Here is a 144,179-nt window from a genome sequence, read left to right on the forward strand (position 1 = left end):
ATATTTTAAGATAATTACATTTTTGCACAAAATTTTTTTTTGAGTGTTCTTTTTGTTTTGTTTCAGTTTATTATTGTAATACCACATTGTTTGGTTTTCACAGATGAATAATTTTAGTTTGAAGAAGAAACTGATTTTCAAGAAAAAAAAAAATGATGTGGCAATTGGCTTCGTCAATTGAGAAACCATTTAAAAGTATTTTGAGAGTGTTTTAAAGTGACAAGTTTCTATAAAAACACAATTTCACTTAAAAAAACAAAAGCGGTTTCAAAACAAAAAATTTTGCGTTTTAAGATATCTGAAGAATCTAAATACGAAATTAACATCACTTTCGTACCGAATTAGTTTCTGTGACATGCCTGAAAAATAAAAAAATGTGAATTTAATTGTGTATCTGTCATTCAGATAACATTTTTATAACTTTTTTTTTTTTTTTTTTTTCGATCGGTCCCAACGCCACACTCACCCGCCCCTGCCGACCGAGGGTGTCACCTCCCAATTACGTAGGGAGCGCGTACACCCCATAGTCCGAACTATGGAGGGTTAGTGCGTTAGGGAAACCAGCTACAGTTATACATCAGCCGGTTGTTTAAATTCACAAATAAAGACAACACACAGGAAATAAAACAACATATAACAGATAAGAGTAGAGAATCTGGCAACTACTTGCTTTAATACTAAAGATGTAAAATAGTGTGTTTAATGACATGCAAAGGGTCTGTCAATGATATCTCGTTATATAATTTGTTGTAGATATCACATAAAGACCTCATAGGATTATAAGATTCATAATTGGATTTAGCCAAGCAAAGTTTAAGTGGTATGTAATTTCGAGTATTACGAGCAGGAATATTAAAATTTAATTCACCGGTTAAAAACTGTGAATCGATTTCGCCACGCAAAAGTTTTATAATAAATAAAGCTCTTAACATTAAACGTCTCTTTTCCAGTGTCGGAAGATCAATAAGTTTTAGGCGATTCTCATATGGTTTATATCCCTTCCTAATCCTCTGAGAGCAAATAAAAGAAATTGGGTTTGTACTGATTCCAATTTAGCAGAATATGTTTTGTAAAAAGGACTCCACAATACGCAACCGTATTCTAAAGTGGGCCGAACCAAACTAATAAATAAACGCTTAGTCACATAAGGATCGTCAAATTCTTTTGACCATCTTTTTATAAAACCCAGCAATGACTTGGTTTTATTTACACATGAATCATTATGCAAATTAAAACGCAATTTATTGTCTAAAATTACACCAAGACCAACGAATGAGTCTACATTGTCCAATTTGTAAGAACCAATGAGGTAATCACTTTTAAAAGGTTGTGTTCTAAACAAAGACAGTTTTTACATTTCTTGAGATTTAGCGTCATACCATTAGCACTGCACTAATTAACAAGGCAGTAGATATCATGTTGCAAGTTAAGGGAACTAATGTGAGAGTCCATATTACAAAAAAGTTTGACATCATCAGCAAACATTAGGATCTTAGAGTAACGTATAACCGTTGGAAGGTCATTTAGATACAATACAAAAAGTAGAGGACCTAAATGGCTACCCTGGGGGACACCAGAGTACACAGTTATCTGTTTAGAAAGAACATTATTGAAAGAAACTCTCTGTGTACGCCCTTGCAAATAAGATGATATCCATGATAAAAAATAATGTTGCGAAACCCATTTTGTCAAGTTTATGTAATAATAATAAGTGATCCACTTTGTCAAAAGCCTTACTGAAATCAGTATATATAATATCAGTTTGGCATTTTATTGAAAACCCCCTGTGTACATAACATATAAGTTCTAATAAATTAGTTACAGTTGACCTACCCTTTACAAATCCATGTTGGTAAGGCGATATTATAGACGAAACAAAGTGCGTTAGTCTACGCGAGACTAAAAACTCAAACAATTTCGGTATTGCACTTAATTTTGCAATACCCCTATAATTTTCGACGACACTTCTATTATCAGCTTTATGCAAAGGAATAATAAAACTAGATCGCCATACTTGAGGAAAATAACCAGATGTCAAAGAATAATTAAATATAGTGGTTAGAGGTAAATAAAGCTCATATGCGCATGACTTTAAAATGTAAGCAGGTACTCCATCAGGACCAGGGGAATTACTACTTTTTAACGATAGAAGACCATTTAAAACCTCCTCCTCAGACAGAATAATTTGGGGGAAATAATTTAATCTACTAATATTATAAGCATAATTGTCATTATGATTGGATGAAGGCTTAGAGTAAGTATTTTGAAAAAAGTCAGCAAACAAATTTGCTATTTCAAGGTGGTCCCCTGATTCCCTGCAACCAAGTTTCATGCTACTAGGAAATTCGCGGACTTTACGTTTTGAATTTACAAATTTATAAAAGCTTTTAGGACTCTTCTGAAAGTTATTTTTCATTTTTCTTAAATAAATCGAATAAGACTTTAAATTTTCAATGTTATATTTACTTCGAGCTTGTGAATATTTTGTATAATTTAAAGTGGTATTACATTCTTTAAATTTTTTAAATAACCTACATTTTATGTTGCGCAAGCGCCTAAGATGTGGGGTAAACCAAAATGGTCCTGAGTCAGGATAGAACTTCAATAATGGAACTGATATAGTTAACGCATTTTTAAGTACGATATAAAAATTTGAAATTTGCAATTCAATGTCACCTTCATGAGACCAACTTGAATTGGACAATATAGAACGAAGGAGATTAATATTAGTCTTAGAAAAATTTAATTTGTGAGGCTTAGTTTGTGGTTTTGCATAATTTGTTTGAATATTAAGTTCAAGGTCAATGACAAGTGTTGGGTGATATTTATCTTCCGGTTCTACAAAAGGTGAACATTTACTTAATGAAGTATTAACGGATGAAGAAAACACTAAGTCTAATATTTTACCTTTAAAATTATAAATATTATTGAGTTTATATAGACCTTGGTCAAAAATATTTTGCCAAAAATTTTCCATATCGTTAGACCGTACTGTTGACGAAACAGGTACATAATGTGCCGTGTCATCATCAAGGATCCACGATGTATTTGGTAAGTTAAAATCTCCAAGACAAATTAATTCAGAATTTGGCGAGTGAATATGTGAAACGTTTTTAATTAATTCAGAATGTTTTAAATAAATGTTTGAATCAGAATTTGGAGGAATATACGAACATGTTATGTAAATAGTTTGGTTAATGTAAAATAATTTCACACATACAAATTCAACATCTTGACTATCAGTAAGCATAACACGCTCAGAGGAAATGGAATTGTGAACTGCTATGAGTACCCCTCCACCAACTTTATTTAATCTATCATTTCTAAAAAGTTGGTATTGATCGGATAAGATTTCAGTATCACGGATATCCGGTTTAAGCCAAGTTTCTGTAAAAACGAGAATTTTAAGATCTGATTCAAAAGACTTTAAATATGTATTTTTAAGTTTTTTGGGACATTCGAATCAGAAGGTAGCGTTATTGGTTTTACAAAATTTCGCCTTTTTCTAAATTCAAATTCTTTTACCAATGTACCGTCTGGCCAAAAAGAATCTTTTAACATTAGATCATACAATTTAGAATGAACCGTTATTGATGATGATGATAAATCACGTGGTATAGATGAGTTAAATTTCAAAATGTTATAATCATTATCAAGAACGTTTTGAATTTTGGACTTGATATAATTACTAATGTTATCTACAGAAGTACTAGGATGTAGTCTAGAAACAAATATACTTTTTCTGGGAGCAACTACGATTAAATCGTTATTACTAGTAGAAGGAGCATTTTCTGGAGCACATATGACTATTGGAGGCGGAATCTGTGGATTATTAGGGGTAACTTCTGAAGATCGGACTTCAACCGGAGTCTTTACACTAGGACTCGAAGCTGTTGCAGGATTTACATTAGAGCATACAGATGAGTATAGCGCTGGAGGCGCGAGTTGATTCTCTGTGTGTAAAGTTCCCAGGTTTTTGCGTGGCGGAGCCACAGATGGTGAATTTAAAGTTATTAAATTTTCACCAGAAGCAATTGCCGAGGACTTTTTACGTTTTGGAGAACCATCAACATACTCAAAGTTCATAAAAAGCTTTTCAAAATTTTCAATCCTTGTGTGAACTGCGTTGAAGTCCTTCTTCATGGCAGCTATTTCAATTTTAGACTCTTTGAAAAGACGATAAAAGTCAACTTCTAGAGACCTACAATTGATACATGCCCAACGAAGCCCATTTTTACGATCAGTTATTAAGTCAAAATATCTACCGGTAAATCCTGCACATTTTAAATGACCATGTTTGTCACATAGCCAGCAGGTTAATACTCTTTCGTTTAGGTTTGTTATGTTACATTTGTAAACACACTCCATTTTATTGTGCCTTAAGTTATGCTTTACAGGTATGAAATTATTTAAAGAAGATTAATATAAATTTACCTAGATGCCGAAAAGTATGCTTTAATTTCAAATTATTAAAACCAAATTTTAATTGTTGTTTTCAAACTGTATAGGGCAGTATTAACAACAATGAATACCAAACTGTATAACACAAACGTCACGACAAAGCAAGCAAGACAAAACAATAAGTAAACACACTAAGCTAACCAAAAAATTATAGTTGCTTATTTATTTAAATAACACGTCTTATCACTGATTATCACAATGCACTTGTAGGGTGACTCAAAAATTCACAAAATTTCACAAAATCACTAACAAAACAATACAATTAACAATTGAATTTTAAATAAAACTTTAGTCACTATTGACAATGTTAAAAGCACTTCTAAACACAACAAGGGTTGCCAGACTTCTCTTAAAAGTGTTTTGAGAGTATTTTAATGTCACAAGTGTACATAAAAATGAAGGATAATTACAATTTTAAAATCGAATAAAAAAACACGGAAAAAGAGATCTCATTGTAAAAATCGTGAACAATTTTTCAATGGAATCGAATTTCAAAATAATAGTATAATTCATGGTACAATAAGGAGGTAAAAGTACATAAACACACCAAAGAAGTTATGCCCGCTTTGTCTTTCAAATTAAGATTCAACGGTTTGTTCTAATTTATTTAATACTTTTCCTTTTTTTGGAATAATTTTTTTTTAATAAAAAAATCGCGAATGATGAATTATAAGCCTGGATAAAATTATCCAACTTGATCAATCTTTCAATTCCATGGAAAAAATGGTTATTACCTTTAATGTACGCCCTGCAATGTACGTTTCTTCCAGTCCACTATGGGGCCGATGGCATGTTTTCTCTTGAAGTTAGTCGTTTGAATAAAAATTAATGGCATTATGTTCAGAACACTTTCTAAACCTCGAAAACAAAAAATTACAATCTGGCAACAACTTACGGCCTTAAGCCGAGTTTTCAAAGATGCCATATTTTCTTTTGCGCCATTTCCTGAAATAGGTGTGTCAGGTTACTTTCCCTGCAGGAATTGTCCAGCAACATCTTTCTGAGAGAGTAAGGTAGTTTTATCCTCTTTTGCAAGGAAAATGTGGAAAGTAAACAGACGGTATTCCTATAGCAGCTTGCAACTAATCAGCTGATTTGTCAAAACAAACCAATTTGTCCCCCATTAAAAGAATAAAAACAGAGGAAGCACCACCAATTTTACAAGTTTTATAAATAAAAAGGAAATTAGCAATAAAATAATAATATGAGCAATAAAAGAAAGATAGGTTTGATGTGTTCCCCGGTATCCTTTAAACGTGTTGCTAATGGTGTTTGTCTAAAAATGTTGGAAATAGTCTTTTATTTTCTCATTACACATTAATATTTACGTTTTCCACATTTTGTAAAGTTGTTATCCAAAAATAATTAGCTTTGCTAATTCCAATAAAAAAATATTTTCAAATTGAAAGCACAACAAGAAATAAACAAACAATAGAAAACATCTGATTGAATGTCTATGAATGAGAAGAAGCAGAGTTGCAAGTGATTGCAAGAGAAAATTTGTCCAGCAAGAATTTGCAAACTCTCACTGAAACAACTGTCAAAATTTTTCTCTCCAACCGCTCTCTTTGGCAGAACTTTAGGGTTAACAGACGACTCCCAGTAACAATTGGTAAAAATTGTTACAAATTTTAGGGTAACCAGACACACCTAATGCTAACTTAGCTTTATTGGCGCCAAACAAAAACTCTTTTCATTGTTTTAAAACAAAAAGTGGAAAATGCATGGAAAATAATGTAAATCGAGATTATTATTAGAAATAAAAAGTATTGTTAAACGTTGTAAATTTTCTCTGGGGTGAATGTGTAGTGTATTTTAATATAGTTTTTGTTTTCGTTTGTGTGTCATTTGGAGTAGAACTTTCGGTATTGGGACGTATTTTGGGAACAATATACATGTGGTGAAAGGTAAAAAAGCGTTCTATCATATTTTTAAAAAATAGCTTGAGCATTAAAAACCATTGTAAAATTAAGAAGGAAAAGTCATTTCAAGTAAGCATTCTCATCTCTGAATTTTCTGTAATTTATCTTGTCACATTTCACTACATAAAAACAAGTTCCCATCTATGATTTGTGTATGTACAATGGATTTATAAATACAAATGTTGACAATGAGATGTTGTCAAATGAATAATTTTTGAAAAAATTCTAAACATATGTTTGCACGACTTTACCTCCTTGATTCTCCCATGTAAAAAGCTAACTAATAACAGTTTGGCACAAAGCGGCTAAGAAACAGTGGACCAAAAAGCATTCTTTAAAAGATAAAAAGCCATTTTTGGTTCAAGACAAGTTAGTAGCTTCATCTGATCCGTCCTTGTTAAATACGTATTTTAACGAGTATGGAAAGAGAAAAGTCAGGCTTCAAATTAAAACCAAAATACATATAGTTACAGAAGTTCTTTTTGTCCCCTTATTCTGTCAAAACATAAACACATTTTGTATAAGTGTGTATATTGTTTTGAATAAAATGTTGCGGGTGGTCCACTTAGAAAAACCTTCTATCCTCTCTGTAAAATTGTTATTTACAAATGTCAGCTGTCATAGAACAGTTGGTGTTCGTATGGCGTATCTACACCTCCCGTACTAAATATTACTTGCTCCCATGTAAGGTGTCGTCCCTGAATGATTACGGGAGAGAGTGAGTTTTACGCCATATCTCAAATTTCCCAAATAACATCAATGATGGCGGAAGAAAGAGACATTTATTGTATTAATACCAATATTAAATGCATAATTGGAATTATGTTGCAGTTGGAATATGCGGATATAAAAGCAAAGGCAGCACGAGGAAGCGTTCTTTTACTTTGTGAACGATTTCAGTGCGAGCGTAATTTTGCGTGTTTTTTAAACAATTGTAACAAAATAAAAAAAAAAGCAAAACATTTATAAAGTTAAATAAAGTTTAAGGGCATGATAGCCAGCGAACACTTCCAAATAAAAAGGAATTTGAGAAGTTCAAGAGCAATACAGAAAACTGGACTGACGTTCGTAGCTGCTTAAAGAAAATACCTGTTGCTTGAAATAGGCCACAGGGTAAACCTTAGTATCTGGACGCTGATAACTTCGTAAAGGCAGGTATATTGTGGAAAGCGGGAAAAGTTGCTTCCTGAAAAAGATTTTTTATACTCCAACGCTTTCCTTTACGCTCCTCACGTTACGCTCCTCACGTTACGCTCGGCAGCTAGCGATTATCAGCTGCATCCTGTGGTCACCAAGCACCCTGTGTATGCCAACTGTGTCAGTGCCTAAGATCAGCTGCTGAAAAGTGGACTCTATCTGGAATATATTTCAACATTGTAAAATTCATCATATAGTCGTGATTATATGTCAGTTTTCTCGCTGAGAAAGGAAAACTGATATACCAGTGGCCCAGGAAGAGTTCAGTATAACAGCAAGGTAACAAAGTGTTATAAAACGATAAACATCCTTATACTTTGAAAACCATAGCCGGCCGTTAGGCGCAGAAGATAAACAACCCAAATTTGACATTATTAATTTTTATTTATTTTTTTTTTTGATACATTTATTATATTTCTTTTAATACTTATTCGAGGAAACAATTTACGTAAATTTTAGTCTAAGTTTTTTTATTTACATTTTGTGTTACTATAGTATTTTCGTTGTGATTGTTTTTTTAATTTATTGTAAGGGCAGGGGTCTTATTAACCGTTTTTCTTGTCGTGAGACGTAGATGGTCTCGGAAGTATTATACACTTTATTGAGCTCGATTAGGTAAGCATCTTAACATAGTCGGTAACTTTCTGGCGAAATTTCAGGCCAGTGAAAATTACCCAATCCCCTTAGTATAGGTCCTGATAGGGAATAAATTTAATTTTTGACTATATAAGAAAGCAAATCTAGTAATAAGGTCCTTCGACTTTGCAATTTTGATATTCAACTTCCTAATTTTATTGTCCGAATAAAAATGTGAATACGATATAAGAATTAAAATTAATATTGTTTGAGTAAAAATTATTGGAAGGAAGAATGGAAAATAAGTATGCCAAATTTTATCGAGATCGGTTCAGATTTGGATATATCTCCCATGTAAAACTTCGATCAATTTACGTTTTATTGTGCACCAAACGTCTAATATTTGTCCAAAAAATTATCCAACTTGATCAATCTTTCAATTCCATGGAAAAAATGGTTATTACCTTTAATGTGCGCCCTGCAATGTACGTTTCTTCCAGTCCACTATGGGGCCGATGACATGTTTTCTCTTGAAGTTAGTCGTTTGAATAAAAATTAATGGAATTATGTTCAGAACACTTTATAAACCTCGAAAACAAAAAATTACAATCTGGCAACAACTTACGGCCTTAAGATGAGTTTTCAAAGATGCCATATTTTCTTTTGCGCCATTTCCTGAAATAGGTGTGTCAGGTTACTTTCCCTGCAGGAATTGTCCAGCAACATCTTTCTGAGAGAGTAAGGTAGTTTTATCCTATTTTGCAAGGAAAATGTGGAAAGTAAACAGACGGTATTCCTATAGCAGCTTGCAACTAATCAGCTGATTTGTCAAAACAAACCAATTTGTCCCCCATTAAAAGAATAAAAACAGAGGAAGCACCACCTATTTTACAAGTTTTATAAATAAAAAGGAAATTGGCAAAAAAATAATAATATGAGCAATAAAAGAAAGATAGGTTTGATGTGTTCCCCGGTACCCTTTAAACGTGTTGCTAATGGCGTTTGTCTAAAAATGTTGGAAATAGTCTTTTATTTTCTCATTACACATTTATATTTACGTTTTCCACATTTTGTAAAGTTGTTATCCAAAAACAATTAGCTTTGCTAATTCTAAAAAAAATATATATATTTTCAAATTGAAAGCACAGCAAGAAATAAACAAACAATAGAAAACATCTGATTGAATGTCTATGCATGAGAAGAAGCAGAGTTGCAAGTGATTGCAAGAAGAAATTTGTCCAGCAAGAATTTGCAAACTATCAATGGGATGGGATTTGACACTTACGACCGAATTGAGTCTAGAAGCTAGTATGTCAAATTTGGTGAAGATCGGTTCAGATATAGCTATAGCTCCCATGTATACTGTTCATCCGATTTATTATGTTTGTTACCAACATGCAAGAGGAATTAGTAAACGTTTAAATATGTATATATGTACCGAAATATCTATTAATACAAACAGCATTAGCATTACCTGGAGGTTAATGGCAGATTTAAGGAGAATATAAAATATACACCTACTCCAGCCGATGACTTAATCCAGTCAAAAAACGTTTTATGTATTCCCATCTTAACTTCTGAAAAATATGTATTTCTCTTGTCTCTAAATTTGAAATAATTTCGATTTTTTTGTTTTTAATTCAAAAGAATACACACATCTACAAACTGTGTATATACGCAACAACAACCACATGCAAATTTGTTTTTTGTACGTAATAAACGTGTAATGCAAGCCACACACGATACAACTGGTTGTACAACTTGGAGAGGTTGTATTCAAGTTTGTATAGTTTGTGGGTCAATTGAACGAAGTAGTGTCTCGGTTGTACAAACAATCGAAACATTAGTTGTGTTCCAGAACCTACAAATTAGTACTAATTAGTGCTAAATCTGCTACAACGCGTTCCCGTACTCCAAAAACTAGCAAAACTTGCAGCTCTCTCGAGAGAAAAATGGCGCTGAGTGGTGCACATGAATGTGACCGAGAAGAAATGTGCAAATTGTAAATTTGACATTTAATTGGCAGGGCTAAAAAGGTTGAAAAATGTATTGATACATTTCAATGTTCGCGCGTGACAACAAATATAATGAAAAAATATAAACTTAACAAGTAACAAGTAAAAAAGCAGTAAGTTCGGCTGGGCCGAACTTTGAATACCCTCCACCATTTGGAACGAATTAGAAAATTTTCAAAAAAAATAAAATCCAATAAAAATTCTTTTAAAATCTTTAAAATATCTAATATAGGAAGGTGCCGATATATGGGGGAATATACGATATTGTGGACCTATAAAGACAAATCTATGTCTGTGTGTAAAGTACTCACAAGGAACTCCTTGTATGGATTTTCAGATAATTCCATTGGAAAAGTGGCTAAAATCATCAAAATACCGAATATAGGGGAGTACCGTTATACGGGGGATATACGATATTGTGGACCTATATAGATAATTCCGTTTCAGGGGTAAAGTGCTCACAAAGAACTCCGTGTGTGGATTTTCAGACAATACGATTGGAAAATGTGTAAAATGTGTCATCAAAATACCGAATATCTATATAGATAATTCTCTGTCGAGGTATAAAGTACCCACAAGGAACTCCTTGTGTGGATTTTCAGACAATTCCGATGAAAAATGTGGTTCAAATCATAAAATACCGAATATCGGGAGGTACCGTTATATGGGGGATATACGATATCGTGGACCTATATAGACAATTCTTTTTGAGGAGGTAAAATGACCACAAGGGACTCCTTTTGTGGAATTTCAGACAATTCCATTGAAAAATGTGGCTAAAATCATCAAAATACCGAATATCGGGGGTACCGTTATATAAAGGCTATACGATATCGTGGATCTATATAGATAATTCTCTGTCGAGGTATAAAGTACCCACAAGGAACTCCTTGTGTGGATTTTCAGACAATTCCGATGAAAAATGTGGTTCAAATCATAAAATACCGAATATCGGGAGGTACCGTTATATGGGGGATATACGATATCGTGGACCTATATAGACAATTCTTTTTGAGGAGGTAAAATGCCCACAAGGGACTCCTTTTGTGGAATTTCAGACAATTCCGTTGAAAAATGTGTGTAAAATCATCAAAATACCGAATATCGGGGGGGTACCGTTACATGAGGGCTATACGATATCGTGGACCTGTATGGACAATTCTCTGCCGAGGTATAAAGTACCCACAAGGAACTACTTGTGTTGATTTTCAGACAATTCTATTGAAAAATGTGGCTAACATCATCAAAATACCGAATATCGGGGGTACCGTTATATGGGGGCTATACGATATCGTGGACCGATATAGCTTATCTTCGAACTTGACCTGCCTCCAGACAAAAGAGAGATCTGTGCAAAAATTTTAGCTTCCTATCTTAATTCGTTTAGACTGTAGCGTGATTACAACAGACGGACGGACGGACAGACGGACGGACAGGGCTAAATCGTCTTAGAATTTTACGCTGATCAAGAATATATATACTTTGTTGGGTCTAAAATGATTATTTCGATGAGTTACAAACGGAATGACAAAGTTAATATACCCTAAATACCTTTTTTGGTGGAGGGTATAAAAAAGCTGTAAGTTCGGCCGGGCCGAACTTTTAATACCATCCACCATTTGGTACAAATTCTATTACGAACTTCAAATACCAAATTTGGAACGATTCCGTTAAATAATGTCGCTAAAATCATCAAAATACCGAATATCGGGGGGTACGGTTATATGGGGGCTATATGATAACCTGGATCTACATGGCCCATTTACGAACTTAACCTGCCTACTGGCAAAATATACATGTGTGCAAAATTTTAGCCTTCTATCTCAATTATATACGATATTTTATTTTTTTTTTAATTTCCAAATTCGTTTGAAGTGGCGGAGGGTATTCAAAGTTCGGCCGGGCCGAACTTACTGCTTTTTAACTTTTTGTGTGTTCGTTTTATTCTTTCTCTTCGCTTCAGTTTGTTACTCGTAATACCCATGGTAAAGAATACAGGTAGATGCATCAACGCTTAGGAACATTGACATGTCAAAAATTTTTAATTGTTTTTTCAAATATAAATAGATTTTTATATATTTTCTTATGCGGCGTCATTCGGAGGTTTATATAAAATTGCCTTCGTCAATTGAGAAACCATTCAAATTTGCTAATTATTTTAATGCTAATAGTTCGTTTTTGTTTTAGCTTCTCCAGATTTCGTAGGATTTTGTGAACTACGAATTCAGTGTATATGTATATGGCAGCATTAAATGAACAAAAAAAATCAATATGGCAACGTTAGGGGAATGAAAGAACGAATGAATGAGGAATCAAAGCACATGATTAGAAACATTTTAGAAGAGTAAATATTCTGCATAAAAGAGTATTTTGTGCAAAAAGAGACATTGCAATTGATTCCTCAATTTCACTGAGCTTATATTTGTTAAAAGGACCAGAATTAGTTTTTGCAGTTTCCTTTTTATTGTGACCCATTTTTTAACGTATACTGTCCAGTCTGACCTAGTTTTTCGGTAATCAGTAACCAACTTGTTTCGGTAACCAGTCGATCATCTTTGACATAGCACCTTGCTAGGTCCTGGTGGCTCTACATAAAATCTATGACGATTGTTTCTTGTTCCGAATTCCTGAGCCAACCCCTAAAATATTAACTACTGATTAAACAGCACTCCACAATACATATTTCGCATATTTTAAAATAATTACATTTTTGCACAAAAAAATTTTTTTGAGTGTTCTTTTTGTTTTGTTTCAGTTTATTATTCGTAATACCACATTGTTTGGTTTTCACAGATGAATAATATTAGTTTGAAGAAGAAACTGATTTTCAAGAAAAAAAAAAATAAAATGATGTGGCAATTGGCTTCGTCAATTGAGAAACCATTTAAAAGTATTTTGAGAGTGTTTTAAAGTGATTAGTTTCTATAAAAACACAATTTCACTTAAAAAAACAAAAGCGGTTTCAAACCAAAAAAAAATTTGCGTTTTAAGATATCTGAAGAATCTAAATACGAAATTAACATCACTTTCGTACCGAATTAGTTTCTGTGACATGTCTGAAAAATAAAAAAATGTGAACAGATACACAATATCTGTCATTAAGATAACATTTTTATAACTTAAAAGTGTTTTGAGAGTATTTTAAAGTCACAAGTGTCCATAAAAATGAAGGATAATTACAATTTTAAAATCGAAAAAAAAAACACGAAAAAAGAGATCTCATTGTAAAAATCGTGAACAATTTTTCAATGGAATCGAATTTCAAAATAATAGTATAATTCATGATGCAATAAGGAGGTAAAAGTACATAAACACACCAAAGAAGTTATGCCCGCTTTGTCTTTCAAAATAAGATTCAACGGTTTGTTCTAATTTATTTAATACTTTTCCTTTTTTTGGAATATATTTTTTTTAATAAAAAAATCGCGAATGATGAATTATAAGCCTGGATAAAATTATCCAACTTGATCAATCTTTCAATTCCATGGAAAAATGGTTATTACCTTTAATGTGCGCCCTGCAATGTACGTTTCTTCCAGTCCACTATGGGGCCGATGGCATGTTTTCTCTTGAAGTTAGTCGTTTGAATAAAAATTAATGGAATTATGTTCAGAACATTTTCTAAACCTCGAAAACAAAAAATTACAATCTGGCAACAACTTACGGCCTTAAGCCGAGTTTTCAAAGATACCATATTTTCTTTTGCGCCATTTTCTGAAATAGGTGTGTCAGGTTACTTTCCCTGCAGGAATTGTCCAGCAACATCTTTCTGAGAGAGTAAGGTAGTTTTATCCTCTTTTGCAAGGAAAATGTGGAAAGTAAACAGACGGTATTCCTATAGCAGCTTGCAACTAATCAGCTGATTTGTCAAAACAAACCAATTTGTCCCCCATTAAAAGAATAAAAACAGAGGAAGCACCACCAATTTTACAAGTTTTATAAATAAAAAGGAAATTAGCAATAAAATAATAATATGAGCAATAAAAGAAAGATAGGTTTGATGTGTTCCCCGGTATCCTTTAAACGTGTTGCTAATGGTGTTTGTCTAAAAATGTTGGAAATAGTCTTTTATTTTCTCATTACACATTAATATTTACGTTTTCCACATTTTGTAAAGTTGTTATCCAAAAATAATTAGCTTTGCTAATTCCAATAAAAAAATATTTTCAAATTGAAAGCACAACAAGAAATAAACAAACAATAGAAAACATCTGATTGAATGTCTATGAATGAGAAGAAGCAGAGTTGCAAGTGATAGCAAGAGAAAATTTGTCCAGCAAGAATTTGCAAACTCTCACTGAAACAACTGTCAAAATTTTTCTCTCCAACCGCTCTCTTTGGCAGAACTTTAGGGTTAACAGACGACTCCCAGTAACAATTGGTAAAAATTGTTACAAATTTTAGGGTAACCAGACACACCTAATGCTAACTTAGCTTTATTGGCGCCAAACAAAAACTCTTTTCATTGTTTTAAAACAAAAAGTGGAAAATGCATGGAAAATAATGTAAATCGAGATTATTATTAGAAATAAAAAGTACTGTTAAACGTTGTAAATTTTCTCTGGGGTGAATGTGTAGTGTATTTTAATATAGTTTTTGTTTTCGTTTGTGTGTCATTTGGAGTAGAACTTTCGGTATTGGGACGTATTTTGGGAACAATATACATGTGGTGAAAGGTAAAAAAGCGTTCTATCATATTTTTAAAAAATAGCTTGAGCATTAAAAACCATTGTAAAATTAAGAAGGAAAAGTCATTTCAAGTAAGCATTCTCATCTCTGAATTTTCTGTAATTTATCTTGTCACATTTCACTACATAAAAACAAGTTCCCATCTATGATTTGTGTATATACAATGGATTTATAAATACAAATGTTGACAATGAGATGTTGTCAAATGAATAATTTTTGAAAAAATTGTAAACATATGTTTGCACGACTTTACCTCCTTGATTCGACCATGTAAAAAGCTAACTAATAACAGTTTGGCACAAAGCGGCTAAGAAACAGTGGACCGAAAAGCATTCTTTAAAAGATAAAAAGCCATTTTTGGTTCAAGACAAGTTAGTAGCTTCATCTGATCCGTCCTTGTTAACTACATATTTTAACGAGTATGGAAAGAGAAAAGTCAGGCTTCAAATTAAAACCAAAATACATATAGTTACAGAAGTTCTTTTTGTCCCCTTATTCTGTCAAAACATATACACATTTTGTATAAGTGTGTATATTGTTTTGAATAAAATGTTGCGGGTGGTCCACTTAGAAAAACCTTCTGTCCTCTCTGTAAAATTGTTATTTACAAATGTCATCTGTCATAGAACAGTTGGTGTTCGTATGTCGTATCTACACCTCCCGTACTAAATATTACTTGCTCCCATGTAAGGTGTCGTCCCTGAATGACCACGGGAGAGAGTGAGTTTTACGCCATATCTCAAATTTCCCAAATAACATCAATGATGGCGGAAGAAAGAGAAATTTATTGTATTAATACCAAAATTAAATGCATAGTTGGAATTATGTTGCAGTTGGAATATGCGCATATAAAAGCAAAGGCAGCACGAGGAAGCGTTCTTTTACTTTGTGAACGATTTCAGTGCGAGCGTAATTTTGCGTGTTTTTTAAACAATTGTAACAAAATAAAAAAAAGCAAAACATTTATAAAGTTAAATAAAGTTTAAGGGCATGATAGCCAGCGAACACTTCCAAATAAAAAGGAATTTGAGAAGTTCAAGAGCAATACAGAAAACTGGACTGACGTTCGTAGCTGCTTAAAGAAAATACCTGTTGCTTGAAATAGGCCACAGGGTAAACCTTAGTATCTGGACGCTGATAACTTCGTAAAGGCAGGTATATTGCGGAAAGCGGGAAAAGTTGCTTCCTGAAAAAGATTTTTTTTACTCCAACGCTTTCCTTTACGCTCCTCACGTTACGCTCGGCAGCTAGCGATTATCAGCTGCATCCTGTGGTCACCAAGCACCCTGTGTATGCCAACTGTGTCAGTGCCTAAGATCGGCTGCTGAAAAGTGGACTCTATCTGGAATATATTTCAACGCTGTAAAATTCATCATATGGTCGTGATTATATGTCAGTTTTCTCGCTGAGAAAGGAAAACTGATATACCAGTGGCCCAGGAAGAGTTCAGTATAACAGCAAGGTAACAAAGTGTTATAAAACGATAAACATCCTTATACTTTGAAAACCATAGCCGGCCGTTAGGCGTAGAAGATAAACAACCCAAATTTGACATTATTAATTTTTATTTATTTTTTTTTTTTGATACATTTATTATATTTCTTTTAATACTTATTCGAGAAAACAATTTACGTAAATTTTAGTCTAAGTTTTTTTATTTACATTTTGTGTTACTATAGTATTTTCGTTGTGATTGTTTTTTTTTAATTTATTGTAAGGGCAGGGGTCTTATTAACCGTTTTTCTTGTCGTGAGACGTAGATGGTCTCGGAAGTATTATACACTTTATTGAGATCGATTAGGTAAGCATCTTAACATAGTCGGTAACTTTCTGGCGAAATTTCAGGCCAGTGAAAACTACCCAATCCCCTTAGTATAGGTCCTGATAGGGAATAAATTTAATTTTTGACTATATAAGAAAACAAATGTAATAATAAGGTCCTTTCGACTTTGCAATTTTGATGTTTAACTTCCTAATTTTAATGTCCGAATAAAAATGTGAATACGATATAAGAATTAAAATGAATATTGTTTAAGTAAAAATTATTGGAAGGATTATGGTCAAGTGGGGTGGTGAATAGAGTAAGGGAGTCAGTGGGGTCCACATAATGAAAAGTAGGGTTTCGTGGACCATGGTAGGGTGGGCCGAGTGGGGGTTCCGAACAGCAAGGGACCTTAAAATCCTCAAGGAATGTTCTCCGTATGTTTTGTTGTAGAGTAAATATTTGTATTCGTTCACCGATGAAATGAATGATGTTGGACCCGAAGTTCGTTTGGCGGTTGAGAACCTACCTGAGAGTTTTGAGCAGCCGGAAGGCCAAACCGATGCTGTAAGAGCGGTCGTAACAAAAAAATACAATAATTTGAAATTATTTAAAATTTGGTTGCATGATAAATGTAAATTTTCTACGAATGTATTGTCCTGCTAATTTAGGTTCGATCTTGTGGAATAACCCCGAAATTTAATTCTTGTTTCGCGGATTTTTCCCAATATAAGAAGTTTGTTAAAAAAAATAATATAAAAAAGCCAGTCTAATGCTAGGAACACAATTGGAGCGAACGACGAATTTCGCCCTGAGCGTCGTATGGAACACAATACCGACGAAATTATAAAACAGCTGATGAAGTTGTTTACTTTTTGCTCATTTGTTGACTACAATGAAAATTATACAAGAACTCATAATTCTTTATAATTTCAGTTATGTCCATCTTTTCTATTATAAATTCACTGATATCCATCTTCACTCAGGCGCAAGTGCACAAATAAATAAACAAATTATTTATGTTTTTTTTATACGAATAACAGATAGTAGAGTGACCATAACAAATTTTTAAGTAAAAAGTAACTTTATTTACTAAAACACATAAAATTCGTACAAGTATGGCCACCTTGTACTGTTTTGTCGCCGTTCGCCGGCGTATGAAATAGAAATAAAGCTAATTGAGTTCGCGGCGACCGACGAAATTTTCGCCGGCGCCGTGATTGTGTGCACTTCCATATACACATATGGTTTTTATTTTTGACGACGAACATACGCCGCGAAAAAATTCGTCGTTCGCTCCAATTGTGTTCCTAGCATAAAGTCTATTTGACACTACAAGAATCCAACGCAGAGTTGCATTTTTCTAGTTTCTTTGAACTTGAGAAACCTTTCTAATTGAGCTATGTTCTAAAGTATTTCTGCACCATCGCCGTTGGCATTTTGCCAAGTATAATCGAATTTTTGTATTTTTAGGCAAAAATATTTTCAATTTGCTCTGCTGTGAAATTTTATATCAAAAAGTGTATACATATCGTATATGAAACAGGGAATTAAATCAAAGAGCAGAGAATATTACTATCGAGTCAAATCAGCTGGGGTTTGCTGCTACCTGTACCAAAGATGTACACAGTGATGCTCTCCATTAGTATGTAGATTCTATACCGAATTTAAATTAAATCAGGTCGTAAGAAGATATATTTTTTTAGTGAATTTGTTTAAATTAATGCGGTTTAAACAATAAATCCGGATTTGCAGCTACATCAAAAGTTTGCACAGACCATTTTAATAAGGCATATGTGTTGCAGTCAGCAAGTAAATTGAGACTTCTGCCAATGGCTATGCCAGAACTCGGACCACCGCAATTGAGCCCGTAAGCAATGGTAGAGAATAAAATTCAAATATATTCCTATTTTTACAAATATATTCCTATTTTTACATTATAGATATATGAAACCTGACGATACACAAGTAAATGTCCACGATAAGATTATTATTGACAAAACAGAAACGGAATCATGCACTCTTATTGGAAATCTAGCTCAAAAAACCAAAACATCAGGAGACTCAAACCCTACCCCGCATAAAGCTATCTGAAGAATGTTAGTTATTCTAATAGCTAGCTAGGGTTGATACACCAATTTATACAACATTTATCTCATAAAAGAAAACTTTGACATGAGGTCCAACCATGTCTCTGCATTTCATGATGTAGCGATATCCGTCTCACTTCCAAAATAGATGGGAGATATCGGGTCACTCCTTTAAAAAGTTGCCCATAAATTCTAAATTTTGAAAAAAGAAGTGAATTATTTACTTGATAGAAAACATGATTCTAACAAAATGCTTGTAAAATTAAGATTTTGATCGCCACAAATGGTATATTACAAAAATTCCGTTCTTAAATGTTTACAAAACTTGGCCAAAATCTAGTAGTATCTTTTCTAAACTGTACGTTATCTACTTAAGGAACTTTTACAGTTTTTGCCGATGTGCCCCGCTTCTGCGGGAAAACTGTTGCGTTCTAACTTTTTGTAGCCTGATTTTTTCTTGGTTGTATTTGTTTCAGTCCTGTAATTTTTGCAGCGGATATTGAAAAAATGTGCAGCTTTTAAGATATCTGCGGAATGAAAATAAAGAATTAAAGAGAAAGCTGCTGGAATCAAAGACTGCTTTAGATCACATTGAAAAAATATTTACAGAAGGTCAAATCAAAAAATTAAAATCTAACACAAATATTAGATGGAAATGGAGGGATATATCCAGTGTTATTTGCCTGCACGCTGCAGGGCCACGAGCGTACAGACATTTGTATCAAAAGAGGCATCCTCTTCCCAGCATATCCACGCTCAATAACTGGTGTTGTCAAGGAAAGGATTTTGTGGTCATCGATCAAGTTTATGCGGCAAGTGAATTATATGACATTAGATTAAAAAATTTTTATTCTATCTTTCGATGAAATGAAAATTGCTGAAACGTACGAATACGACTTGCATAATGATGTTGTTCGGAAACCGGCAAATTATGTGCAAGTCGTAATGGCCAGTGGGATAAAAAAGGGATGGAAACAACCTGTATTTTATGGTTTTGATTGCAAGATGACGAGAGAACTTTTACTACAGATAATATGTGTGCTAGATAATTCTGGTTATCCTGTGGTCGCTGTGGTCTGCGACATTTGACCATCGAACCGAAAGTTGTGGCGAGATTTCGACATAACGCCAGGTAAGTGTGCTATACCCGTTCATCTTTGCGCACGATAGCTCTTGACTGAAGTTTTGGTTCATAGTAATATTAAAACCAATAAGAAAAAGTCGAGCGGAGCCGACTATATGATACCCTACACCACTATGCATATTTAGTAGAGTTCTTCTAAAAAAGTTTTATATTTAGCATTTCTGGGCTCTATTAGATATCTCATACAAAATATCATTATTGTAGAGTGCATATTCCGAAAGTGGGAGATTTGAACACCAACAAAAGTTACTATGGGTCTATCTCGCTTCCTTCTCCATGTTACAAACAAATGCACAAAGACATAATACCCTTACTACTATGTGGTGTAGGGTATAAAAATGGATATGTTTCGAATTACAAATGAATTTCTCGGATTTCAATTGAAAATAACGAATTACAAATGACATTCTCGAGTTACAAATAAAATGTTTCGAATTACAATTGAAAAAGATATATATTAGTAACAATAGTTTTTTCTGTTTTTCTACTATTTTTTTACAAGAAAAAACCATGGTTTTCTCATCCCACAAAGTCAACGGAAAAAGTATTTGCTTTTGCTGATGTTCCCCATCTTGTGAAGCTAATCCGAAATTACTACCTTGACACCGGACTCGTAATTAATAATCGATTTATTACTTCAAGGACAATAACAGATTTGTTGAAGTTCACTAATAAAAACGATACATCTATAACATATAAATTAAGCGAAGAACATCTCTCTGTTAAGGGAGCAGGTATACAGCTAAACGTTTATAAATAATTAATGATTTATTAACATACAATTTAGGAAGGCAAAAAGTGAAATTGGCGACTCAACTTTTCTCTAACACCACAGCAAATGCTATCAAAAGGTTTTATTCCCTCGAGTTCGAAATATACAATGCAATAGATACTGCTGAATTTATTCAATGAGTTAATGATTGGTTCGGTATCCACAACTCCTCTTGTAGTACTTTTGGTTTACCCGGGAAGGTATGATAACATATAAATTACGAAATAAACATATCTATATCCTTTATTGTTAGGAACCTTTTGGCAAGTTTATTGAAACCCAGAAAGGAATATTAGAAAGAATGAACCAAGTTATGAGTAGTCCAATCGTGTCCAATAAAACTCGACTTGAAATCTTACAGAAAGGAATTCTTATTTCCAATAATGCTTTGATACAGTTGTACGACCACTTACAGAAGTAAAACGTGGAGTATCTATTGACAAGGCGCCTGAACTAAGACGTTCTTGAACATTTTTTTGGTTCAATGAGGAGTGAAGGGGCCTTAACGACCATTCAACTCCTCAGGATTTCAAACCATTCAACTTCTCAGGATTTCAGAAAATACATTTTGGGTAAGTATATGTAAGTCGTCTATAAAATTGAAGACAGAAATAAGTTCTTTGATTTTTAGCGCGCAATACTGAATTACTTTCTGGAACGGGCAACGTCGATGTTGATGAAACAGAATGGATTGATTTCAGTCAAAATGGGCGTGAGGATCAATCATTCCCCGAAATATCGCAACCGTCGCAAGATGATGGCTTTGAAAATTTGATGGCGGTTCAAAACGCAGAGGTTACAGAAATAGATGAAACGGATTTGAATGACATTGGTATTCTTCAGGATGATGCATTAGAATATATTTCGGGATATGTAATCCGAAAGTTAAATCTTGAAGAATACCAATGTCATTCAAACTCCTTTACATGGGTGGATCAGGTATCGAAAGGAAAAATTAACAAAACCTTCAGAGCCTTTCCTGACAAGAATAAAACAAGTAAAAAAACATTAAGTTCGGCCGGGCCAAACTTTTAATACCCTCCACCCTAGGGTAAAAGAACATTAGAAGAAATGTGGCAAAAAACATTAAAATGCCGAATATCGGGAGGTACCGTTATATAGGGGCTACACCAACACGTGCACCTATAATTACAATGTTTCCCCACACGAACTAGGACCCATTATGACCCACAAATACCAACTTTTACACAAATCAGTGAAAAAATGTGGCATAAATCATCAAAATACCGAATATCGGGAGGTACCGTTATATGGGGACTATACCAGAACGTGGATCTATACATGCAATGTTTTGCCACACGCTCAGGGACCCGTTGTGACCTACAAATACCAATTTTCAGACAAATCCGTGAAAAAATGTGGTATAAATCATCAAAATACCGAATATCGGTAGGTACCGTTATATGGGGGCTATACCAAAACGTGGACCTATACATGCAATGTTTTGCCACACGCTCAGGGACCCGTCATGACCTACAAATACCAATTTTCAGATAAATCCGTGAAAAAATGTGGCATAAATCATCAAAATACCGAATATCGGGAGGTACCGTTATATGGGGACTATACCAGAACGTGGACCGATATATCTCATTTTCAATACCAACCATCCTAGGGACAATACACACACTTGTGCCAAATTTCAAAGGTCTACGTCAAATAATGTGGGCTCTATCGTGATTTCAACAGACAGACAGACAGACAGACAGACAGACAGACGGACATCGCTAAATCGTCTTAGAATTTTATGCTGATTATGAATATATATACTTTATGGGGTCTACGACGAATATTTAGAGGTGTTACAAACGGAATGACAAAGTTAATATACCCTCCTACCCATGGTGGAGGGTATAAAAATGGATATGATTTTTAATAAAATGAATCGCATTACCATATCGGAATCCCCAACAATTCGAAAGAAGTTGATAGATGAAAGTAGCTGCATAGATTTGCCCCCTCATGTCAAGGACTTCTTTTTCAAATGCCGAATTTTTTTTAGAGTGCGACTTTTGAAAGGTTTAGAAGTAAAAAAGGCTAAGCAAAGATTTATGGTTTTAAAAAAATCCGTAAAAAAATATTTGTAAATAATTAGTATTTATCCTTAATATATGTAACAACATTCGATAATGACAAATCCACCTGTTTTTCGAAACTCAGTAGATGTGTTTTTTTTGTTCATTATAAATAATTATCTTAAAAATATCAGTTTTTTTTTTTTAAATTACTTTCAGATTTATTTCAATATTTGAAATATATCTTTATAATAAGAATAAGTAATTACTTTGAACCATTGCTTATATTCTTGTAAAACTATTTACATCGAGGATCTGTTTCTGTATGACGATGCGAAAGAAACTGGGAATAAAAACAACAATTCCGTGAGAAAGTTTAAAGAAAACAGAAGTAAAACAAATTTTCTTTGTTTCAATGGGAAAGACAAACTTAATATACCCTTCACAGTATGGTGAATGGTACAAAACTAGTTACCTTTAAATGGGGTTTTGCGATATAGAGATAAAGGTCATCTTCCAAAACTCTACTAACTAATGCAGGTGTTCGTGTATACAAAATGCGCATTGTTTTTAATGATGTGGGACTTCAGCAAAAACAAATTGGTGAATCTGCATTCAGACCTTCAGAGGCTACTTCTGGTACAGCAAACATGCCAATAAAATTTAAAGAAAATATCCATATATGCGAGTTGCTTTTATTGTATTTTACATACACAAACATTTCCAAAATAAACAAAGCAGAAATTCGCTGCAATGTTATTCTGTCAAGGAAACCTAGTGAACCCTACAACATACCAGACGTGCTGTTTTAAGTTTCTATTAAAAATTATTTAAAAAAAGTTAGAATCATAAGAAAAAGACCTCCAAATTGCATAATTTTGCAATGGAGGATCCCGATTCTCTTCCCCCCGACATGGAGTTTGATGTCACGGAAGAGATCGCATCAACCTCCAAACAATTGCCGGCTTTTGCAAACTCCACTAGTATGCAAGAAAACAAGACAAAACAGAACGAACGAAAGAGACTGCGCCTAGAAAGTGCAATATCATCAATAAATGTATCGGATCTGGCTGAGAAATTAACCAACTACAACCCGCAGGACCAAAACAAATTTGGCATTTTGGGGGCATTGGCAGACATTGACATTTCCACACCTGTCAGCAATCCAACCACAACCGAAATCAATGTTCCTCCAAAACCAAAAATCTCCTGGTGCCCACCGATTTTTACATACAATGTCAACATAAACTCTCTAGTAGAGTCATTACGTGCCGCATCCCCACAGTGCAATTTTAAAATTAAAAATATAAATAAAAACAAAAGTAAGTTGTACTTTGCAGATTCTAAAGTTCATGCCTCAATGATGGATCTTTTAAAGTCAAAAAATATTCAGTCATACTCTTTCACACCCAAGGATCAAAAGCAGACATCCCTGATAATCCGAAACCTCTTCTCTCTAACTGAACCAGAGGCAATTAAAAACGAACTAGATCAGTTAGTTCCTGAAACAGTGGCCAGTGTCTCAAAATTTAGAACACCGACATCAATTAAAAACAACACTGATACGGGTCTTTTCTTAGTTTGCTTATTGCCAGGAAAGAAGTTTGGCGAAATTTCACATATTCGCCAACTGCAATACCAATCCATAATCTGGGAGAAACCCAAAAAAAGGGATACCTTCGTCCAATGCCGAAGATGTCAAGGGCACGGACATATAGCACGTAATTGCAATTGCTCTTACAGATGCGTTAAATGCAAAGACAAACATCTTCCTGGAGAATGTAAAAGGTCCAAGACAGACACCTCGGAACCTTACTGTGTTAATTGCGAAAAAACAGGTCATCCCGCCAACTGGCGAGGATGTCCCTCCTATAAAAAATATGCCTCCGACAGGAAAAAAAAGATGGCAGTAGCATTAGAAAACAGAGCTCTAGCTCAAAACAATGTATCTAAAGCATTAAACACATCCAAATATTCACCGGAAAAAACTTTTTCAAACTTATTTAAAAGTGTCACATCTATTCCCCAAGATTCAACCAAAAAACCACAAATAATTCAAGACTTCCTTAAGCTAGCAAATCTTTTTTTGGAACCTGAAGAGCTGGCCTTAGAGCAAGAAATTCAAATATTCCTAACAGAATATAAAAACTTGTCAAAAACCGAAGCAAAAAAACAATTTTTAATGCTTCTTAATAAAGTTAAATTGAATTATGGACCATAGATCACTAAAATTTCTTACTTTCAATGTACGATCCCTTGTGGATAGAAGTCGACAAATAGAATTAAAAAACACACTACTTCACAATAACATCGATATAGCATTCATCCAGGAATGTCATCTCAGATCCAACATGCGTGTCAAAATAAGTGGATACACTTTTGTCTACGATAATTCTCCCACTGGAGTTGCAATTTTCATCAAGGACTCAATTCAATTCAAGAGAGTTTCCGTTCCGGCCACTGGCATTAATACGACACTTATAGAAATCTCATCTAACAATTCAACAAAAAAATACCTTCTGGGATCGGTATATATCCCGTGCAGTTATCCTGTACAGCGCCTCGATCTTGATCTGAATACATTACTTCAGTTATCTAGCAACTTTGATGGTTTCATCTTTGGAGGGGACTTAAACTCCAAAAGTCCAACATGGGGCGACTCCTACGAAAACTCAAATGGAAGAGTCTTGAGGTCCTGGTTATCAGATAATTCCATGGATGTCATCAGGTTATGCGATACTAGCCCATCGTATCCAAGTGGTACCTCTTACCTGGATCATTTCCTACTCAGCAACCATTTAATCAACAGTAGAAATCCTAACTATACTATATCCACCAGACCCACTTTCTCGGATCATTTCCCCATTAAGTTGGACCTGAAACTTGATCATTTAAACATCGATTTGACGCCTCCGCAATTCTTCATATCTTATAAAAACACTAATTGGCATAACTTTCGTCAGGACATAGACGTTATCTCACGTCAAATAATGCCTTCCATCAATAGGAACCTGACCAATGACGAGATTGATACCACTCTAAACGGTTTTAAGAGTCATTTTTCCAACATCCATGAAATACACTCCGAAAAATTTAAAATAGAGGATAGGAGCCTACCATACTCGGACAAAATCAAGAAAATCCTACAAATTAAACATCAATGGCAACGAAATCTCAAAAAAATCTTCCATCGTTCAGGCAACAGGACAAGCCGTGAGTACTCCATTCTTTCTAATCAAATTCAGCTCTTGAAAATAATAATAAAGGAGCTAGTCAAAATAGAAACAGCCCAAATATTTAATGATAGATTGCAAAAAATCAAACCTAGTCCGTCCGCCTTTAAAGAAATATACCGATTTACAGGAAGCAATAAATCATCTTTCTGCCGTCAGATCAACCATGCTAACAACACTATTACAAACAGTAACGAGATTGCAGATCATTTTAAGAATTTTTATTCCACCATATTTGAAGACTCAACAACACTTCCTGCCTCAGATGAGCATAATTCTACGCTATTAACATGTATCAACTCAACACCAACTCATATATATTCATTCGATGAAAATTTTAATTCTCTCCACAATCCAGACACATACCACTTTACTTCATCTGAAAATATAAAAAACATTATTTTCAACATCAATTCAAAAAAATCTAGCGGCCCTGATGAAATCTCAAACTTTATAATCAAGAGATTTCCAGAATCCACAATTAATTTACTCACGTGCCTTTTCAATAATTGCATTAACAACGGATACTTTCCCAAACAATGGAAAGTTGCCAAAATCATACCCATCAAGAAGAAAACAACAAATTGCAACGTTGATGACTTTCGCCCAATTTCCCTTTTGTCAAATATTGGTAAAATACTGGAAGTAGTGCTGAAAGAAAAATTAAACAATGAATTAACTATTGATCCAATATCAAACTACCAATTTGGCTTCAAATCTGGACATTCCACTCAGCACGCACTTCTCAAGTTTCATAACGACGTAACAACAAACTTAAGGAGTCAATCATGCACAGTTGCAATATCATTGGATATACAAAAAGCGTTTGACTCAGTGTCTCACCTCGGTATTTTGTTCAAATTAATTCAACTTGGAGTAGATCCATTTATTATAAAAATGCTAAAGAGTTTCTTCAATTCTCGTAAATTTATGGTTCAGATCCGGAATACATCATCATCCTTGGGCCATGTAAATAGCGGCGTTCCTCAAGGTAGTATCTTGGCACCATACCTTTTTAACCTGTTTCTTCATGACTTTCCACACATGTATCAACATTCCAAAGCAATCCTGTATGCAGATGATTGCATAATCTACGCACATAATCCTTCGCCAGCCATTGCCCTGAGTGTTGCTTCAGAACACCTACACATAATCAACAACTTCTATAAACAATGGGGTATTAAAATAAATGCCGCTAAATCGGTAGCCATATGCATACGTAATGCGTCGGGCAAATGCCCACGAAAAGTTGTACCAGAAAGCAAGCAATTAAAATTGTCTTTAGAAGGAGTAGAAATTCCTTTCAGCACATCCTTAAAGTACCTTGGTGTAACATTCAATCATCTCTTAAAATTCAACGACCATGCTCGTTCCATCATGCAAAAAGTTAAAGGTATATTAGCGAGTTTTTCAAACATCCTTAACAGCAATTATTTACCTCAAAACACCAAGCTGCTCCTATATAAGGTGGCAATTAGATCTATCCTAACATACGCATTTCCAATCTGGTTTCCTATTTCCCCAATAGTTGCCAACGAATTGGAAATTCTGGAAAGAAAGGTCTTAAGAAAATGCACAAACAAATATTATCAATCTCATCACAAAAAATTCTCAAATACTTACATATACAAAATCTCTAACGTTGTGCCATTTTGTAAGTACGCCCAACAACTTCAAAGGAAGTTTGTAGAGAAATTGGCTACTCACGAAAACCATATTGTAAGCGAAATCCACGAAATCGAGAAAAATATATCCTGGTCAGATTCGTCATATCTGTCTACAGTGGGTATTCTCAACGAACCTACTGAAGATGTCGCAGATGACTATACCTTACCACGCTTCTACATTAAATCAGTACCTGGAACCCACAGAGGTTAATCAGTAAAATTAGTTAATTATAATAATTCATTATTTGTTACAAAATATATACACTTTTACTTTTAAGCAGCCTATACTGTAGATCTCTCTTTATGAGAATTCGATTTATTAGCTGAGAACTTACTGTGATATTCAAAGAATAAGAAATTTTTATGTATAATTACACATTCTGTGTAAGAGCACTGACTGTCACTCCGTTTTGATGTCATATTTTGTTAACTAGTTTTAAGATTTTGTTAATTATTTATTTATTGTACACAGTCATTAGCACTGTTAGTTACAGTTGAGGCCGGGAGCAAGCCTTATATACTTCATTCATTGTTTACATTTTGTGTAATGATTTCACAATTCGCATGTAGCATATTATACACTTTCATTGTACGTTAGAATAAGACAACAATAGTTCTAACAGTCTCAATTCATGTTAATCGTTCACTTTGTATTTAAATGTACCATCGAAAAGAAGAAGACTCAATAAAGTAACTTACTACTACTTACTTATTCTGTCAAGGCGAAATACTTTTTTTCGCCCTAATAAAGAAATTTTGACAATACATGTAGGTGAAGGGTTGTATTTTTTTGCAAATTCGCTTTCTGGTCGACCTTATAATTGGGCCATGGCTGGGATCAAGGTAGATCTACTAGGTAGTCGCATCACCCCAGCTGACTGCACCTTTAACTGTCAAAACAAGTTGTTGTAATGCTGAATTCGCACTAAATGAATTCAACACAAAAACAAAGTTTGTTTATGTCTTCTTCACTAAAAGCCACCACGTAGCTACTAGCTTGATTGTTGGGCATTCTTAAAGGGCTTTTACTGGTGGCGATATTGGTGCTATGTTCTTTCTTTAAAACCATTTGATCGGGAACACTTGCTACTGTTATGCCATGTGCTGGAGTCGGTGTAACCTCCGGTTACCAACATTGGCTGGAACATAAGTGGTATTTATCGATGACGTAGAAGATATTTCAGTTGTGTGAATAAACAATTCGGGGGCTAACTATCAACTTGGGGCTGTTGCAATGGTCCCCGAGAGTCGTATGATTACTTGGCTTAGTTTCCACACACAACATGAAATGTAAAGAAACCCCTCGTTTCTGATTGGTTGAAAATAAATTGCCGCAAACATTAAATGTCATGGCAAATGTATATTTTTCGCCTTAGATGCCAATTTTGAAAATTTAGGGTACCACAAAAGTTGCTCTGTTGTAGCAGTTCGCCGATGCGGTTACCTGTTAAATCTACCTTGGCTAGGATTTTTTGAAATTTCACAGCGCCTATCAGCGAATTCGTACGGCGGTTACTCGCATAGGCTCTGTACTTTTCTACCAATGCGCGGTAAGAAAAATTTTCAAGGCAGAATTTAGTAAATTTCAAAAATGAGTAAGAATAAGGATTTCGGACAGTCTTTTCATAAACTGCATAATAAGCTGTTACTAAAGGGAGCTTCTTCAATATCACCTCTATCTTCAAATAAGATGTGCAGCAAACGACTTAACTCCCTTTGCAATACACCGACTAGGAATACAAACTCTCCATCAACTGTCCTTCGGAAGACCCCATCCGCCAATGCATGCTATACACCATCATCGTTATTTCGGAATGCAAACACAAAATCTAGATGCCAGAGAACTCTCGAACTTGGCGAAGCACCTCCCCCTAAGAACCTAAAATTGGATAATGTTGCAGTTGGTGATGACCGTTTAACGGTGGCCGTAAGAGTTAGGCCTCTAAATGCTCAGGAATGTCTGCACCATACTGTGAGAAATGTTACTAAAGTAAATGGCAATGAGTTAACGATATTAGTGGGCACAAGTGCTGACTCGTCCTGCGGTGTAAACCACACTTTTGTGTATGACCGGGTCTTCTATAGTTGTGACCCAGACTCTGAAAAATACGCAACACAGAAGGAAGTTTATGATGGTACAGCAAAACCATTAATTCATAGAGCATTTGAAGGATACAATGCCTGCTTGTTTGCCTATGGACAAACTGGTTCCGGGAAGTCGTATAGCATGATGGGCGTCGATACATTGGTGGATCCTATATCGAGTAATTTGGTAAATTCTGAAGCCGGCATTATTCCAAGGTATTGTTTTGACCTATTTGAATACATAGAAACAAATAAAGAGAAATTCCATGCTGAAATAGAAATTAGCTTTTTCGAAATATATAACGAAAAAATCCATGACCTGCTTTGTCTCGAGGACAGCGATTACGGCAGCAACAATTTTAAAAATCATTTAGGAACACCGAAACCCGATCGAAAAGCATTAAAAGTACGCGAGCATCCTATTTGGGGACCCTATGTTGTCGGCCTCAGTGTACACCCTGTGGATTCATACGAATCATTAAGGAACTGGCTGATTGTTGGAAACTCACAGAGAGCTAGTGCTGCTACCGGTTTGAATGACAAAAGTTCTCGATCGCATTCGATATTTAATATTATGCTTAATATTACTGACGTGGATAGAAAAACAATAAATGACGATCAAGGCAATGGAAGCTGTCAATCGCGAAGAAGTAAAGTAAGTCTGGTCGATTTAGCAGGAAGTGAAAGAGTTAGCAATTCTAATGGAGAAAGAAAACGGGAAGGAGTTCACATTAATAAAAGCCTTCTTACTTTAGGAAAAGTAATTGCGGCACTGTCGAACGAGAAGAATCATGTTCAAAGTAAAATATTCGTGCCCTATAGAGAAAGTGCACTTACCTGGCTTCTTCGTGTGAGTATTGCATATTGCTAATATTTTATTATATTGACGTTTTTTGCTAACATTACTATTGATGAGGAAGGTGTAAAGTGATAAACGGATTGGATTAAGTCATGGTGCTGCATACAGCGTAGAGAGCTTAACTCCTATTATATTAACGAAACCCTTTGTGAACAATTTAAGAAATCTCTCCCCATAGGTTTTAATGTGCCCACTTTAAAAGCAAAAGATTCAAAGATTAAAATGTCATTTATTTAAATCTCAAAACCTGTATGATTACCAAAAAGGTAATTAAATAGTAAAACAATATTTTATGTTTACCTTTAGGGAGCAAGTTGAGTTTAGGGGCTATGCTCGGATCATTTTTGAATTTTTACCGCAGCTGGGTATTTTTAACCTGATTAAGGGAATGTATTTTTTTCGTGGGAAAAATACCCGTTTACCAGGCTATTTCACCCGAAAGTTTCAATACAACATCCAGTTTTTATCCAGTTCTATAAAACTATTATCTATCATTAAGGCATCATTTGAAAGCTGGAATTACCTATTCAACAATTTGTCATACGATAGAGATACTGGAACCGGTTCCGGAGTAGTGCAAGAAAATTGGTATTTTTATACCAGTACTTTTTGAAAAACCCCTAAAAACCCGAAAATGGACCCATTATGGGGTGTTAATATCTGCATGCTACATTATAGCTTATATTCTTGCCTTTCCAAAATGGTATCATATGACTGATATCTCTTATAGTTCCAACGATATTTGTGATGCAAATCACAAAATTGAGATTTCTCCACTAATATGTATCTAAACTTTTCAACGTATCCGGCCTTCAGCTACGCGATCAATAGTTTTTGTAAGCATTGTAATTTTTCTAAGTAGACGGCCTTCGGCCGGGGCTTGATATTTTCTCCTCTATGGTATGTCAAGCACCAGATAGGCGATCCATAGTTATTTTAAACATTATAAATTTTGTAAGTAGCAGGCCTTCGGCCGGTACTTGAGATTTTCTTCCCTGGGGTATGTCCAACAACGGCTACGCAATCCACCGTTTTTCTAAAAATTTTAATTTTTGTAGGTAGCAGGTTTTCGGACGGGGCTTGCGATTTTCTCCTCAGCGGTATGTTGGACCGGCTACGAGATCCATAGTTTTTCTAAACATTATAATTTTTGTAAGTAGCCGAAATTCGAATTCCAATCAGGAGACCAAGATTTATTCACAGAAAAAAATTTCAGATCGAGTTACAGATAAACTAGGATTTTTACTATTCTTGATCAGAGTAAAGTTCTAATTCGATTTAAAAATGTCCGTCCGTCTGTCTGTTGGAATCACGCTAGAGTCCATGCAACATGTGAGAGGTAGCTAAAATTTTGCATAGCAATAGCAACAAATCATGTTATACCGCATTAATATATAACAAACTAGCTGGCCCGGTAATGACTCCAAGACTAAATATAAATTAATATTCATGGCAAAAATTATAATTACCGTCGGTTTTAGATATTTTGAAGAGCCTGATCTTATTTTTCAGCTATAGGCTTTAATTTGAGTGTTAAAGAAAATAAATGTGAAAATTCAGCTCAATTTTTGATATTGTAAAAAGCATTCAAATGAGCTATAATTTGAAATTTGTATTTCCAACGTTAAAAATCCCGTACTGCGTGGTATTCAGTTTTGTCACCTCATACTTGAAGGCAGAATGTAGTCAGAATAGCCAAAAAAATTACTCTTTTGCTCCGATTACCGTAAGATGGACATTAATTGTTTGTCATTTAAATTTTGCGGTGGAGATCCAATAAAGTTCCTTTATAATTTCGTATTTTTTTTTCATGTTTCTGCCACAATTTCCGACTGAATGAGTCCCAGATTGACATTTCGGAGTTTATTTCATATAGACGTACATCCCAAATCTACGTTCCCAACCAATATTCTCTTGGGGGTTACAAATTCAATAGAATACCAAATTTTCTTTTCTGGCCACACATTGGCTGGGAAAGTGGACTTGGGGGTATACTAATGTGGGGACTATACTTAAATAAATTCATATGAGGATAATTATCTGTAAGATGATTTTCCAATCCAGGGTTTTTTACCCCAGGTAGCCTCAAGACTAAGATGCGCGCTTTTCCGAAAAATAAAAATTTATAAGAAGAGGTTTTCTTCCCCCTTAGAAACAAAGATGTCAAATAAGGGCCAAAAAATGAAAAAGTGAGCAAGACCACGAAAATACCTTAAATCATATGATGGTGATACCAAAACGTGATAATTTTTTGCAAAGATGGTTTCTTCTTAAATTATCAACATAAGCTAAAATTAGTACGAAAAATATGGTTAAAATGTAGAATATACTTGAAATCGGGTTGTTCCGTTATCAGAGGTTATGATCCATATCATGACCTGGCAAAGCGATTAAAGGTATCTTGAATGTTTAGGTAGAATTTCTATTTTGCGTTCTTTATAGTCGGCGTTTGACTGATTGCAGTCCCAATGTATTTTGCATTTTGTGTTCTCATTTGACAATTTATTGAAAGAAGTAGGTCCACTTTTTGAAATTAGCCCCATAACGCTTCCTTGGTCATTTTTGTTTGTTTAAATGTGTTCGCATCTTCCAGCTGAAGCACGATGTAGGTCCTGGAGTAGAAAGCATTTAACATCGTATTGCGCCCTCATTTCATTTTTAATACTATTCATTCAGAATTCAAACCAATAAAAAAATGTACACTTCAATATAGAAAAAAGAAAAAGAATCTTCAACTGGTTCGCTGATTTTTTTTGCGGCAAATGTTTAAAGGTCCTTACGAAATTTGTCGGTAGAATGTACTATTATTTTAAAATTAGATTCCATTGAAAAATTGTCGATTTTTCTCGATTTTAGAATTTTCATATAAAGCGACAACGAATGGCTTTATACTACCCAAAAAAACCTACACATCATATTAGAATTAAAAAAAAACACTACAAATGTACATTCGAAAATAGTAAGTCAAAATGGAAAAAATATGCAATATAAAACATTACTATTGTACATTTTAAAAGTCGAAATGAAAATGTTCAAATTTCACATTTTTACGCGATTTTTTTTTTTGGATTTTATTCTTTTCTGCCAAGAGGCAATTCCGAATTTGTCTTAATCGTTAAAATCAGACCGGCGGTCTTTATGTTATAAGAGTAGTAACTAACACAACTTTCTTTTACATATAGAGAGATAGATTTAAAAGTAGGCGCGTTCCTCAGCCCCTAAATAAGTACTTAGGGTTGGATGGAAAGCCAACAGCATCTCGTGTAATAATTCTGAAACCGATATCTTCACTATTTTGGCAAATATAAAGATTTTAGATAAATCGAAATAGTGGGCGTAAAAGGAGGTGTGGTCAATATTTTTTTCTTTAAAAACCTAACTCGGGGTATGACAAACGTTTGTACAAAAATTATGCAAATCGGTCCAGCCGTTTTCAACTGATTCCGTTACCAACAAACAACAATTGATTTTTATATATATAGATTAGCTGAAGCAGTTTTAATCAAAAAAATATTATAATGTTAACTCTTAATTCATAGGGTGCTTGTTATATTATAAAATGTTCCGAGATTACGACAGGTAATTAAGGCATTAAATGAACATCCGATATACCGTGTCTCATATTCGGATATATGTTCTCTTCTACGGACATTATAGATAAAGCGAACTACATAATGTACGATTCTACGCAAATGGAAAAGGTAAATACCAGTAGCACCGGGCACGACCTCAATGCCGTCAAATCAATCAATACCAATCCCATGGTGGCCGGTTTTATGTACCAGATTGACTCGGAGGAACAAATCTTCGACCAGGATCTGCCATTTTTCTGATGTGGGAGCAACATTACCCGGAATGTTTGCTCTGTATTCTCTTGGTCCAAGCCGGGATCGAGACCAATCTCGGACCATGGTTCAGCTCCGTTTGTCGAAATCGCATCCACCACAGATCGGACTCGGTGAGATGTAACGGATACATGGAATGTGTGCATTTCCGGAATTGCTCCGACCTAAACCGTATACAGGAGTATAGCGATAGGGACTACATAGCTTCCTGCTGCGGCGATGTAGGCCCCAATGAGTCTTCATCTTCGTCGTCCACATCGTCGTCGAAGTATGAGACTCCCCCGCAATCTCCACAACAGCAAGTCGTGCAGCAGCTGACGCCACACATTGCTGTTCAAGTCCCGAACAATGCATCGTTTCTCCAATTCAACTGTGATGGTCTCCGAGGTAAGATCAACAAAATCGTAAACTTCATGAGTCGGAAGAACATCAAGGTGGTAGCGATACAGGAAACGAAGCTGATTACTACCGGAAGGCTTCAAAGTTGTGATGGATACAACGTATTGAGGAAGGATCACACCAGAAGGGTAGGTGGAGGATTAGCGTTCCTATTGCACCACTCTGTCCAGTGCAGACCAATCTCGACTGAGCTTGACTCTAGTGACCCGTACATGGAATGTATGGGGGTAGCGGTCAAGTGTGGAACCGCAGAGGTGGAGGTGCTTATCGTGTACATTCCGCCGTTAAATATCTAAATTTAGAGAATATATCAATTGCCGCTTCATAGAACTGTCCAACCCATCTGATGTTCAAGTAGCAGATAGATGTTTCCGGGACATCATCAAAGCTGCAGCCGCTGGTCGAATACCTGAAATAAAACTATATTTCCTATCAGAGGCAGCGAGATTAACAAATTCGCCGAACTAATCCTAATAACCCCAGTCAGGGAACTTACTCTGGAGGTAAACAGGTTAGTCGGTGAGTATAAGCGGAAAAAGTGTCAAGAACATCTGAAGCATTGCAAAGTGACAAATCCGAATAGGTGCGCGTGTTATTTCTACCGGCAATTCATAGAGAACCCCGAGGGTGACAGGGCTAAGAAAAGAATCCTACGCCGTCTACGATCTCTTCCAGCCAAGGAGGTGCCGCCACAATTTACGTTGGAAGATGTTGCACATGTCATCAGAAGCGCAAAGTCATCCAAAGCGCTTTGTCCTGACGGAATCTCCATGGTGATGTCGAAGCAACTGGATGAACCAGGAGTTGAGTATCTCAGCAAACTCCTCGTTAGCCATCCTTATAGTTCTCGATGCCTGGAAAATGGGCAGGGTGGTTCCGCTTCTGAAGCCAAGCAAGGATGCCAGCAAAAGTGATTCATACAGGCCGATATCACATTTGTCGCCAGTTTCAAAGACGCTTGAAGCTTTACTTCTCCCCAGCATATGAGAGTGTTTCCCAGTAGCCGATCGTTAAACGGATTCCGAAAATTGCATAGCACAACAACAGCTTTACACGCCATTTGCACACATGTCAGTAGAGGACTCAACCAGACAGGCCGTGTGAGAAAACAGTTATGGTGGCACTTGATTTATCAAAAGCTTTTAATACAGTCAGTCATGCCATCTTCGAGGACATTGAACGCACCGCCCTCCGGCCAATTTTGAAACGTTGGATAGTAAACTACTTGTGTGGACGACAGTCGTACGTGGAATTCAGAAACAAGAAGTCGAGCTTCCGTGAAGCAAGGAGTTCCCCAAGGAACTGTTTAAAATCTACTTTTCTGACATTCCCCGCCCTCCAGATGGCATAGAGATAACGTATGCAGATGATTGTACGCTCGTGGCGTCCGGACCCATCATATATGACCTATGCGATCGGTTAAATGATTACATAGTTTATCTAACCGCCTTTTCACTGCGAGGAATATGAAGATATCCGCCACTAAATCGACGGCCACACTTTTCACCACATGGACTGCGGAGATGAGGCTATCTTTGAATGTACAGGTCGATGGAGTTGTAATTCCGACCACCAATTACCCCAAGGTCTTAGGAGTCACATTCCATAGCCTCTTCAAGTCGTCCGCGCACACCACAGATATCTGCGATAAGATTAGAAGTAGGAACAAGTTTCTCAAGTCTCTGGCCGGCAGCACTTGGGGAGCTGATAAGGAAACGTCGGTCTGTGGTAAACTATGCGGCTCCGGTGTATATGAATACTGTACTAGGAGAACATTCCCCTCCCATCGCAACTGAAGAGCGTGAGCTGTCGCCCCGACAAAACCCAAGAGTTTGGAGTCAGATCGAATACAGCAGTATGAGCTGCTACAACAACAGCAACCTCAATGCCGTATAAAATTGTAGACATTAACAGATCATGCGCCAAATCTTCTATTATATAGCAAGGTAAATATAGGTTACATGCTTAAAACCGTCGTAAAGAAGACCACACCTTTCCCAATATGATGTCAATATGATTCTTAAAAGACAATTCGTTATCAATTATCAATACTAAACATTTATGACGGAAAAAAATTCCACATTGTTATTGAGCAATTTTATATTAATAGTGGGGAACCTATTTTTAAATGCTCTAAACATCATTGCTTTTGTTAAAGTGGGATTTATCGTTAGTAAATTTATGAATGACCAATATGAAAACTGACAAAGGCACGTATTAATTCGATTTTCAAACCCCGAGAACTACTCACGGTTACTATTGAAAAGGAGAAGATTTGATAAGATTTGCATGATTCGGAGTCAGTGACATCCTTAAGGCCATTTACATACAATATAAATAGAAGTGGGCCTAATACAGTGAAAGAATGCGGTAAGCTCTGCGAGATACGTGTTCACTCTGACACATATTTCAACGCCAACGCCAGGAGCCGACGCAATGATCGTACTGTGTAATGCCGTTGTGTGTTGAGGATGGGAACCGTGATTGATGTTTGGCAACTGGACAACTTCCTCAAGAGTCTTTGTTTATATGTCTTTTTTGGCATCCTTGCCTGGATTAAGTAGAGGTACCAACTTGCCCATTTTCCTTCGGGGACTTTGTGTGAGTGGATAACTGGACTTCCGGTGTAGTCAGTTTTTTCGAAATTATCATTGATATTCCGAACGGGTCCAACGCTTTAGATGACAGCGTTTTTGATTATATTCGCAACATCATAAACGGCGATAAAAGATATCTTATACGAAGTACTGGCCTTGGATTTGCCCTATCACACTCGGGTTGCTCGACAAATTGGCTAATGAAACCGCCAGCGCACCTCTTTGGATCAGTCACCGTTATGTCGTTAAACGTCCTTTTTCCAGGGTTCGAGAGTGGCTTTAACGTTATCCACAGTTTACTTATATCGGTTCTAATGTTGCAAAACTTCAGATGGTCTAGTCAATTTTTCGCTTGTGCTTCTGTACCAACCTGTTGACTTCCATTGTCAGTTCACTGACTATGGGATCAGTAGGTTGGACACGCTGGAGCTCATTACGCTAATTCGCTGGCCTCAGATGGGAAATTAGATGTTATTTCGAATATCGGATATTCGGACATTCAGCAGGTATATTGCGAGCGGCTGCTGATGATGCCCCGGAAAATTCTTTCTGCTGTCGACAACTAAGTTGTTGCAACACGATGCAACGTAATTCCTCTCGCTGTATTCCCTCAAACGGGTTAGTGTGGAACGATTCCTAAAATGTACCCAATTCTATGTACTGTTATAAACGGAACTTTATAATTTAAACAATTTTAGACTAATTTGTTTGATATAAAAAAACCATTAACAAAAAATTTAATACATTATAATAAGACCCCTACAATAAAACCTTTGAATTGCAATCAGTTACCTTCACTAAGTATATGCCACTATTATAGCGAGAACTACGTTACCTGGGGATGAAGTAATACCTGCCAATAATCACTAAGTATATGCCACTATTATAGCGAGAACTACGTTACCTGGGGATGAAGTAATACCTGCCAATAGGTATCCCAAAACCAATTTCGATATCGAAAAATGTGCGATAAAAACCTATACCTAAATATGATACGTGGGGATAAGGTAATACCGCCCAATGAAAGGCCTTCCCAAACGGTCCCAAAATGGAAAAATACCATATTCAAGATCTATTTTCGATATCGAAAATCTATGTTTATTTATTAAATAGTTATATATGAACCCATTAAGTCGTAGAGTAAAATTTAAATGTTACCTTTTTGGGATGAAAAAGAATTGCAATTGTATTAGAAACCCGATAAAAAAGAGATGACATGAGATGCCATGCATATTTATTTATTTATATTCAATTTGTACAGCCGACAGGGCAATGGACGTTTCCAAAAACTTCTATACATGACTACTCTAAATAATTATAATATCCATAATCCTAAAGACTTAAAATTAAACACTGAAACAAATTAAGAAATTATTATTTTTATACCCTCCACCATACACAGTATGAAGAGTATATTAAGTTCGTCATTCCGTTCGTAACTTATCGAAATAATCATTTTAGACCCAACAAAGTATATATATTATTGATCAGCGTAAAATTCTAAGACGATATAGCCCTGTCCGCCCGTCCGTCTGTTGTAATCACACTACAGTCTAAACGAATTAAGATAGGAAGCACAGATGCACAGATCTCTCTTTTGTCTGCAGGCAGGTCAAGTTCGAAGATGGGCTATATCGTTCCACAATATCGTATATCCCCCATATAACGGTACCCCCGATATTCCGGTATTTTGATGATTTACCACATTTTTCAACGGAATTGTCTGAAAATCCACACAAGGAGTTCCTTGTGGGTACTTTATAACTCGGAAGAGAATTATCTATATAGGTCGACGATATCGTATAGCCCCCATATAACGGTACTCCTCGATATTCTGTATTTTGATAAATTTATCCACATTTTCTAATGGAATGGTCTGAAAATCCACGCAAGGGGTTCCTTGTGAGTACTTTATCCCTTGAAAGAAAATTATCTATATAGGTCCACTAAATCGAATAGCACCCATACAACGGTACCCCCGATATTCGGTATTTTGATGATTTTAACCACATTTTTTCAATTGAATTATCTGAAATTCCACACAAGGAGTCCCTTATGAGTATTTCACCCCCTGAAAGAGAATTGTGTATATAGGTCCACGATATCGTATATCCTCCATATAACGGTACCCAACGATATTCGGTATTTTGATGATTTTAGCCACATTTTTCAACGGAATTGACTGATAATTCACACAAGGAGTTCCTTGTGAGTACTTTACTCCCTGAAAGAGAGTTGTCAATATAGGTCCACGATATCGTATATTCCCCATATAACGGTACCCTCCGATATTCGGGATTTTTATGATTTTAGCCACATTTCCCAATGGAATTATCTTAAAATTCACACAAGGAGTTCCTTGTGAGTACTTTACCCCCAGACATAGATTTGTCTATATAGGTCCACAATATCGAATATCCTCCCATATATCGGCAACTTCCTATATTAGGTATTTAAAAGATTTTAACAGAATTTTGAATGGATTTTATTTTTTTGAAAATTTTCTAATTCGTTCCAAATGGTGGATGGTATTCAAAGTTCGGCCCGGCCGAACTTATTGCTTTTTTACTTATTTTTTTTTTAATATCATATAACTAGCCCTGCGCCTAAGATCGGCATGTCCCAGTAGTCGGTATTTTTTAATATTTAAATAAATAAGAATGTTTATAACTAAATAAAAAAGAAAAATATATTATCTTCGAATATAATGTAAGCTATCTTTGTGTAAACTTTCGTTAAGAAACTATGTATTCTATACAAATTTACTTTTTTGTCTGTGAAGATCATTCAGCACGAACGAGACAATACACAGTCTTAAAAAAATGCGGAGACGTCAAATTTAAACGATTCATAACTATGTTTTATGTATTTTTAACATGGTATTTTTGAAATATTAAAGAACTGTCAAAATAACTATTTAGACAAGAATATTGTCCTTACCCATAATGGAATTTAGCAGCTATGTTGATTCGTATTCTTCAATTTCATTACAGTGTTATGTGCAATTTTGACTCGCCTCTTCGTGATAAGTTTGTGTTTTGCAGATCGTTTTGTAACAGTTTTCGACCTGGATTAGTAAGAGGTCCTTTGTTGTTAGAGCTGTGAGATTGTGGAATCAGCTTCCTTTAGCTTTACGTACTTTACGCATATACCAATTACCTGTCTAGGTTTAAAGTAATTGAATATCTTCGCCTTGATATGTAGGCTATGTTTTTGTAGTGGTTGCGACTGTTTATTATGGGCTTTCTTTTGATTCTTCGGGGTTTTAGTGAATTCTTAATAAAAATTATTAGGTTTGATCTGTTAAATTTTAATAAAAATTGAATTTGTATAATTTTAGACATGGTAAAATTAAGAAAGAAAAGTCATTTCAAATAAGCATCTCCATCATTTTCTGTAATTTACCTTGTCAAATTTCACTATATATGTTCCCCTCTCCGATATGTGTATGTTTAATGGATTTACAGGATAAATTTTGACAATAAGATATTGTCAAATGAAATATTTTGAAAAAATTTTGAACATATGAGGTAAGTAAATAAATGGAAATTAAATGAAAAACTAATATATTTGTAAAGTATTTGTAATTAGGGAGTTTTCTCTGATGTCGACTACTGTAACATGAAACATTTAGGCATGTGTGTGGAAAATATGCATTTTGGACATTAGAACTAAACAAAAATTAAAACTTTGTTATTGCAAAAATCTTCAGGCTTAATCCCATTATTGTTGTTTTTATAAAACAACATATGTTTATTAGTGGAGAACGATGGTAATGTTTACCAGGGTGCAGGGAATACCTAGGTTTCGGAAAGAGCCATCAATCCTCATCAGTTCCCTTGTTTTTTGCCTGGGATATTCTCCCCAGAAGTTATTTTAAAATAACTCCTATGACAAAAAAAAAAAAAAAAAAATATATATATATATATATATATATACACTGGTGGCCAAAACTAAAGCAACTGAAATTACAAGGAGAATGAATGCCCTGTACCTTTTTCAAAAATTAAGAAAATGAGAAAGTTTTTCTTGTTTTAAATTAGGTACTTTATTCACTTTTTAAAACCCTAAAACATAAAACCAAAATTCATTTTTATATAAAAAATAATGTTTGGTAAAGTCAATTAACCCGATTTTGGCTTGGACAAAACAAAAGCAACTCTGTTGTACATTCATATAACCGCTGCAATTTCAGTTGTTTTTACTGTGATATTTATCGTTTTTGCTTCCTTAGACAATTTCGCTTGTCATAAATCCTTTTTGAGAAGTTTTTTACCACAGTATGTGTTTATTTTCGTTTTTTAAGTACTGCCCAAAAAAAAAAAAAAATAAAAATGGCTAGAAGCAAATACAGTACCTGAATAAAACAGCAAATTATCAGTGACTATTAAAACAACATATCACAGAAAATGATTTCCGAGAAATATTTCATAAATATTTATGTGATTTCATAATTATTTCTATATACTAAGTCGGTTTTTTGAAACTGGATCAGTAGTAACAGTCCATAACGGATGAAGGCCGTGAAAAACTTCAGCCCGTACTGATCCACAAATTGTGAGAGAAATAAAAAACAACTATTTAAGAGTTCAACTGGATTGGTGAGAGAGCAATCATTGGATATAAGCTCGAGATCAGTGCGTAGACGAGTAGTGGCAGCTGGTCTGGATGCCCGTAAGACATCAAAAAACCATTTATATCTGAAAAAATCAAAAAGGCTTTCGGAAACGATAATATTAAGTGGAATCAAGCTCAATGGAAAAAACATTATTTCTGGGATGAGTCTACGTTTAATATTAAGGGCTCAGACGTCAAAAATTTTACGGTGAGAAGACCAAAGAATGAAGGACTCAAGCCGCAGTGTTGCAAAGGTACAGTGACGCATGAGGGAGGGTCAAAAATGACGTGGCGCTGTTTTTTTTTCTATGGACTTGGGCCTATCCATAAAATAAAGGAAGTTGTGGATCGGTTTGTTTACAAAGATGTGTTGGACATCGCGTTGTTTCCTTACGCTGAGTAATATATTCGGCTGATTTGGGTGTTTCAGCATGCCAATGATCCCAAACTTGTATCAAAACTTGTCAAATATTGGTTGCGGGAGTCAAAAATTCATATTTTGTTATGGCCGGCACAATCACCTGACCTAAACTCCTTAGAAAACCTTTGGAGTATCGTAGATAGGAAGATCAACAGAGATTCGGAAATAAATAAGCACAACATTTTCTATGGAATTCGGAGTGCCTGGGAAAGCTCACCCAAGGATCAAATTGAGCGTGTTATAGATTCAATGCCTCGTAGGTGTGCAGCTGCTATCAAAAATAATGGTAATGCTATCGACTACTAACCAAAATTTAATTATTTTAAAATAAAAAATCAAAACTTTAGTTTTCCACATATTATTTTTCGTTCAAAATTATTTTTGTATTTTTATTTTTAGTTTCTTAAAAGTGAATCAAACCCCTCATTTAAAACTGGAAAAATAATTACGATTTGTCTATTTTTGTAAAAGTTACAGGACATTTATTGTCTTTGCGATTTCAGTTTTGGCCACCAGTGTATATATATATATATATATATATATATATATATATATATATATATATATATATATATATATATATATATATATATATATATATATATATATTTCAGTCGTAGACTTCGTAGTGAACGCACGCACTTTTGCACAAGCGCATCAAACCGGAAGCAAAAACAAAGTTTATACACAACAAATATCCCGATCGTGTTTACCAACACCTTTATCGAAAAGATTATTTAAAAATACAGTGAAATGGCTACTGCACAAATGCCAAACAATTATATTTGCAGTCAATGTTCTTCAAAAATAAAAACTGCAAATTTTGTTCGCTGTTTTAATTGTGACAGAAGTTTCCATTTCAGTCCATGCTGTTCTCTCTCTGAGAGTTCTTATAAGAGCATGGGGCTCCCAAAGAAAACGGAGTGGAAATGTCATATTTGTAATCCGAGAGCAAAATCACCAAACAATGTATACGTTTTTGTTAACAATAGTGAAAATGAAACACCTCAAATACAAGAAAAGAATACAGAACAACAAATGCAATCAAAACAACAACGAGACGGTGATGATAATGAAGAAACTGCAAGCAAGCGCTTCAAAAATAACACAACAACAACTACTACCTCATCAAACGAAGAAATATTAAAACAAAACAAAGACATATCTGACTTAAAGTCGGGTATGATCGAAATGCAAAACTGCATAAAACAACTAACAATAAACATAACAACCACAACAACAAACATTACAAACCTAACAATGTTCAGTGGCGAAATAAAAGAGCACATTGCTGATATTAATCGAAATGTAGCTATCATAACAACACAAATACAAGAGCTACAATTGAAAGATCAACAAAAGAGTGAAAAAATAAAAGAGCTTACGGAACGAATAGAAAAAATGGAACAAAAATCAATAGAAAGAAATATTGAAATAGGCAACATAACGAATGAGAACATAGAAGTGATTGAAGTACTGAGGCAAATAAGTGAATCCGTTGGTGTGCCTATAAACAACACCGATATAAACAAAGCATACAAGATTAAAAGAAAAAACAAAATTAGCGTTGAATTTGTCTCTCTTAATAAAAAAAGAGAAGTAATGGACAAAATTAAGAGACACAGAGTTGAGATAAAAATTCCAGGGCAAGAGAACAACACAATGTACTATGTAAATGATGAGCTTACGGCGCATAACAAACATCTTTTATGGCTAACAAAAATAAAAGCAAAAGAATCCAAATGGAAATATGTGTGGGTTAAAAATGGCAATATTTATGCGCGAAAAAATGAAAATTCGCCTTTTACAATAATTCGCAACACATCTGACATCGAAAATATAACTGAAGCAAATTAAAAAATAGTTTAATTCACATACCATAAAGAGAAGCTTCTGATATCGAAAATAAATTCACTTTTAAAAGAAATACAACAACACGCCTACAAACAAAAAAAAAAAATACATCTGAAATATACGTAAACAATCTAAATATAAATAATAAGATAAAATTAAATATATAAATAAATTAGAATAAATAAGTTAAAATAAATAATAATAAATAAATTAATTAAAATAAACAATAATAAATAAATAAATTAAAATAAATAAGTTAAAATAAATAATAATAAATAAATTAAAGTGAATTAATAAATAACATACAAATAAATAAACACTACATATCAACAAAAATGAATTATACAGAAGAAATATTAAATAGTTTTAACGACATAAATATGAACTACATGAATTACAATATGTCGGTAATACATTTAAATATCAGATCGCTAAGAAAAAACTTTTTGCCCTTTTTAACTAATATATCAAAAATCATAAATAAAATTCAATTAATTGTTCTAACTGAAACTAATATTTGCGATGATGAAAATCAGTACTACTTCATCGATGGTTTCAATGCAATTTTCCGAAACAGAGAGAGTAGAGGTGGTGGTATTGCAGTGTACATCAGAAAAGATACACAATTTGAGGAAAAAACTATCGAAATGGAATCGACAGAAGCAATGCAAATCACAATAACAACAACAAACAATAAAAAAACAACGGTTATACCAATATATCGACCACCAAACAAAAATATAAGAACTTTTTTGATTGAATTAGAAAAACTGATAAGTGCCATAGACAGACAATATAATATTATCTTTTTGGGCGATATAAACATTGACTTGATGAAACAAACCATTACAACAACAAACTATATGAATATCCTATTGTCCTATGGTTTACACAATATGATAAATAAAATCACAAGGGAGGATAACAAATCGTCGACATGTATTGATCATATCTTCTGTAGATGGGATAAAAATCTCTTGCACGCACATGCAGCAGTGATTAAAATAGATCTATCTGACCACTTCGCAATATTAGGATGTGTCAATGAAAATGAATTCAATTCGAACAAGAAACGGAACACAGAAACTGCTAAAACCTTCTCATTAAACAACTACAAAGTAAGCAATGATATAAAAAACATAGACTGGGAAAAATTAATTAATGAATCGGACGGGACAAACGATCTATTTAACAGCATTTATACTGTTTTCAATGATATATACAATAACTCAAAAACTCAACAAGTTAAACTCAAAAAAAGGAATCCACATCCATGGCTGAATGAGCATATTCTAAAATGTTGCGACATAAAAGATAAATTATACAAAAAATGGTTGCAAAATAAAAACAATCAAACAAATGAAAAAATATATAAAAATTTCAACAACAAATTAAATAAAACAATTATAAAAGCAAAAAATGATTACTACCATAACCAATTTGTATTAAATCGAAACAATATACGAGGAACATGGCAATTAATCAATAAAATAACGGGTAAAACGGTGGAAAATCTAGATTATACAATAAAAAAACACTTTAAAAATGAATCTTTAAAGGATGTAACAGAAAACTTTGCAACTAAATTTAACGAGAACGTACTTAAAATAATACATTCATGCCCAGTTGTCACTTTAAATACGAGAGTGGAAAAAATCGTCAACAACTCGCTTTATATGGAATATGCAACCGAAGATGAAATAAACAACATATTAAAGACATTGAATACAAGAAAAAGTGCAGGAATAGACAACATTCGCTCAGTTGATTTAAAAACACATGCCAACCTTTTAACGCCAGTTATAACTAAATTAATCAATACCAGCATCACTGAAGCAGTGGTACCAAACAAAATAAAAGAGTCTATCATAAGACCAATTTTTAAAAGCGGAGATAGAAAGGATTACGACAACTATCGACCAATATCCTTACTACCAGTTGTTGAAAAAGTATTAGAGGAAATCATCACAAGAAGATTAACAAACTTTCTAAAGAAATACTGTATCATTAATGAGCAGCAATTTGGATTCCAAAAAGGAAGGAACATAAACCAACTTCTGGGTTACTTTACCAATCATATAAGTAAATCCCTCAGCCAAAATGAAAACTGTCTTGTATTATTCATTGACTTCAGTAAGGCCTTTGACACTCTGCCACATAAAAAGTTAATAGAAACACTCGAAAGGAGCGGTATACGAGGAAATACGTTGAGGTGGTTTGAAAACTACCTTTCATCAAGATCATTCTGTGTAAAAATTGATGATACATGCAGTTCAATGAAGAATGCAACATATGGTGTCCCACAAGGTTCCAAATTGGGTCCAATCCTCTACATTATATACTCAAATGAAATGATATATCAGCTTAAAAAGAGTACTGCGTTCGCATACGCTGACGATACGGCCATTATCGTCGCTAATAAATCTCTGAAAACAGCAACAAATACTCTACAAAATGAATTCAACATAATTACTAAATGGTGTCATGACAGTGGTTTAATCGTCAATTCATCCAAAACCAAAATAATGAACATGAGGCCAAAACGCACACCAAAATCAAATATTGAAGTTATCTACCATGACACAAATTGTCTACACAACAACACAAACCAACACAACAATGATAAATGCAGCACAAAGATTGAGGTAGTGGAAACCTATAAATATCTAGGAGTCTACTTAGATGATCACCTTAAATGGAAGGTACATGCTCAACACCTGCAGAATAAATTACGTCAATCTGCTTATGCACTATATCATTTGGGCAATTCCGCACCATACCACGTCCTAAAGCAAGCATACTTTTCACTAGTTGAATCACATCTTAGGCATGGTATTACAGCCTGGGGTAATGCAAAATGTACCAGACACATACAAACAACCCAAAACAGAATTGTAAAACTCGTATACAAGAAAATGGATAACCAAACCCACCAGATCATTCATGGCAATAAAGAGAAATCACCAAAAGCAATATTCAAAAATATGGCAATACTCAATGTAAATCAGTTATACACAGTCACTATTGTGAAAGAATTTATGGAAGATGGAGGCCTAGCGAAGAAACTGGATCACAAAATGAATACAAGAAGCAAAGCCCAAGGCAAATACAATATACCGAAGTACAAAAACGATTATGGAAAGTACTCAATTTCTGTTACACTTCCTACTGCACTAAATGCATTACCAAAAGAAATTTTGAATGAACGAGATAAGCGTATTAAAAGTAAATTAATGAAGCAATATTATATAAACAAATAACATAACCATTGAAGTCTACGGCTAATATGGCCAAAATATATGTATAAATATTATAGTTCGTAAATCCCACACACAAACTAACTACAGTTTCGTGGGACTTAGAATATATATTGAAATGTACATCTAAGATTTAAATAAATAAATAAATAAAAAAAAAAAAAAAATATATATATATATATATATATATATATATATATATATATATATATATATATATATATATATATATATATATATATATATATATATATATATATATATATATATATATATATATATATATATACATATATATATATATATATATATATATATATATATATATATGTATATATATATATATATATATATATATATATATATATATATACATATACACTGGTGGCCAAAACTGAAATCGCAAAGACAATAAATGTCCTGTAACTTTTACAAAAATAGACAAATCGTAATTATTTTTCCAGTTTTAAATGAGGGGTTTGATTCACTTTTAAGAAACTAAAAATAAAAATACAAAAATAATTTTGAACGAAAAATAATATGTGGAAAACTAAAGTGATCCAATTTTTGCTTGGTCAAAACTAAAGCAACTTTTGATTTTTTATTTTAAAATAATTAAATTTTGGCTAGTAGTCGATAGCATTACCATTATTTTTGATAGCAGCTGCACACCTACGAGGCATTGAATCTATAACACGCTCAATTTGATCCTTGGGTGTGCTTTCCCAGGCACTCCGAATTCCATAGAAAATGTTGTGCTTATTTATTTCCGAATCTCTGTTGATCTTCCTATCTACGATACTCCAAAGGTTTTCTAAGGAGTTTAGGTCAGGTGATTGTGCCGGCCATAACAAAATATGAATTTTTGACTCCCGCAACCAATATTTGACAAGTTTTGATACAAGTTTGGGATCATTGGCATGCTGAAACACCCAAATCAGCCGAATATATTACTCAGCGTAAGGAAACAACGCGATGTCCAACACATCTTTGTAAACAAACCGATCCACAACTTCCTTTATTTTATGGATAGGCCCAAGTCCATAGAAAGAAAAACAGCGCCACGTCATTTTTGACCCTCCCTCATGCGTCACTGTACCTTTGCAACACTGCGGCTTGAGTCCTTCATTTTTTGGTCTTCTCACCGTAAAATTTTTGACGTCTGAGCCCTTAATATTAAACGTAGACTCATCCCAGAAATAATGTTTTTTCCATTGAGCTTGATTCCACTTAATATTATCGTTTCCGAAAGCCTTTTTGATTTTTTCAGATATAAATGGTTTTTTGATGTCTTACGGGCATCCAGACCAGCTGCCACTACTCGTCTACGCACTGATCTCGAGCTTATATCCAATGATTGCTCTCTCACCAATCCAGTTGAACTCTTAAATAGTTGTTTTTTATTTCTCTCACAATTTGTGGATCAGTACGGGCTGAAGTTTTTCACGGCCTTCATCCGTTATGGACTGTTACTACTGATCCAGTTTCAAAAAACCGACTTAGTATATGAAATAATTATGAAATCACATAAATATTTATGAAATATTTCTCGGAAATCATTTTCTGTGATATGTTGTTTTAATAGTCACTGATAATTTGCTGTTTTATTCAGGTACTGTATTTGCTTCTAGCCATTTTTATTTTTTTTTTTTTTTTTTGGGCAGTACTTAAAAAACGAAAATAAACACATACTGTGGTAAAAAACTTCTCAAAAAGGATTTATGACAAGCGAAATTGTCTAAGGAAGCAAAAACGATAAATATCACAGTAAAAACAACTGAAATTGCAGCGGTTATATGAATGTACAACAGAGTTGCTTTTGTTTTGTCCAAGCCAAAATCGGGTTAATTGACTTTACCAAACATTATTTTTTATATAAAAATGAATTTTGGTTTTATGTTTTAGGGTTTTAAAAAGTGAATAAAGTACCTAATTTAAAACAAGAAAAACTTTCTCATTTTCTTAATTTTTGAAAAAGTTACAAGGCATTCATTCTCCTTGTAATTTCAGTTGCTTTAGTTTTGGCCACCAGTGTATATATATATATATATATATATATATATATATATATATATATATATATATATATATATATATATTTTTTTTTTTTGTCATAGGAGTTATTTTAAAATAACTTCTGGGGAGAATATCCCAGGCAAAAAACAAGGGAACTGATGAGGATTGATGGCTCTTTCCGAAACCTAGGTATTCCCTGCACCCTGGTAAACATTACCATCGTTCTCCACTAATAAACATATGTTGTTTTATAAAAACAACAATAATGGGATTAAGCCTGAAGATTTTTGCAATAACAAAGTTTTAATTTTTGTTTAGTTCTAATGTCCAAAATGTATATTTTCCACACACATGCCTAAATGTTTCATGTTACAGTAGTCGACATCAGAGAAAACTCCCTAATTACAAATACTTTACAAATATATTAGTTTTTCATTTAATTTCCATTTATTTACTTACCTCATATGTTCAAAATTTTTTCAAAATATTTCATTTGACAATATCTTATTGTCAAAATTTATCCTGTAAATCCATTAAACATACACATATCGGAGAGGGGAACATATATAGTGAAATTTGACAAGGTAAATTACAGAAAATGATGGAGATGCTTATTTGAAATGACTTTTCTTTCTTAATTTTACCATGTCTAAAATTATACAAATTCAATTTTTATTAAAATTTAACAGATCAAACCTAATAATTTTTATTAAGAATTCACTAAAACCCCGAAGAATCAAAAGAAAGCCCATAATAAACAGTCGCAACCACTACAAAAACATAGCCTACATATCAAGGCGAAGATATTCAATTACTTTAAACCTAGACAGGTAATTGGTATATGCGTAAAGTACGTAAAGCTAAAGGAAGCTGATTCCACAATCTCACAGCTCTAACAACAAAGGACCTCTTACTAATCCAGGTCGAAAACTGTTACAAAACGATCTGCAAAACACAAACTTATCACGAAGAGGCGAGTCAAAATTGCACATAACACTGTAATGAAATTGAAGAATACGAATCAACATAGCTGCTAAATTCCATTATGGGTAAGGACAATATTCTTGTCTAAATAGTTATTTTGACAGTTCTTTAATATTTCAAAAATACCATGTTAAAAGTACATAAAACATAGTTATGAATCGTTTAAATTTGACGTCTCCGCATTTTTTTAAGACTGTGTATTGTCTCGTTCGTGCTGAATGATCTTCACAGACAAAAAAGTAAATTTGTATAGAATACATAGTTTCTTAACGAAAGTTTACACAAAGATAGCTTACATTATATTCGAAGATAATATATTTTTCTTTTTTATTTAGTTATAAACATTCTTATTTATTTAAATATTAAAAAATACCGACTACTGGGACATGCCGATCTTAGGCGCAGGGCTAGTTATATGATATTAAAAAATAAAAATAAGTAAAAAAGCAATAAGTTCGGCCGGGCCGAACTTTGAATACCATCCACCATTTGGAACGAATTAGAAAATTTTCAAAAAAATAAAATCCATTCAAAATTCTGTTAAAATCTTTTAAATACCTAATATAAATTTAATTATTTTAAAATAAAAAATCAAAAGTTGCTTTAGTTTTGACCAAGCAAAAATTGGATCACTTTAGTTTTCCACATATTATTTTTCGTTCAAAATTATTTTTGTATTTTTATTTTTAGTTTCTTAAAAGTGAATTAAACCCCTCATTTAAAACTGGAAAAATAATTACGATTTGTCTATTTTTGTAAAAGTTACAGGACATTTATTGTCTTTGCGATTTCAGTTGCTTTAGTTTTGGCCACCAGTGTATATATATATATATATATATATATATATATATATATATATATATATATATATATATATATATATTTGTATATGTATATGTCCACAGTTTGTTAACGCATCGTCTTTAGCCATTTTAGTTGCTCCAATAAGAGTTGGACTGTGGCATAGTAAGTGTTCCACCGTCTCAATTTCTTCCTCGTCCTGACAAAGCCAGCAGTATTCGGTATCGTCACCCCCCCCCCCCCCATTTGGACGTCATGGCCTTAATGTTGTAGTGTCCTGTAATTAGGCCTACCACAAGTTTCAAGTCCAGCTTCGTCATGGATATAAGTGACCTAGACCTCCTTTCGGAGATCACCGGCAAGATCTTTTTGGAGACATTACATCCCCTTTCAGATTTCCTCAAATTTCCCATAATAATGCTTATGCAGAATTTGGAAAAAGTAACATAAGGGTGGTTTCACTGAGCTCTCAATCTCCAAATCAACGGACTCAGATCCACGCCTGGTCAATTTGTCAGCAGATTCATTGCCACATATGTTATAATGTCCCAATGGACCCAACAGAGTTTGACAAACCGCCATAGATTTGATTGTAAAAGAATTCTGGGCCTTCAGGGCCGCTTGACTATCGACATATATAGTCACCGGACCGTCCAGTTTATTGACTCTATTTGCCAGCAACTCTATGGCCTTCCTGATAGCGAAAATTTCTGCCTGAAAAACACTACAGTCGTTGTTTAATTTGAAGGATCGTCGGATATTTAAACTTTCACAGTAGACGTCCGGCTCCTGTTCCACTTTCCATCTTTGATCCCTGGCCCCGCCATTGACCCAGTTCATTGAGCCGCAGGGCACACCTAGCAGCTTGTTCCTCTACGAATAAACCTAACGGTTTTAAATTGAGTAGGGTGTCTAGTGCGGATTGGGGTGTGCACCTAATTAGTGTGCCTGTAATTAGTAACAATGCAACTCTTTGGACTTTATCAATGCTTTTGTTGCATGTGGTTTTCCAATGTAACAAGCTCCCCATAGGTTAGAATTGGTCGGACGACAGACTCATATAACCATTTGATTATGTGCGGTTTGAGACCCCAGCTTTTTCCTATGGAGTTTTTGCAGGAATAGAGTGCAATTCTTCGCTCGCTCTTCGATGTTCCTCTTCCAGTTTAGCTTCTGGTCTAGGATGGTACCGAGGTATTTGGGTTCCGAGGAAAGGCTTAGCAGAACATCATCAAGGACAGGCAGCGAAAAAAACGGCATTTTCCGCTTCCTTGTGAAAAGTACGAGCTCAGTTTTTGATGGGTTCACGCTAAGTCCATTGCAGCGTGCCCATCTGGAGAGTTTAACTAGAGCTCCCTGCATAAGATCTGAAACATTTTGGGGAAATTTCCCAGCAATTAGCAAGACAACATCATCGGCGTAAGCCACGAACTTTGTCCCACCTTGTTCCAGTTCGATTAGAATTTCACCAAAAGCCAGAGTAGTGGTGATAGAACACCTCCTTGCGGGGTGCCCCTAGTAACAGATTTATTGACAGAACACTTCCCGATGCTTGAGTTGATGATTCTGCTACTGAGCATGGCATCAATCCAGTCAATTAGGAGTGGTGGTATACTAAGTTTTACTAGGGAACTGTGAATTGTCTCGAGTTTGACATTATTGAAGGCTCCCTCAATATCGAGAAAGGCTGCCAAAGTGAAACACGAGTTGTTTAGATTTTTTTCTATACAACCCACGACCTTGTGTTGCGCTGATTCAACAGATCTGCCTTTCATATAGGCGTGTTGAGATGTGCTCAGCGAGGTCAGGGGTATTATAGATCTAATCTCAATGTCTAGTAGTCTCTCCAGCGTTTTCAATAGAAATGATGAGAGACTAATAGGCCTGTAATCTTTTGGAAGCACATGTCTTAGGTTTGCCCCCAACAGGACTCGCCTTCTTCCTGAGGTCTGTAAGGAGAGAGGCAAGTTCCCCTTCAAGAGAACATTTTGGCAGTTGTGGATGATTCTTTTCGAATTTACGCACTGCCTTCAGGTTCGTCTTGATCAGGGTCCTTTCCCTCTCCGTAATCTGTCGCGGCCAATGAAGCTTTTACAATACCTCACCGACCGTTTGTAGTCCCTCCTTGCTTTACCCTCTTTCGATCCGGAGTCGTCGCGGTTGGTAGAGGTACTAGTGCCTAGGTTGGTAGCATCGGTGTGTTCCGATGGAGTCCCTTCTTCGAGTATTGGCCTCACCTCGGCACCGGTATGAGCAACCTCTCCAGTTTCTTGGACTGGTTCATCTCTCTTAGATGAGGGTATGACAGTGATGTCGAGCTCCTCATCGGAGAGAGGTGAATCATTCCCAAAGCCGGATGTTACACTTTCCTGGCTAAGTCTAAGGGTTTTGGTCTTTTCGAGAAGGGCTACAGCTGTTCGCTCTGTCTTTGTATGCTTTCGCATACCACGTCTCTGTTCGTCAACAGAGTCTCGTCCCCACCCATACTTGAAATCTTGTCCGTGGCCGCGTTCCGTGTCGATGCCTCCGAAGAGGCCGTTGAATTATTGTCAGTAATTGGTTTGTTTTTAGTTGATGTAAATTTGTTCTCCATATAAAAAGTTGGACGATGGAGGTGATGAGGTCCGCCATGACATAGCCTCCATATCATGGTAAGGACTTGGCATCTAAGCCTAATACTCGTCGAGGCGCCCAGATGTCGACGAGGCAACCGTTCGAATACAGTCGGTACCCTGACTGCAAACCTTGGAACACTGATAAGCACGGTTTACGTAACACCCCAGTGTTAGGGGTCCGTTGCGGTGGACCAGTCCGTTGACTGGATAGTTTAGGCGCTAGTGACTTCGCCTCGTCGAGTCCGGGGATCATAGGTATTTAGCCCGAGACTCTCCCCCCAGAGACCGCTGAGCTGTCCGCGACTGCTTATTTAATTCGAGGCTGCCCGATATATCTATCGGGCGTCCCACTATCCGTAACCTGTGGACGCGTCCGGTAGCACTCAGCTATGCTTCCGCAGGTATATGACTCTTGACTCTCTCTCCAACCCTACATATCTGTTTGGGGTTAGAGGAACCGTAACCTGTGGACGCGTCCGGTAGCACTCAGCTATGCTTCCGCAGGTATATGACTCTTGACTCTCTCTCCAACCCTACATATCTGTTTGGGGTTAGAGGAACTGGCCACACATACTTCTATAAATTTATATGTATACAATTTAAAAAAATATAGTACCACATCAGTTAAGAACTAGACCGACTTGACTCAAATTTTCTTTTGGTTATTTGTAATTACAGTAAAATACTTCTCAAAGCATCGAAACATTTAAAATTTCAACGTACTTTTAAATTGGGGCTATGCATAATGGGGAACAATAGTAAACAGTTATTGCCGGTATTGATTTCACAATACTGAAAACAATAAATTCGGTAGAAATTATAGCAAAAACATACAAAAGGACGAATATTTAGCGGTATTATTATACCTAAACGAAACGTATATATTCTAACTTCCAAGGAATATTGTATAAATGTTCAAAGATTAACCTAAATATTTCGCCCTTATTGTGATTTTAACGAACGGTCACATAAGTAGATGGATATATATTAATTGACATAGGACTTTGCACAAACATGGTCTTCTAAATGTTACGAATTCAAAACTCAAAAGGCACTGATGAATAGGAAATAAATCATAAAGAAGACTTTTCGTAATTTTTTTTAACAAATTAATTATAACCTCGAAAATGCTTTTGAGGCCTTCAAAATACTTCAAATCGGCAGGTTATATGGGATATCAGTATTAAAGGACTAGACTTCAGTGTACTGAAATCATAAAATGCCACATTGGAGCACATTTAGTCGACGAATATTAGGAGATAATATTATATGAGGGCTATATCTAAATGAGAACAAATATATACCTTTTGTGACATCAATAATCCTAAGAATAAAATGTGCAAAGTCTGAAAGACGCATGTTAAAATTGATGAGCTCTATCGTAATTGCAAATGGAGAAAGGAGAGGCTCACGGATATAATTTAATCGACAAAGATTTGTTCTTAAAAATATGCATTATATGCTAGTACTATGGACCAGCAACGCGGCCCGGGTTAGCTAGTATTTGCAGCGCTAAAGTTAAAATTTGTTTTATTCAGGGTTTTGATTTTTTCCACGGCTTGGGACCATTGTGCATTGTCAAGATCAAATTAATGTTCTCTTTACATTTTACTTTAAAGGCTTATATATTGCTTCTATGCTTGTTGCATGACTCCAAAGAAAGAATAATAATTTATTTCTATGTTAAAAAAACTTTGTCAAGCTGTTAACAACATTTCATAGTGAAATAAGCACCGAAATATTGTCCATATTATCCGTTACAACATCCATATCATAATTGATGAACGCATTCGAAAATTTGCTACGTGGGTGTTTGGATCTGAAATCAGATATCTGTATTGACTTAGTATAGAAGAAGAACATCTGAGTAAATATAGAAAAACATTTTGTTTTTTAGAAATAGGTTTGTTTCAGATTTGTCCTTGAACTGACAACACTTCTAAAATGTTAAAAATAATTGTTTATACCCTCAGCCATATGGCTACGGCCAAAACGTGCCTCATCGATATAATGGTTTTAGACCCTAGGTCTCTTTGGACCAAATCCGTTTCAGGACATTTGGAGTCGATCTAGCGATGTCCGTCTGTCTGTCTGGCTGATGCGCTCGATAACTCTCGAAGGGAGTATCCGATATGATCCAAAGTTGGTACATCGTAATATTATTGTCAAACTTAGATCGTATTCGGAGATGGGCAATATCGGTTCACTCCACACAAAATGTCAACATTTTCAAAGATAATAATTTATTGCACAGAAAGCGAAAATGAACAATATCGGTCCACTCCTTCTGGTATCACCCTCACAAAAGGTCGAAATTTTCAAAAATATATTTTCTGCACAGGAAGAGAAACGATAATCCGATTTTGCTCCAACTTTGCAAATCCTAATATTTGCGTCAGTCAGTCTGGTGCGGAAATGGACAATATGGGTTCAAAATCAAATTCAATCAAATATTGAATAATTGTCTTCAAATCTCATAAAACCCAATAATTTTATTAACCCAAGGTGTGGTGTTAAGATGGAATATATCGGGCCTCCCCCACAAAAGGTCTTAATTTTGAATATTCATTAAGTTCATAAAACGCGAAATTAACATCCGATTTCATTCAAGACTTGGTATATCTTAATATTTCCATCAACACAAGATCTGTTATAAAGATTGTAGATATCGGACCCTTTCTGTTGCTACCTGCCCCACATAGGGTTCAGTTACACAAGCAATGGCTTTGTCTTTTATTACATGATCTTATGTTCTCTATCTTAGTATACCTACATTAATCTCTTACAAATACATGGTGGTGTTATTTCGTACTATTTACTATGGTTGTGTTCCTATTATTATCTTTTTTTTACAATGGATGTGTTCCTACAATTATCGACTTTATATACCATTAAACTGAGGTGGAGCGTGCCAAACATACAGTTTATAGGAATACATTAACAATTCCCACAATTCTACATAGGCCGTATAAGCGGACAAGTCTGATGGATAGTCCCATAAAGAGCACATTCACAAACATACATACACGCTAAGTCTTTATTAAAAACTTTCAGAAAGAAACTTGTAGAAATAATTCACAACGTGAGTTGTACTGCAGGATATATGGAACAAACATTAACTCAATACGCAACATGAGTTGGGCTTAAATTTTGTCAAGATCGACAGAAAACAACTTATTCGTTTGACGCTACTCCTTCTAAATCTTCTGAACGAAAAATTGAGCCTTGACAACGACTACCATTTATATGTAATCCGCTGTCAAGTTAATGCAGGGATAACACTACAAAGCATACGTGAATTATTCACTGGCATTGATGCCATAAAGCTCTGCTCGTCTCTGTAATGTCTTTGTACAGCCCAGGAAGATATACTTCTAATATATTATAATTACTGAAAAATGCATGAATTTCGTCTTGCAATTTACATAAACTGCATGAATGAACTTTAACTGCTTAAGAAATAAATATAATAATAATTTGTTTTAATTTTAAATAAAATATTAAAGGATAAGAATGTTGTGAATAATTTTAGATTAGTTATGAATAGGTGTCTTTGGGACCGTCCAGGGCCCTATGGGCCATTTTTTTTATTTTTCAATACATGCAGTTAATATATTGAAAAATAAATAAAAAATAACAAAGCAAATTTGCTTCATTTGTAGGAAAACCTTGGTGGAAATTCGAAAACCGTTATGTTAGCTACAATTTCGCCCGCTAACACACATATAGACGAAACCTTGGCTACTTTGCGTTACGCATGTCAGGCCAGTCGTATTATCAACAGAGTAAAAGTTAACGAATCACAACATGACAAAACTATAAGAGAACTTCGATCCGAAATTGATAGGTTGAAATCTTTACATTTCGAGTATGAAAGAAAAAGAATATTATCTGAATCTATGAACACAGTCCCGAAGGCGATCATAGATAAGTTTGCAGTGAATGAGATTGAAATGGAAAATTTAAGAGAGTTGCTTGCTGAACGTGAGATGGAATTGAAGAGAGCACAGAAATCATGGATGGACCGACTGAAAGAAGCTGAAGATTTGCGAAAATCGGATATGTTGTTGCTACGTCGCAAAGGTTTAGCGCTTGAATTATCTAAGGATTTACATCAAGCATGTCTGGTTAATTTAACGGACGATCCGATGCTCAGCGAAACACTTTTTTATATATTACCACCTGGACTTGTTACAATTGGCCGCACGAGATCAACCACTACTGGTACCCAACCTGATATCATATTAGACGGCCCCCTAATCGCACATAATCATTGGTACATTTCTTGAAAAGTCTTTTACCTGTATATTATTTTTAACTGCTATTTCTTTTATTTTAGCACAATTGAAAATAATAATGGAAGCCTATTCGTCACGCCTGAGTCGAATGATTTTCAAACTTATATTAATGGCGAAATTGTAACATCCCGAACGCAAGTGCACCACGGCGATCGTTTAGCTTTCGGAGGATCCCACTTTTATCGAATTAACAATCCAGGGGAATCAGAAAAAGGAAACAATAAGGTAATAGTAATAAGGTAATGCATAGGAATTTGAAAGGGGCTACATCATTTGGGAAACTACTTCAATTTAGACCGACCTGATACATATTTTGTACAACTGATTCTTCATGAAACCACTAGGATTGTATCAAATTTAAAACTCTATCGTAACTTTTGCGAAGTATAGAGCAAAATATTTGAGGTCCTTTGTGTTTGGTTAAGCTATATAAAGTTGACCCTAAAAACATTTGACCCGAAACCCCTTTTTGGGATTTTTATCCACCAACCAAACAATTTTCCAAGTGTAATTTCCCGCAGGGTATAGTATATAACGTATATGAGTCAAATTGGCCCAGCCGTTCTCAACTAATGTGTTACTATACTTTTTTTTTTAATTTTTTACACATAGATTTAAAGACCCCAAACAAATACCTAAGGTTGGAGGGAGAGTCAAGATTACGTCATACACTAACTGTGGAACAGATATTAAGCTATTAGGTAAATCAAAAATGAGCGTAAAATTGGGCGTGGTCACTTTTTCTAACAAAACATTATTTTTTATATAATAATGAATTTTGGTTTTATGTTTTAGGTTTTTAAAAAGTGAATAAAGTAACTAATTTAAAACAAGAAAAACTTTCTCATTTTCTTAATTTTTGAAAAAGTTACAGGGCATTCATTCTCCTTGTAATTTCAGTTCCTTTAGTTTTGGCCACCAGTGTATATATACATATATATATATATATATATATGTATACATTCAATGAAATTTGAAATGGCGACGGGATCTGATCAGAAAATATACTTACCAAATTATATTGAAATCGGTTCAGATTTGTATAAAGCTTCCATATATATTTTCCGCCGATTTCGTATATTTGATGCACCAAATATGCTATGTATCTCCATATACAATTTCGGTCGATTTCAAATAGTTGGTACACCAAACACGATATGTATGACCGATTTCAATGAAATTCGGAATAAGTGTCAAAATTCGGTAACAAATAAATTCGCCAAATTATATTGAAATCGGTTCAGATTTGGATATAGCTTCCATATATATTTTCCGCCGATTTCGTATATTTGATACACCAAATATGATATGTATCTCCATATACAATTTCGGCCGATTTCAAATATTTGGTACACCAAACACGATATGTATAACCGATTTCAATGAAATTCGGAATAAGTGACAAAATGCGGAGAAAAAATAAATTCGACAAATTATATTGAAATCGGTTCAGATTTAGATATAGTTTCTATATATATTTTCCGCCAATTTCGTATATTTGATGCACCAAATATGCTATGGATTTCCATATACAATTTCGGCCGATTTCAAATATTTGGTACACCAAACACGATATATATATATATATACACTGGTGGCCAAAACTAAAGCAACTTAAATCGCAAAGACAATAAATGTCCTGTAACTTTTACAAAAATAAACAAATCGTAATTATTTTTCCAGTTTTAAATGAGGGGTTTAATTTACTTTTAAGAAACTAAAAATAAAAATACAAAAATAATTTTGAACGAAAAATAATATGTGGAAAACTAAAATGACCCAATTTTTGCTTGGTCAAAACTAGAGCAACTTTTGATTTTTTATTTTAAAATAATTAAATTTTGGCTAGTAGTCGATTATTTTATTTTTTTTTTTTTTTTTTTGATAGCGGCTGCACACCTACGAGGCATTGAATCTATAACACGCTCAATTTGATCCTTGGGTATGCTTTCCCAGGCACCCCGAATTCTTTAGAAAATGTTGTGCTTATTTATTTCCGAATCTCGCTTGATATTCCTATCTACGATAGTCCAAAGGTTTTCTATGGAGTTTAGGTCCGGTGATTGTGCCGGCTATAACAAACCATCAATTTTTGACTCCCGCAATCAATATTTAACAAGTTTTGATACAAGTTTGGGATCATTGTCATGCTGAAACACCCAAATCAGCTGAATATTTTACTCAGCGTAAGGGAACAACGTGATGTCCAACACATCTTTGTAAACAAACCGATCCACAAATTTCTTTATTTTATGGATAGGCCCAAGTCCATAGAAAGAAAAACAGCGCCACGCCATTTTTGACCCTCCCCCATGCTTCACTGTACCTTTGCAACACTGCGGCTTGAGTCCTTCATTTTTTGGTCTCCTCACCGTAAAATTTTTCACGTGTGAGCCTTTAATATTAAACGTAGACTCATCCCAGAAATAATGTTTTTTTTTTTTCATTGAGCTTGATTCCACTTAATATTATCGTTTCCGAAAGCCTTTTTTGATTTTTTTAGATATAAATGGTTTTTTGATGTCTTACGGGTATGTAGATCAGCTGCCACTACTCGTCTACGCACTGATCTCGAGCTTATATCCAATGATTGCTCTCTCACCAATCCAGTTGAACAGTTGTTTTTTATTTCTCTCACAATTTGTGGATCAGAACGGGCTGAAGTTTTTCACGGCCTTCATCCGTTATAGACTGTTACTACTGATCCAGTTTCATAAAACCGACTTAGTATACAAAAAAAAATTATGAAATCACACAAATATTTATGAAATATTTCTCGGAAATAATTTTCTGTGATATGTTGTTTTGATAGTCACTGATAATTTGCTGTTTTATTCAGGCACTGTATTTGCTTTTAGCCATTTTTAAATTTTTTTTGGGCAGTACTTAAAAAACGAAATGAAAAACACATACTGTTGTAAAAAACTTCTCAAAAAGGATTTATGACAAGCGAAATTGTCGAAGGAAGCAAAAAGCGATAAATGTCACAGTAAAAACAACTGAAATTGCAGCGGTTATATGAATGTACATCAGAGTTGCTTTTGTTTTGTCCAAGCCAAAATCGAGGTAATTGACTTAACAAAACATTATTTTTTATATAATAATGAATTTTGGTTTTATGTTTTAGGTTTTTAAAAAGTGAATAAAGTAACTAATTTAAAACAAGAAAAACTTTCTCATTTTCTTAATTTTTGAAAAAGTTACAGGGCATTCATTCTCCTTGTAATTTCAGTTCCTTTAGTTTTGGCCACCAGTGTATATATACATATATATATATATATATATATGTATACATATATATATATATATATATATATATATATATATATATATATATATATATATATATATATATATATATATATATATATATATATACATATATATATATATATATATATATATATATATATATATATATATATATATATATATATATGTATATACACTGGTGGCCAAAACTAAAGGAACTGAAATTACAAGGAGAATGAATGCCCTGTAACTTTTTCAAAAATTAAGAAAATGAGAAAGTTTTTCTTGTTTTAAATTAGTTACTTTATTCACTTTTTAAAAACCTAAAACATAAAACCAAAATTCATTATTATATAAAAAATAATGTTTTGTTAAGTCAATTACCTCGATTTTGGCTTGGACAAAACAAAAGCAACTCTGATGTACATTCATATAACCGCTGCAATTTCAGTTGTTTTTACTGTGACATTTATCGCTTTTTGCTTCCTTCGACAATTTCGCTTGTCATAAATCCTTTTTGAGAAGTTTTTTACAACAGTATGTGTTTTTCATTTCGTTTTTTAAGTACTGCCCAAAAAAAATTTAAAAATGGCTAAAAGCAAATACAGTGCCTGAATAAAACAGCAAATTATCAGTGACTATCAAAACAACATATCACAGAAAATTATTTCCGAGAAATATTTCATAAATATTTGTGTGATTTCATAATTTTTTTTTGTATACTAAGTCGGTTTTATGAAACTGGATCAGTAGTAACAGTCTATAACGGATGAAGGCCGTGAAAAACTTCAGCCCGTTCTGATCCACAAATTGTGAGAGAAATAAAAAACAACTGTTCAACTGGATTGGTGAGAGAGCAATCATTGGATATAAGCTCGAGATCAGTGCGTAGACGAGTAGTGGCAGCTGATCTACATACCCGTAAGACATCAAAAAACCATTTATATCTAAAAAAATCAAAAAAGGCTTTCGGAAACGATAATATTAAGTGGAATCAAGCTCAATGAAAAAAAAAAAACATTATTTCTGGGATGAGTCTACGTTTAATATTAAAGGCTCACACGTGAAAAATTTTACGGTGAGGAGACCAAAAAATGAAGGACTCAAGCCGCAGTGTTGCAAAGGTACAGTGAAGCATGGGGGAGGGTCAAAAATGGCGTGGCGCTGTTTTTCTTTCTATGGACTTGGGCCTATCCATAAAATAAAGAAATTTGTGGATCGGTTTGTTTACAAAGATGTGTTGGACATCACGTTGTTCCCTTACGCTGAGTAAAATATTCAGCTGATTTGGGTGTTTCAGCATGACAATGATCCCAAACTTGTATCAAAACTTGTTAAATATTGATTGCGGGAGTCAAAAATTGATGGTTTGTTATAGCCGGCACAATCACCGGACCTAAACTCCATAGAAAACCTTTGGACTATCGTAGATAGGAATATCAAGCGAGATTCGGAAATAAATAAGCACAACATTTTCTAAAGAATTCGGGGTGCCTGGGAAAGCATACCCAAGGATCAAATTGAGCGTGTTATAGATTCAATGCCTCGTAGGTGTGCAGCCGCTATCAAAAAAAAAAAAAAAAAAAAATAAAATAATCGACTACTAGCCAAAATTTAATTATTTTAAAATAAAAAATCAAAAGTTGCTCTAGTTTTGACCAAGCAAAAATTGGGTCATTTTAGTTTTCCACATATTATTTTTCGTTCAAAATTATTTTTGTATTTTTATTTTTAGTTTCTTAAAAGTGAATTAAACCCCTCATTTAAAACTGGAAAAATAATTACGATTTGTTTATTTTTGTAAAAGTTACAGGACATTTATTGTCTTTGCGATTTAAGTTGCTTTAGTTTTGGCCACCAGTGTATATATATATATATCGTGTTTGGTGTACCAAATATTTGAAATCGGCCGAAATTGTATATGGAAATCCATAGCATATTTGGTGCATCAAATATACGAAATTGGCGGAAAATATATATAGAAACTATATCTAAATCTGAACCGATTTCAATATAATTTGTCGAATTTATTTTTTCTCCGCATTTTGTCACTTATTCCGAATTTCATTGAAATCGGTTATACATATCGTGTTTGGTGTACCAAATATTTGAAATCGGCCGAAATTGTATATGGAGATACATATCATATTTGGTGTATCAAATATACGAAATCGGCGGAAAATATATATGGAAGCTATATCCAAATCTGAACCGATTTCAATATAATTTGGCGAATTTATTTGTTACCGAATTTTGACACTTATTCCGAATTTCATTGAAATCGGTCATACATATCGTGTTTGGTGTACCAACTATTTGAAATCGACCGAAATTGTATATGGAGATACATAGCATATTTGGTGCATCAAATATACGAAATCGGCGGAAAATATATATGGAAGCTTTATACAAATCTGAACCGATTTCAATATAATTTGGTAAGTATATTTTCTGATCAGATCCCGTCGCCATTTCAAATTTCATTGAAATCGAATATACATATCGTGTTTGGTTCATCAAATAAACGAAATCTGTCGAAAATATATATGGGAGCTATATCCAAATCTGAACCGATTTCAATATAATTTGAAAAGTATATTTTTTGATCAAATCCCGTCACTCCTTCCAAATTTCACTGCGTGTTTGGTGCATCAAATATGTGATATATGGCGAATATATATATATATATATATATATATATATATATATATATATATATATATATATATATATATATATATATGGGAACTATATTCAAATCTGAACCGATTTCAATATAATTTTGCAAATTTATTTTTGTACCGATTTCCGGTAAACATTCTTAATTTGGAGACTGTATCTGTAACCAATTAATACATATGTGCATTCAACAGTTCCAAGTGAATTATTAAAAATTTATATAGCCTATGTTACTTTCAGGCAATGCTGTAGTATATATGGAAATTTTCATATACATTTGCAATATTCTTTTTTTTTTGTATCAAATTCGGTTACACATTCCAATTTTCATTGAAATTCGAGACACATTGCGTGTTTGGTGCATCAAATACCTTAAGTCGGCCAAAAGTATATATGGGGGCATATCCAAATCTGTACCTATTTCAAAATAATTTGCCAACTTATTTTGGTACAAAATTTCGTTACACTTTACAAATTTCATTAAAATTGGAGATACATAGCATATTTAGTGCATCAAATATACGAAATCGGCGGAAAATATATATGGAAGCTATATCCAAACTTGAACCGATTTCATATAATTTAGCGAATTTAATTTTTTTTACCGAATTTCGTCACTTATTCCGAATTTCATTGAATCGGTCATACATATCGTGTTTGGTGTACCAAATATTTGAAATCGGCCAAAATTGAATATGGAGATCCATAGTATATGTGGTGCATCAAATATACGAAATCGGCGGAAAATATATATGGAAGCTATATCCAAATCTGAACCGATTTCAATATAATTTGGAAGAATATATAATATTCTTTTTTTTTGTATCAAATTCGGTTACACATTCCAATTTTTATCGGTCATACATATCGTGTTTGGTGCACCAAATATTTGAAATCGGCCGAAATTGTATATGGAGATATATAGCATATTTGGTGCATCAAATATACGAAATCGGCGGAAAATATATATGGAAGCTATATACAAATCTGAACCGATTTCAATATAATTTTGCAAATTTGTTTTTGTACCGATTTCCGTTACACGTTCTAAATTTGGAGACTGTATCTGTAACCAATCAATATGTATGTGCATTCAACAGTTCCAAGTGGAATATTAAAAATTTATATAGCCTAAGTTATGGAAATTTTCATATAAATTTGCAATATTCTTTTCTTTTTGTATCAAATTCGGTTACACATTCCAATTTACATTGAAATTCGGTGCATCAAATACATTAAGTCGGCCAAAAGTATATATGGGAGCATATCCAAATCTATACCTATTTCAAAATAATTTGCCAACTTATTTTGGTACAAAATTTCGTTACACTTTACAAATTTCATTAAAATTGGAGATACATAGCATATTTGGTGCATCAAATATACGAAATCGGCGGAAAATATATATGGAAGCTATATCCAAATTTGATCCGATTTCAATATAATTTAGCGAATTTTTTTTCCGAATTTCGTCACTTATTCCGAATTTCATTGAATCGGTCATAAATATCGTGTTTGGTGTACCAAATATTTGAAATCGGCCAAAATTGTATGTGGAGATCCATAGTATATTTGGTGCATCAAATATACGAAATCGGCGGAAAATATATATGGAAGCTATATCCAAATCTGAACCGATTTCGATATAATTTGTCGAATTTATTTTTTTACCGCATTTTGTCACTTATTCCGAATTTCATTGAAATCGGTCATACATATCGTGTTTGGTGTACCAAATATTTGAAATCGGCCAAAATTGTATATGGAGATACGTAGGATATTTGGTGCATCAAATATACGAAATCGGCGCAAATATATATGGAAGCTATATCCAAATCTGAACAGATTTCAATATAATTTGGTGAATTAATTTTTTTTACCGAATTTCGTCATTTATTCCGAATTTCATTGAAATCGGTCATACATATCGTGTTTGGTGGAGATCCATAGTATATATATATATAGTTTGTCTATTATGCATATTTGTCAAAGCATAATTATTCAAAGATATGAATGTTATAAATGTTCAGGTACTGGTCGATTAGTTTTTAATTTTTAGTCAAATGAGCAGTAATTTGGAATTTACTGTACTTTGTACACCTCATAATTGAGGGCTAATTGATTTAAGAATAGCCAAAGTTAGATACTTTTTTAAACTCATTATCACCTCAGATTGTGCATTAGAGTCTCATAAGTCCCCCTAACCATGTCGGTCTGTTTGTCCGCCAAAAGGTGGACTTGAGCTGGTACTATTACATAGAGAAAATTCTAAAATTTGTAGATATGTTGAAATTTTTGTGTAAGATTTTCACCCCCAAATACACATTTTTAGCCAAATCCTTTGAAATATGGTAAAATGCGAAACATCGACCTACATTGGAAACTTTCTTCACCCCTTATAATCCAAGATGACAAATAGAGACGAAAATATAGCAGAACAACAGAGCATGTCAAACTGAAAAAAAAATCACGTGATTTAAATGAGTAAAAATAGTTTTATCCACCTCATAATTGAGGTCAGACTGATTTCAGAATAGTCAAATATAATTACTACTAGCTGGCCCGGTCCGCGTTGCCAGCCCGTACTTTTAGTCTTTAAAGCATAATAAATCACAGATCTGACTTATGTAGGCGGCACAATTTTGATTATAAGTAATAACGCCATTATAATTACTCCAATTTTGATTATAAGTAATGACTTGATTATGAGTAATGACTCCAAGACTAAATATAAATTAATATTCATGGCAAAAATTATAATTACCGTCGGTTTTAGATATTTTGAAGAGCCTGATCTTATTTTTCAGCTATAGGCTTTAATTTGAGTGTTAAATACCTATATGATAAAGAACATCTATAATAGCCCCATGTGAAAATTCAGCTCAATTTTTGATATTGTAAAAAGCATTCAAATGAGCTATAATTTGAAATTTGTATTTCCAACGTTTAAAATCCCGTACTGCGTGGTATTCAGTTTTGTCCACCTCATACTTGAAGGCAGAATGTAGTCAGAATAGCCAAAAAAATTACTCTTTTGCTCCGATTACCGTAAGATGGACATTAATTGTTTGTCATTTAAATTTTGCGGTGGAGATCCAATAAAGTTCCTTTATAATTTCGTATTTTTTTTCATGTTTCTGCCACAATTTCCGACTGAATGAGTCCCAGATTGACATTTCGGAGTTTATTTCATATAGACGTACATCCCAAATCTACGTTCCCAACCAATATTCTCGTGGGGGTTACAAATTCAATAGAATACCAAATTTTCTTTTCTGACCACACATTGGCTGGGAAAGTGGACTTGGGGGTATACTAATGTGGGGACTATATTTAAATAAATTCATATGGGGATAATTATCTGTAAGATGATTTTCCACTCCAGGGTTTTTTACCCCAGGTAGCCTCAAGACTAAGATGCGCGCTTTTCCGAAAAATAAAAATTTATAAGAAGAGGTTTTCTTCTCCCTTAGAAACAAAGATGTCAAATAAGGGCCAAAAAATAAAAAGGGAGCAAGACCACGAAAATACCTTAAATCATATGATGGTGATACCAAAACGTGATAATTTTTTGCAAAGATGGTTTCTTCTTAAATTATCAACATAAGCTAAAATTAGTACGAAAAATATGGTTAAAATGTAGAATATACATGAAATCGGGTTGTTCCGTTATCAGAGGTTATGATCCATATCATGACCTGGCAAAGCGATTAAAGGTATCTTGAATGTTTAGGTAGAATTTCTATTTTGCGTTCTTTATAGTCGGCGTTTGACTGATTGCAGTCCCAATGTATTTTGCATTTTGTGTTCTCATTTGACAATTTATTGAAAGAAGTAGGTCCACTTTTTGAAATTAGCCCCATAACGCTTCTTTGGTCATTTTTGTTTGTTTAAATGTGTTCGCATCTTCCAGCTGAAGCACGATGTAGGTCCTGGAGTAGAAAGGATTTAACATCGTATTGCGCCCTCATTTCATTTTTAATACTATTCATTCAGAATTCAAACCAATAAAAAAATGTACACTTCAATATAGAAAACAGAAAAAGAATCTTCAACTGGTTCGCTGATTTTTTTTGCGGCAAATGTTTAAGGGTCCTTACGAAATTTGTCGGTAGAATGTACTATTATTTTAAAATTAGATTCCATTGAAAAATTGTCGATTTTTCTCGATTTTAGAATTTTCATATAAAGCGACAACGAATAAAATTGTTATTTATAGATTTTATGTATTTATTCGGTATTACGAATAAATACATAAAATCTATAAATAACAGTTTTATCCGTTGTGGCTTTATACTACCCAAAAAAAACTACACATCATATTAGAATTAAAAAAAAAAAAAAAAACACTACAAATGTACCTTCGAAAATAGTAAGTCAAAATGGAAAAAAATATGCAATATAAAACATTACTATTGTACATTTTAAAAGTCGAAATGAAAATGTTCAAATTTCACATTTTTACGCGATTTTTTTTGGATTTTATTCTTTTCTGCCAAGAGGCAATTCTTAATCGTTAAAATCAGACCGGCGGTCTTTATGTTATAAGAGTAGTAACTAACACAACTTTCTTTTACATATAGAGAGATAGATTTAAAAGTAGGCGCGTTCCTCAGCCCCTAAATAAGTACTTAGGGTTGGATGGAAAGCCAACAGCATCTCGTGTAATAATTCTGAAACCGATATCTTCACTATTTTGGCAAATATAAAGATTTTAGATAAATCGAAATAGTGGGCGTAAAAGGAGGTGTGGTCAATATTTTTTTTCTTTAAAAACCTAACTCGGGGTATGACAAACGTTTGTACAAAAAATTATGCAAATCGGTCCAGCCGTTTTCAACTGATTCCGTTACCAACAAACAACAATTGATTTTTATATATATATAGATTTTACACCCATTAAGTAAGAGGGAATTAACTTTATTTGCCATTTAAATTGTAAGTTAGAGACCCCATAAAGTACATATTTTTCATCATAGTTTAATTCAATGAAGATTCAACAAATATTCGGTCCCGTGCTACTTTCTTATATTTGTAATTTGTTCATGTTTTCACAATTTATTTCATGTAGATGTATATCCCAAATCTACGTTCCCAACCAATATTCTCTTGGGGGTTACAAATTCAATAGAATACAAATTTTTATTTTCTGACCACACAAAATTTTATGCGAAGAGGTTCTCTACCCCCTTAGAAACAAAGATGCCAAATAAGGGCCAAAAATAGAAGAAAGTGGCGAAGACTCCAAAAATGGCTTAAATCATACGATGGTTATTTATGATCGATATCATGACCTGAAAATCGATTTAAGGTATCTTAAATGTTCAGGAAGAATTTTTGGAAGAATAGAAATCCTTTTCTTACTAAAAGTCCCATTCGCTCTACTATTTTGCACCCTTTATATTTGGTATTTTACTGATTGTATTCCCAAAAATTTTTGCATTTTGAGCTCTCATTGGACGGAAAGAAGTAGGTCCACTCTTTGAAATAAGCCCCATTAGTCTTTTAGTATGATATTACAAATTGAAAAGAATGACAAAAGAAGAATAACAAATTGAAAAAATCTTCAACTTGTTCGCTGATTTTTTTACAGCAATTGTTTAAAGATCCTTACAAAGTTTGTTAATAGAATGCACTTTTATTTCAAAATTCAATTCCATTGGAAATTTTTTTCGTTATTTTACCGTTTTGAGAATTGTTGCAATGAGATCTCTTTTTTCGTGATTTTTTAACGATTTTGAAAAAGTAATTATCTTTTAACTTTGGTGTGACCGCATTAAACTATTTCGGTATCATCTATTCCGTTTCGCCACCACATAATTCGGTACTACACTTCCATGTAACCCGCCATCAATTTCAGTTCTCAAGAAATCAAGTCAATTAAATAAATTGGTATTAATATTCGAATTCAAAATCTATATATATAAAAATCAATTGTTGTTTGTTGGTAACGGAAGCAGTTGAAAACGGCTGGACCGATTTGCATAATTTTTTGTACAAACGTTTGTCATACCCCGAGTTAGGTTTTTAAAGAAAAAAATATTGACCACACCTCCTTTTACGCCCACTATTTCGATTTATCTAAAATCTTTATATTTGCCAAAATAGTGAAGATATCGGTTTCAGAATTATTACACGAGATGCTGTTGGCTTTCCATCCAACCCTAAGTACTTATTTAGGGGCTGAGGAACGCGCCTACTTTTAAATCTATCTCTCTATATGTAAAAGAAAGTTGTGTTAGTTACTACTCTTATAATATAAAGACCGCCTGTCTGATTTTAACAATTAAGACAAATTCGGAATTGCCTCTTGGCAGAAAAGAATAAAATCCAAAAAAAAAAAATCGCGTAAAAATGTGAAATTTGAACATATTCATTTCGACTTTTAAAATGTACAATAGTAATGTTTTATATTGCATATTTTTTCCATTTTGACTTACTATTTTCGAATGTACATTTGTAGTGTTTTTTTTTTTAATTCTAATATGATGTGTAGGTTTTTTTGGGTAGTATAAAGCCACAACGGATAAAACTGTTATTTATAGATTTTATGTATTTATTCGTAATACCGAATAAATACATAAAATCTATAAATAACAATTTTATTCGTTGTCGCTTTATATGAAAATTCTAAAATCGAGAAAAATCGACAATTTTTCAATGGAATCTAATTTTAAAATAATAGTACATTCTACCGACAAATTTCGTAAGGACCTTTAAACATTTGCCGCAAAAAAAATCAGCGAACCAGTTGAAGATTCTTTTTCTTTTTTCTATATTGAAGTGTACATTTTTTCATTGGTTTGAATTCTGAATGAATAGTATTAAAAATGAAATGAGGGCGCAATACGATGTTAAATGCTTTCTACTCCAGGACCTACATCGTGCTTCAGCTGGAAGATGCGAACACATTTAAACAAACAAAAATGACCAAAGAAGCGTTATGGGGCTAATTTCAAAAAGTGGACCTACTTCTTTCAATAAATTGTCAAATGAGAACGCAAAATGCAAAATACATTGGGACTGCAATCAGTCAAACGCCGACTATAAAGAACGCAAAATAGAAATTCTACCTAAACATTCAAGATACCTTTAATCGCTTTGCCAGGTCATGATATGGATCATAACCTCTGATAACGGAACAACCCGATTTCAAGTATATTCTACATTTTAACCATATTTTTCGTACTAATTTTAGCTTATGTTGATAATTTAAGAAGAAACCATCTTTGCAAAAAATTATCACGTTTTGGTATCATCATCATATGATTTAAGATATTTTCGTGGTCTTGCTCACTTATTTGACATCTCTAAGGGGGAAGAAAACCTCTTCTTATAAATTTTTATTTTTCGGAAAAGCGCGCATCTTAGTCTTGAGGCTACCTGGGGTAAAAAACCCTGGAGTGGAAAATCATCTTACAGATAATTATCCTCATATGAATTTATTTAAGTATAGTCCCCACATTAGTATACCCCCAAGTCCACTTTCCCAGCCAATGTGTGGTCAGAAAAGAAAATTTGGTATTCTATTGAATTTGTAACCCCCAAGAGAATATTGGTTGGGAACGTAGATTTGGGATGTACGTCTATATGAAATAAACTCCGAAATGTCAATCTGGGACTCATTCAGTCGGAAATTGTGGCAGAAACATGAAAAAAAATACGAAATTATAAAGGAACTTTATTGGATCTCCACCGCAAAATTTAAATGACAAACAATTAATGTCCATCTTATGGTAATCGGAGCAAAAGAGTAATTTTTTTGGCTATTCTGACTACATTCTGCCTTCAAGTATGAGGTGGACAAAACTGAATACCACGCAGTACGGGATTTTAAACGTTGGAAATACAAATTTCAAATTATAGCTCATTTGAATGCTTTTTACAATATCAAAAATTGAGCTGAATTTTCACATGGGGCTATTATAGGTTCTTTATCATATAGGTATTTAACACTCAAATTAAAGCCTATAGCTAAAACCGACGGTAATTATAATTTTTGCCATGAATATTAATTTATATTTAGTCATGGAGTCATTACTCATAATCAAGTCATTACTTATAATCAAAATTGGAGTAATTATAATGGCGTCATTACTTATAATCAAAATTGTGCCGCCTACATAAGTCAGATCTGTGATTTATTATGCTTTAAAGACTAAAAGTATGGGCCGGCAACGCGGACCGGGCCAGCTAGTAAAATATAAAAAACACTACAAATGTACATTAGAAAAAAGTAAGTCAAAATGGAAAAAATCATGCAAAATAAAACATTACTATTGTACATTTCAGAAGTTAAAATGAAAATGTTAACATTTCACATTTTTACGCGATTTTATCCTTTTCGGATAAGAGACAATTCCGAATTTGTATGAATCATTAAAATCAGTTCAGCGGTTCTTAAGTTATAAGCGTAGCAACTAACACAACTTTCATTTATATATATAGATGTATAGATAGATTAAAAAGTATGCGTGGTCAGTTCCTCTGCCCCCAAACAAATACTTAGGGTTGGAGGGAAGGTCAAAAGTATCTCGTGTAATAATTTTTAAACCAATATCTTGTTTATTTGGGAAATATAAGGATTTTAGATAAATCGAAATAGTGGGCGTAAAAGGAGGCGTGGTCAATATTTTTTTCTTTAAAAACCTAACTCGGGGTATGACAAACGTTTGTACAAAAAATTATGCAAATCGGTCCAGCCGTTTTCAACTGATTCCGTTACCAACAAACAACAATTGATTTTTATATATATAGATTGAGTATTACGAATATATACATAAAATCTATAAATAACAGTTTTATCCGTTGTGGCTTTATATTACCCAAAAAAACCTACACATCATATTAGAATTAAAAAAAAAAAAAACACTACAAATGTACATGGAAATGGAAATTTTCATATAAATTTGCAATATTCCTTTCTTTTTGTATCAAATTCGGTTACACATTCCAATTTACATTGAAATTCGGTGCATCAAATACATTAAGTCGGCCAAAAGTATATATGGGAGCATATCCAAATCTATACCTATTTCAAAATAATTTGCCAACTTATTTTGGTACAAAATTTCGTTACACTTTACAAATTTCATTAAAATTGGAGATACATAGCATATTTGGTGCATCAAATATACGAAATCGGCGGAAAATATATATGGAAGCTATATCCAAATTTGATCCGATTTCAATATAATTTAGCGAATTTTTTTTTTTTACCGAATTTCGTCACTTATTCCGAATTTCATTGAATCGGTCATAAATATCGTGTTTGGTGTACCAAATATTTGAAGTCGGCCAAAATTGTATGTGGAGATCCATAGTATATTTGGTGCATCAAATATACGAAATCGGCGGAAAATATATATGGAAGCTATATCCAAATCTGAACCGATTTCGATATAATTTGTCGAATTTATTTTTTTTACCGCATTTTGTCACTTATTCCGAATTTCATTGAAATCGGTCATACATATCGTGTTTGGTGTACCAAATATTTGAAATCGGCCAAAATTGTATATGGAGATACATAGGACATTTGGTGCATCAAATATACGAAATCGGCGCAAATATATATGGAAGCTATATCCAAATTAATTTTTTTTACCGAATTTCGTCATTTATTCCGAATTTCATTGAAATCGGTCATACATATCGTGTTTGGTGGAGATCCATAGTATATATATATATATATATATATATATAGTTTGTCTATTATGCATATTTGTCAAAGCATAATTATTCAAAGATATGAATGTTATAAATGTTCACGTACTGGTCGATTATTTTTTAATTTTTAGTCAAATGAGCAGTAATTTGGAATTTACTGTACTTTGTACACCTCATAATTGAGGGCTAATTGATTTAAGAATATCCAAAGTTAAATACTTTTTTAAACTCATTAGCACCTCAGATTGTGCATTAGAGTCTCATAAGCCCCCCTAACCATGTCGGTCTGTTTGTCCGCCAAAAGGTGGACTTGAGGGGGTACTATTACATAGAGAAAATTCTAAAATTTGTAGATATGTTGAAATTTTTGTGTAAGATTTTCACCCCCAAATACACATTTTTAGCCAAATCCTTTGAAATATGGTAAAATGCTAAACATCGACCTACATTGGAAACTTTCTTCACCCCTTATAATCCAAGATGACAAATAGAGACGAAAATATAGCAGAACAACAGAGCATGTCAAACTGAAAAAAAAATCACGTGATTTAAATGAGTAAAAATAGTTTTATCCACCTCATAATTGAGGTCAGACTGATTTCAGAATAGTCAAATATAATTACTACTAGCTGGCCCGGTCCGCGTTGCCAGCCCGTACTTTTAGTCTTTAAAGCATAATAAATCACAGATCTGACTTATGTAGGCGGCACAATTTTGATTATAAGTAATAACGCCATTATAATTACTCCAATTTTGATTATAAGTAATGACTTGATTATGAGTAATGACTCCAAGACTAAATATAAATTAATATTCATGGCAAAAATTATAATTACCGTCGGTTTTAGATATTTTGAAGAGCCTGATCTTATTTTTCAGCTATAGGCTTTAATTTGAGTGTTAAATACCTATATGATAAAGAACATCTATAATAGCCCCATGTGAAAATTCAGCTCAATTTTTGATATTGTAAAAAGCATTCAAATGAGCTATAATTTGAAATTTGTATTTCCAACGTTTAAAATCCCGTACTGCGTGGTATTCAGTTTTGTCCACCTCATACTTGAAGGCAGAATGTAGTCAGAATAGCCAAAAAAATTACTCTTTTGCTCCGATTACCGTAAGATGGACATTAATTGTTTGTCATTTAAATTTTGCGGTGGAGATCCAATAAAGTTCCTTTATAATTTCGTATTTTTTTTCATGTTTCTGCCACAATTTCCGACTGAATGAGTCCCAGATTGACATTTCGGAGTTTATTTCATATAGACGTACATCCCAAATCTACGTTCCCAACCAATATTCTCGTGGGGGTTACAAATTCAATAGAATACCAAATTTTCTTTTCTGACCACACATTGGCTGGGAAAGTGGACTTGGGGGTATACTAATGTGGGGACTATATTTAAATAAATTCATATGGGGATAATTATCTGTAAGATGATTTTCCACTCCAGGGTTTTTTACCCCAGGTAGCCTCAAGACTAAGATGCGCGCTTTTCCGAAAAATAAAAATTTATAAGAAGAGGTTTTCTTCCCCCTTAGAAACAAAGATGTCAAATAAGGGCCAAAAAATAAAAAGGGAGCAAGACCACGAAAATACCTTAAATCATATGATGATGATACCAAAACGTGATAATTTTTTGCAAAGATGGTTTCTTCTTAAATTATCAACATAAGCTAAAATTAGTACGAAAAATATGGTTAAAATGTAGAATATACATGAAATCGGGTTGTTCCGTTATCAGAGGTTATGATCCATATCATGACCTGGCAAAGCGATTAAAGGTATCTTGAATGTTTAGGTAGAATTTCTATTTTGCGTTCTTTATAGTCGGCGTTTGACTGATTGCAGTCCCAATGTATTTTGCATTTTGTGTTCTCATTTGACAATTTATTGAAAGAAGTAGGTCCACTTTTTGAAATTAGCCCCATAACGCTTCTTTGGTCATTTTTGTTTGTTTAAATGTGTTCGCATCTTCCAGCTGAAGCACGATGTAGGTCCTGGAGTAGAAAGGATTTAACATCGTATTGCGCCCTCATTTCATTTTTAATACTATTCATTCAGAATTCAAACCAATAAAAAAATGTACACTTCAATATAGAAAACAGAAAAAGAATCTTCAACTGGTTCGCTGATTTTTTTTTGCGGCAAATGTTTAAGGGTCCTTACGAAATTTGTCGGTAGAATGTACTATTATTTTAAAATTAGATTCCATTGAAAAATTGTCGATTTTTCTCGATTTTAGAATTTTCATATAAAGCGACAACGAATAAAATTGTTATTTATAGATTTTATGTATTTATTCGGTATTACGAATAAATACATAAAATCTATAAATAACAGTTTTATCCGTTGTGGCTTTATACTACCCAAAAAAACTACACATCATATTAGAATTAAAAAAAAAAAAACACTACAAATGTACATTCGAAAATAGTAAGTCAAAATGGAAAAAAATATGCAATATAAAACATTACTATTGTACATTTTAAAAGTCGAAATGAAAATGTTCAAATTTCACATTTTTACGCGATTTTTTTTTTTGGATTTTATTCTTTTCTGCCAAGAGGCAATTCCGAATTTGTCTTAATCGTTAAAATCAGACCGGCGGTCTTTATGTTATAAGAGTAGTAACTAACACAACTTTCTTTTACATATAGAGAGATAGATTTAAAAGTAGGCGCGTTCCTCAGCCCCTAAATAAGTACTTAGGGTTGGATGGAAAGCCAACAGCATCTCGTGTAATAATTCTGAAACCGATATCTTCACTATTTTGGCAAATATAAAGATTTTAGATAAATCGAAATAGTGGGCGTAAAAGGAGGTGTGGTCAATATTTTTTTTCTTTAAAAACCTAGCTCGGGGTATGACATATATATATATATATATATATATATATATATATATATATATATATATAAATTTGGAGACTGGATCTGTAACCAATCAATATATATGTGCATTCACCAGTTCCAAGTGGAATATTAAACATTTATGTAGCCTATGTTACTTTCAGGCGATGCTGTAGTATATATGGAAATTTTCAGGAAAACCTGTTTAGCAGTTTTTAAGTCTATAAATTACAAACAAAAACGTACATCATCTTTTATAGACATAGACTAGCTGATATAGATATAGACGGTGCACTTCTCTATTGCTCTTGATTTCAATGCATATAAAATTTATATACGAATATTTTGTGGTTTCCAAGTGTAAATGAATTTTATGGAATTTCCAATATATATGCCGAATATCCATCATTTAGACGATGATGTCGTACTATCTGAAAATTTCCGAAAGATCTGTTTACAAATTTCGACCCTATTAAAATTAACCAAACGTGCAAACATCTTTTTCTATTCTATAGATATGAGAGACTTTTATCCAGTTCAAATTTCGTCAATATTTTACAGCTGTAGCGTGTTTGGACGGAATTAGTATCTATGAGAGTTCTATCAAAATCTCGACAAATTTCGTCATAAATTTCTATCTTATTGAAATTGGTCATACATAGTGTGTTTGGTACATCACATATATCATTGAAATTTGGACGTTTAGAGCTTGTATGGTTCATTAAAATACATCAAACCTGTTGAAAATATAGCATTTTCAGATTAAATGAAACCTTTTGCAATTGAAATGAAACTTTTTACAGCAGAAATGAAACCTTTTGCAGTGGAAATGAAACCTTTTGCAGTGGAAATGAAACATTTTGCAGCGGAAATGAAACCTTTTGCATTTGAAATGAAACCTTTTGCATTTAAAATTAAACCTTACGCATTTAAAATTAAACCTTTTGCAACCAAAATTAAACTTTTTGCAAATCAAATGAAACTTTTAGATTTAACGAAGGAAAATTAACAAAACATTTTTGTTTTTAGTTCTTTAAATCAACTAATTATAACTAATATATAATTACAGAGGAATTTTTATTGATTATTAATATCTATGTTTTTATAATATTATTTCTTAAATGTTCAGTTTGCATAATTGTAGATGCAGAAAGATTCAAAAATTTTGACTTAAGTCTAGTTTAGTAAAAACTCTTCACTTTTTTCGAAATTTTTTCCAGTGGTAGGTATGTTTACTCTGATCCCGGGAAACTATTTTTTTCTTGGAGGACGGCTTGCCACTTACAAAAGGTATCCACTTTAGAGAACTTTAGTTCACCTTAGCCGGTGTGGGACATACCCAGAAGAGAAAATCGCAAGCCCCGGCCGAAGGCCGGCTATTTACAAAAAGTGTCAAATTTAGAAAACTTTGGTAATTCCAACGACGGCTACGCGAAATAAACCTTTTTTACTGAAAACATTATTTTAATGAATCGGTTAGAATCGGGTTATGCGGGTTTTATAAAAAATCCGGTTCCAAAAAAAATCGATAGTTTGACTATAACTTCCGAACCTTGGCCACTGACCCCATAATGTGACCATTATATAGGTATAGTGATATATGATACATATAATCGTGTAAAAATATGCCATTAAAAATATGAATGAAAAAATATTTTTGGCGTGAATTTTTTCAATTTTACATACCATATTAAAATGTACATTTTTTATTGAATTCTGAATGAATAATATCAAAAATTAAATGAGTGCCCAATACGATATTAAATGGCGATCTAGCCATCTAGCTTTCAACTCCAGGACATACATAGTGCTTCAGCTGGAAGATGCGAACAAATTAAAAAAAAAAAAACAACAATCAATGGCCACTTTTTTATTTTTTTTTGGCCATTATTTGGCATCTTTGTTTTTAAGGGTGTAGGAAATCTCACAAAATTTTCAATTTTCGGAGTAGGGCCATCTTAGTCTTGGCCAAATTCATCAATTGATCTGGCTAAAAAATTGTATTTAGGCAGAAACATGAAACAATTTCGAGCATTAGAAAGTAAATTTAAATGAGGTGGATTTATGCGGTGGACCTAAGTTCTTTACAATACCAAAAATTGAGTTGAGTTTTAAGTTTCTCAAAAACCGACGGTAAAAACTATTATAGTTTTTGCCATGAATATTTAAATTTGTTTAGAAATGACTTTGGAGTCATTAGTTATATAAAAATGGTACCACTTACATAAATCAGATCTGCGATCTAAAGACTAAAGTCACGGGCCGGCAACGCGGGCCGAGCCTGCTAGTTAAAAAAATAAATAAACAAAAAAATAAAAATATAAGTAAATAAATAAAATGTCGTCCCTTTTGAATTTTGTAATATTGTTGTAAGGATGAATTGTGTGTTACCTGTTGGTTTTGTCTAAATCAATGGCTTACTAAATGTGCTGGGATTAACGCAAAAGTCGTTGTGTTGAGACATAATAAGAAATAATGTTGGTGTTCCTTGGTGTTATGTGCAATGTAGAAAACTCTCTGCAGACAGCCGGTTCACTTACAGGGTGAGATGAAAAAACTGCAACCAACTTCAGACTGCTGTTATTTCTAAGACACTCATCCGACAACTGTTAAAATTATTCCAGTGACAGCTCATTATATTGTTTACAAGCGTACAAAAGCATTTTGATGAGAATTTTCCAGAAAAAAAAAGTTATTCGTAATGAAATTCAAACGTGATAGTGTGATTTCTTTCAAGTGGCTATCGTTAGAGCACTCCAGCATTTAAATGTAAATAAATCTCTAGTGTCTCGTACAATCGCTCGTTACCGTGATACTGGTAGCGTAGCCCGACGTCAAGGAAGTGGATCGACAGAAATGGTTCGAAATGTAAAGAAGCGACTTGATCGAAAACCGCGTCGCAGTGGCCGAAAAATGGCTTGTGAGCTGAATATATCGCAATAATCCATTCGGCAAATATTGAAAAATGAGCTCGGGGTAAAGCCATTGAAATTCCAAAAAGTGCAAGAACTTACACCGCAACGGCGCTTGGCCGAAAGTGATGAACTGCCGAATTTGGTTTTCTCCGACAAAATGAGGTCCCTCGCTTCTTTTCCAGCCAAAATCTCCCGATACCAATCCGGACTTTTGCGTCTGGGTGTTCCGCAAGGAAGTCACCTTGGATCGGTCCTCTTTCTTTTATTTATCAACCATATTTTACCTAATTCCATAAATTACTCGAAATTGTTAATGCACGCAGATGATGTTAAATTATTCATTTTTCCACAAGCTAGTTTACCTCAAAACGTTTTAAATAGCCTTTTTTTAGTGGTGCATATTAAATTAAAGCAATGTGAACATATGTGCTTCTCCATATCTTCTTCTCTGATATTGCAATACAATATTGACATTCATTCATTATCATCTGTAGATACATTTGTCGATCATCTTGGCCTCTTAATAGATCCAAAATTAAATTTTAATTATTTTAAAATTAAATTTAATGTAATAACAATGGTAAATAAAATAAAAAAATAGGTAAAAAAAAACTTTTTTAAGGTTTTATGTTAAACATTCATTGCAATGAATTCTGTTTAATTCATATTTTATATTTTTGTACCATTTTGTTCCCACGAGTAATGGACATTTAAACGGTTGACAATTTTAACCACCCTAACGCTACACAATCCTTAACACTATACAAAGTCTTGACTTGAGGGGTGGAATCAGGCTGGATTAGTCAGATACCAGAATTACAGATGCAATTTCTAAATTTAAATCTTATTATTATATGCTATTTAGTGGCTGCGCCATCTTAAATATTGAACTTGTGTAGTATAATGCATTTTTCTTGTCATGCCCTTTTATTTGATACCCATATTGGTGGAATTGATAAAAAATTGTTATCAGCCATTTGGTTGCGGCCGCCATCTTGGATTTCAATTTTTATAGTATATTGTATGCTGCTTGTTGAGCCCTTTCATTTGATACCCATATTGATGGGATTGATAAAACCTACGTTATCCGCCATTTTGTAGCGGCCGCCATCTTGGATTTATAATGATAATGAATAAACATAATTGTATTTTCACCAAAATCCAAAGTGTATACAAAATTTCAGATTAATCGGTTGTCAGGAAGATGGTGAAATTTGAATTACTAAATTTGACCCAAGAATAAATAATAAAACAAACGGGGTGAGTTAAATAAAACCTTTTAACAAATTAAGTTCTAGGTTTTGTTAAACGGTGGCCCAAAGAACTGATCCATATATAGCATTTTCAGATTAAATGAAACCTTTTGCAATTAAAATGAAACTTTTTGCAGCGGAAATGAAACCTTTTGCAGTGGAATTGAAACCTTTTGCAGTGGAAATGAAACCTTTTGCAGTGGAAATGAAACCGTTTGCAGCGGAAATGAAACCTTTTGCAACCGAAATAAAACCATTTGCAACCGAAATGAAACTTTTTGCAAATCAAATGAAACTTTTAAATTTATAGAAGGAAAAATAACAAAACATTTTTATTTTCAGTAGTTTTTAAATTAAATCAATTAATTATAACTAAAATATTGAAAAAGAGAATATTTTATTGATTATAAATATCTACATTTATTTATATTATTTCTTACATTTTAAATTATTGTAATAACAAATCGTTCTTTATTGATTTGATATAAAATGCTTCCATATTATTAAATTCCAAATGCTTAACGCTAAAAAGAGAAATTTAAACAAATGTTGGCCTTTATAGGTATGGCCAGGACTGAAATGTGAAATTAAGCTTTACCACAATTTTTTATAGTTATAGTATTGTCAAGATGGTTTTTATTTAAAAATAAAAGTAATTCTCGGAATAAATACAAAGTTTAAAATGTAATATGCTCTACGCTCCTTAGATGCGTCCGCTCTCGGTCAATGCTCAACGACGACTGACTCATAAACTCATTTTGATAGTTGACAATTCGGCCTCTCCTGACTCTTCGTCCCTCCTGGGCGAACTATCATCAGACTCATCTTTATCTTCGATTTCGAGACTTGGATCACCATAGCACCAGGGCTTCATATGATCCGTCGACATAACACCGCAATATTTCCTTTGCTTCAAACTTAAATCCGGCAGATCCTCTACCAGATAACGATCGTTTCCGATAATTTTCGTGACGATGTATGGTCCTTTATACCGCGCATCCAACTTATGCGATTCTCCTGTAGGCTGCGGTACCGTGTCTATCACCACCAAATCGCCTTCCTTGTACTGAGTTGGCTTGGAATGACGGCTGTCAAATCTTGCTTTCCATTTTTCCTTTTGTTTCTGGATGTTAGCAACAGCCTGCTGTTGAATTACCCTAACATCGAAATTCTCTCTTTCTTCATCACCAACCGCCTGGATAATTCTATTGTAACTGACATCTCTGAGACTAAAGTTGAATATTAAGTCATTTGGACTGAACTTTGTAGTCGCATTCAGCTGCGAGTTAATACTCCACTGTATCGTTGTTGTCTCAGTGTCCCATTCTTTTGTATCACCTACTAGACATTTCAACGCATTCAAAACTGTCTGGTTGATCCGCTCGGCTTGGCCATTGGCTTTTGGTGTTCGGACTGCTGTTTGTACATGTTGTATTCCGTTGTATTCCACAAACTGTTGGAATTCTTTAGACGTGAACGCCGTTCCCTTATCCGATACAATTCTTCGTGGCTGTCCGAAAATCGACATAACTTCTCGCAGCGCTGTTATAACCGGAGCAGTCTTTGTATTCCTGGTTGGCTTTATAATGGTGTACTTACTGAACGAACAGACAATCAAGAATACATATTGATTTCCTTTCTTACTTTTTGGGAAGGGACCCATGTGGTCGATGTTGATACTTCTGAATGGAATTGGTAGGACTTCCTCAATATGTAGTTCACCCTCTGCCTTGCCTCCTTTTACCTTGTTGTAGCAGCATTCCGGACATGACTGAATGTATGATTTTACATAACGTCTCATTCTCGGGAACCAGAAATCACGTTGAAGCCTTTGGAGAGTTTTCTCTTCACCGAAGTGTCCCAAATCATCATGACAAGCCTTAGTTATTCGCCACCGGACTCTTTCTGGAATCACCATACGTTTCATATTGTTGACTTTGCGAAATAGCCTCCCATTTTCTATTACATAGTCCGCTTTGATCTGCTTAATTTCATTTGCCTCGTTTTGCAAATTACCATTGAGAACTTCAAAGATGTGTTTCAGCTTCTTATCCGACATTTGCAGTTGATAGACCCAGTCGTTAATGTTCGTTGTGAGTGCCAGAACATTTTCCGCTACTGTTCGGGATTGACTTGATGGTAACGTTGGACTTCTGCTCATCCCATCCACGTGAGTCATCTTGGCACCTGAGCGATGAGTAATGGTAAAATCAAACTCCTGCAATTTAAACCACCATCTAGCTATACGAGGGGGTAATGGAGACGTCGCCTTTGTTGTTGCTATGGAATTGCAATCTGTGACAATATTGAAGCACTTTCCGAGTAGGTAAATTCTAAACCTTTCAAGCGTCTCAACAATTGCTAATACCTCGAGTTCATGACTGGCATATTTTCCTTCACTTTCAGTACACCTACGACTTTCACCGTTCGCCTTTTTGACCAACAATACTGATGCTGCATATGGCGAATCACTTGGGCGAATAATACAACATCGAAGCAACTTGTCAATTATGTCTGACAGAATTTGTCTTTGAGAAAATGGAACTTGGTATCTTTTACCAACTACAGGCTTGTCCGTAGATAAACTTATTTCCATTTGTGTATTTTTACACCTTCCAAGGTCTTCAAGGGTTTCAGCAAAACAGTCCTTGAATGACGACAGTATTTGGTCTAATTTTTCCTTTTGATGCTCATCCAGACTTTCTCCGACATTAAATGTACTTGGCATTGTTGACTTTACTTTCAAGACACCATGCTCAATTGTAAGTTTTGTTTGCTTCTTACACAATACGTCTCTTCCTAAGAGAACGTCATATCGCATCAAGTCATTCGGCACTACATAAATGGTAGTCATTAAACTCTCCTCGTCGATGACAACGTTAGTCTCAAACATTTCCACCACTTCAACAATAGATCCACCAAAACCTTTCATTCTTTTTGACGTTACTTCCATATCGCAACCCTCTGGAACTACAGCTTTCCGCATTAAGGTAAAGTCGCTTCCAGTGTCCACAAAACCTTCATATGTCTTACCATTGACCGTAACATCTTTCATAACCGGTGGGCAGTAATCCTTAGGCTCTTCTGTCATTGCTGCCACAGTTGTACCTTTACCTTTGCATTGCGATGCATCGTGACCAATCTTTGCACATTTACTACACTTCGGCTTCTTCAATGGTTGTGGGCAACTAGTTGAGATGTGCCCAAACCTGTTACAATTGAAACATTTTACTCCCTTGGTTGGCGCTCCACCTGAGACACTTACGGTTTTGTCATCCTCGTCATTCTTTGTTTGCTTCCTTGCATACGTTTGTATGGTCAAATTCTCCAACGACCTTAATAATTCACTACATGTCTGCGGGTTCATAGCTAAAAGTGTTCTTGTTAAGCTGCTATCATTGAGACCATTTATGATGTACGACAGTATTGATGCCTCATCTACGCTTCCTCTTTTCCCTATGGCCAACATTGCGTAATAATATTCCACCAAAGACTCATTCGAGTTTCGTTTCCTAGCTATAAGTTCACGATGAATGTCAGCAACACTTACTCGACTTGGGAAATCCTTTAAAAATTGTTGTCTGAACTCTTTCCATGTTTCAACCACTGGTAAAGCGTCTATCCACATTTTAGCAACACCACTCATTTTATGATGAACTGCAAACAAAATTGTTTCATCTGACCATCCATGAAGCCTTTGCAACGTTTCAACCTTGTCAATGAATTGGACTGATGTAACATTTACTTTAATTGGATCGAAGTCTGGTATCATTACTATGTAATCCTTTAAACAACCAGATGTTCCGGAACCAGATTGTCTTGATATTACTTCAGCTGGAACTTGCTGTTCTGTATCCCTTGAATTTAACCCTGCATTTGACGTAATAGCCCTTTCTGTTGAAAGTGTTGTTAACTGTTGCACACTTCTTGCTAGAGTCAACATTATATCCTTTAGCTCTCGCATTTGACTTGTTAGAGAATCATCACCCGTCTCAGCTTCATCAAATCCATGGAAATCCTCCTGTGACTCTGAATCTTCAACTTCCACTTCGTCATTTCCATTGCAAGCCATGAGTCTAGCAATTTTCTCGGACTTATTTCCTGTTCGTGGTAAGCTTCTTGCCAGTAATAATTTGTCTAGCTCCGCAACCTTTAACGAACTTATTTTCACCTTCATACTTTTCCTTGTGAATTTTCCTTTTTAATTCGTTACTTCAGCAAATCTAGAACTATTCCTTTTTTTTAGAAGCCGCACGCCCTAAAAATATACGTTAACTTTTCCCTTTTTAAACTTCTTCTTCGGGGTTCCCCTCTTTATGTCTTGCTTTCAATCTCCTTGATGTACTATCGTTGTCCTACTCACTCACACTTTTGAGTATACCTTTGTACATTCTCCTTTGATTGATGCTTTCTCCTTTGCTCTCTTTGAACACGTTACACACTCTCACTAAACTCACTCGAACTTTTGAGTTTAGCTGGCTTTGCGTGGTTTCTCCTTTGGTCGTCGTTGTTGCTTTGCATTGAGCTCTTCACTACTACATCACTTTGACGCCTTAGTTTCTCAGCTCTTTGAGTATTTTTCTGCAATTCTTATCCAAAATGATGAAATTCCTTGTAGATTTCTGTTCTTATCCCACTTCTGATTCTGTCAAGATGGTTTTTATTTAAAAATAAAAGTAATTCTCGGAATAAATACAAAGTTTAAAATGTAATATGCTCTACGCTCCTTAGATGCGTCCGCTCTCGGTCAATGCTCAACGACGACTGACTCATAAACTCATTTTGATAGTTGACAGTATACTATTAATCTTACCTAATAAAGGATTCCCGCTTCGCAGCTTTATTGATTATGGAGATAGAGCAGTCGTGATTTCAATAGATAGATAAGTGGAAATCATTAAATCAACTATGATCATGATTGTATATACTTTATGGGGTCTACTACGAATATTTAGAGGTGTTACAAACCGAATGACAAATTTAATATATCCTCCTTTCCATGGAGGAGATTATAAAAAGGTACCTAATTCGGGTCCTTTGAAAAAAAATACCTTGAAAAACTTTATTCAATCTTTCTGCATCTACACTTGTGTTTTATGGAAGCTTTAAGAAAAAAAATTATAAAAACATAGACATTAATAATCAATAAAAATTCCTCTTTAACTATATATTAGTTAAAATTAGTTGTTTTAATTTTAAACCTACTAAAAATAAAAATGTTTTGTTATTTTTCCTTCCGAAAATCTCAAAGTTTCATTTGATTTGCAAAAAGTTTCATTTTCGTTGCAAAAGGTTTCATTTCGGTTGCAAAAGGTTTCATTCCCGCTACAAAAGGTTTCATTTCCACTGCAAAAGGTTTCATTTCCACTGCAAAAGGTTTCAATTCCACTGCAAAAGGTTTCATTCCCGCTGCAAAAAGTTTCATTTGAATTGCAAAAGGTTTCATTTAATCTGAAAATGCTATATAACAAAACGGTTATTTACGTCTATTGTTAGACCTATATTAGAATATGGTTCTGTTGAATGGGATCCTCCATATAGAATATACTCAGATAAAATAGAATCCGTACAAAAACTATTTCTGCTATTTGCCTTACCCTTTTACTAGCAGGCTAAAATTAATTAGATAGCCTACTCATATACCTTCATATTTCCTAATCTCATCTATTAGAATAAAGTTTCCGTTTAGATACTACCAATTATTACATACCGATTTTCACCGCACCAATTATTCAAAGGGCGAACCTCTTAGTAAAATGTGCGTTGACTTTAATTCTGTGTACTCAAATGCGATTTTGGTATGAGTTAAGAAGTTATTAAATCTGGAATAATTTTATTTTTAATTTTTAGCTCACCCCGTTTGTCAAATAAAAGGGCATGACAAGAAGAATACATTATACTATACAAGTTAAATATTTAAGATGGCGCAGCCACTAAATGGCGTATAATAATAAGATTTAAATTTAGAAATTGCATCTGTAATTCTGGTATCTGATTAATCCAGCCTGATTCCACCCCTCAAGTCAAGATTTTGTATCGTGTTAAGGATTGTGTAGCGTTAGGGTGGCTAAAATTGTCAACCGTTTAAATGTCCATTACTCGTGGGAGCAGAATGGTATAAAAATTTAAAATATGAATTAAACAGAATGCGAAATAAAAACTAACTAGAAAATAAAAAATACGTAAAAACTTTTTAAGTTAAAAGGTTTCATGTAAAACATAAATTGCAATGTTTAAGATCAATGTACTAAAAACAAAAAAATTATAATAAATAGATACAGTCGTGGGAATTATAAACATATGCATAGACTTGAATAAAATAGAACCGAGGGGCACTTCAATTGCATATGCATATTGTAGAGAATTGACGTACCCATGGTTTTATTTTAGTCAAGTCTATGCATATGTTTATACTTCCCACGACTGTATCTATTTTTTATTATTTTGTGGTTTTTAGTACATTTATCTTAAACTTTGCAATGTATGTCTATATATATAAAAGAAAGTTGTGTTAGTTACTACGCTTATAACTTAAGAATCGCTGGACTGATTTTAACGATTCATACAAATTCGAAATTGTCTCCTGTCCGAAAGGGATAATATCCAAAAATAGCGTAAAAATGTTATATATTAACATTTTCATTTTGACTTTTGAAATGTACAATAGTAATATTTTATTTTGCATGATTTTTTTCCATTTTGACTTACTTTTTTCTAATGTACATTTGCTAGTGATTTTTATATTTTATTTTTGAATTCGAATATTAATACCAATTTATTTAATTGACTTGATTTCTTGAGAACTGAAATTGATGGCGGGTTACATGGAAGTGTAGTACCGAATTATGTGGTGGCGAAACGGAATAGATGATATCGACATATTGACAAACTTTGTAAGGATCTTTAAACATTAGCTGTAAAAAATCAGCAACAAGTTGAAGAATGGGACTTTTAGTAAGAAAGGATTTCTATCCTTCCAGAAGTTCTTCCCAAATATTCAAGATACCTTAAATCGCTTTTGCAGGTCATGATATATAACCATTGTATGACTTAAGCTATTTTTGTGATCATGGCCACTTTCTTAATTTTTGGCCCTTTTTGGCATTTTTGTTTCCAAGGGGGTAGAGAACCACTTCGCATAAAATTTGAAATTTTCGGGGTAGGGCCCATATTGGTCTTGACCACATTCATCAATTGAAAAAAAATATTTATGCTACCCTAGGTTAGGGAACCATCATACAGATAATTGCCACATAGGAATTTATTTAAGTAAAGTCCCCACATTAGAGTATCCCCAAGTCCACTTTCACATCGAATGTGTGGTCAGAAAAGAAAAATTTGTATTCTATTAAATTTGTAACCCCCAAGAGAATATTGGTTGGAAACGTAGATTTAGGATGTACATCTATATGAAATAAATTGTGAAAACATGAACAAATTACAAATATAAGAAAGTAGCACGGGACCGAATATTTGTTGAATCGTCATTGAATTATACTATGATGAAAAATATGGACTTTATGGGGTCTCCAACTTACAATTTAAATGGCAAATAAAATTAATTCCCATCTTACGGTAATGGGTGTAAAATAGTAATTATATTTGACTATTCTGAAATCATTCTGCCCTCAATTATGAGGTGGATAAAACTATTTTTACTTATTTAAATCACGCCAAATTTTTTTTCAGTTTGACATGCTATATTGTTCCGCTTTATTTTTGATTTGGCCTCTATTCTATGTCATCTTGGATTATAAGGGGTAGAAGAAAGTTTTCAATGTAGGTCGGTGTTTCGGAGTAGTACCCATATAAAGGTACCTCCTGATTTTCCCATATTTCAAAGGATTTGGCTAAAAATGTGTATTTGGGGGTGAAAATCTTACACAAAAATTTCAACATATCTACAAATTTTAGAATTTTCTCTATGTAATAGTACCAGCTCAAGTCCACCTTTTGGCGGACAAACAGAACGACATGGTTAGGGGGACTTATGAGGACTCTAATGCATAATCTGAGGTGCTAATGGGTTTAAAAAAGTAATTAACTTTGGCTATTCTTAAATCATTCAGCCCTCAATTATGCGGTGTACAAAATACAATAAATTCCCAGCTACTGCTCATTTGACTGGAAAATTTTGCTACGATTTTTACCATACTAAAAATCAATTTGATCCCTTACATGGGGATAAGATTGATATATACTTTCTAATAGATTTGTATAGCACATCCACACATTTGAAGCCCAAGGTTTTAATATTGAAGCCCACGTCTTAAATATGGGTACAGGTATTTTAAAACACTATGATTATGCGTTGACAACTATGCATAATAGACAAAAACTAGGGGCCGGCAACGCGGACTGGGCCAGCTAGTTTAACATAAAACCTTTTTACTTAAAAAGTTTTTTTTTTTACCAATTTTTTATTAAACAATTAAAATACATATTTTATTATTTGACAAACTAGCTGATGAATTAGATTCTGTAGCTGGTTTTCAATTTCCTACTAAATTTCGATTATGATGCGGATCATAATGTGTTCGCGATCCCTACGTAAATGGAGGTCGCCCCTTTGTCGGCAGGTAAAAAATCTGTAAGTTCGGTCGGCCGAACTTTGAATACCCTCCACCATTTGGAACAAATTTGGCAATTCTCAAAAACAATAAAATCCGTAGAAATTTTTGTTAAAAACTTAAAAATACCGAATGTAGCTGTTATATTAGGGTCTGAATAATGTAGCTAAAATCATTAAAATACCGAATATTGGGAGGTACCGTTACATGGGGGCTATACGAAGACGTGGACCTGCACAGATAATTTTCTGTCTTAGGCTGTAGTATCCATTACGAACTTCAATTACCAAATTTGAAACAATTCCGATGAATATTGTCGCAAAAATCATCAAAATAACGAATATCGGGAGGTATCGTTATATGGGAGCTATATGAAGATGTGCACCTACATGGCCCATTTTCAATACCAAAAGTCCTAGTCCTTCAATACCAAAAGACATAATATAGATTTGAGTAAAATTTTATCAATCTACTTCATTTTGTTCGGAAGCTAGAGCGATTTCCCCAAACGGACAGAAAGATACATGGACAGGCAGACGGACATCGTTAAATTGACATAGAATTTTATGCTGATCAGGAATATATATATACTCTGTGGGGTCTAAAATGTATATTTCGAGATGTTACAATACTATGGCGGAGGGTATAAAAAGCTCACAGTACGAATATGCAAATCAAAATAAAATATATGGTACTACGTCATGACTGACCTGAAAAGGTGCTCTGTTTTGTAAACCCCAATTGTCGAGCAACTCGAGAGTGATTGGGCGAAGTGCTTCACATATTAAGTCGGCATGCCAAAAAATCCCAACTTAATCAGAAACATGCAAAATATAATGTGTAATAAATATTAATTTCAGATTTCCATTTAGTGATTGCAGCAGATGAAAGAATAAATTTGACTAGTAAAATATAAATGTTTATGGCAATAACTTTTGTTAAGGTTCGAAGGTTAGTTCGATAAATCAGTATGTTTGCGTATATCCCCATCGAACGGCGTTTTTAAACCTCGCTTCTTGATATTTGTTGGTTGCGTGGATGTGCCGCTCTGTTCTTCTACCTCGAGCGAAAGGAGATGTAAGACTGCAAAAATCTCAAGGAGAAGCAGTATCTCAAGCGAGATCTGTGATCCGTCTTCACATCCAGTGAGATTGAGACAATTATCTCCAAATCCAAACCACGTAATCAGTTTCGGGTTTTTGACCAGAGTTCTGGAGTTTTTCTTTACTCAAATGGTAATCCCTGCTTTTCGAAATGTAGTCCAAAGTACTCCGAATCAATAATATAATAAACCCGCTACCTATGGGAAATCGTTATTCCCATCGTACGTGAGCTCTTTCTCACTAATATGCATGAGATAATAATCAACCTCAATTTATATACTCCAGATTTTCATTGCTTTACTTTGCAAAGTAGGAGGTTTAAGTTCTTGTATGCAAAAATTATGTTTTCCTTTTAATTTTATTCAATTTGTGCGGCTGGGAGCCACATATGATTATTTGATTTTTTTTAATATTTCGATATATTATTGCATTTATGTTTTCTAGGGCTATGCTTGCTTCATAGTTGTGGATTGACTGTAATGACTAATTTTTTCTTAGGTAAATACAAAGTGTGTTGTCAGAACGCTGATTTGTTGAAATAAAATGCGTTTCTTTACATAAAAGGCTATTATATACACTATTTTGTATATAGTTTGTATTACTTAGTAAATAAATGAAATGAAGGCCGATCTAATTTAGAATATGGCAGCGAATTTTGGAAGCCATTATATCAAAATTCTTTTAATAAAATTTAATTAGTACCAAGGACTACAACTTATTGATCTTTCACACTCACACTTAGTAAGACGCTTAATGCCTAGAGCTATTTTCATTCTAAAAATTCTTCGAGGACAGAGTTTTTCTGCAGAACACGTAATTATTTACCACTAAAACTATCATGGTTCAGAAATAATTTTGTGTAACTATGCGTAGTTTACAACAAATCGCAACGCATCTGTTCATGCAATAAAATATTAAATTCTTCGTCCATAGTGTCAATGGTATCAATTTGCAGGATTTTTTGCTTATGTGTTTGTTACTTATTTCATTACACACCAAAGCAGTATGTGTTGAGTGTATTAAAAGTTTGATTTGGCCAAAGAGTTTGTAACTTTAAAATAGTGAGTTGATCCAGTTATTCGTGTGTATCCATCCGTAAGTACATGTTAAATAATTATGACTGCAAAGATGGTATTATAATCAGGAAATATCGCATGGAGTTACGGTTAGAATAGAAGCCTAAAACCCTAAAAGAGGCCAAAAACAGAACATTTTTCAGATTTTTTTAGTCGTTTTGCAGGTTACAATTATATCCCAATCGGTGAATTTAGCATTGAGTTAGAGTTTAGGACTGGTCAGAAGCCTACCGTTTTGGCTGGTCAAAAATTCCCAATTGTCCATTCAACACCGAATATTTTTAATATTGTTATTCCCGAAATCTAACAAAAAATTTGTACAATTACTTTGTTTATTAAGAATTTTTGCAAAATAGTTTTTTTCCTTCTTTATACTGGTGTCCCCAAGCTGGAGAAATTAACAAATATATCAATCGGTTTGTTATAGTATTAACAACAAGAGTATATGTCACCCTCTCATACTGAAAAGAGACTTGTAGGTGAGAACGGGCAAAGCGTATACCTTAAGTTGACGTCGACAAATACAGTTCAACCGCGCCAAAATGAAACGAAAGCTGGTATCTTACAGTCAAACCCCGAGAGTTTACCATAACAAATAATTTCACCTGACAATTACGACTATTCCGAATGAAACAAAAGAAATGTCAAATAACCAAAACAAAATAACGCTTAAAATAAGCATGCGTCTCTTCAAAAAAAAAAAAAATAAATAAATAAATAAATAAAAATAACACCAAGCAAAGCAAAGTACCTCCACTTATGGACCGATATATCTTAGTACCGAAGCGAAAGTCCAGTTCTAGGACTCTAACCAAGGAATCGAAAGCTAAAACCCAAAAGTCAGCAAATAATAACCGCAAAAAAAGATTCTCAATTCTCGGCTCTAATAACGCGGCTGACGATACACGGCACAAACAGTAAGATCCCAAAATCTCCCCACTATATCTTCGCGAAGAAACAACAAATAATCTCTTGAACAAACTCTCCCAAATGTGTGGTAAATCACATGTGGTCTCTATTAAAAGAGGAAATCTCCAAGAGACATAAATACAAACTTATACTGAGCCGCATTATATAAACCTGGTTCGGTCTCTGGATTCTGAAAAGAATAATTGGTACACTTATCAGCCCAAGAGCTCTAAAGGACTAGTCGTAATTAATAGGCTTCATAATTCTACACCCTTAGAGGACACAAAGGATGCTCTCGCAGCAGAGGGATTAGAAACAAAGTCCATCATCAACATTTTTCGTTAAGATAAAGTTCCGCAACCTATCTTTAAAGTAGAACAAACATACGAATCTTCGCAACTACATGGGGATAAGATTGATATATATTTTCTAATAGATTTGTATAGCACATCCACACATTTGAAGCCCAAGGTTTTAATATTGAAGCCCACGTCTTAAATATGGGTACAGGTATTTTAAAACACTATGATTATGCGTTGACAACTATGCATAATAGACAAAAACTAGGGGCCGGCAACGCGGACCGGCCAGCTAGTTTAACATAAAACCTTTTTACTTAAAAAGTTTTTTTTTTTACCAATTTTTTATTAAACAATTAAAATACATATTTTATTATTTGACAAACTAGCTGATGAATTAGATTCTGTAGCTGGTTTTCAATTTCCTACTAAATTTCGATTATGATGCGGATCATAATGTGTTCGCGATACCTACGTAAATGGAGGTCGCCCCTTTGTCGGCAGGTAAAAAATCTGTAAGTTCGGTCGGCCGAACTTTGAATACCCTCCACCATTTGGAACGAATTTGGCAATTCTCAAAAACAATAAAATCCGTAGAAATTTTTGTTAAAAACTTAAAAATACCGAATGTAGCTGTTATATTAGGGTCTGAATAATGTAGCTAAAATCATTAAAATACCGAATATTGGGAGGTACCGTTACATGGGGGCTATACGAAGACGTGGACCTGCACAGATAATTTTCTGTCTTTGGCTGTAGTATCCATTACGAACTTCAATTACCAAATTTGAAACAATTCCGATGAATATTGTCGCAAAAATCATCAAAATAACGAATATCGGGAGGTATCGTTATATGGGGGCTATATGAAGATGTGCACCTACATGGCCCATTTTCAATACCAAAAGTCCTAGTCCTTCAATACCAAAAGACATAATATAGATTTGAGTAAAATTTTATCAATCTACTTCATTTCGTTCGGAAGCTAGAGCGATTTCCCCAAACGGACAGAAAGATACATGAACAGGCAGACGGACATCGTTAAATTGACATAGAATTTTATGCTGATCAGGAATATATATACTCTGTGGGGTCTAAAATGTATATTTCGAGATGTTACAAACGGAATGACAAACTTAATATACCTTCCATACTATGGCGGAGGGTATAAAAAGCTCACAGTACGAATATGCAAATCAAAATAAAATATATGGTACTACGTCATGACTGACCTGAAAAGGTGCTCTGTTTTGTAAACCCCAATTTGTCGAGCAACTCGAGAGTGATTGGGCGAAGTGCTTCACATATTAAGTCGCCATGCCAAAAAATCCCAACTTAATCAGAAACATGCAAAATATAATGTGTAATAAATATTAATTTCAGATTTCCATTTAGTGATTGCAGCAGATGAAAGAATAAATTTGACTAGTAAAATATAAATGTTTATGGCAATAACTTTTGTTAAGGTTCGAAGGTTAGTTCGATAAATCAGTATGTTTGCGTATATCCCCATCGAACGGCGTTTTTAAACCTCGCTTCTTGATATTTGTTGGTTGCGTGGATGTGCCGCTCTGTTCTTCTACCTCGAGCGAAAGGAGATGTAAGACTGCAAAAATCTCAAGGAGAAGCAGTATCTCAAGCGAGATCTGTGACCCGTCTTCACATCCAGTGAGATTGAGACAATTATCTCCAAATCCAGACCACGTAATCATTTTCGGGTTTTTGACCAGAGTTCCGGAGTTTTTCTTTACTCAAATGGTGATCCCTGCTTTTCGAAATGTAGTCCAAAGTACTCCGAATCAATAATATAATAAACCCGCTACCTATGGGAAATCGTTATTCCCATCGTACGTGAGCTCTTTCTCACTAATATGCATGAGATAATAATCAACCTCAATTTATATACTTCAGATTTTCATTGCTTTACTTTGCAAAGTATCTCAGAAAGGAGGTTTAAGTTCTTGTATGCAAAAATTATGTTTTCCTTTTAATTTTATTCAATTTGTGCGGCTGGGAGCCACATATGATTATTTGATTTTTTTTAATATTTCGATATATTATTGCATTTATGTTTTCTAGGGCTATGCTTGCTTCATAGTTGTGGATTGACTGTAATGACTAATTTTTTCTTAGGTAAATACAAAGTGTGTTGTCAGAACGCTGATTTGTTGAAATAAAATGCGTTTCTTTACATAAAAGGCTATTATATACACTATTTTGTATATAGTTTGTATTACTTAGTAAATAAATGAAATGAAGGCCGATCTAATTTAGAATATGGCAGCGAATTTTGGAAGCCATTATATCAAAATTCTTTTAATAAAATTTAATTAGTACCAAGGACTACTACTTATTGATCTTTCACACTCACACGGAGTAAGACGCTTAATGCCTAGAGCTATTTTCATTCTAAAAATTCTTCGAGGACAGAGTTTTTCTGCAGAACACGTAATTATTTACCACTAAAACTATCATGGTTCAGAAATAATTTTGTGTAACTATGCGTAGTTTACAACAAATCGCAACGCATCTGTTCATGCAATAAAATATTAAATTCTTCGTCCATAGTGTCAATGGTATCAATTTGCAGGATTTTTTGCTTATGTGTTTGTTACTTATTTCATTACACACCAAAGCAGTATGTGTTGAGTGTATTAAAAGTTTGATTTGGCCAAAGAGTTTGTAACTTTAAAATAGTGAGTTGATCCAGTTATTCGTGTGTATCCATCCGTAAGTACATCTTAAATTATTATGACTGCAAAGATGGTATTATAATCAGGAAATATCGCATGGAGTTACGGTTAGAATAGAAGCCTAAAACCCTAAAAGAGGCCAAAAACAGAACATTTTTCAGATTTTTTTAGTCGTTTTGCAGGTTACAATTATATCCCAATCGGTGAATTTAGCATTGAGTTAGAGTTTAGGACTGGTCAGAAGCCTACCGTTTTGGCTGGTCAAAAATTCCCAATTGTCCATTCAACACCGAATATTTTTAATATTGTTATTCCCGAAATCTAACAAAAAATTTGTACAATTACTTTGTTTATTAAGAATTTTTGCAAAATAGTTTTTTTCCTTCTTTATACTGGTGTCCCCAAGCTGGAGAAATTAACAAATATATCAATCGGTTTGTTATAGTATTAACAACAAGTGTATATGTCACCCTCTCATACTGAAAAGAGACTTGTAGGTGAGAACGGGCAAAGCGTATACCTTAAGTTGACGTCGACAAATACAGTTCAACCGCGCCAAAACGAAACGAAAGCTGGTATCTTACAGTCAAACCCCGAGAGTTTACCATAACAAATAATTTCACCTGACAATTACGACTATTCCGAATGAAACAAAAGAAATGTCAAATAACCAAAACAAAATAACGCTTAAAGTAAGCATGCGTCTCTTCAAAAAAAAAAAAATAATAAATAAATAAATAAATAAATAAAAATAACACCAAGCAAAGCAAAGTACCTCCACTTATGGACCGATATATCTTAGTACCGAAGCGAAAGTCCAGTTCTAGGACTCTAACCAAGGAATCGAAAGCTAAAACCCAAAAGTCAGCAAATAATAACCGCAAAAAAAGATTCTCAATTCTCGGCTCTAATAACGCGGCTGACGATACACGGCACAAACAGTAAGATCCCAAAATCTCCCCACTATATCTTCGCGAAGAAACAACAAATAATCTCTTGAACAAACTCTCCCAAATGCGTGGTAAATCAAATTCACATGTGGTCTCTATTAAAAGAGGAAATCTCCAAGAGACATAAATACAAACTTATACTGAGCCGCATTATATAAACCTGGTTCGGTCTCTGGATTCTGAAAAGAATAATTGGTACACCTATCAGCCCAAGAGCTCTAAAGGACTAGTCGTAATTAATAGGCTTCATAATTCTACACCCTTAGAGGACACAAAGGATGCTCTCGCAGCAGAGGGATTAGAAACAAAGTCCATCATCAACATTTTTCGTTAAGATAAAGTTCCGCAACCTATCTTTAAAGTAGAACAAACATACGAATCTTCGCAACTACATGGGGATAAGATTGATATATATTTTCTAATAGATTTGTATAGCACATCCACACATTTGAAGCCCAAGATTTTAATATTGAAGCCCACGTCTTAAATATATATGGTACAGGTATTTTAAAACACTATGATTATGCGTTGACAACTATGCATAATAGACAAAAACTAGGGGCCGGCAACGCGGACCGGCCAGCTAGTTTAACATAAAACCTTTTTACTTTAAAAGTTTTTTTTTACCAATTTTTTATTAAACAATTAAAATACATATTTTATTATTTGACAAACTAGCTGATGAATTAGATTCTGTAGCTTGTTTTCAATTTCCTACTAAATTTCGATTATGATGCGGATCATAATGTGTTCGCGATCCCTACGTAAATGGAGGTCGCCCCTTTGTCGGCAGGTAAAAAATCTGTAAGTTCGGTCGGCCGAACTTTGAATACCCTCCACCATTTGGAACGAATTTGGCAATTCTCAAAAACAATAAAATCCATAGAAATTTTTGTTAAGAACTTAAAAATACCGAATGTAGCTGTTATATTAGGGTCTGAATAATGTAGCTAAAATCATTAAAATACCGAATATTGGGAGGTACCGTTACATGGGGGCTATACGAAGACGTGGACCTGCACAGATAATTTTCTGTCTTTGGCTGTAGTATCCATTACGAACTTCAATTACCAAATTTGAAACAATTCCGATGAATATTGTCGCAAAAATCATCAAAATAACGAATATCGGGAGGTATCGTTATATGGGGGCTATATGAAGATGTGCACCTACATGGCCCATTTTCAATACCAAAAGTCCTAGTCCTTCAATACCAAAAGACATAATATAGATTTGAGTAAAATTTTATCAATCTACTTCATTTTGTTCGGAAGCTAGAGCGATTTCCCCAAACGGACAGAAAGATACATGAACAGGCAGACGGACATCGTTAAATTGACATAGAATTTTATGCTGATCAGGAATATATATACTCTGTGGGGTCTAAAATGTATATTTCGAGATGTTACAAACGGAATGACAAACTTAATATACCTTCCATACTATGGCGGAGGGTATAAAAAGCTCACAGTACGAATATGCAAATCAAAATAAAATATATGGTACTACGTCATGACTGACCTGAAAAGGTGCTCTGTTTTGTAAACCCCAATTTGTCGAGCAACTCGAGAGTGATTGGGCGAAGTGCTTCACATATTAAGTCGCCATGCCAAAAAAATCCCAACTTAATCAGAAACATGCAAAATATAATGTGTAATAAATATTAATTTCAGATTTCCATTTAGTGATTGCAGCAGATGAAAGAATAAATTTGACTAGTAAAATATAAATGTTTATGGCAATAACTTTTGTTAAGGTTCGAAGGTTAGTTCGATAAATCAGTATGTTTGCGTATATCCCCATCGAACGGCGTTTTTAAACCTCGCTTCTTGATATTTGTTGGTTGCGTGGATGTGCCGCTCTGTTCTTCTACCTCGAGCGAAAGGAGATGTAAGACTGCAAAAATCTCAAGGAGAAGCAGTATCTCAAGCGAGATCTGTGATCCGTCTTCACATCCAGTGAGATTGAGACAATTATCTCCAAATCCAAAGCACGTAATCAGTTTCGGGTTTTTGACCAGAGTTCTGGAGTTTTTCTTTACTCAAATGGTGACCCCTGCTTTTCGAAATGTAGTCCAAAGTACTCCGAATCAATAATATAATAAACCCGCTACCTATGGGAAATCGTTATTCCCATCGTACGTGAGCTCTTTCTCACTAATATGCATGAGATAATAATCAACCTCAATTTATATACTCCAGATTTTCATTGCTTTACTTTGCAAAGTAGGAGGTTTAAGTTCTTGTATGCAAAAATTATGTTTTCCTTTTAATTTTATTCAATTTGTGCGGCTGGGAGCCACATATGATTATTTGATTTTTTTTTAATATTTCGATATATTATTGCATTTATGTTTTCTAGGGCTATGCTTGCTTCATAGTTGTGGATTGACTGTAATGACTAATTTTTTCTTAGGTAAATACAAAGTGTGTTGTCAGAACGCTGATTTGTTGAAATAAAATGCGTTTCTTTACATAAAAGGCTATTATATACACTATTTTGTATATAGTTTGTATTACTTAGTAAATAAATGAAATGAAGGCCGATCTAATTTAGAATATGGCAGCGAATTTTGGAAGCCATTATATCAAAATTCTTTTAATAAAATTTAATTAGTACCAAGGACTACAACTTCTTGATCTTTCACACTCACACGGAGTAAGACGCTTAATGCCTAGAGCTATTTTCATTCTAAAAATTCTTCGAGGACAGAGTTTTTCTGCAGAACACGTAATTATTTACCACTAAAACTATCATGGTTCAGTAATAATTTTGTGTAACTATGCGTAGTTTACAACAAATCGCAACGCATCTGTTCATGCAATAAAATATTAAATTCTTCGTCCATAGTGTCAATGGTATCAATTTGCAGGATTTCCTTATGTGTTTGTTACTTATTTCATTACACACCAAAGCAGTATGTGTTGAGTGTATTAAAAGTTTGATTTGGCCAAAGAGTTTGTAACTTTAAAATAGTGAGTTGATCCAGTTATTCGTGTGTATCCATCCGTAAGTACATGTTAAATTATTATGACTGCAAAGATGGTATTATAATCAGGAAACCTAAAAGAGGACAAAACCCTAAAACCCTAAAAGAGGCCAAAAACAGAACAATTTCCAGATTTTTTTAGTCGTTTTGCAGGTTACAATTATATCCCAATCGGTGAATTTAGCATTGAGTTAGAGTTTAGGACTGGTCAGAAGCCTACCGTTTTGGCTGGTCAAAAATTCCCAATTGTCCATTCAACACCGAATATTTTTAATATTGTTATTCCCGAAATCTAACAAAAAATTTGTACAATTACTTTGTTTATTAAGAATTTTTGCAAAATATTTTTTTTCCTTCTTTATACTGGTGTCCCCAAGCTGGAGAAATTAACAAATATATCAATCGGTTTGTAGTATTAACAACAAGTGTATATGTCACCCTCTCATACTGAAAAGAGACTTGTAGGTGAGAACGGGCAAAGCGTATACCTTAAGTTGACGTCGACAAATACAGTTCAACCGCGCCAAAACGAAACGAAAGCTGGTATCTTACAGTCAAACCCCGAGAGTTTACCATAACAAATAATTTCACCTGACAATTACGACTATTCCGAATGAAACAAAAGAAATGTCAAATAACCAAAACAAAATAACGCTTAAAAAAAAAAATAAATAAATAAATAAATAAAAATAACACCAAGCAAAGCAAAGTACCTCCACTTATGGACCGATATATCTTAGTACCGAAGCGAAAGTCCAGTTCTAGGACTCTAACCAAGGAATCGAAAGCTAAAACCCAAAAGTCAGCAAATAATAGCCGCAAAAAAAGATTCTCAATTCTCGGCTCTAATAACGCGGCTGACGATACACGGCACAAACAGTAAGATCCCAAAATCTCCCCACTATATCTTCGCGAAGAAACAACAAATAATCTCTTGAACAAACTATCCCAAATGTGTGGTAAATCAAATTCACATGTGGTCTCTATTAAAAGAGGAAATCTCCAAGAGACATAAATACAAACTTATACTGAGCCGCATTATATAAACCTGGTTCGGTCTCTGGATTCTGAAAAGAATAATTAGTACACCTATCAGCCCAAGAGCTCTAAAGGACTAGTCGTAATTAATAGGCTTCATAATTCTACACCCTTAGAGGACACAAAGGATGCTCTCGCAGCAGAGGGATTAGAAACAAAGTCCATCATCAACATTTTTCGTTAAGATAAAGTTCCGCAACCTATCTTTAAAGTAGAACAAACATACGAATCTTCGCAACTAAAGAAAATAGGACAAGTGAGAAATCAATCTATGCTAGTGCAAATTGTTTTTAAACCAAAATAGATGAAATCCGATTCTGTTATTGGAACGCAAACGGCTTTATTCAACATAAACATGAGGTCGTGCTGCACCGCGGATAATTTCTAATAAAATTCAACATTAACACATGCCAGAATATAAGTCTTCAAAATATTTCTTCAACGAATACAGTTATATCTGCAATATATTCTCCTCCAAGACAAAATATAAGCAAAGATGAATTCACACATTTCTTCTCATCTATTGGTAGTAGTTTCATTGCACCTGGAGATTAAAATGCCAAGCACACTTTCTGGGCATCTATACTTATTACTCCCAAGGATAGACAACTTATAAACTCCATTTCGTTCGTTAAACTGGTTGTGATATCTGCCGGCCAGCCTACTTACTGGCCTTAAGACCTGCAAAAACGTCCTGACTTAATTGACTCTGCTGCGACAAAGAATATTAAGGCCAAAAAAATGTCTGTGGTACTTTGGTTTGACTTGCCGTCAAACCATTCTTCAACTATAACATTAATGAATATTCAACTCATAACAAACTGGATGAAAAACCAAAAATACATACAACATGTAAATGTAACACTTCCTAAGTGCTGAAAAGAAAATTTTACTTCAGTAGTCAACATCGCATTTGAAAATTTTACTTCAATAGTCAACATCGCTGTCAATGTTGCCACTCCCACTAACGTTCCATAATCAGAGAAAAATTCCTACAGCTCGTGTCGAAAGCTAGGCTAGGCAAGCACTCAGATTGAATGAAGAGCGAAACTGAAAAATATTCCTAAATATTCTACAACCCACAGAGAGAAGTGATTACATCTTATGGAAAGCCATAAACAACTTGAGAAGACCTATCGCCCATTAATTTCCAATTCGTCTAGAAAATCTACAGAAGAAAAAGTAAACGCATTTGACAAGCACCTTGAATCTGTGTTTACACCTAGTCCCGGACCATCGACAGTTGTTTTACCTCTTATTGACATCATTGTTCCGAACCCAATACGATTTTCTCTAAAAGAAATCCAAAGTTCTATAGCCTCAACGAAACTGGTAAAGATCGTATTACTCCAAAGGAATTTTTTGTAGCTTTTTGTTGAATCGTACATTTATTGTTAAATCGAAAAACATACTTTCAAATTCAGGAAAAATATCAAGGGTCTAATTCTGTACGTGATATTTCCTGCCGATAAGCTTACAACAAATGAAACTCTCACTTTAAGTTTTCTTATGATACTGTCTTCATTAGTATGCACAAGGATCCTATGATAGCATTGGAAAACCTACAAAACCGTGCAGATCTTATTGCAAATTGGATGACAAAATGGGGAATATCGGTAATTGCAAGCAAGTGTAGTTACATACACGTTACTTTGGCTGTACACGTAAGTTGTCCCACAATACAAAATATTCAATACACAAGTTCCACAGAAAGATACCGTTAAATATCTCGGCATGCACCTGGACCGAAGGCTTACACGGAAAACATTGTGGTACTGTACCGTAGTGTTCTGTACCGTTCCGAGGTGGAGTGGTACAGTAAGATAATGTACCGTACCTAAAAAATATTTTAGTGATACTGTACCGGAACACAACAAGAATCGTACTGTACCGCAGTCGGAGCACTACGAAATCGTAGTGTACCACATGGCGGAACATTAAAAATATAATGTACCTGTAGGGTACCACATATGTGTTGTTTACGATTTGTGAGTAAAATTAGATGTTTGATGTTTTTTGATAATGTTTGATGTTTTTGATAGTGTGCCTCTAACGTAGTAAATTTGGCTGTCAACTCCTATTATTCGGAGGACACGATAGACTGCGTAGACCTGACCATTTTTCTATCGCATAGTTTATATGTGACTTACTTCTTCATTATTTACAGCTTTTAACTGGTTAAGGGAATTTTTTTCCTTGTCTACTGTTATATTTCTACAGATAGTAGTACGCTAAATTGGAAGTCGCTTCTGTGAAGAAATCGATAAGACTATTACTTTAGCCCGCGAGATGATCAGATATACCTGTATCTAACCAAAGCAACATCCGTAAGACTATTCCTGTAGTCCGCGAATTACTTACTTATTCACAAAGCCCACATAAAACTCTCATCTATAACATAAAAAAGAGAGTAAGAGAAAAAAATAAAGCACGAAAAATATACGGTTGAATTGGCAACCCCCCTATAAAAATAATAGTATTTAAGATATGAAAACTTATTGTTATTTTCATCTAAATATATGAGATTCAATAAACAAATAAATATGTTAAAAAAACATCTCGACGAAATCACATGCCGATGGTGACGTATATTTTAAAATATCCACTACACGAGAAGTAATCTTAGAACCAGATACGTATTAGCTTATCCAACATCATCCTGCAATCGCGTACATTAAACGACTACTTCCTAAAAACTCCGTACTAAGTTTTTCTCATATCCAATAATGTTAAGTAAAAAGGAAACAAAGTAATTATCATTCTTTAGTAACCTTTTTTGCATATTTGGGGCATCAACACAGCTGCTGGTACAATGAGCTGTCAAAACCAGTGTTGCCGTTTTGGGCGTTTCCGTCCAAATTTGGGCGGAAAAAAGATAAATTTTGTGGTTTGGGCGGATTTTGGGCGGATTTTTTCCATATTGGGTACAAATTTATTTTTCATTGTTTATTTTTATGTAATTTAATTTTTTTTATTACTATCTGAATTTTATATTTTTTTTATTGAGATGAATCGTTATTTATTTTATAGATTTTTGTTAAGTTTTTTAATAATATATATATATATATATAATACATTAGGCTATAGTCGTGCGGGGCCGACCATGTGATACCCTACAACACTACAATATGTTAGAAGCCCCCTCATGTCCAAATCCATTTTGAAAGATTTCGCTTTTGAAATTATGTCACGGAGCACTCCAACATACAGAGTTGTCCATATTCGACGGACCCATCTGGCAACGCCATAACTTTTGACAAAGATGTCACATCGCTTAATGACATACTGCGTTTGAAGCGTCAGTCCAAGCAGATTTTTACCATGAACCAATACACGCCACGCGAAATAGTTGAAATTTACATTTAACAGAAGAAGTCAATTATGAAAACTCAACGTGCATTTAAAACATTAAAAAATGTGAGAAGTGCGCCTTCTAAGAGCACCATTAGGCGTTTATACGAAACATTTTCGACTGGTAAGGCTCTTTCTAATCCGAAGAAGCCATATAAAAGTTGACCAAGGCGATCGGCCGAGAATATCGCTGCCGTACGAGCCAGTATTGAGAGGTCCCCAAAAACATCCCAAAAACGCCCTTCTCAGCAGTTGGGCATGGTTCGGTCCACTTTACAACGGATTATTCGCATTGATTTGCATTTGTTCCCGTACAAAATTCAATTGACACAAAGAATGTTGCCTGCGGACAAGACTCGTCGATTGGAATGGGCCCAAAGAGTCATGGGTCCGTCGAATATGGGCAACCCAGCATTTTGCCCAGGGACATTTTCCCAATATTTATGCACTCCGTCGTGCTGTTAGTTTTTGTGGTCCACTTTACGGCTAAATATATTCCAATGGTCATACAAAATGCCAGAATTCTTCCCTGTGCTTACCTATCTTTTCAGTAGTATAAGTCAAATTGAAAAAATACTTTTTATACTTTTATGTTAAGAGGGCATTCTGAATTGACAAAATTTGACGAAATCGGTACAGCCAATCTTGAGATATAAGCATTCTAGCTAACATCCCCCTCCCTCTTATATATACATTGTATATATTTCGCTATAAACATCCGATATATTTACTATCGGCATCTACGTAACGGTCAGAGTTGATCTGTTCGTCTAGTTGTGATTTCGCCGGGATTAAAAATATTCGCGGTTTAATGAAAAATTTGACTTTTATTTAACACAAATGTTGTGGCCTATTTCAACCACTAAATATTACCCGATGACCATCTAAATTGGAAGGCTTCTGTCCAGCCCTAAGCTCTAGCCCCATGCTAACTTTCGTGTCGATTGGTCTATAATTGCCACCTGTAGATCAACTGCAAAATCAGTAATTTTTTCAGTTTTTGGTCCATTTCAACCCCTAAATATTATGCAATCATCTCCAAAAGAAATAAGGGTTATTCTGAACCGAGCCCCCCCCCCCCCCAATTTCGTGAAGATCGGACCATAATTGCGACCTTGAGAAAGTAATAATTTGATTGTTGTTTTACTTCAAGTTTATATATATATATATATATATATATATACTAAATTTTTATTTTCTCTAATGTATTTAATACATTGAATGTAATAAAACTTGAGTACCTTCTTTATGTATATTGTAAAATTTTCAATAAAATTTACTTGAATACAAACTATATTTAAATTATTCAACTTTTTATAGTTTGGTCGGATATGGTCGATTTTGGGCGGTTTTTATAAAAAATTTGGGCTGAAATAAAAATTTCTAACGGCAACACTGGTCAAAACACATTTGTAATTTTCTCAATTTTGAATGAACAATTATTTAAATCTCATTTCATACAAACCTCTGACGGCATCGTATAAGAAAATATTTTAAAATCCATTTATAATAGTCGATATTTTTTATATATTTTTGACATATCAGTGTGCGCTAGTGTTGATGCATCTACCCTGAGATAAAAAAACTGCAACAATTATTGAATGAATTGCAGTTTTTAAATTAGTTGCAGTTTTTTCATTTCACCCTGTATATGATTGTGAACACAGTATTTACACTCAAATAAAAGTGGAACCAGGCTTATTACATCCCAAGAATGCCTACTAATAACATTTGTAGCGACCGATGCTTTAAATTTTTAAATATGTGATCATCTGTATATATGAAAAAAGTTATGTTAGTTACTAGTTAGTTAGACAACTCACACCATTTCGGAATGGTAGAAAAAGATAAAATCCAAAAAAAAAAAATAAATAAAAGCATTAAAAAATAAAAGCATAAAACATTTTTTATGTGTTTGTTTCTCTTTCGAGACGAGCTTAATGATCTGGAATTTGCAGTGAAAAGGAATGCCAGATAGACACTATCACACATTCACCACTATGCCACGCAGGCATATTTGGTGTGGATGATGGCTTACAAGCCGTTCTCTGGAACTTTTCGAAATTTTTGCGATTTAGCATATGCGAATTAAACACTAGAAACTCTCCAAGTTCGACTCAAGTTCTATTAGCAGATCTTTTTCACAGCAAAGTTTGTTTTTTTGTAGTAATGGATTTTTTTATCCACAACAACTACATTGCTTCGAATGCATACACTTTAGTTAGCACTGCTTTAGGAGACGGGTTAATGGCTCTTAACGTTGAGACGGCAACTTCTAGTTGGATGCACAGCGATGTCGGCGGTTCAAATCCCACAGCCAGGCTCGGCTGAATTTTAATTTTTGAGTATTGCCTTGTTAAAAAAAATGGTTTTTGTTACAAATATTTTTAACTTTTCGTAATCTTTTATATTGCATGAATTTTTTTCAATTTGATATGCTATATTGAAGTGTACATTTTTTAATTGTTAGTGCACAATACGATCTTTCCTGACTACAATTGACATTTACCTTTCCAACCCCACGATCTACATCGTGCTTCAGCCATAAGATACGAACACATTCAAACAAACAAAAATGACCGACACAGCTGGGGCTCATATCAAAATGAGGACCCACTTCTTTTATGTGACAATAATCCGTACAATGCGAATTCAAAATGCAAAATTCATTGGGATTACAATCAGCGAAATACCAAATATATAAAGTGGCAATACAATATTCGTGCTACATAAAATGTAGCTCTAGATATTTATATCTAGCTAGCTAGATTCATATCCTCCGTAAATTCTTCTGAAACCTTCCACATACTTAAATCTCTGGTACCGTTATGCAGGGGACTATGCGCAGTAGCGTGTAATGACATTGCGTAACAGCCAATCTTGGTAGTAGATCAAAATTTCAAAAAGGTTTTGGGTTCCCAGGCTATACACTTTTAGAGCCCGTTATATGTAGGCTTAACCATACACAAAGGGCCTCAAATATTTTGCTCTATAATTCGCAAAATTTAAGATAGAGTTTTAAATTTGATAAAGTTGCATGTAGAAACATTTGTGCAAAATATTTGTCATGTCGGACTATGTTTCGGTATAGCCGCCATATAAGGGAATATTTGGGTATTTCTGAAAGTTGGTAATTTGAGTTTTTAGAAAGAAGAATATTCCTTTTAAAAAAATTATAATTATAGGCCCACATTTTGGTATAACGCCGATATGAAGGTATCCCCGGATATCAGTTATTTCCATTGTCTTACCAACAGTTTATATATTTCGAGGATATTGAGCACATTTTCCAATCTAAAAATGGCTGATAATGTGTATTAAGGCCATTTTGCGGGTAGAGTGATTAGTGATTTTAACCAAAACTCAGATTTGCTCATTTTCACTCGGGAGCGCATCTTGATTGCGAGCAGGATTGCGCAAAGAGTGGGAGTTTTTTTTACTCTTCACATTTTTGTTTTTGTGGGTTGCTCATGAGTCACTCTTGTTTGAAAAATCAAAGAAAAAAAATCAGCGGAATATATTGCAATGGACTGTTTTTTTTTTTTTTTTTTTTTTTTTTTTTTTTTTTTTTTTTTTTTTTTGTGTACAAAACGCATTTCTAGAAGATTTCGAACCGTGTTGTCATAATTTGTTAGGATGGCGCTTACACAGTAAGTGTGCACAGTAATTCTTATTATTAACGCCGACGGGTGCACCAAACGCACCAAAAATAGAGGTGTTTTTGAGCATGCATAGAAACGGTTTATTTGACTTTGGCTGTTTTTTCATCAGACGTCACCTACATGATGATAAACTCATCGCCAAGTGCAGGTTTTCCCACATGCAAAAAATAACCCTATTATACAAAGAAAATATATAGAAAAAATAATTTTAAATATATATTAGTATGGATCGGTAGCCCTTTGCCCTATATTTAACTGATAAAATTTTCAAAATTGTACATATAAACGTGTTTGCATAAATACGTGTTGTGCGTTTTCGCACCAGTCTATACCGATTTTCACCAAATTAGAAGTACTTGCTTCTGGGTTGAATTCACTCGGATGTACCGAAATCCATTCATATTGGATACATATTAAACATGAGGCGCACAATAAAATTTAAATCGGACGCAAATATATTTGGGAGCATCGAAATCTGAACCGATTGCCAGATATACTTCTAGACTGAACCTGGCTGCGTGTACTTAAATTGATTTGATTGGGACTGATGTTACGCATTTGGTGCACAATACTTATGAAATCGGATGACACTATGTATGGGTGATATATTCAAATCTGATACGTTTATTACAATTTCCATAGATTTTCAATTGGATGATTCTTTCCCTTTTTGTAAGGCAAACGATTTTCTTTGTATCACACGACTTTATCCTCTTAGTCATAAGACTGACGTTGCAGAAAAGCGAAAAAGAGACATAAATAAAATTGGTCGTTTAGTATCGTGTTTTCGATCTTCTATGTTACTCTTCAGAGTTATCAACATCCAGCACGTATATTCGAATCCTTATATTGTAAATTTGTTAAATTAAGCTGTTTAACTACTATAAAAATTATAGTATAATAATAAATAAATAGAGTGCAAAAGGCACGTAAAACCCCATTAGCGTTGCTATATTCTCAAACAAATCCTCTCCAATATTCATAATTGGAACAAGTAAAAAAGCATTAAGTTCGGCCGCGCCGAACTTTGCATACCCTCCACCATTTGGGACGAATTAGGAAATTTAAAAATACCGAATATCGGCTGATATATGTTGCGATATACGATATTGTGTACCTATAAAGACAATTCTCTTTCAGAGGGTAAAGTACTCACAAGGAACTCCCTGTGTTGAATTTCAGACAATTCCATCGAAAAGTGTGACTAAAATCATCAAAATACCGAATATCGGCGGGTACCGTTATATGGGAACTATAGCAAACCGTGGACGGATATATATCATTTTCAATACCAACCATCCTAGACACAGTACAAATTTTCTGCTAAATTTTGGCGCTCTACGTCATATAATGGGGCTGTATCTTGATTTCAACTGACAGATGGATAGACGTCTTTAAATCGACTTAGAATTGTGTGCTGATTATGAATATACATATATACTTTATGGAGTCTTCGACGAATATTTAGGGATGTTACAAACGGAATGACAAAGTTAATATACCCTCCTTTCCAAGGTGGAGGGTATGATAACGTGCAACCTTTGGAACATGTATTATTTCACTATTTTTTAATATTATCGTCTAATTTTTGAGTAATTTTATTAAAATTCCAACTTAATTCTTGTATTTCCTTTACAATGCTATTCATTTATTAAAACATTTTCTAGCACGAAAATTGTACTCAGTAACGCCGAGGGGTGCAAAAACGCACCACCCGCTGCACGAGCAAGGGGTAGAGATAGGGGGCTGAATTTTTGTGCGCGGAATGTGAGTGACATTAGGGCATCCTCCACTAAGTTTCAACATTTTTCTCCCACTAATAAGGGAGCCGGCGTTAATGGGTTAATTATATTAATATTATATATGTAAGCATAATATATAAAACGCGTGTTAATTAATATTTTCATGGTTTATTTTCACTTTAAACACTAAATCATTTACGATGACTGCTTACAACCCTGCAAGCAAAAAACATCCCGCAAATCACTTAGAAGTCACACCTAAGCGATAGAAATCATCGCGTTTGATATCGATTTCTCACCCCCGGAAGAAGCATCCTTCTGGAAGAAACGAACAACGACCGCGATATTTTTAAGCATAACTAAATAGAGTATGCAGCATTGCTTCTAATAATCGTGGAAGTCACTTCATTGACAGTTAATGGATATAAAAAAAATATGTTTTTACTCCAGAATTAACAATTATTTTTTATTGCTATTTTCACTTTTCCAATGTAGGCTTGCTTGTAACTTATACAATTTGGCTGAAAAACTCACACATTATGTTTTTTTTTTCATATTTCAAATGTGATGTCTGGTATAGAAACCGAGCCCAGGTGTTCAGAGAGCAAAGCTGGCATGCTTATCACTGCCCCACAGTGTCTTATATTCCTCAGATAGAATAAACTCTTATTTATGTTCAATTAGTAACTAACTGTAAACTATCGGTGTTTTATCCGGTGGAAGTTACAAGAAAGAGTCTGCACACGCGACATCTTATCTTATATTCCTTGGGGCCACTAAGTAGTAACTCAGTGACGATAGAAATAGACAACAGTAGTTTCGTTATCGCATTTTTAGAACAAATTTTTCACCTTCCAGGAGTGTACTCGCTCGACTTCGAAGTATGTTTCACTCTTTGAGCAAAATCGAGTGAATTATTCGGAGGTCTGATTTTAACCGATTGGCGGACAAACGGACCGATATTGTTAATTCATTTTTGAATTTTATTATGATCAAAAGCACAGACTTCATAGGAACTCTAACGCAAAATTTAAGGTGACTATTTGACTATTTTGGAAACCTTCTGGCCTCAATTATGAGGTGGACAAAAGCAAATACCACTAAAATTACGGGCCGCCAACGCGGACCGGACCAGCTTGTAATATAATATACTAATTAAGACAAAATTATTGATTATCTACGATCGTCGTAAAAGGGGGTGACAGACATTTTGCAAAATTAGAGACAAATCTAAAGAAAGCCGTTAATTAAAACGTTTTAAAATTTTCTTAAGTGTCAAGGTCTGGAGAGCTTTATAATTTAGCAGGGTGTATTTGACTAGAAAGTCAAAAAATTAAACGGCTCAAATTCGACTGCGAATTCGATGCGGCCAAATGATTATTTGGGGAATTGTGATAGGTGAAAGAAAGAAAAGAAAAATAAATTAGTTTTTATTGGTTTTTAGTGGTTTATTGAGTTATAGAGAATTCTATTCGAGCAAACAATATTGCCGTTAGTAATTTAGGTTGGCACAGAGTACTTTGACTTCTAATCGACAAGTGAATGCAGAGTTTCTTGTGGTTCGCCTCGGCGATCGTTGTGGTCGTCAGTTACAACTTAAATATTTTCCAATGAGAGCAGAGTCTTACATGTATAAAAGTGAGCTTACAAACACAACCACTTTTATTAAACATCTACACCTTACGGTCTCCGCTGTTTGTGCTGGCAATCACTGCAGAAGCACAGAAAACGGAAAGTTGAAGGCCAATTTGTAGACCCTATGTAACCGAACATAGCAAAACTCGGGTTTTTGATAATTTTTCCAAAAAAAAAAAAAAAGAAAAAACAATAAAAAAAACATACTGCAATTTTCAGTTATCTTAATTTATTTGTTTAGTTGTTCGATTTTAGATACGCATATCAAGAAATTTTGGAAAAACGCGAGGAAAAGATACGTTTGGAATTGGAAAATGAAAAATTTCAAGCGATAAATAAAATTGAAGTTGATCGCTGTGAACATGAGAGAAAAATGAAAGAACGTCTGGACCAAATGGATTTAAAGCAATTAGTTTTGAAATGTGATGAGGAAATTATTGACTCTGAACGAAAATTAAATGCCCAACATCTTAAACAGGAGACAGCTCTCGGTAAAAGTCCATTGAAAGTAGTTCAAATGAGGAAATCGAATTTGTTGGATGAAATTAATAATATAATGCAAACCCCCAGCAAAGGAATACAACATAAAATACAGTTGTTGGTAAGTAAATTTTTTAGGAATAAATATAAATAAAACAGTTATAGTATTACTTTTTTTTATAAAGTGATACATAGCGCGGTGTATCACTTTATCACATTTGTTTAAAATATGGTACTTTAAGTTTCTAATGGTAACTTAACTTTGTTAAAACATCACAACAAATAGTACCATTTGGTACTATTCCTTTACCCAATAGCCAATATAGTACCACATAGTACTTTTCGAAAAATTATAGCACACATTTCCAAAACCATCCCATATCTTAACCACAGACACCAACAGTGACCTTAACATAAAATTTCGGTATTCCAGCACTATCGGTTCACACAAATCCAAATTGTACCAAATTCAGTACACATAGGTACGAATTTCCAAAACTTCCTACCCAAATCAATCTTAAAATCCCACAGAAATTTCACTACCCAATTTCAGGATTCCAGCCCTATCGGTTCCCCCAAATCCAAATTGTACTAAATTTTGTACTATTTAGTACACATGAGTACGAATGTTCATAGCTTCCTACATGTCCCAATCCTATACTCCCACAGCAATCCCAATTCCAAAGTTCAGCATCCCATACTTATCGGTTCACCTAAATACAAAGTTTACTAAAATTTAGTAGCATATACAGGCATGTCACAGAATCGATTCGGAATGGTTTGTATTCCGTAATTCAAAATCGATTGCTTTTCTTTTAGATTCTTTAGATTCCGTACGATTTGGTGAACTACGAAAATTGCATTACTCAATATGAATATGGCAGTATTAGAGGAATGAAAGAACGAATAAATGAGGAATCAAAACAAACCACATGATTAGAAAACACTGTAAAAGTGGAAACTGTGAAAAATATTCTGTTTAAAATACTTTTTTTTTTGCGAAAAGAAAATTAATTTTGTAATTTTTACTTAAGATGGGAGATTTGATTGTTTCTTAAATAGAGGCTCAAAGTAATGAATAATGAATTTTAGCTTATAAATTAATTCCTGTGTTTGCTCTATGGCTTGTCCCTAAATGATTAAAACGTTAATTAACATTCCAGAATAGATACATCATAATTTTTTTTTGTTTTATTTTTTACCTTTGTTTCAAATTATCATTCGTAAATAATTATTGTTGGTGAAAAAAACTGGTTCTCAAAAAAAAAAAAAAAAAAAAATATGTGGCAACACTTTGATAGCAATTGTCTTCGTCAGTTGAGAAACAAAATTTGCAAATTATTTTAAATAAGAAGATAAAAAACATGGAATTTAATTGTGTATTTGTTATTAAAACAACATTTTTATTACTTGAAAGTGTTTTAACCGCGTTTTGAAGTTACGAGTTCTCATAAAAACACTATTTCACTTGCAAAATCCAAAGTGGTTTCAAACCGAAATAAATTCGAGTTTTTCGTTTTCTGATATTCGTTTCGTACGACATTCGTTCCTGTGACATGCCAGATATTACAGATAAGTTTGAATTTCCAAACCTTCCTATATAACCCTATCCTACAGACCAACGGTAATCTTAATTCCAAATTTCAGGATTCCAGCTTTTTCGGTTGTACCAAAATTAGGTCTATTTAGTACAATGTTATTAACTAATTGCATCATACAGACCATAAGAAGTTTTATTTTAAAATTTCAGGATTACAACTCTACTCTCTTATAAGTTTAACTCAGCTTTCTCTAATTTTTTTTTTTTTATTTTTGTTGTTTTGGTCACCATGTTTGTTGTGTTCGTTTCTTACAAAATGATACAAATTTTGCATTTTTGGAATAGTTGGAATAAGGTTTTTCAATATCAATCTGATTGCGTTTATTGTCGAGCTCATTATCTAAAATAGAAGTCGAACAGTCTTTAATATTGCCAATTTCGCGCACAGTGTGCTGTGCCTTATTTAAGTTCATTCTATTTTTCATGGGGTCTTTTATTGTATGAAGCATCTCCAACATGTTTCTTCGTTTGCGGTAAAATGTTATTAGGTGTATGTGCTATTGTTGCCTGTTTTTTATTACAAAGGCTTGTCTTTAGTTTTTTTTTTTGAATTCGCCATCTGGTCGTCCTTTTTAATTGGGCCATGACATAATATTAAAATAAATGAATAGCAAAATCTCCATCGTTGATATCTTGCTATGTTACAAAACTACAGAAAAATGGCACTAACTTTTAGTTTGGCAAATAACTAGTTCTAATTTGTATCCTCTTAGTATCAGTCAAGTCAAGATAAGCTAATTTAATTCACAATGCGTAAGAAATCTTCAAATCGAAAGGTAACGTTATACGACATCTATGGCAGATTGTGGACCTATATTCAACCGTTTATGTAAAAACGACATAGATCCCAAAATGTCAAATTACAGTTCATGCAGTTGGAAAATAACGACATTCAATAATATAATTTTTATAGAAAAGTTTTAAATCAGTACAGGTTTTAAGTCTACTCTCAATAATATGTTCCGGTTTTTATCTGAATGGTCATTTATTCTACTTTTAAGATGTTTTTAATATTTAATTTTTTATGTTTATATGTTTCTTATATTTGCAGGTAAATGAAGCAAATGATCATTGTGAAAATAATAACATTGACTTGGAATTTAAACCATTGTATGCGGTGGATCAATTTGGAGTTCCCCACTTTCAAATAATAATCGTCGATAAGGAAAAGCAACTGCAAGCGGAGTGGCCGGTAGCTAGACTTCAGGTTTGGCTCCATACTTTACAAGAATATTGTCACCTGAAAGATATATTTAAATTTGTGGATATCGAATGGAAGAAATTGGATGGACAATGCAGAAAAAATGTGTTTGAAGATAAGGATGTAGTTTCAAAAGAGCCTGTTCATAATATAACCTCTCTACTTCCTATCGAAAAAATATCGCCGAACAACGAAAATACGGATATTGGAACTACAGCCGTAAAATACCTTGACCAAATTTTGAAATCTTCGGAAGATCTTAAAGGACTATGTTTATCTAATTATGGTAGTATGGAACTTAATAATGTGCGATCGTCTTTAAAAGAATTGTTAGAGCGCATAACTGACACCCTGAATACAGTTGTCAATTGTATAGAAAACAATTGACCACCAAATAAGAACGTTTAGAACAAACGTTGTAAATTATGCTGTTAAGCATCAATACCAGATATTACACAAAACTTTGTCAATACTAATTCTTTGATCATTTTGCGTTACTGACATGACTATTTTACTTATTATGTATCAATGCATATTCATGTAAAAAAATAACAATTTTACAATAACGTCGTTGTTGTTATATAAAACAATTTTTCAATTAAATAAATTCAAAAATATAGTTTTTAAAAATTGTTTTATTTAATAAAACTTTATTATTTATTAATTTAATTTTAAGATTATACTTAAAACATTGTTGACATGTTTTTTCGGGATACCGTAGTATTTTTTGTTTCAAAATAGTCAGGTTTAATCCCATTATTGTTGTTTTTATAGAAAGCAACGTGTTTAAGTTAGGTATTTTCACTACAAATCTGCAGGGAGCCATTGTTAGCTTAGTTCCGATCACATAGAGATCTCCCTTCCTCGTGTATTCCCTACAAATCCTCCAATAAACCGTATCGTTTACTGTGAATTATAGGCGATACTTACTGTTACCTTACAAACCTACCCGGAGACCATGTTCGCCATGCTCGGATCATAGGCAGTACTTACTCTCATGATTGTGGAATTTCGGATCGGATCGTAGTGAGAACATTTCCAATAAGCAGTGATTGCGTCAGTCTTGCATAACTTTCGGCAGCCCATCATATTCTGTTGGTCGTTACACTGGCAACCTGTAAGTACACGTCTCAACCAAACAAGGCAAAGTTCGTTACGGACACTTTTCCTCTCAATAAATTACCCTCATATTTTTATTATTATAAAATCGAACAAACTGCTGTTTTTTTTTCCATCTTATTCTTTTCCGGTACCACACTCGGTTTGTATCACAACAACTTAATCGGTCTCATCTATAGAGAGCTGTTACACAAAAATTTGATCCAATCCAGCCGGATCCCAGAGAAACTTGCTTTGCGTTGTTGTGTTATCGGAGTTCTTTTATCTTTTTTTACCAAACAAGGCAATCATAAACCAACCGTCGCCACCATCCTCCTCAACCATCCATCCAAATTCAACACCAACACACATTTCAACGGAGATATACCAAGTATGTAAATTCCGTTTTTTATACCCTCCACCATACTATGGAGGGTACATTAGCCTTGCCATTTGTTTGTAACTCCTCGAAATACTCATATCAGACCTAACAAAGTATATATATTCTTGATCAGCGTAAAATTCTAAGTCGATTTAGCGATAATGTCTGTTGTTGTTGTAGCAGCTCATACATCTGTGTTCATTCGGTTTCCATTTTTTCTGACTCCATTCAATCAAGTTCTACCTCTATGTCCAGTCTCCAAATGGATGCAACCTGGGGCCAAATCACCGCAGTCGAAATCGAGTACTTCGGCATCGTAATGTAGTTTACGCGGATCACCGCAGTCGTTATCGAATTGTTTTTACTCGAAGTTGTGCACGAAAGGTAGTATGCTATCGAAAACAAAGTATGTAGTGATTTTTGCGCGAAAAAAGAAAACAAAAAGAAACAAGAAGTTGGAGAAAATATAAGTATTATTCTATTTTGGCAAAACATTTAAGAAAATATTATAATTCTTGCATTTAGGGAAAAGGATAAAAAAGGTAGCCTCTTCAAAAAACTGCAATAAAGTCAATGCAAAGCAGAAGGAGGTATTGGCTCAATTTATGTTGGAGCATCGGGACTTGGCCAAAAATAAGTTGCAAAACTGTGCTCAACAAAAAATGATAAGTCTAAACTTATGGCCCGAATTGACAACCAAACTAAATTCCTGGGGCCCTCCAGTGAAAGATATATCAAGTTGGCGCAAAGTCTATACGGATCAAAAGCATAACACAAAAAAAAAAACTTTCGCACAACAAGGCCTCCAAGAAGAAAACTGGTGGCGGCCCATATGATGAAATAATACTTTCTGTAGCAGAAGAACAAATTGTGGAAGCAGCTGGGCTAACTGCGGCTGTAGCTGGCTTAGTAAATGTTGAGTGTTTCGGAAGTCCCACCAACCAAACTAGTGCCGAAACGAAAAGAAACATTAGTTGTATATCGAAAAGTGACATGTGAGATATTGCGATTGAGTTGCTCAAAACTTCACATAGGCATATGCCCAGAAGAAGGTTGAAAAGCATTACCAAGCTAGACCTTTTAAAAGAAAATATTGACCAATATAAATACTGGCAAAGTGAAATTGGAGGAAAGATGTACAAGATCATTGACATTAAAGAGCGGTCACTTAAACTAAAAGAGGAAACTAATCGTAAGATAGATAAATTGATCTATCTTAAGGAACAAGCCTTGAAATTGAAACAAATGGAGTTTGACGCGAACATAGCCTCTAAACGAATTGACCTACATTGGAGCTTGAAGCGCTGAAACCAAAATCCCTCTGAAGAGAATACAATAAAATTTATTTTTATTGAAAGTAGTCAAATTACATTTTGCCTCAATATCGTTTAATACCTTTTTTATTTTCAAAGCCTTTTATTTACCATTGAACTGAATTAGTGAAAATGACATTCTCTGTCTGATTGTTTTACCTTCATGATCTCATAAACAATAAATTATTATTTAATTAAATTAAACAATTAAATATTAATTAATTAATCTCATTAACAATTAATAGTTTTTACACGTATAGTTTTTATCAAAGCATGAATTTATTCTTTGATTTGTTTAATTTTTTTTTTGTTAGTTTAAGTACGTAGTGTTATATAAAAAACATAAAATGTATTTTTGTTTACGAAGTTTTTTAATAAAGTCATTCTTTAAATGTTATTTAAAGACATTTTTATTTTGTCCCTTATTTTTTCACCAATTTTTATCAAACGGGTTTCCCCGCCAGTATATACTTCAAGGCTCGCTAGAATGTACATGTGTGTACATTGCCACATTGAACATTATACATATATTGTGCAAAGCAGCGCATACATTACCAAATAGTGCCATTTTTCGGGAGTGTAACGGCTTCTTCTCTCATTGCTTAGGATTCCTCATCGAGCCTTTAAAACTCCTTTTGTGCGTTTTATAATACACCTCGCCTTTGCATGAACTCCATTAAAATGGGCATCTGTAGAATCTTCAGCAGCTACCGCATATAGAACTACACACCAGGGCTCTGTGGTATATCCAGAGTCACCTGCAAAATAAATATGTATGTGAATATTTACCATAAACCCAAGAATATAACATTTACAATGAACCAAAACGTTAAACCCTTTCTCTGTGTACAGTTGCTCCAGTAAACCCCATTCTTCAGAGTGTTTCCACACAAAACTGTCGTGCGAAGCACCGCCGTAATTTGAATTTTTAACCAGTACTTTGTACTTATGGTCACAAATCTAAAAGTTTTACAAAATCGTTAACTGATAAATGTAATAATATACACAACTTACTATCATTGCATTTAGACCGTGAAATCCTTTTCTATTGAAAAACATGTATTCATCCTTTGAGGGAACTTGGAAACCAAAGTGTGTGCCGTCTACACTACCAACCAGTGAAAGTAATTTTTGTTTTAACGATTTGACATATATGCCTCCAATATGAATTGTACAAATAACTCCAGACAATTTATAGTTTTCCATGAAATATTTCATGCACTCCTCAGATTCTTGTGGCAAAAATTTTGGAACAACTCTAGTTTAGTAAAAACTCTTCGATTTTTTGGAAATTTTTTCCAGAGGTAGGTATTTTTACCCTGATCCCGGGAAACTATTTTTTTCTTGGGGGACGGACCCGGGACCCCAGACCCGAAAGTCCGGGATCAAGACCCCGCCTGGACTTGGATCCACAAATTGTAGCATTTTGGAAAGGTAAGAGTGTCAGCTATAATTTGGCATCAATTTTGTTGTCCCCCATAATGGACCCTTTTTTGACTTTTTGGGGGTTTTATAAAAAATCCGGGGCCAAAAAATCGATAATTTGACTATAACTTCCTATAACTTCCGATCTATATTGCCCATATCGGGTAATTGGATCCGGGTCTAGTCGGGGTCTTGAACCCGGACTTTCGGGTCAAAAATCTGGGGTCCCAGGTCCGTCCCCCAAGAAAAAAATAGTTTCCCGGGATCAGGGTAAAAATACCTACCACTGGAAAAAATTGAAGAGTTTTTACTAAACTAGAGTTAAGCCAAAAATTTATCAGCATGGGACACAACTTCTTTTGTATTTCGATAGTGGTATTTTTTTTATCACTTTGCACATTGTACGTTGAGCTAAAAAATGTTAAACGTGGCGGCAAGTTGTAAAATTAGTGGTACGGACGTCGAAATGTGCTCAGGAAAATTTATTTTTTTCAATAACATATTTAAAGGCTTCTTTTGACAGACGAAAACGTCTTTTAAATCTATGGATGTTAAAAACAAAATTATTTAAAAAACTCATTACAAAATAGAACACACAATGTCACTTTATACTCATCCGCTGAATCCGACGACGAGGAAAGCAAAAATACATTTGGATTCATAATATATATTTTTTACATATATATTTTAACACACGAAAACAATATATTTTTTCAGAAATAGCATATTTTAATCACAAAAACTTATTTCGAAATTCTCTTTCGCTCCCATTTTCTTATTACCATATATTTACAGCAATGCAGAAAAAAGTAGTAAGCAAATTAAATTACGATCGGATGCGGTGATCCAAAAATTTACAGCGATCGAAATGTATTTCTATACGAAAGAGAACTCGATGACGAATACGGTGATTTGGCCCCTGTATTGGTTGTGTCCATAACGAGACTGGAGTTAGGTGAGTAGGCTTGACTGGGCAGCGAAATAGGTGCAACGTGTCATGTGGGCCTGTGCCACAAGCTGGGCAGATGTTCTGCACGTCGCTGTTTATCCGGGCCCAGTAGGAATTTAGGCGGCTGCACCATCCGGATCGTAATTGAGCCTAAACTACTAGGGTTGTCGGGATAGCTCTCGTTCTTCATCTGCGACGGAAGGGGGATGGTCTCCTAGCACAATGGCTTCTGAGGCCGCATTAGAGTGAATACTATTCAGTCCCGCTTGATAGGCCTGTTGTTCTAGAGGCTCTCTCTTATACCTCTGTACCTCTCTCTAGCTCATGAAGGTCTTTCCTAACGTGCCTGGGCGGAGGTTGCCTATCCACAAGATGGTGATTCGGATGGCTCTGTCTATAACACCCAAGAAGGTATTGCATTGACAGCATTTTGTTATGCTGTCGCACCGGTAAGACCTTCGCCTCCTCATTTAGGTGATCGACAGGTGTCATGAGAAGGCACCCTGTTGCGGTTCTAAGGGCGGCATTCTGGCAGGACTGAACATTTTTCCACTGCGTAGCACTGACATTGGCGGACCATAGTCGAGTCACATAGTTTACCACAAACCGGCCTATCAAGTTTTAAGAGGTCAACAAGGTTTCCTTATCACCTCCCCAAGTACTGCCGGCCAGAGACTTGAGGACCTTGTTCCTACTTCTAATCTTGTCGGTGATAGCTGTGGTATGCGCGGACGACTTAAAGAGGCTATCGAATGTGAGCCCTAATACTTTGGGGTAGTTGGTGGTCGGAATTATAGCACCATCGACCTGCACATTCAAGTATAGCCCCGTCTTCGCAGTCCATGTGGTGAAAAGTGTGACCGTCGACTTAGTGGCGGATATCTTCATATTTCTCGCAGTGAAAAAGGCGGTAAGATCAACAAATGCAAATGTCCGTCAGTCTGTTGTAATCACGCTATCTTTCGACGAATTGAAATAAAAGGCTAACATTTTGCATACACGATTGTTTTTTCAGAAGGAAGGTTAAGTTCGTAAATGGGCCATGTAGGTCCACGATTTCATATAGCACCCATATAACGGTACCTCCCGATATTCGGTATTTTAATGATTTCAGAGTCATTATTCACCGGAATTGTTTCAAACTTAATTTAAGCAAATGTGAGCATACGTGCTTCTCCAGATCTTCCCTGATATTGCAATATAATATTGACGGTCATTCATTATCAACTGTAGATTCATTTGTCCATCTCGGCCTCTTGATGGATCCCAAATTAAATTTCAATAGCTATGTAATAACAGTGGTAAATAAAGCAAATGGTGTTTTAGATTTTGTTAAACGGTGGGCCAAAGAATTTTCTGATCCATATATAACAAAACAGTTATTTACGTCTCATGTAGACCTAGACCAGATAAAATAGAATCCGTGCAAAAACAATTTCTGCTCCTTGCCTTACGGGGTTTACATTGGAATAGTGATTTTGTTTTGCCTTCTTATGCTAGCAGGCTAAAATTAATTAGATTGCCTACACTTAAAAGCAGACGTATTATGTTGAACTCCATGTTTGTACTAAAAGTATTGAATGGTAAAATACCTTTAGATTTCCTAATCTCATCTATTAGAATTAATGTTCCGTTGTAGATCCGCAATGTAGATCTAGTAGATACTACCAATTATTATGTACCGATTTTCACCGCACGAATTATTCAATGGGCGAACCTCTTAGTAAAATGTGTTTAATTCTGTGTACTGTAATCTAGATTTTGGTATGAGTTTAGAAGTTATTAAATCTAGAATAATTTTATTGTTAAACAATTAAGATACATGTTTTTTTTTACTTGACAAACTAGCTGATGAATTATATTCTGTAGCTGGTTTTCAATTCCCTACTAAATTCCCATTATGATGCTGATCATGATGTGTATGCGATCCCTACGTAATGGGTAGTCGCCCCCCTCCGTCGGCAGGGGTGGGAATGTGAGGCGTGGGAACGTTCGAAATTACGTATTTAGAGTTCGTAATCGGAACTACAGTCTGTGACAGAAAATTGTCTATGCAGGTCCAGGTCTTCGCATAAGCCCCTTACACCAGTACCTCCTTATATTCGGTATTTTGGCGAGTTTAGGTACAATACCCAGCGTAATTGTTTGAGATGCCGTATTTGAAGTTCGTAATGGATGCTACAGCCTATGGCAGAAAATTGTCTATGCTGGCCCAGGCCTTCGCACAGCTCCAATATAACGGTACTTCCCTATATACAATATTTTGATGATTTTAGCTACATTATTCACCGTTTATTCAAGTTTCGAGTTTGAATATGGTAATGACATATGACAAACAATGCCTATGTAGGTCCACGTCGTATAGACACCAATATCACGGCTATATTCGGTATTTTTAAAAATTTAACAGAAGTTTTTAAGGATTTTATTTCCAAATTCGTTCCAAATGGTGGAGGGTATTCAAAGTTCGGCCCGGCCGAACTTACTGCTTTTTAATTTGTTTTTTTAAAGTGAGATATTCGCGAGTGTTTCTCTTTTCCAAGATAATAAATAAAATCGCCATACTATATACTTTTATTCACCCTATCGATCTTATTTCATTAAGAAAATGTTCTTTATTATTATTCGATACAGTTCACGTCAATATATTTAACTAATATTCTCACCAAAACACTCTGTTCCATACTTTTAGTCTTTAATGTAAATTTTTTAAAGGATAATAAATCACAGATCTGAATTATGTAAGCGGACAACTTTTATCCTGAGTAATGACTCCATTGTAATTTTTAAATAGAAATAAATATTCATGGTGTTTATGTAGAGCAATGGGGGAAAAGAAACAATAAGAAAAATAAAACAATTTGAATTAATTTATTTTCTAGCTAAATTTGCTGGTTTATTGAATTGCTTTGTAATGTTTTTTTTAACAAAAAGGTTACCTCTTTTCAATATGGTGTTAACGACAGTGGCCGTGATGGGTTTTGCTTCAAAGACTAATGACAAGTGAACGCAATGGTTCTGAGTGACCGCTGAGGGTCTCATGTCTTCTACTACCACATATGTAACTACTTCCAATGAGAGCATGTGTAACAAGGTGAGATTACCGACAACAACCAACGCCCAGCGACGATCCGCACCTTACGGTCTCCGCCAGGGGAGTTATAGAGGAGATGCCAGTGTGCCAATCAGCATCCTTGATTGATTGAGCAAGGGAAGTTAAGGGACAAAGTATCTTATTTATACATTGCCGCCCACCTTGATATACATGCATGTCTATCAACTAAATAAAGCTAAAAAAAATATATATGTAAATTCATGTACAATAAGATTTACAAGGACGTAAGTTCAGTTTATATGTGAGCAAATTTCATTATATTACATTCAATTAAATTATTTTTTTAAACATCTTGAGAAGCTAAATACATGTATTGGTTGTGTCCATAACGAGACTGGAGTTAGGTGAGTAGGCTTGACTGGGCAGCGAAATAGGTGCAACGTGTCATGTGGGCCTGTGCCACAAGCTGGGCAGATGTTCTGCACGTCGCTGTTTATCCGGGCCCAGTAGGAATTTAGGCGGCTGCACCATCCGGATCGTAATTGAGCCTAAACTACTAGGGATGTTGGGATAGCTCTCGTTCTTTAAGGGAGGGGGATGGTCTCCTAGCACAATGGCTTCTGAGGCAGCATTAGAGTGAATACTATTCAGTCCCGCTTGATAGGCCTGTTGTTCTAGAGGCTCTCTCTTATACCTCTGTACCTCTCTCTAGCTCATGAAGGTCTTTCCTAACGTGTCTGGGCGGTGGTTGCCTATCCACAAGATGGTGATTCGGATGGCTCTGTCTATAACACCAAAGAAGGTATTTCATTGACAGCATTTTGTTATGCTGTCGCACCGGTAAGACCTTCGCCTCCTCAATTAGGTGATCGACAGGTGTCATGAGAAGGCACCCTGTTGCGGTTCTAAGGGCGGCATTCTGGCAGGACTGAACATTTTTCCACTGCGTAGCACTGACATTGGCGGACCATAGTCGAGTCGCATAGTTTACCACAAACCGGCCTATCAAGTTTTAAGAGGTCAACAAGGTTTCCTTATCACCTCCCCAAGTACTGCCGGCCAGAGACTTGAGGACCTTGTTCCTACTTCTAATCTTGTCGGTGATAGCTGTGGTATGCGCGGACGACTTAAAGAGGCTATCGAATGTGAGCCCTAATACTTTGGGGTAGTTGGTGGTCGGAATTATAGCACCATCGACCTGCACATTCAAGGATAGCCCCGTCTTCGCAGTCCATGTGGTGAAAAGTGTGACCGTCGACTTAGTGGCGGATATCTTCATATTTCTCGCAGTGAAAAAGGCGGTAAGATCAACAAATGCAAATGTCCGTCAGTCTGTTGTAATCACGCTATCTTTCGACGAATTGAAATAAAAGGCTAACATTTTGCATACACGATTGTTTTTTCAGAAGGAAGGTTAAGTTCGTAAATGGGCCATGTAGGTCCACGATTTCATATAGCACCCATATAACGGTACCTCCCGATATTCGGTATTTTAATGATTTCAGAGTCATTATTCACCGGAATTGTTTCAAACTTAATTTAAGCAAATGTGAGCATACGTGCTTCTCCAGATCTTCCCTGATATTGCAATATAATATTGACGGTCATTCATTATCAACTGTAGATTCATTTGTCCATCTCGGCCTCTTGATGGATCCAAAATTAAATTTCAATAGCTATGTAATAACAGTGGTAAATAAAGCAAATGGTGTTTTAGATTATGTTAAACGGTGGGCCAAAGAATTTTCTGATCCATATATAACAAAACAGTTATTTACGTCTCATGTAGACCTAGACCAGATAAAATAGAATCCGTGCAAAAACAATTTCTGCTCCTTGCCTTACGGGGTTTACATTGGAATAGTGATTTTGTTTTGCCTTCTTATGCTAGCAGGCTAAAATTAATTAGATTGCCTACACTTAAAAGCAGACGTATTATGTTGAACTCCATGTTTGTACTAAAAGTATTGAATGGTAAAATACCTTTAGATTTCCTAATCTCATCTATTAGAATTAATGTTCCGTTGTAGATCCGCAATGTAGATCTAGTAGATACTACCAATTATTATGTACCGATTTTCACCGCACGAATTATTTAATGTAAAATGTGTTTAATTCTGTGCACTGTAATCTAGATTTTGGTATGAGTTTAGAAGTTATTAAATCTAGAATAATTTTATTGTTAAACAATTAAGATACATGTTTTTTTTACTTGACAAACTAGCTGATGAATTATATTCTGTAGCTGGTTTTCAATTCCCTACTAAATTCCCATTATGATGCTGATCATGATGTGTATGCGATCCCTACGTAATGGGTAGTCGCCCCCCTCCGTCGGCAGGGGTGGGAATGTGAGGCGTGGGAACGTTCGAAATTACGTATTTAGAGTTCGTGATCGGAACTACAGTCTGTGACAGAAAATTGTCTATGCAGGTCCAGGTCTTCGTATAAGCCCCTTACACCAGAACCTTCTTATATTCGGTATTTTGACGAGTTTAGGTACAATACCCAGCGTAATTGTTTGAGATGCCGTATTTGAAGTTCGTAATGGATGCTACAGCCTATGGCAGAAAATTGTCTATGATGGCCCAGGCCTTCGCACAGCTCCAATATAACGGTACTTCCCTATATACGATATTTTGATGATTTTAGCTACATTATTCACCGTTTATTTCAAGTTTCGAGTTTGAATATGGTAATGACATATGACAAACAATGCCTATGTAGGTCCACGTCGTATAGACACCAATATCACGGCTATATTCGGTATTTTTAAAAATTTAACAGAAGTTTTTAAGGATTTTATTTCCAAATTCGTTCCAAATAGTGGAGGGTATTCAAAGTTCGGCCCGGCCGAACTTACTGCTTCTTAATTTGTTATTTTAAAGTGAGATATTCGCGAGTGTTTCTCTTTTCCAAGATAATAAATAAAATCGCCATACTATATACTTTTATTCACCTTATCGATCTTATTTCATTAAGAAAATGTTCTTTATTATTATTCGATACAGTTCACGTCAATATATTTAACTAATATTCTCACCAAAACACTCTGTTCCATACTTTTAGTCTTTAATGTAAATTTTTTAAAGGATAATAAATCACAGATCTGAATTATGTAAGCGGACAACTTTTATCCTGAGTAATGACTCCATTGTAATTTTTAAATAGAAATAAATATTCATGGTGTTTATGTAGAGCAATGGGGGAAAAGAAACAATAAGAAAAATAAAACAATTTGAATTAATTTATTTTCTAGCTAAATTTGCTGGTTTATTGAATTGCTTTGTAATGTTTTTTCAACAAAAAGGTTACCTCTTTTCAATATGGTGTTAACGACAGTGGCCGTGATGGGTTTTGCTTCAAAGACTAATGACAAGTGAACGCAATGGTTCTGAGTGACCGCTGAGGGTCTCATGTCTTCTACTACCACATATGTAACTACTTCCAATGAGAGCATGTGTAACAAGGTGAGATTACCGACAACAACCAACGCCCAGCGACGATCCGCACCTTACGGTCTCCGCCAGGGGAGTTATAGAGGAGATGCCAGTGTGCCAATCAGCATCCTTGATTGATTGAGCAAGGGAAGTTAAGGGACAAAGTATCTTATTTATACATTGCCGCCCACCTTGATATACATGCATGTCTATCAACTAAATAAAGCTAAAAAAATATATATGTAAATTCATGTACAATAAGATTTACAAGGACGTAAGTTCAGTTTATATGTGAGCAAATTTCATTATATTAAATTCAATTAAATTATTTTTTTTAAACATCTTGAGAAGCTAAATACATGTATTGGTTGTGTCCATAACGAGACTGAAGTTAGGTGAGTAGGCTTGACTGGGCAGCGAAATAGGTGCAACGTGTCATGTGGGCCTGTGCCACAAGCTGGGCAGATGTTCTGCACGTCGCTGTTTATCCGGGCCCAGTAGGAATTTAGGCGGCTGCACCATCCGGATCGTAATTGAGCCTAAACTACTAGGGATGTCGGGATAGCTCTCGTTCTTCATCTGCGACGGAAGGGGGATGGTCTCCTAGCACAATGGCTTCTGAGGCAGCATTAGAGTGAATACTATTCAGTCCCGCTTGATAGGCCTGTTGTTCTAGAGGCTCTCTCTTATACCTCTGTACCTCTCTCTAGCTCATGAAGGTCTTTCCTAACGTGTCTGGGCGGTGGTTGCCTATCCACAAGATGGTGATTCGGATGGCTCTGTCTATAACACCAAAGAAGGTATTTCATTGACAGCATTTTGTTATGCTGTCGCACCGGTAAGACCTTCGCCTCCTCATTTAGGTGATCGACAGGTGTCATGAGAAGGCACCCTGTTGCGGTTCTAAGGGCGGCATTCTGGCAGGACTGAACATTTTTCCACTGCGTAGCACTGACATTGGCGGACCATAGTCGAGTCGCATAGTTTACCACAAACCGGCCTATCAAGTTTTAAGAGGTCAACAAGGTTTCCTTATCACCTCCCCAAGTACTGCCGGCCAGAGACTTGAGGACCTTGTTCCTACTTCTAATCTTGTCGGTGATAGCTGTGGTATGCGCGGACGACTTAAAGAGGCTATCGAATGTGAGCCCTAATACTTTGGGGTAGTTGGTGGTCGGAATTATAGCACCATCGACCTGCACATTCAAGGATAGCCCCGTCTTCGCAGTCCATGTGGTGAAAAGTGTGACCGTCGACTTAGTGGCGGATATCTTCATATTTCTCGCAGTGAAAAAGGCGGTAAGATCAACAAATGCAAATGTCCGTCAGTCTGTTGTAATCACGCTATCTTTCGACGAATTGAAATAAAAGGCTAACATTTTGCATACACGATTGTTTTTTCAGAAGGAAGGTTAAGTTCGTAAATGGGCCATGTAGGTCCACGATTTCATATAGCACCCATATAACGGTACCTCCCGATATTCGGTATTTTAATGATTTCAGAGTCATTATTCACCGGAATTGTTTCAAACTTAATTTAAGCAAATGTGAGCATACGTGCTTCTCCAGATCTTCCCTGATATTGCAATATAATATTGACGGTCATTCATTATCAACTGTAGATTAATTTGTCCATCTCGGCCTCTTGATGGATCCAAAATTAAATTTCAATAGCTATGTAATAACAGTGGTAAATAAAGCAAATGGTGTTTTAGATTTTGTTAAACGGTGGGCCAAAGAATTTTCTGATCCATATATAACAAAACAGTTATTTACGTCTCATGTAGACCTAGACCAGATAAAATAGAATCCGTGCAAAAACAATTTCTGCTCCTTGCCTTACGGGGTTTACATTGGAATAGTGATTTTGTTTTGCCTTCTTATGCTAGCAGGCTAAAATTAATTAGATTGCCTACACTTAAAAGCAGACGTATTATGTTGAACTCCATGTTTGTACTAAAAGTATTGAATGGTAAAATACCTTTAGATTTCCTAATCTCATCTATTAGAATTAATGTTCCGTTGTAGATCCGCAATGTAGATCTAGTAGATACTACCAATTATTATGTACCGATTTTCATCGCACGAATTATTCAATGGGCGAACCTCTTAGTAAAATGTGTTTAATTCTGTGCACTGTAATCTAGATTTTGGTATGAGTTTAGAAGTTATTAAATCTAGAATAATTTTATTGTTAAACAATTAAGATACATGTTTTTTTTTACTTGACAAACTAGCTGATGAATTATATTCTGTAGCTGGTTTTCAATTCCCTACTAAATTCCCATTATGATGCTGATCATGATGTGTATGCGATCCCTACGTAATGGGTAGTCGCCCCCCTCCGTCGGCAGGGGTGGGAATGTGAGGCGTGGGAACGTTCGAAATTACGTATTTAGAGTTCGTAATCGGAACTACAGTCTGTGACAGAAAATTGTCTATGCAGGTCCAGGTCTTCGTATAAGCCCCTTACACCAGAACCTTCTTATATTCGGTATTTTGACGAGTTTAGGTACAATACCCAGCGTAATTGTTTGAGATGCCGTATTTGAAGTTCGTAATGGATGCTACAGCCTATGGCAGAAAATTGTCTATGATGGCCCAGGCCTTCGCACAGCTCCAATATAACGGTACTTCCCTATATACGATATTTTGATGATTTTAGCTACATTATTCACCGTTTATTTCAAGTTTCGAGTTTGAATATGGTAATGACATATGACAAACAATGCCTATGTAGTTCCACGTCGTATAGACACCAATATCACGGCTATATTCGGTATTTTTAAAAATTTAACAGAAGTTTTTAAGGATTTTATTTCCAAATTCGTTCCAAATAGTGGAGGGTATTCAAAGTTCGGCCCGGCCGAACTTACTGCTTCTTAATTTGTTATTTTAAAGTGAGATATTCGCGAGTGTTTCTCTTTTCCAAGATAATAAATAAAATCGCCATACTATATACTTTTATTCACCCTATCGATCTTATTTCATTAAGAAAATGTTCTTTATTATTATTCGATACAGTTCACGTCAATATATTTAACTAATATTCTCACCAAAACACTCTGTTCCATATTTTTAGTCTTTAATGTAAATTTTTTAAAGGATAATAAATCACAGATCTGAATTATGTAAGCGGACAACTTTTATCCTGAGTAATGACTCCATTGTAATTTTTAAATAGAAATAAATATTCATGGTGTTTATGTAGAGCAATGGGGGAAAAGAAACAATAAGAAAAATAAAACAATTTGAATTAATTTATTTTCTAGCTAAATTTGCTGGTTTATTGAATTGCTTTGTAATGTTTTTTCAACAAAAAGGTTACCTCTTTTCAATATGGTGTTAACGACAGTGGCCGTGATGGGTTTTGCTTCAAAGACTAATGACAAGTGAACGCAATGGTTCTGAGTGACCGCTGAGGGTCTCATGTCTTCTACTACCACATATGTAACTACTTCCAATGAGAGCATGTGTAACAAGGTGAGATTACCGACAACAACCAACGCCCAGCGACGATCCGCACCCTACGGTCTCCGCCAGGGGAGTTATAGAGGAGATGCCAGTGTGCCAATCAGCATCCTTGATTGATTAAAAAATATATATGTAAATTCATGTACAATAAGATTTACAAGGACGTAAGTTCAGTTTATATGTGAGCAAATTTCATTATATTAAATTCAATTAAATTAATTTTTTTAAACATCTTGAGAAGCTAAATACATGTTGACGGGCCCCGAAATTACCCAACCAAACGAGGTATATTGTGCTGTGGGGAGACCAGGTTGTTGGATCATTCTCGGCTTAATGATTTTATAGTAAATTTCTGGACCCAATACCATCGCTACTGGACCAGAACAATCAAACGATGGGTCCGCGAGTTCCAGACCAACAAAGGCTTCGCGTGCTGTCGAAGGAATGGTCATCAATGGTGTTAAACCGCAAGTAATGGTTGCTACACTGGCAGTAACAAATAGCCTATGACCCGGGTCAAAACGTGAGGTAATCGTAACGTCGGCGTAAGACATATTATTGACTTTGGTGGTGGGCCATCGAAGGTCATTTATTAGGGATGCACACACCTGGCTGACTGGGCAACAGGGGTCTAATAAAGTCCTAACTGGAACGGTAGAGTTAGGCAGACATATATTCAGACGTAAGGTAGGGCTAAAGGACAATACACACAATAATACGGGAGTTGGTACTATGTGTGATGGTGGTGCGGGAAAGATACCTCGGGGAACTAACCATCTCGACGAATTTTGTGTCCGGTTGGAGCTGTCCTCTTGGTGCTCATGCAAAATGGAGTGGTGCTTTTTCCCGCAATAATTACACCGTTTGGGAACAGGACAGAACTTTGAAACATGACCAAGACGCAGACAATTGTAACAATAAAGATGACGGACGCACACGTTTTTCCACAGTCATTCTTCAAAAAATCAAGCATTTGTGTAATGGATGATGCTGGGAACATAACCGACACTGAAACGACGATCTTGACGACGACGATGCCACACGTGGAGGTGCTGAGGTAACCTTTGGCTTAAGGGCTATAATCGTTTCAGCATTTGGGGGAACTATCATATGAGGCTGACTCGGGAGTACTATCTGGGAAACAATCGGTTGAGGGTTTTGAACCTGGGGATCTATAGGCTTAGGGGGTTGTGTGGTGTCCACGTTTTTATGAAACGGTGGGCCAAAGAACTTTCTGATCCATATATAACAAAACAGTTATTTACGTCTCATGTTAGACCTATATTAGAATACGGTTCTGTTGTACGGGATTGGAATAGTGATTTTGTTTTGCCTTCTTATGCTAGCAGGCTAAAATTAATTAGATTGTCTACACTTAAAAGCAGACGTATTATGTTGAACTCCATGTTTGTACTAAAAATATTAAATGGTAATATACCTTCAGATTTCCTAATCTCATCTATTAGAATTAATGTTCCGTTGTAGATCCGTAATGTAGTAGATACTACCAATTTTTATATACCGATTTTCACCGCACGAATTATTCAATGGGCGAACCTCTTAGTAAAATGAGTTTAATTCTGTGTACTGTAATCTAGATTTTGGTATGAGTTTAGAAGTTATTAAATCGAGAATAATTTTATTGTTAAACAAATAAAAAAACATGTTTTTTTTATTTGACAAACTAGCTGATGAATTATATTCTGTAGCTGGTTTTCAATTCCCTACTAAATTCCCATTATGATGCTGATCATGATGTGTATGCGATCCCTACGTAATGGGTAGTCGCCCCCTCCGTCGGCAGGGGTGGGAACGTTCGAAATTACGTATTTAGAGTTCGAAATGGAAACTACAGTCTGTGACAGAAAATTGTCTATGCAGGTCCAGGTCTTCGTATAAGCCCATTACACCAGTACCTCCTTATATTCGGTATTTTGACGAGTTTAGGTACAATACCCAGTGTAATTGTTTGAGATGCCGTATTTGAAGTTCGCAATGGATGCTACAGCCTATGGCCGAAAATTGTCTATGCTGGCCCAGACCTTCGCACAGCTCCAATATAACGGTACTTCCCTATATACAATATTTTGATGATTTTAGCTACATTATTCACCGTTTATTTCAAGTTTCAAATCTGTATATGGTAATGACATATGACAAACAATGCCTATGTAGGTCCACGTCGTATAGGCAACAATATCACGGCTATATCCGGTATTTTTAAAAATTTAACAGAAGTTTTTAAGGATTTTATTTCCAAATTCGTTCCAAATGGTGGAGGGTATTCAAAGTTCGGCCCGGCCGAACTTACTGCTTTTTAACTTGTTTTTTCTTAAAGTGAGATATTCGCGAGTGTTTCTCTTTTCCAAGATAATAAATAAAATCGCCATACTATATACTTTTATTCGCCCTATCGATCTTATTTCATTATGAAAATGTTCTTTATTATTATTCGATACAGTTCACGTCAATATATTTAACTAATATTCTCACCAAAACACTCTGTTCCATACTTTTAGTCTTTAATGTATATTTTTTAAAGGATAATAAATCACAGATCTGAATTATGTAAGCGGACAACTTTTATCCTAAGTAATGACTCCATTGTAATTTTTAAATAGAAATAAATATTCATGGTGTTTATGTAGAGCAAATGGGGGAAAGAAATAATAAGAAAAATAAAACAATTTGAATTAAATTATTTTCTAGCTAAATTTGCTGGTTTATTGAATTGCTTTGTAATGTTTTTTCAACAAAAAGGTTACCTCTTTTCAATATGGTGTTAACGACAGTGGCCGTGATGGGTTTTGCTTCAAAGACTAATGACAAGTGAACGTAATTGTTCTGAGTGACCGCTGAGGGTCCCATGTCGTCTACTACTACATATGTAACTACTTCCAATGAGAGCATGTGTAACAGGTGAGGTTACCGACAACAACCAATGCCCAGCGACGATCCGCACACTACGGTCTCCGCCAGGGGAGATGTAGAGGAGATGCCAGTGCGCCAATCAGCATCCTTGATTGATTGAGCAAGGGAAGTTGAGGGACAAAGTATCTTATTTACACATTGCCGCCAACCTTGATATATATGCATGTCTATCAACTAAATAAAGCTAAAAGAAAATATGTTATATGTAAATTCATGTACAATAAGATTTACAAGGATGTAAGTTCAGTTTATATGTGAGCAGATTTCATTTTATTAAATTCAATTAAATTCATTTTTTAAACATCTTGAGAAGCTAAATACATGTTGACGGGGCCCGAAATTACCCAACCAAACGAGGTATATTGTGCTGTGGGGAGACCAGGTTATTGGATCACTCTCGGCTTAATGATTTTATAGTAAATTTCTGGACCCAATACCATCGCTACTGGACCAGAACAATCAAACGATGGGTCCGCGAGTTCCAGACCAACAAAGGTTTCGCGTGCTGTCGAAGGAATGGTCATCAATGGTGTTACACCGCAAGTAATGTTTGCTACAATGGCAGTAACAAATAGCCTATGACCCGGGTCAAAACGTGAGGTAATCATAACGTCGGCGTAAGACATATGATTGACTTTGGTGGTGGGCCATCGAAGGTCATTTATTAGGGATGCACACACCTGGCTGACTGGGCAACAGGGGTCTAATAAAGTCCTAACTGGAACGGTAGAGTTAGGCAGACATATATTCAGACGTAAGGTAGGGCTAAAGGACAATACACGACTTATCGGTAATACGGGAGTTGGTACTATGTGGGATGGTGGTGCGGGAAAGATACCTCGGGGAACTAACGATCTAACCATGTTCCCAACCACCGTTTGGGAACAGGACAGAACTTTGAAACATGATAAGGACGCAGACAATTGTAACAATAACGATGACGGACGCACACGTTTTTCCACAGTCATTCTTCTAAAAATCAAACATTTGTGTAATAGATGATACTGGGAACATAACCGACAATGAAACGACGATCTTGACGACGACGATGCCACACGTGGAGGTGCTGAGGTAACCTTTGGCTTAAGGGCTATGATTTGAACTTGGGGGAACTATCATCTGAGGCTGACTCGGGTGTACTATCTGGGAAACAATCGGTTGAGGGTTTTGAACCTGGGGATCTATAGGCTTAGGGGGTTGTGTTGTGTCCACGTTTTTATGAAACGGTGGGCCAAAGAATTTTCTGATCCATATATAACAAAACAGTTATTTACGTCTCATGTTAGACCTATACAGGGTTGCCCATATTCGACGGACCCATCTGGCAACGCCATAACTTTTGACAGAGATGTCACATCGCTTAATGACATACCGCGTTTGAAGCGTCAGTCCAAGCTGTTGAAATAGTTGAAATTTACATTCAACAGAAGAAGTCAATTGTGAAAACTCAACGTGCTTTTAAAACATTAAAAAATGTGAGAAGTGCGCCTTCTAAGAACACCATTAAGCGTTTATACGAAAAATGTTCGACTGGTAAGGCTCTTTCTAATCCGAAGAGGCCATATAAAAGTCGACCAAGGCGATCGGCCGAGAATATCGCTGCCGTACGAGCCAGTGTTGAGAGGTCCCCAAGAACATCCCAAAAACGCCGTTCTCAGCAGTTGGGCATGGCTCGATCCACTTTACAACGGATTATTCGCATTGATTTGCATTTGTTCCCGTACAAAATTCAATTGACGCAAAGAATGTTGCCTGCGGACAAGCCTCGTCGATTGGGATGGGCCCAAAGAGTCATCGAAATGGCCGAAGATGACGAGCAATTTTGGAACAAAATTATCATGTCCGATGAAGCCCATTTCACATTGAATGGGACCGTAAATAAGCAACATTGCCGTTTTTTACGCCACTGAAAATCCTCAGGAGATTCAAGAAGTGCCTCTTCATGACGAAAAAGTCACAGTTTGGTGCGGCGTTAATGCGAAAACGGTCATTGGGCCGTTTTTTTTCCAAAATGAATATGTCCATGCTGTTACCATCAATCAGGAGCGTTATCGCGACATGATGACCAATTTTGTGATGCCAATTATTCGTCGAAAGCGTATGAGGCAGTTCTGGTTTCAACAAGACGGCGCTCCACCGCACACAAGTCGCATAACAATCGATTTTCTGAAGAATTTGTTTCCGGGCCGTTTGATGTCGAAAAGTGGTGATTTGGACTGGCCACCGCGTTCGCCCGATTTGACGCCGCATGACTTCTTCTAGTGGGGATATTTGAAGTCAAAGATTTACGTTAACAAGCAAGGACAACATTCGTGAATAAATGTCCGCTATTCCGGCCTTAATGTTGGCAAAATGCAGCAAAAAGGGCACAATACGTCATCAACGCCAGAGGCGTCCATTTGAGAGATATAATATTCAAAAATTGATGTAAACAAATCTACTTGGAACAAATTAAATGATTAACATTGCCAACCCCCAAATTTTTATTTTTTTCTTTGATTTTTTTAAAAAAAATATGGGTCCGTCGAATATGGGCAACCCTGTATTAGAATACGGTTCTGTTGTACGGGATACTTAATATGCAATATACTCAGATAAAATAGAATCCGTGCAAAAACAATTTCTTCTTCTTGCCTTACGGGGTTTACATTGGAATAGTGATTTTGTTTTGCCTTCTTATGCTGGCAGGCTAAAATTAATTAGATTGCCTACACTTAAAAGCAGACGTATTATGTTGAACTCCATGTTTGTACTAAAAATATTAAATGGTAATATACATATGGTAATATACCTATTTCCTAATCTCATCTATTAGAATTAATGTTCCGTTGTAGATCCGTAATGTAGATCTAGTAGATACTACCAATTATTATATACCGATTTTCACCGCTTAGTAAAATGTGTTTAATTCTGTGTACTGTAATCTAGATTTTGGTATGAGTTTAGAAGTTATTAAATCTGGAATAATTTTATTGTTAAGCAATTAAAATACATGTTTTTTTATTTGACAAACTAGCTGATGAATTATATTCTGTAGCTGGTTTTCAATTCCCTACTAAATTCCCATTATGATGCTGATCATGATGTGTATGCGATCCCTACGTAATGGGTGGTCGCCCCCTCGGTCGGCAGGGGTGGGAATGTGAGGTGTGGGAACGTTCGAAATTACGTATCTAGAGTTCGTAATGGGAACTAAAGTCTGTGACAGAAAATTGTCTATGCAGGTCCAGGTCTTCGTATAGGCCCCATATACCAGTACATCTTATATTCGGTATTTTGACGAGTTTAGGTACAATATATACGATATTTTGATGATTTTAGCTACATTATTCACCGTTTATTTAAAGTTTCAAATCTGTATATGGTAATGATATATGACAAACAATGCCTATGTCGTATAGAAACCAATATCACGGCTATATCCGGTATTTTTAAAATTTTAACAGAAGTTTTTAAGGATTTTATTTCCAAATTCGTTCCAAATGGTGGAGTGTATTCAAAGTTCGGGCCGGCCGAACTTACTGCGTTTAAACTTGTTTTTCTTAAAGTGAGATATTCGCGAGTGTTTCTCTTTTCCAAGATAATAAATAAAATCGATATACTAGTCGACTTTTATTCACCCTATCGATCTTATTTCATTAAGAAAATGTTCTCTATTATTATTCGATACAGTTCACGTCAATATGTAACTAATATTCTCACCAAAACACTCTGTCCCGTACTTTTAGTCTTTAATGTATATTTTTTAAAGGATAATAAATCAAAGATCTGAATTATGTAAGCGGACAACTTTTATTATAAGTAATGACTCCATTGTAATTTTTAAATAGAAATAAATATTCATGGGTCGCCAATCAGCATCCGTGATTGATTGAGCAAGGGAAGTTGAGGGACAAAGTATCTTATTTATACATTGCCGCCCACCTTGATATACATGCATGTCTATCAACTAAATAAAGCTTAAAGAAAATATGTTATATGTAAATTCATGTACAATAAGATTTACAAGGACGTAAGTTCAGTTTATATGTGAGCAAATTTTATTTTATTAAATTCAATTAAATTAATTTTTTTAAACATCTTGAGAAGCTAAATGCATGTTGACGGGGCCCGAAATTACCCAACCAAACGAGGTATATTGTGCTGTGGGGAAACCAGGTTATTGGATCACTCTCGGCTTAATGATTTTATAGTACATTTCTGGACCCAATACCATCGCTACTGGACCAGAACAATCAAACGATGGGTCCGCGAGTTCCAGACCAACAAAGGCTTCGCGTGCTGTCGAAGGAATGGTCATCAATGGTGTTACACCGCAACTAATGTTTGCTACACTGGCAGTAACAAATTGCCTATGACCCGGGTCAAAACGTGTGGTAATCATAACGTCGGCGTAAGACATATGATTGACTTTGGTGGTGGACCATCGAAGGTCATTTATTAGGGATGCACACACCTGACTGACTGGGCAGCAGGGGTCTAATAAAGTCCTAACTGGAACGGTAGAGGTAGGCAGACATATATTCAGACGTAAGGTAGGGCTAAAGGACAATACACGGCTTATTGGTAATAGGGGAGTTGGTACTATGTGGGATGATGGTGCGGGAAAGATACCTCGGGGAACTAACCATCTCGACGAATTTTGTGTCCGGTTGGAGCTGTCCTCTTGGTGCTCATGCAAAATGGAGTGGTGCTTTTTCCGCAATAATTACACCGTTTGGGAACAGGACAGAACTTTGAAACATGACCAAGACGCAGACAATAGTAACAATAAAGATGACAGATGGACACGTTTTTCCACAGTCATTCTTCTAAAAATCAAGCATTTGTGTAATGGATGATGCTGGGAACATAACCGATACTGAAACGACGATCTTGACGACGACGATGCCACATGTGGAGGTGCTGAGGTAACCTTTGGTTTAAGGGCTATAATCGTTTCAGCATTTGGGGGAAGTATCATCTGAGGCTGACTCGGGAGTACTATTTGGGGAACAATCGGTTGAGGGGGTTGAACCTGGGGATCTATAGGCTTAGGGGATTGTGTGGTGTCCACGTTTTTATAAACAGGCTTTGTAAACACATCCTCAGCTGCCCTCAGCTCCGCTTCCACTTCTCGATCAGACATCATCTCCTCGTCATACTCGGCCAAACAGACCTCAGGGAAAAGTTCTTGTTGGGATGCCATAACTAACACACAAATCGAAAGAAAGATCAAACAACAGATACAATTCTGTAACATTACTAACTTGACGACTTCGGACGTCTCTAACGCAAACCTTACCATCATTACCGGGATGCGTCTCGATTAACGTTTAAACTAAACAATTACTCAATAGCGAGTCTTCAACAAGAGGTTCTGACCGAGCAAAAGGGGAGGCGCCTACAAGAAAGTTTGCGTTGAAGCGGATTTTCATTCCTAAAAAATGGACTCAGAACATTCTGAGGCGAATCACTAATTTTCAGGTGTGAGGAAATTCAGTACGGATAGGAAGTGGGACAACGTAACGGCCCTTTGAGTTTCTCGAAGCTGTGTACCGGTAATTGCCCTCGCAGAACTTGTCTGAGGGCGAAAGTAATTTAAGTTTTGGGGACCTCCTCAAGTTCCCAATACCGCAGAATGGTTTTGTTGAGGCTGTCTTCTTCATTGAAGCTCAAAGTGGTCGTAAAGACCTGCAAAGGTTGTACCCCAGGCAACAATATTTGTGGATATAAGTCTGCACCCAACAACATATCTACCGAAAGACAATCAAAAATATTTGAATCAGTCAACCGTAGATTTGGCAGAGAACGAGCTAAAAAAAGGGTTAACAGAAAAGTATGGAGTATTATTAGAAATCTTGGGGAGAACAAAATCATCTATTTTCAACAAAATTGAAGCATTCAACCGAGAAGTTATTAAAAGCCGACAGTTTTTTCTAGAGGTAACGGACGAACCATCTACACCAGAAATGGTTGCAAGAGTGAATCGAGACAATAATTTCAATCTATTTTGAAGGCGCAGTTCTTGGGACTCGGACTGTAGGCGTCACATTTAAAGAGGAGCTATTTGAAGGTACCGGTCGATTAGGTTTATACATAAGGGTATGATGTTTTTCATGGCACTCATAGCAACTATGTGTTGTTACTAACCGAATGACCTCTTGAAAAAACAATTGAAACACAAGCCATGCTTTTTCACAACAGTAATTTTTTGCTCGAAAGTCATCTTTTTGAAACGATGACAAGAGTAGAGCGCATGATTTTCACTAGGGCATACAACACAACGATGTCTTGAATAAGATTTTACTGTATGTGAGGAAGTTTTCGCCACATGTACCTTAACGTTGGTTTGTTTGGGGATTTTTATGAATCTATACCTTTTATGTCCCGCAAACAGGCAAGAGTCTGAATTTTCTCCGTGAGGAACGAATTTAGCTGAGCCCATGAAGATAAGGAAGACTTATCTATGATACTCTGTTCCCAGAGTGTTACCGTAAGTTTCGGCAGACGCTGAATACAAATAAAAACTAAAATAGGATCCCAATGATCCGTGACAATGTCATAGACTGACATGGCAGATAAACAACCGTTTATGCCTCTTTGTAAAGTCTTAAGACCTGAACTTGTTTCATTAGCTAACGATGGAAGATCGAAAAGATTTTTTAAATGACTATTGACTAGAATTCTTTTGTTGTCATAAGCATCCCTGAGAGCTTTCCAAGCCCGAACAAAACTTTTATGCGTGAGTGGAAACTTCGACCCAATTTCCCACTTCCTATCCGTACTGAATTTCCTCACACCTGAAAATTAGTGATTCGCCTCAGAATGTTCTGAGTCCATTTTTTAGGAATGAAAATCCGCTTCAACGCAAACTTTCTTGTAGGCGCCTCCCCTTTTGCTCGGTCAGAACCTCTTGTTGAAGACTCGCTATTGAGTAATTGTTTAATTTAAACGTTAATCGAGACGCATCCCGGTAATGATGGTAAGGTTTGCGTTGCAGACGTCCGAAGTCGTCAAGTTAGTCATGTTACAGAATTGTATCTGTTGTTTGATCTTTCTTTCGTGTTGTTCTCTTTCGTTTTGTGTGTTAGTTATGGCATCCCAACAAGAACTTTTCCCTGAGGTCTGTTTGGCCGAGTATGACGAGGAGATGATGTCTGATCGAGAAGTGGAAGCGGAGCTGAGGGCAGCTGAGGATGTGTTTACCAAGCCTATTCATAAAAACGTGGACACCACACAATCCCCTAAGCCTATAGATCCCCAGGTTCAACCCCCTCAACCGATTGTTCCCCAGATAGTACTCCCGAGTCAGCCTCAGATGATACTTCCCCCAAATGCTGAAACGATTATAGCCCTTAAACCAAAGGTTACCTCAGCACCTCCACGTGTGGCATCGTCGTCGTCAAGATCGTCGTTTCAGTGTCGGTTATGTTCCCAGCATCATCCATTACACAAATGCTTGATTTTTAGAAGAATGACTGTGGAAAAACGTGTCCATCCGTCATCTTTATTGTTACAATTGTCTGCGTCTTGGTCATGTTTCAAAGTTTTGTCCTGTTCCCAAACGGTGTAATTATTGCGGAAAAAGTACCACTCCATTTTGCATGAGCACCAAGAGGGAAAAATGAACTCGGAACATTCTGAGGCGAATCACTAATTTTCAGGTGTGAGGAAATTCAGTACGGATAGGAAGTGGGACAACGTAACGGCCCTTTGAGTTTCTCGAAGCTGTGTACCGGTAATTGCCCTCGCAGAACTTGTCTGAGGGCGAAAGTAATTTAAGTTTTTTGGACCTCCTCAAGTTCCCAATACCGTAGAATGGTTTTGTTGAGGCTGTCTTCCTCATTGAAGCTCAAAGTGGTCGTAAAGACCTGCAAAGGAGACTAGGAAAGACGGTATTTTGCGCCAATAGAGAACCTAATATCTTTTGTTGTACCCCAGGCAACAATATTTGTGGATATAAGTCTGCACCTAACAACATATCTACCGAAAGACAATCAAAAATATTTGAATCAGTCAACCGTAGATTTGGCAGAGAACGAGCTAAAAAAGGGTTAACAGAAAAGTATGGAGTATTATTAGAAATCTTGGGGAGAACAAAATCATCTATTTTCAACAAAATTGAAGCATTCAACCGAGAAGTTATTAAAAGCCGACAGTTTTTTCTAGAGGTAACGGACGAACCATCTACACCAGAAATGGTTGCAAGAGTGAATCGAGACAATAATTTCAATCTATTTTGAAGGCGCAGTTCTTGGGACTCGGACTGTAGGCGTCACATTTAAAGAGGAGCTATTTGAAGGTACCGGTCGATTAGGTTTATACATAAGGGTATGATGTTTTTCATGGCACTCATAGCAACTATGTGTACTGGGACAGTTACTAACCGAATGACCTCTTGAAAAAACAATTGAAACACAAGCCATGCTTTTTCACAACAGTAATTTTTTGCTCGAAAGTCATCTTTTTGAAACGATGACAAGAGTAGAGCGCATGATTTTCACTAGGGCATACAACACAACGATGTCTTGAATAAGATTTTACTGTATGTGAGGAAGTTTTCGCCACATGTACCTTAACGTTGCGTTTGTTTGGGGATTTTTATGAATCTATACCTTTTATGTCCCGCAAACAGGCAAGAGTCTGAATTTTCTCCGTGAGGAACGAATTTAGCTGAGCCCATGAAGATAAGGAAGACTTATCTATGAGACTCTGTTCCCAGAGTGTTACCGTAAGTTTCGGCAGACGCTGAATACAAATTAAAACTAAAATAGGATCCCAATGATCCGTGACAATGTCATAGACAGACATGGCAGATAAACAACCATTTATGCGTGAGTGGAAACTTCGACACAATTTCCCTAGCCTCACCTTTGACGCAACCTCTCAATGTCAGTTAATCGGGAATTATTTATAAACATTCCAGAAAATAAATGCCGGAACATGGGCCACGACAAAAAATCTCCGTGGAAATCGTCCATGTCAGGCGGTAAACTCCAATTCGAAACTGATATGTCAGTAGTCTGAATATCTGGATAAACCATATTATATAAGGGTGGCAAACTATTATTAAGTACATTGCTTGGATTGGTAGTACCTGACTGTGAAGTATTCGACCTATTGCATGAACGCGCCACAGAAACCTGATTTTGGACATTCTTTGGTGTACTAACACTAATTTCTGCAGGCGTGGAAGGAGGTGTTTTCGCAGACCTTAGTTTCTGTAACATTTCAGTTATTTCCGACAAACATTCAATGTAGTTTTCCTTGGTGGACTGATATTTTTCATCAGCAGAAGCAATTCCGTTTGAGGTAGTACCCTCAACGGTTATTAAATAATCAAGATACTTTTCATAAGTATCCTTGACGTTGTACCACAAATCCTGAAGTTCGGTGTTTCGAATTTCTAAATTGAAAACCATGTGAGTTTTCTGCAAAGTATTATTAAAGAAACCCATGTAAATGTAAAGGCGAAGAAAGTTTCAAAGTAAAAGGCGAAATATTTGAAAATCCCAAAGGAAAACTAATTCGTTGGAGAAAAGATTGAAAAACTTTCCAAAATTTATCAAAAACAATATCAAAAAGGAAGGAAAATGTTATTTAGAGGGTAATGCCACGAAAATGCAAATAAAAATGTATATGAATATCCAAATAATAATTAAAATATATTTAAATAGGCAATGCTTATCGAAAATATTGAAAAAAAATTATCAATTATCGGTGTTCACGGATGAGTGAACAGATTTCATAAAATTATTTTAGTTGAATAGAGGAGATAAGTTGTGGAAAGGAAATCTATTGTTAACAAATGTACAGTCCACAAATAAATACAAACACCGAAGGGGCAAGCATGTGGAGGTCTTTAAATAAGATACGAAACTGTGGTGAGCAGACCTTCGATTTAGAAATAAATAATACAGAATTTTCAATTGCTGCATGTGTTATGGTGGAGTTAGATTATGGGATGTAATCTTTACTCAGACCGATAAGCAAGTGCAGCATGTTTGCTTGCCACATTTGAGATAGCTATGCGTGTTTATGTCCTCCCCCTAAGGTTTATGGTGGCATTGTGCAGGTGCATGTGTACAGTTAGAATCTATCTCTCTCTCGCTCTCATTTACACTTAATTTAAAAAGAACCAGTGAAAAAAGAGTGTGAAAAGTATTCATTAATAATTAAAAATAAAATGAAGAAGTTTACACAATTGTGCGATGCCCAAAAAGATATCCACCACGTTCCGTCAGATCTGAAGAGCCAGTTGGAGGAACCAACACGTCCTAATAGAGTGACAGTCAAAAAAATCACGAAGTTATAATCACTCAGTTTGGCACATTCGGTGACTACCAGAACAGCGAAGTAGTCTCGTCAACGCCGCAATTGGTGATGGACATCCGCAAATTAATTGAAAAGATGAGAAAGAAGAACGCTGAAACAGAAGGTATGCAGTCTTAAGGTGAAGGCTGTTTCCAAGACGAGTACAAAAGGCGAGGGGACTTCAAATCTCAGTAAAAAGATGCGACTATGGGCCCATATTCCCAAGAAGACGAATCGATCGAAGGCTCGGCACTGACCAAGTACGAGGTGGAGACAAGAGCTTTGCTACACCATATGGAAAAGACCATGGATATGATGGATTGCCTTCAAACAGAAGATGAGCTGGATAGTGCTTATAAATTCACCGAAGGTCTCGTAAATGCAGCTGAAAAGAAGGTCAGACTCGATATTGCGGCTCAATGGAGACAGTTGTTAATGAAGAAATTAATTAGAGCAGCAGAAATCAGACAGACTCAACCGAAAAAAACAGAAAAGGTCGATAAGCCTTATACAATAATTAAAAAAAAAAAGAAATCGCCAGAAGAGTCATTCGAAGAATGAAGAATGGAACAACTGTACGCTAGCAGATCCTTTATTAAATAAATGCGACAGAGAGGATTTGATCATTGGCGGTGACCTTTATTCTGAAATAATGGAAGAAGGTCAAGTTAAAGGTAAAGGACCTTTTGCGCAAAAAACAAAACTGGGATGGATCTTGTCTGGTAAAGTTCAGCTCAAAGATAAATCCAGAAAATTTCATTCGGCAGCGACCAACTTGGAAAGTTCTGGGAGTTGGAGGAGGTGGACACACCATCAAGTATGACAGTCGATGATGATTGGTGCATGCAAACGTACAATGAAACGACGGTGGTGGAAGATGAATGAAGAATAGTGGTGTCATTACCACTGAAAGATGATAAATCCCTTGGTGATTCGAAAGGTCTGGCAATTGCAAGATTATTGTCATTAGAAAAGAAGCTACGTCGTAACCCAAATCTTGATGAAAGCTACAAAAAATTTATGAAGGAGTACGAAGAGTTGGGCCATATGGAAAAGGTGTCATCAGCAGGAGTTGAAGGGAATTTCTACTTACCGCATCATTAGTTTTCGATGCATCGGCAAAATCAACAAATGGCAAGAGCTTGAATGACATTATGTACAAGGGGCCTAAGCTGCAAAGGGATATATTTGACATCATGCTACAATGGCGTATGTGGCGTTACGTGATAACAGCGGACGTAGAGAAGATGTACCATCAAATAAAAGTGCATACAGCTGATCAGCAGTATCAGTATATTTTGTGGAGAGAGGATGAAAAGCAGCTGATTCAGCAATATAAATTGACAACAGTAACTTATGGAACAACAGCAGCGCCATTCTTAGCAGTGGATAGTCTGTTTAGAATAGGAGGCGATCCAGAAGTTGACACACATATAAAAAAGAAGATTTTTATATGGACGATTTGATGACGGATGCGGATTCAATCGACGAATGCAGAAGGATTGTGACCAAGGTATCCAGGCAACTGAAGAAACATAAATTCAACCTCAGAAAATGGCTCTCAAATAACGAGGAAATCCTGGTGTCAGTAACAGACAGAAGAAACAATGATGTTTTAAAGATAGAAGATGACGAGTCCATAAAAGCTCTAGGACCTCTTGTGGGATCCAGTAAAGGATGAA

The 144,179-nt window shown here is 34.9% G+C and overlaps 2 protein-coding genes and 2 long non-coding RNA genes across 9 annotated transcripts; 2 read left to right on the plus strand and 2 right to left on the minus strand.

The window, feature by feature from the left end:
- Positions 1 to 17,892: 17,892 nt before the first annotated feature.
- LOC101892189 (uncharacterized) lies at positions 17,893 to 27,290 on the plus strand. Its single transcript, XR_009343342.1, has 8 exons — positions 17,893 to 18,267; positions 18,329 to 18,492; positions 18,566 to 19,844; positions 20,359 to 20,590; positions 20,644 to 20,828; positions 20,882 to 21,200; positions 21,260 to 21,423; positions 22,884 to 27,290. It is a non-coding gene; the product is annotated as an uncharacterized LOC101892189 (long non-coding RNA).
- LOC131800570 (uncharacterized) lies at positions 26,104 to 28,255 on the minus strand. Of its 5 annotated transcripts, none has more exons than XR_009343346.1 (6): positions 28,057 to 28,255; positions 27,900 to 27,994; positions 27,521 to 27,755; positions 26,741 to 27,459; positions 26,392 to 26,548; positions 26,104 to 26,276 (listed from the first exon to the last, which is right to left on the minus strand). It is a non-coding gene; the product is annotated as an uncharacterized LOC131800570 (long non-coding RNA). The 5 variants fall into 5 exon arrangements; XR_009343345.1 differs by having other exon boundaries at positions 26,741 to 27,057; positions 27,117 to 27,459; positions 27,900 to 28,253; XR_009343344.1 differs by having other exon boundaries at positions 26,741 to 27,060; positions 27,117 to 27,459; positions 27,900 to 28,252.
- Positions 28,256 to 28,578: 323 nt separating this feature from the next.
- LOC101891557 (kinesin-like protein KIF14) lies at positions 28,579 to 114,764 on the plus strand. Of its 2 annotated transcripts, XM_059128093.1 has the most exons (5): positions 28,583 to 30,499; positions 57,577 to 58,190; positions 58,254 to 58,437; positions 111,095 to 111,454; positions 113,985 to 114,764. In XM_059128093.1, exons 1-5 carry the CDS (start codon positions 29,156 to 29,158, stop codon positions 114,519 to 114,521), a joined length of 3,039 nt encoding a protein of 1,012 aa, XP_058984076.1. In that variant the 5' UTR covers positions 28,583 to 29,155; the 3' UTR covers positions 114,522 to 114,764. The 2 variants fall into 2 exon arrangements, with proteins under 2 accessions (XP_058984077.1, XP_058984076.1); XM_059128094.1 differs by lacking the exon at positions 111,095 to 111,454 and having other exon boundaries at positions 28,579 to 30,499.
- A 2,373-nt stretch (positions 114,765 to 117,137) lies between these two features.
- LOC109614310 (putative nuclease HARBI1) lies at positions 117,138 to 118,201 on the minus strand. Its single transcript, XM_020039727.2, has 3 exons — positions 117,942 to 118,201; positions 117,743 to 117,887; positions 117,138 to 117,685 (listed from the first exon to the last, which is right to left on the minus strand). Exons 1-3 carry the CDS (start codon positions 118,143 to 118,145, stop codon positions 117,540 to 117,542), a joined length of 495 nt encoding a protein of 164 aa, XP_019895286.2. The 5' UTR covers positions 118,146 to 118,201; the 3' UTR covers positions 117,138 to 117,539.
- Between the last annotated feature and the right edge of the window lie 25,978 nt (positions 118,202 to 144,179).

This window comes from Musca domestica, unplaced genomic scaffold (genome assembly GCF_030504385.1).
Source record: "Musca domestica strain aabys unplaced genomic scaffold, Musca_domestica.polishedcontigs.V.1.1 5, whole genome shotgun sequence".
NCBI classification, from domain to species: Eukaryota; Metazoa; Arthropoda; class Insecta; order Diptera; family Muscidae; genus Musca; species Musca domestica.

Excerpts from the sequence above, each read along its gene's own strand:
- LOC101891557 (XM_059128093.1), top strand. The coding sequence starts at position 29,156 with ATGAGTAAGAATAAGGATTTCGGACAGTCTTTTCATAAACTGCATAAT. Across the intron at positions 30,500-57,576 it reads CACTTACCTGGCTTCTTCGT|GAAAACCTTGGTGGAAATTC; the intron begins GTGAGTATTGCA and ends CTTCATTTGTAG. Across the intron at positions 58,438-111,094 it reads CAGAAAAAGGAAACAATAAG|TTGTTCGATTTTAGATACGC; the intron begins GTAATAGTAATA and ends TTATTTGTTTAG.
- LOC109614310 (XM_020039727.2), bottom strand. The coding sequence starts at position 118,145 with ATGAAATATTTCATGGAAAACTATAAATTGTCTGGAGTTATTTGTACA. Across the intron at positions 117,888-117,941 it reads ACGGTCTAAATGCAATGATA|ATTTGTGACCATAAGTACAA; the intron begins GTAAGTTGTGTA and ends TAAAACTTTTAG. Across the intron at positions 117,686-117,742 it reads GTTTAACGTTTTGGTTCATT|GTGACTCTGGATATACCACA; the intron begins GTAAATGTTATA and ends TTTATTTTGCAG.